Source organism: Mirounga angustirostris, unplaced genomic scaffold (assembly GCF_029215605.1).
Source record: "Mirounga angustirostris isolate CCGP_5_RB_7025 unplaced genomic scaffold, mMirAng1.0.hap1 SCAF_5, whole genome shotgun sequence".
NCBI lineage: Eukaryota > Metazoa > Chordata > Mammalia > Carnivora > Phocidae > Mirounga > Mirounga angustirostris.
In genome coordinates, this window is record NW_026991713.1 from 158,990,851 (window position 1) to 159,135,029 (window position 144,179).

The 144,179-nt window shown below is 41.3% G+C and overlaps 1 protein-coding gene, 2 long non-coding RNA genes and 1 pseudogene across 5 annotated transcripts in view; 3 read left to right on the forward strand and 1 right to left on the reverse strand.

The window, feature by feature from the left end:
- The window catches only part of LOC135364361 (uncharacterized), a 4,395-nt gene extending 3,936 nt beyond the window's left edge, over window positions 1–459 (forward strand). Inside the window, exon 3 of the long non-coding RNA XR_010411237.1 lies at window positions 147–459. This is a non-coding gene — a long non-coding RNA (uncharacterized LOC135364361). The remainder of the gene's footprint in view (window positions 1–146) is intronic.
- Window positions 460–1,864: 1,405 nt separating this feature from the next.
- Window positions 1,865–34,330, forward strand: RBBP6 (RB binding protein 6, ubiquitin ligase). Of its 2 annotated transcripts, XM_054507555.2 has the most exons (18): window positions 1,865–3,131; window positions 8,701–8,800; window positions 11,390–11,426; window positions 15,911–15,955; window positions 18,034–18,122; window positions 18,236–18,332; window positions 18,729–18,868; window positions 21,504–21,676; window positions 22,927–23,030; window positions 23,351–23,688; window positions 24,762–24,858; window positions 24,999–25,077; window positions 25,180–25,234; window positions 26,399–26,467; window positions 28,623–28,985; window positions 29,276–29,377; window positions 30,226–31,986; window positions 32,341–34,330. In XM_054507555.2, exons 1-18 carry the CDS (start codon window positions 2,966–2,968, stop codon window positions 33,908–33,910), a joined length of 5,385 nt encoding a protein of 1,794 aa, XP_054363530.1. In that variant the 5' UTR covers window positions 1,865–2,965; the 3' UTR covers window positions 33,911–34,330. The 2 variants fall into 2 exon arrangements, with proteins under 2 accessions (XP_054363530.1, XP_045731129.1); XM_045875173.3 differs by lacking the exon at window positions 29,276–29,377.
- A 4,487-nt stretch (window positions 34,331–38,817) lies between these two features.
- On the forward strand, window positions 38,818–97,205 carry LOC135364559 (uncharacterized). 2 transcript variants are annotated; one of them, XR_010411927.1, is made up of 4 exons: window positions 38,818–39,304; window positions 41,307–41,368; window positions 62,584–62,688; window positions 95,478–97,205. It is a non-coding gene; the product is annotated as an uncharacterized LOC135364559 (long non-coding RNA). The 2 variants fall into 2 exon arrangements; XR_010411926.1 differs by lacking the exon at window positions 95,478–97,205 and having other exon boundaries at window positions 62,584–63,165.
- LOC123841050 (5'-AMP-activated protein kinase subunit gamma-1-like) lies at window positions 74,146–74,761 on the reverse strand (annotated as a pseudogene).
- Window positions 97,206–144,179: the final 46,974 nt, after the last annotated feature.

The following is a 144,179-nucleotide window of genomic DNA, read 5'->3' on the forward strand; positions in this document are numbered from 1 at the left end:
CTGAATTAAGTGTGAAGGGATAGGCCAAAAACCAGTGAAAGAATATAGATTTACCACTTTAGAGGTGTGAATACCAATACAATACCTCATTTTCCTGTCCACCTTTTCTTTCGTTAGATGTAATTTTCCCCCTTTGGTTCATACAGGTTTTTCAAGAAAAGCAGCCGTTCTGAAGCGGACCCAAGAGTGAGAAAATTTTGGTCAGTTACCAAAGATAAAGGTGGGAGATATTTGTTATATGTGAAAAGCACTGATGCTAATGATGTGGTTGAGTTAAATCGTATTTGTGTCTCTAGGGCTGCCCTTGATTTGCCAAAATCTTACTGCCATGGTATTTCTATAGATCACACAAAAATGTATTTATTCAACACATTTATTGAGTGCTTACTATGCCCAGGCTGGGGTTCTAAGAGCTGGGTATATGGCATGACTAAAAGAGAAAAATCCCTGTTCTCAGCTGTGGGGGGAAACAAAAATTAAAAAAGTAAATATATACCATGTCAAATAGTAACAAATGCTTGGAAGAAAATAAAAAAGAGGAAGAGATAGAATGATGGCCATCCTGTTTGGATAAAGTCGCCCTAGGAAGACGTTCCTGACAAGATGATGATCTATTTAAACCACCTTCTGCAAGGATTGGGTATATGTATTTAGGAAGCCCCTGGCAAACTGCCCCATCATGGCTGTGTGATCTTGTTGTCAGTGACTAACTTCTCTGAGCCCAAGCCAGTAAAAATCCAGAGAGGATGAGGAAAATGCACTGTAAATTACAGTGATTATTACACTTTATGAATGCAATTTTGTATAGTATGAATTTCATGGATGTTATAATAACTTCCCCATGCCCCAAGGAAAAAATAAGCTCCAATCCACTGGGGGGCGGGGGGGTCTTGGCACAGTTCCCTTCGTTTACAATTAGGAATGGGATTTCGGACCCCGCTACAAAGCAGGCATTCCCCTGATTCTGCGAATTCAGAAAGTTCTCGATTGCTAGCTTCCGTTGCCTCATCTATAAATCCGAGATAATGGTCGTGCTGACCACTTAGGGTTTTGTTTTTTGTGGGGTTTTTTGATGTTAAAAAGACATTTATTGAGCTACATGTGAGACACATTGAACCATATGCCAGGCATAGTCCTAAACAATGGAAAAATATTCATTCATTTAATCCATAACAACCCCGTAGACCGAGTACAATTTTAAACTGCACTTTACAGCCAAGGAAACTGAGGCACGGAGGAGTTAAATCTTGACCCCCGCAGCTAGGGTTCCAACCACGACCACTGGGCTCCAGAGACTGGCAGTGCTACAAAGGGCTCAGCCCCGTGCCTAGCACATAGTGAGGACTCAATAAATCTTTATAGCGGTGGTTTTGTCAGTTCTCGCCAGGGGGCTGCTCCAGAACTTCCACTTAGGAAGAGCTGGAGGTAGCCGGTTTGTTGGAAGAGGAGGCTAGGGGGAGCTTGCATAGCAACCATAGTTCACTGCATAGCAACTATAATGTTTACTTGAACTGCGGGAGTTGGTGGGGATTGCGGAGAAGGGGAGTTAGCCGGCCACCCCTAGGCACCCCACTTTGCCGCGGAGACTAACAAGCACCGCAGCAGCTGAAATCCGAGCTCCCCCCCACCCCTCTCCGGAGCCGCCGGGTGAGCCGGCCTTCTGTGCAGCGCCCCCTCCCTCTTGAGACAGATGGTTCCTTCCGTTCTCCGGGCTGGTTCAGGTTCCGCGCTCCGAGTCACAAAGCGCGGGGTCACGTGGGCGGGCCGGTGCGCTTTGTGACGCCGCGGGCCCCGCCTCCCGGCCCGCCTATCCGCGCACGCCAGGCCCGCCTATCCGCGCACGCCAGCCCCGCCTCGCGCGCGCCGCCCGTGCAATCCCTGCTTAAGAGACCCCGGAGTGGGGCGCTCGCCCGAAGCCAGGCCGCGTCCGCCATAGTGCCTGGCTTGGAGGTGTCGCCGGCGCTGGGTGAGGGCCGGAGAGCGGCAGGGGGGCAAAACAAAAAGAGAGCCCCGAAGCCCTTGCCGTTGCCCGGCGGTTTCCGGGCCTCCTCTCGCGGTTCGGGGCCGAAAGGCGACGGGAGCGAAAGGCGAGAGAAGCGCGGAGCACACGGCGAGAGGAAGCGTCGGGGAGCCTCGGCGGCGTCCCCAGGGTCCGCCAAAGCCACCCGGCCGCTGGCTGGGGCCCGGGGTGGTGAGGAAGTGCTTCGAGGCCTAGTTGAGGCCTAGTACCGGCTTTGTGTCTGAGGCGGCGGCGGCGGCGGCGGCGGCGGGGGGGAGGCGGAGCCGGGGGCGGCCTGCGGGAAGGCCTCTCCTCCGCCGACCGCGCGTTTTTGGCCTAGGCCGCGGGCCGCTCGTGGCCTCCGGGGAGCAGGCGACAGGGGTTTGTGTGTGGGGGGGCCTGGGCCTGGGGAAGCTGACGCCGGTCGTCCGGAAGCCAGGAGGAGGCGAGAGGCCGCTCGTGGACTCCGGGCCTAGGCCCTCTCCCCCAACCTTCTCCCGGGGCCTGGGTCACCCCAATCCACGGAAAGAGAGACCAACCGGGAGGTGCGGCCGCGCTATGGACCCCTGACCCCGCGGGGTCATTCGGACTCTAACGTGTGGACTGACCGCTACTGACTGCACCGCCTGCCCCCCGTCTCCTGCCGGCCCTTAGCATGAGCGAGGGGGACCCAGCCGGGTGACATTGTGCCCGTTGGCGGATTCTCGATTTCCCCTTTCCCCGTCCTCGTCCGCTTCCTCCCGTATGAAGTGCTTCTGAGTATCGGGGGGGACGGGGGGGGTTCTGGATTATTGTTTTTACGAACCCCTGCTTGTGGTTGGGGGGGTATTTAATCTGAGGCCTTAGGGTCCTTCGGTGTCTTTTGAGTGTTTTGTGTGTGTACATATTTTGCTCTTGAGTTTATAAATATACATATATTGAGAGTGTCCACGTCTCCTCGCTGAACCTTAGGAATCCTTTGGCACCATGTCCTGTGTGCATTATAAATTTTCCTCTAAACTCAACTATGATACCGTCACCTTTGATGGGCTCCACATCTCCCTCTGCGATTTAAAGAAGCAGATTATGGGGAGAGAAAAGTTGAAAGCTGCCGACTGCGACCTGCAGATCACCAACGCGCAGACGAAAGAAGGTAAGGGCCACCTGGGCTCCAGATATTTGCTGGTTGGAGATGGATACTAGTTGTGCTAGATACTGGTTGCCTGGCAGAAGGCTGACCGCCATTACGTCTCTTGTGGGACTGTTCATTCTAATACTTCTGATACAACTTTTATTGAGACCCCAGGGTTGCAGCGGTCGGCCTGGGAGCTTAACTGGTTTATTTGATGTCTGCGTACGTGGGATCATCGGTAACAGGCTAATCTGAAAACGTGCAAGTCTGATTATTCTTCTCAAATGTTAATTAAAATGAAGATTTCAGTGGGAGACGGTGAGGGGTGTTATCCAGGTTCTTGGTGTTCTTGCCTTGTGGCGTTTTCGAGCTTGTTTTTTATCAGAAGGCGGGGAGGAGAGCGTATGGAGGCTTCTTAGGTGTTAAAGCAGCAGTAGAGATCCCTCTCTTAACTTTCTAACCTGACAACGGTGTGCGGTTCATTGGCAGGTTTTATGTACTCCTTTTCTTCCTGTCCTTGTGTACTTATTTTTATTTTGGAGTTGCCTGTGTTTTGGAGAAGGGATCCTCACTTAAGTATTTCTTAAGGATTTAATCCAGCCCGTCTTTAATGTTGGAATTGCTTTTGGAACCTGATGTGTTCTGATGTCACCACTTTTGTGCGTAAATTCCAGAATTAGTAATAAAGTAATTAAGTGGTTGAGTTTTCAGTTCATCATATTACTCTTAAAATTTAGTAGCAATTTAGTAAAGATCACAAGTAAAGGCTTTTCTTTTAAAGTAGTAATTGCTAGACTTTACATGATTATGTTGTTAACTAGGATACTGAGAAGAGTAGGCTGCTACCACATGAGTTTGAAAGATGCCACTGATAGGAATCTTTAAGTTCTTTCTCCTTTTTAAAAGCATTTTATAATGTTGAAAATTTAACGTTCGATGTGACAGTGTGATAAACAGTTTCTTCAGATTCTGGTTCTGCACTTGTTTTGGTTTCTTTTTCTCGGTGTTGTAATGCTGATGTGTAGTTTTCAGTAGGTCAGTCTGGGATGAGAAGACATTAAGAAGTTCTCATTAGCTTAGGGTATTTTATCGATCACTTAAATTTGGCTTAAGGTGTGACTTGGGTTCTTTAGTTGAAATTGGGGGAGTCCCTCACTTGTAGCCTATTTGGGGTTTGGGGTTTTGTGGGGGTTTTTTGGGTTTTTTTTTTAAGATTTTATTTTTAAGTAATCTCTACACCCAACGTGGGGCTTGAACTCACAACCTCAAGACCAAGAGCCGCAAGCTCTACCAACTGAGCCAGCCAGCGCCCTTAGTCTGTAGTTTTTAATAGAGTAAATCTTGTCATGTAAAAGAGCTGTTTCCCATTTACATCCAGATATAAGTATAATTGTATTATGTTAAGGAATGGCACTACTGGCATGACTCAAAAATATTCATTAAGAAAGAACTTTACTCACATGGTAACATGGGAAAGAATATTCTCTGCTGCCCCCACCGCCTTTTAAAATGTTATACCTAAGGGATACCTCACGTGAAGCTTTGGTGATTGTAATTATGTGTAGAATACTTACAGAAAGGAAAAATTGCTGGTCATCTTGAACAGTTGAAAACAGCTTTTTAAACTAGCATTCAAAAAAATACCTTAGGGGCGCCTGGGTGGCTCAGATCGTTAAGCGTCTGCCTTCGGCTCAGGTCATGATCCTAGGGTCCTGGGATCGAGTCCCGCATCGGGCTCCCTGCTAGGTGGGGAGACTGCTTCTCCCTCTGCCTCTGCCTCTTTCTCTCTCTCTGTGACTCTCATGAATGAATAAATAAATAAAACATTAAAAAAAAAAATACCTTAAAGGAAATACTCTTGTCTTTAAGGCCGCCAAAAGTGTCCCTTAAGTATTGCAGCCACACTTCACAGGACAGATGGGTTTATAAGAATTTCAGGACATAATGATATGTTAATGATACTTAACAAATGAGAGGAAGAAAATACAAATGAAAGTAAAGAATATTAAGACAATTTTAGTCCTATAACCAGGCAGGTTTTACATTTTACTGGAGTATTAAATGATTTTATCATAGACTTTGTGCATTTTCTCCACCTAATAATTGAATACAGTTTTGTTAGATTGGAGTAAGTTACAGTTGGTGGAATTCTTGTCCAAAAATCTAAGAGTTTTGTGACATTGTGTTATTTTTTTTCTTTTAAAGATTTTATTTATTTATTTGACAGAGAAATAGGGAGAGCAGGAACACAAGCAGGGGGAATGGGAGAGGGAGAAGCAGGCTTCTTGCCGAGCAGGGAGCCCGATGCAGGACTCGATGCCAGGACCCTGGGATCATGACCTGAGCCGAAGGCAGACGCTTAACGACTGAGCCACCCAGGCGCCCTGTTTTTTTTTGGTTTTTTTTTTCTAAGCCAGGAAATTCTGTGATGTATTATTTTTACAAACCCTAAAAGCCAGGGAAATGTTCTGCCCAGCAGCATATTTTCTTTTATATGTTTGTGTCAACTGTCCTTATTGGAGAAAGCTTTGATGTTAGATTAAGAGAAGGAGCTTCTGGGGAGAGAATGTGCGTTTTGTGCAATCCTCAAATTAAGAGAGAAAAAAATAGCATTGATAGTAGCACAGAGGATATTCACTTAATGAGTTTTACGGGAAATAGCGTCCAATGTCACAGGCAGCTGAGTAAGAATGGGCAGGGTTTTAGCACCATCCAGTGAATTAGAGAGTGCAAAATAAATGTTTATAGCCTCAGAGTTAGGAGATTGCTTAGGAGAAGATGCTGAACTGGATCACTTTAATTTGTTTGAATTAATGTTTAAATTACCCAGTATATCACATTTCTGTAAAACATTCCTTAGAGTTTTGGGAATCTGTCCATGTTTAGGACCCTTAAATCTTGATTAGACCAAAATGCTTGGATCAAAATTTCATTTTTTTTTTTTTTTCAGAATCTCATGTTTTAGATTTAAGGATCTTGCTCCTTTATTTCTAGACTGTCTTTCAAAACAAATCCCAAATGATCTTCCTATATTTTTTAATATAGCTTTTCCATATAAACTTGTTTTCCTACCTTTCAGCTTCCTCCCCCAAAATGCAACAAAATATACCTTCATTCTGAACTTAAGTGTGAAAGATTTGAAAGCTGAGAATGAAGTATTTTTAAAAGACTCTTATCTTTTTCCATTTCTCAAATTCATCTTGTTTTTCATTCCAAAATCTATGGTCTTCGTATTTTTGGATCAGAAATCACACTGGCACCTGGAAAATGTCTTTTGAAGCTAACAGGCTACTTAGTAAGGTATCTTAAGGGTAGGAAGTCACCAATGTAACTCAGGTACTTAAAAGGTCAATCAAAGCATCTGGTGTTGGGGCACGTGACTTTTAGTCTGACAGTACTGTGCTGATCAAATTAATAAGCTGTCTTGGAAAGCTACAGTGAATGCTTTTGAGAGTTGTTAACATATTCAGAAAGTCTGTCAAGTGCTTGACACCCAAGTTTTGTTTCTAGAATTTATTTTTTGGGGCGCCTGGGTGGCTCAGTCGTTAAGCGTCTGCCTTCGGCTCAGGTCATGATCCCAGGGTCCTGGGATCCAGCCCCAAATCAGGCTCCCTGGTCAGCAGGAGGCCTGCTTCTCCCTCTCCCACTCCCCCTGCTTGTGTTCCCTCTCTCGCTGTGTCTCTCTCTCTCTGTCAAATAAATAAATAAAATCTTTAAAAAATAAAATAGAATTTATTTTTTGAACATCTCCCATCTTCCAGTTTTTCTTACTCAGAGCTTGCTTGAAATTTGGAACTGTCATGAACTATCAAGATAATGATGATAGTCTCTAATGGTCTAGGAAATTGCATCTCTCTGATTGGATACCTGAGAGATACAGTCTACTACTTGAAATATACTGCAAAGAACCCTTTCTTGAACAATTTAGTTTGTAACAGGAAATAACTAATAATGTTATTAAAATTAAGAGAGTATATATAAGCTTAAAATGCTCACATGTGTGATAAATTGAAATAACTGGAAGAACAGAAGTAGTCAGCCACTGGGTGCTGAGTAACTTAAATGAAGCAGGTAAACCCCATAATCTTAAAGAGTGAACCCTAATACCTGAATGGGGGAGATGGGTACATTCTCATGTCTATCTCCCTATTTTTGTTTTTAGTAATTTTACAAATTCTTTCCTCAGGAAAGTTTTTTTTTTTAAGATTTTTTTTTTTTTTTAATTTATTTATTCATGAGAGAGAGAGGCAGAGGGAGAAGCAGGCTCCCCACGGAGCAGGGAGCCCGATGTGGGACTCGATCCCAGGACCCTGGGATCATGACCTGAGCCGAAGGAAGGCGCTTAACCGACTGAGCCACCCAGGCGTCCCTCAGGAAAGCTTTTTACCCATAGTTAAGTTAATTGGTCCAGGTTCTCTTTTAATTTCATTCTTCCAGAAGTATTGCAAGTAATAGTTTAAAGAGTAGGAAGAGTAGAAAAATAGGATCCATTCATCCTCCCTGTTTTCTTCTCAGTGACATCACTGTTCTTCCAGTTGGCTTAAGCCAGGAACCCAGTTTTTTATGCCTAATTGCTCTTTTTCCTTCATCATCTCCCCCCCCCCATTAAATCCATTGATAGCCTTATCAGTTCTACCTCAAACATTCTGATTCTCTTCCTTTCTTCATCTGTCACATCCCAGCACAGACCATCATCTCTTACTGTGACTTCGCAGCAGCCTCCTTTTTGGTCACCCTCTTTCTGCTCTTGTTCCCCTCTGGATTCATTGTCTATATAGATACGGGAATTATCTTGTTTGTTATTAATGTAAACCAAATTGTCATCATTTTTGTTTAAAATCCTTCAGTGACTTCCTGTTGTTCTTAGAAACAAAATATAAATCAGTGTGTGATCTCTATCTTTCTGTAGTTCAAGTCATTCTTCCTTTCATTATCTTCCAGCTATTCTAGACTTTTTATGATTTTTTTTTCCACATGCTTTTCTTTCTATCTGAAACACCCTTTGTCCAGCTTTTTTGCACATCTGGCTGGTTTCTCAGTCTTTAAGTCCCAAGTGTTCCTTAGAAGAGCCTTAAATCATTGTTCTCTCCAAAGTTGCACTAATTGTTTGTACTAATTGTTTTTACAAAACTCTTTTCTCTATTCAAAACATGTCATAATTTCTTTAGTCTGTCGTTTTTAGTAATACTCAGGTTGAGGGGCTAGGAGGGACAGAATGACTTCATTTTAAATAACAGCTTTTTCTCATAGTTTAGATGCTTAGCATTACTAGCTGAATAAACTAAAGAATGACTTAGTCTTACTGAGATTTGGGGTTCCACAAAAGTAGAAGCGCTAGAGCCAAGAACCTGGTGACCATATTTGGTGTCTTTTGAAGAGAACTTCCTATGAGGACTTGCTTTCTTTTAACTTTGGATATTTGTTCTGACAATATCAGTAATCCAGATGCAAGGAACATGTAGTGATTAATGCTCTTTTAAATTTAAGTTCATTTTCCATAAATTTTATGTTTGGTTGAAGTTTTCTAATTCTTGAGGCCTGACTTCTCTAAATTGCCAAATAGAAATTCAACTCTCTATCTTTTTTACAGAATATACCGATGATAATGCTCTAATTCCTAAGAATTCATCTGTAATTGTTAGAAGAATTCCTATTGGAGGTGTTAAATCTACAAGCAAGACGTATGTTATGTAAGTTTTTTTTATCAAATCTCATGTATTTAAGTCCTCAAAATAGACTTTTTTGTTTCGTGAGAAAGAAGTATTTTAGAACTGAAGTCATTACCTTAATAAGTATATCTTCTTAATCCTTAAAACTGTGAGAATGGGTTTGTTTTTTCCTGGTTTCTTCCCCCAGTTAATCTGTAGTTAGTACGAGCTATCAGGAAGAATTTTTTGCTATATTATATAAGTGTGTTAAGAGATTTGTCCTAAATATTTTGATGGCATCCAGAGTGTTCAGTAATGCTAACATTTGCTTCTCAATAAGGGGCTTTTGTTGGGAAGCTATAGAGTTTATAGGATTTATGGAATCAGGCTTAGGTTTGACTTCAGTAGCTGCTTCACACCAGTTGTGTGACTTTGGATAAGTTATCTAAAGCCCCAAAATAGATTTCTCAAAATAATATGGGGATATGAGTACTTAGCTCAAGAAGAGAGCTGGAGGAATTAAACAGTGCCTGGCCCATGGTAGACTCCCATTACTGAAGTAAGAACACAGCAGTATTTTAGCACCAGCCTAGAGTTTAAGGAATTCATGAAAGACCCAGGATTAAAACATATCTTTTAACTTTCCCTGCCTCCTTGCAATTTTAATGGTGTTAAAATTATAATAATGTGAAAGAGGTAGTGATTTCCCCTTAGAAGTTAGGTAGCCTTATTTGAAATTTTGGCAAATTCTACTTTTGGCTAATGAAAAATTCTGGAATTTGCCAGTCCTAGGAAATGGAATCTGTTCCTGGAATTGAGGTAAAATAGTCATTTCTTGGAGGTTTACCTCATATGGGCAAGTATTCATTCTAAAATTATTGTCATTAATTTGCTATAAAGTTATATTCCATGTCGTAGCATTTGGAGATCCTTTTGTGTAATATCTTGTATAGCAACAACTTAAAAACCTGCATACTTTCTTTTTCTTATAAAAACCAAGTGAATTAGGTGCTTTTAACTTTGTGTAATTGTAAGAAATTATAAGGGAATAATTAATTCCTAGAATTTAGTGTGAAATTATACTTTACTGATTGCTTTTTAAAAACAGTAAACATTCGGGCGCCTGGGTGACTTAGTCGTTAAGCGTCTGCCTTCGGCTCAGGTCATGATCCCAGCGTCCTGGGATCGAGCCCCGCATCGGGCTCTCTGCTCCGCGGGAAGCCTGCTTCTCCCCTCTCCCATCCCCCTTGCTTGTGTTCCCTCTCTCGCTGTGTCTCTGTCAAATAAATAAATAAAAAATCTTTAAAAATAAATAAATAAATAAAAATAAAAACAGTAAACATTCAGTTTTCAGTTGATTTTTTTTTTTGATACTAAGAAACTCATAGGGAGAGAATTACTTGAAGTACATGGGAAAATAAATTGCCTCTTAAAATTGTGTGTTAATTCACTATGTGTGAGATTTCTTTTGTAATCTGTCTCTTGCCTCGTAAAATGCCTCTGAGTTTATTGAGCAAGTACTATTAAACAAAAGCTTCATTTTTATCCCAGGACTTGCAAATCGCATGTAAACTTAGAAACTCCTTTCAGATGCGCACTAACTTTTCTCTGTAGTCAGGATAGCATAAACTTTAACTAAGCATTTAAGCACTGTATTTAGCGACTCAACCCCTGTCCCCTTTCCTGTGAGGACTTTTAAAAGAATTTCTTCTTGGCCTTTATTTGTATGTACTTTAAAAAATCAATTTGTTCAATTCTTCATAACCATCAGACTCGGTCTTTGAACTAATATGCTGTCAGACTACATTGCGTTTTTCTGGAAGTTAGAATTCTTGTTTAATCTTTGGTCATTGTTTTGAGACTTACAAGAAGTTAAAGTAACTATCAACCTGTCTTTCTGGATTTGAAATTTAGTTTTTGGAGCACAGCCATTTCTCAGGGATCCAAATTATAAATGTTAACAGTGAGTGGTCTTCATTTAAGAAAATCTGATGTATGAAAATTTACATTTGTTACCTGTTAAAAAAAACGGGGAATAATGTAATTTGGTTGTAAAGTCTATTAAGAAACAGCTACAATGTTTCTTTTCCTTTCTTTCCTTTTTTTTTTTTTTAGATTTTATTTATGTATTTGAGAGAGAGCACACACGGGGAGGGGAAGGGGCAGAGGGAGAAGCAGACTCCCCGCCGAGCAGGGAGCCTAATGGCAGGGCTGGATCCCAGGACCCTGGGCCGAAGGCAGAGGCTTAACCCACCGAGCCACCCAGGTGCCCAAGAAATAGCTACAATGTTTCTTAACAAAAGATCTTCATACTACCTGTGAGAAAACATCTATTGTAAATGGCAGGTTACACCTATTCTAGAATTCCTTAGTACGGAATTTTATTTTATTTTATTTTATTTATTTTATTTGCCACAGATAGGTCTTAAACTATTTAAAGGTGGTAAAGATTAATCAAAGTAGTGTACTTATTATTACTTAGGAAATTGGTTGTTTTTACATCTTTATACCAGAGGAAATTTGTGTTCATAAAGATACGTGATTAGAGATATGTATTAAGATGTTTTAGCACAAAAATCCATAAATAGCTGCTCATAATTAATGTTATTTTCATTTTTGTTTATTTTTTAGAAGTCGAACTGAACCAGTGATGGGAACTTCAAAAGCAGTATGTAAAAACACAATCTCACACTTTTTCTACACATTGCTTTTACCTTGATAATGTAGCAGTGAAGTAAATCATTTAGAACTTAATATCCAACTGATCATAGTACATATTGTAAATAAAATGTATTTTGATGACAGCTCAGTTGAATATGGATATATGTGGCATAATTTGCACACTTACTTTGTAGAAATGGGTAATTTGTGCCCCCCAAAAAACACTGTTTCATATTAAATGATAGCATCCTCCCTGTATGACACTGTGTTGTACAGTTAATGTATGATTCTTTTTAGCTCATGTAGGTTTTACACTAATGAACATGATGACATGTTCTACATCTGTCTGTCTATAGTTAGTATTTTGTATGTATGTACAGGCTGTTGTGTGCTTTTTGTTTCTTGCAATAAAAAAATGTTTGGAGTGTATATTTTGCCATTTTCACGTTGTATCACTTAGTTTTTGTTAGTTTTTTTTCTGCCTGATTGATGGCTTTAAAAAATGCATTAGCAATGTGCAAAGCTAATGTTAAAGTTTGATGCTTTCTCCAAGTTCAGACACATACAGAAAAGAGCTTTCCAAAGACTTTTGATGCAGCTTTATTACTTAGTTTTGTCTTATTTGGCAATTTCAAGCTTTTATTCTTTGTTTATATCTGTACTATAAAGTGAGACCTGAAATTGGGCCCCCATGAGTATATGAATGTCTCATTGATGATTTATACAATTGAGTACATTGTTTTTAAGTTTTAATACAAGGTCTTTCACTTCCAGCCTGCTTAGTTCTCCAAATTCAAATATTTCCCTCTTTCTCATAAAGATACTAAAATGCTGCATTAATTGTAAGCTCATTGAAAGCTGTAGCTCATCAAAGGTAACTCCCCTTAACCCGGGATAACATCTTAATTTTTATGATCACAGCTTAAGTATGACACCATGTTGACTTGGAGGTCTTAAGTAAAAGGTGGCAGTATTCCTAAGTTGTGGGGTGACACATCTGTTTCAGAGTGTAGGGCTGTAGTAATTGGGTTCTGTAAACTTGATGGTTCTCGAAACATTTTACTGCTCAGGCTTGATCTGTACACAATACAAGATGTCTTCTAAAATCTTGATTTAGAATTCAAGGGTATTGCTTGCTGTTTCACTTTATCTTTTTAAATACTACTGATCTTTAATTGTGTATCAGGCATTTCACTAACCTTGGATCATTGCATCTTAAACATGATAATATAGAATATCTGAACTTTGGACTTGTTCTCTGAAGTATATGGCCTTTAGTTCTCATGGAACTAAATACGGTGATTCAAAGATCAAAACTTAGTGTTTTGGGGTTCCCCCCGCCGGGGATATATGGGGTTTTTTGGTTTTTTGGTTTTTTGTGGTTTTTTTTGGTTTTTTTTGGGCTTTTTGGTTTTTTTGGTTTTTTTGTTTTGGTTTGGTTTTTTGGTTTTTAAAGCATAATGCTGTAAAAAACTGTCCAAGTTTCTGTTTTGCTGGTGATTGGTTTAAAACTGATTTTATGTATCCAAATGCTAGCACAAATTAGAGTGACTATCCTGGTGACTGTAGTAGTTAATGTAACACATTTTGTATAAAGTACTTCTATATAGTATTTAAACTAATTCAGATGAAGTTTTATTTCTTGAAAAGTTATTTCCTTTTTGTTTATTAGCATGTGTATAAACACAAATCACATGTTCATAAATAAAGTTAACATTCTTTTAGCCTTGTGTGTTCCCTGGCATGTCTGTATTACACTTACAAGAAGCAGTTTATTTTATGCTTATTTAGGTTTCTCTTTTCTTTTTTCTTTTTTTTCTTTTTTCCTTTTTTTTTTTTTTTTGATACTTTAAAAGTGGCTTTAATTTTTAGGTAGAATGTCTAAAATGGAGACATTAGATAATTTAATATCCCCATCATTTATTTGCTTGGGGTACAGTTGCTGGCGTTTAGGTTGAGAATATATTCATCAAGCATAATTAATGCCCATTTTACAAATCACCTGTTATTGTACACATTCACAAAAGTCAAGTAAGATAGAGCCACCAAATCAAATTTCTAAATTCTGATTAATAAAAGTAAATGTGTGTACATTTTTGGTAACCTAAGCCAATTTTGATCGAGGATGGCTATTTCTATCTATATTCCTGAGCTTTGTTTTATTTAGTCATCCTTCCATGTTGGTACTGCAAAGCTGGATGTTCTTCCTGCTTACTAAATACCAGAATTGCATTTTGTAGGATCCTTTAATTTCAAGCAAGGGTAGGTAGCATAAATTTCAGATTCTTTCTCCCAGAAGCAAGACCACAAATTAGATGTGGGGAAGTGGGTTAATTTTAATGATGTCCAAAGTATGCATTGATTAGTTTTTTTTTAAGACTACTTTTTTTTTTTTTACATGGTGCATTTTTTTTAATCATTAGTATCTGAGAGTTAATACATGTATTGATGCTTAGGACATGTAAATTCCTAGTCATTTTTAAACCATTTCTTGTCAGTTTTCACTAATTTCTAGTACCTTGCTATATGCAGAAAATAATTGGATGCCTTTCTCAATTTGTGGTAAATTTTACTGCCTTGTGGATTTTAAGGTATTTAAGGTGCTAAAGTGATTGTTTGGTGGGAAAAAAAAGTGATGTAGTTGTCGAGTATCTGAACTTTATAGGATACTAAAGCAAGTTGGCAGAAAACTAAAAGGGCAAGAAAGCCTGGCATAAGAACCAAAAGACAGCTCTATCTTAGGAATGGGAAGAACAAAAAATGTTAGTATTTTAGTTCCAGCTGTAAGAAAGTTAATATAGCTGCTTTCTTTTAAATGATCAGTATTAATATTCTAGATAGTAATGGATTTATTTTGAAGAGCTATTTTTGTTTCTTTGGTTAGAAACATAGATGATGCTTGACAGTAATTTGTTCAGTTCTTGTTACTTAGATTCAGGTAATTCCTAGCTAATGTAAACTGTAACCCTCTTCAAACTAGATGATCAGAATTTATTTGGATAAAAATAAGGTATTTGTGTACTTTTTTTTCTTTAGGCTTCCCTTTGAGATTAGTTCTGTAATGAAAGAGCACTTAAAAGCTAGATGAGAATAAGAACACGTTGGTGGATTATACGGTTGTGTATTAGGAATGTGGAGTTAGTGCATTATGAACTCTGCCGCCCCTCAGTGGGGAGCTAAGAACCTTTTGTTTAAATAAGCATCCCAGTAATAATATCCATTAAACTAACTTTTAAAGCCCTAAGATATTTATAAGGTGTATTCTAAATTTAGCCAACATTATTTTTATTTATTGACCTCCTACTGTGGTAGGCATTGTGCTAAGAACTTCATATTGAAACTGGTAACATTTCTATTTGGGACTCTCAGTCATGCTGCTTTTATTTTAATACTCTTAGTTCTCTGGAATATTTGAAAAATACCTGATGGAGACTCACTTTGTTGTTGTTGTTGTTTTTCTTTGATCCAGACATTTCGTTACATCGTCTCCATTTTAAACAAGAGTTCTGACCAATAATGCATGAGAAATTTATAATCTGTTGAATAAGCAACCCAGTTACTACCTAGGAGGCTAATAATGTTTTCATTTTGGAACACTTACAGGGAAATCATATCTTTAGAGTTATATGCTAAAGGGGTGTGTATGTACACATATACACACACATACACTTTAAAAAACTGATTAAAATAATTTCAGGGATCAAAGAATGAAAAAAATTTTAATATCACATTTGAAAATACATTTTTAAAATCCTTCTTACATCCTTCAATATATAATACTTGCTCGCTCCATTTGATTAAATTAACTTTCTTCACACATTAAAGTCCATCCTCTTATGATAGCCCTGTTTGCCTTTGCCCCAGGCTACCTTTGGTTTCCCTTTTTTTGGCTTAACATCTTTGCCCTGATAAAGCTGTGGTTTCTTTGGCAAAAAGCCATTCTTACTCTTTGTATGGGAGAATAAACAAACTTACTCAGAATGAACAGTACATGCTCAAAAATAGAGAAAAAAGTAGCAATTATGTGGGAGCTGTTTATTAAAGCAATTATCTGAGCCTTTAAAGAGCTGCTTGTTTTACAGTGTTATATAATGGCATTCCAGGAAAGTTAGATTTCTTACTCTCTCGTCTAGTATACATTGTCTTGAGCATTATCCGATTTAGAGACCATCAATAGACACGGGACTCTTTAATATTTAGTCACTGCTCTGAACACATTTTCTGTGATATATTTTTCTTTACCCTGTTGTTCTTTTTTTCATTGTAATTGAGTCCCTTTCAACTTTAGCCTTTTACTGTGTGTGAAATACGTAGAGAAGGGTAAAGCAGGGTGAGCTACAATTTCAGCTTTAAAACTGGAAATAACATTTTTTAGAAAACTTCTAAGAAAATGCCCAATATTTGAACATTAAGTGGCAGTAGGGACTAAATGATCACTTTCAGATGTTTTCAGTGTGGAACTTGAATGTGTGTTTAATTTTTTGTGAACAGATTGATGACTCTTCTGCGTCTATTTCTCTGGCCCAGCTTACAAAGGTATATATATATATATATATATATTCTTGAAAATATAAATCTTTTTCTAACATCGTATTTTTTTAATGTGGAACGCAATTGTTTGAAGAGGGGTTGGGGGAGGATGTATTTTGCGAAAACATTGTACACATTATTACTATCCTGTAAAGAGTAGTTGCCGTTTTGAGAAGATAGGGGGAGTATTTTGGCAGCCTCACCATAATGTTGGAGTGTTGTTCATCTTCAAGACAGAAGAAACACATGAAGCTACACTTACTTGGTTTTTTTTTTCCCCTCATACATTTTGTTTAATTATACATTGGAAACTAACAAAGTTCTGGAGGAATTTCCTGGTTTTGGCTGTAAATTATGTGGACTTTCTTTAAGCAGCCAAAATAGAAGCTTTCCTTTACATGGACGATTGCATGGTTATTTCTTGAATATTTGAATTGATCCCATGAAGGTCAACATTTTAAATGTGTTACAATTGTTTCTTTATGCTATAGACTTGTAGTCTGTCTGCATTAGAAAAAGTTTTAAACAACCTAATTTGTTTGAACACAGACTACATGAATTGTGTAAATGTATAAAGCTGTTTGCAGGAATATACCAATGTGTATGTTTGGCAGAGGGGCAAATTGTTACCTCCTGAAATAATTGTATATGCCATGTTTTGCGATAAAATTGCTTGCATTTTCTGCTCAACAATGTGTACTTTTGTTTGGGAAAGCACTAGTGATGGATTTAAAACAATAGATGTAGCTTGCAAATCATGCCTTAAAAAAAAAGACATATATTACAGAATAGGCAGATTTTTGAGGACCAAGAAGGAAGTCTTCCAATTTTCCAAAAATCCTTTTTTCCCTACTATCGGAAATGTAAAACCAAACTTAAGTAACCAAGACTAATGAGTTGGATGGATTTTCCATTAGTGCTGTCCCTATCTTATCCTTGGCTTTGTTAGAGGTTGTGTCCTTTTCCCCTAGAATGTATCCCCCAAAAATGTCCTAGTAACAAATAAGCTTTTTAAGCTCTTGTTCCGGGAAAACTAAACATTAAAATTGATGATTCTAAGACAAGTGGGCTGAAACCATCCTCTCTTACAATTTTCTAATGCAAAGTGGTCTAGCATAGTTAACCTCTTAAGCAGTTTATAGTTCATGGTTTTAATTCTTATGTGCTGTAAGGACCATATTTGAGTTTTGGTCTGTTCCTACCATTGTTTCTTTGTGGGAAGCAGTTGGGGAATTTTGGAGGTTTGGGGGATTTTTTTTTTTTTAACTATTTGTAAATTAATGTTTGGGTTCAAACAAATTAGTTGTTCAACATCTGTAATCCAGTTTTCTGTAAATGTTGCTGTTGTTCTAAGCTCTGTTAATGTTAAGCATTCTTTGTATATAAAATTACAATAAAATGTTAAAACTGGTTGCTTGTTTTGTGGATGAATGTAAAGATAAAACCCAATGAATGGCTGATGTGAGTGCTAGATGCTTGAAGGTTAAAGTTATTAGGACTCACTCCCTTAGACCCTGCTTATATCTAGACTATTCTGTATATAATACCTTAAAGATGAATGAAGTTCATAAAACTTTGGAGAGTTGAATTTATGAGTGCTCAGTTGCATGTGCTTTGCACTTAATTTGAAACTGATGCTACTACTTAAAGAGCCTTCTGGCTTAATACCAGCTGCATAATATGTTCAGTTGTTCTACCCACAACCCTACCTCCAAGTTGTTAGTATTAAGTCTTTATGTTGTGACACTTGAATTATTTTTAAGATTTAAAATATCAAGTGTTTCCTTAATCTGTTTTTAACTCTTAGAGGAGTCATATGCAAATCTTAATGTAAGGTACAAACAGGGTCTAAGGTTTGAGTGCCCCCAGAACGACCTTCCTCAGCCCTGCAGACACCCAAACATCATGTAATGACCTAAGGAAACTCCCGGGGCCTCTTCTAGGTTATACATGTGAATAGTTTTCAGTTTTAGGTTTTATGCAAGATTAGATACTGCTCTTTACAGGATGAGTGGTGTTGTCTTTGGCTGTGTGGTCTTAAATGTGTTTCTAATGTGTGTGTCAAATAATTACCTGTTAAACAGACTGCCAATCTGGCTGAAGCCAATGCTTCTGAAGAAGATAAAATTAAAGCAATGATGTCGCAATCTGGCCATGAATACGACCCGATCAAGTAAGTCCATAAATGCTTCATACTAATAGGTACTTTGGGGTGGGTTCCCCCCCCCAATCAAAAGCATTGTTTTTTCAAGTTTTTGTGTACATGTAATTTTTTTTCCCTTTCAGTTACATGAAGAAACCTCTAGGTCCACCACCTCCATCTTACACCTGTTTTCGTTGTGGTAAACCTGGCCATTATATTAAGAATTGCCCAACAAATGGGGTAAGTCCAAAGTAAAAACCCTGGTACACTTTATTTTTCTTAATTATTTCTTAGTCATTGTGTTTTTCTTGGTGAATACTGCCTTCACTATGACAATGGCAAATGAGTAGAGGCTCTGGAGCCAAATTGCCAGGCTTCAGACCCTGGCTCTGCCACTTAATAGCTGGGTGAGCTTGAGCGAACTATTTGATTCTTCAGGTCTGTCGTTTCTTCTCTGTGAGACCCAGATGCTCATAGCAGTATTTCCCTCACATGGCTATTGTGAGGATTAAATGAGATCATATGTGTAAAGCACTACAAATAATAGAAGCAGTTAATGAGCACTGTGTGTTAGTTCATAATAAATAAAGGTAACTGCTTTCTTTCTTCCTCCTTTCTCCTTTCCCCTCCGAATAGGATAAAAACTTTGAATCTGGTCCTAGGATTAAAAAGAGCACTGGTATTCCCAGAAGTTTTATGATGGAGGTGAAAGATCCTAACATGAAAGGTGCAATGCTTACCAACACTGGAAAATATGCAATACCGACTATAGATGCGTAAGTATGCGAGTTAGGTATGATTTGTGAGGCCGCCGTCTGGCCAGGCACCGGTACTCTCTGTAGTCTCAGGCTCGTAACGTGGCTATTTGGATTTCTTGTACGGAGCATTGTATAGCAAGACTGTTAGTCTCCGTGTGTTGCATTTCTATGTGAAGAATGAGAGGCTGCAGTCTGCTCCATTAAATGCAAATTTAAAATGGATTTGGGGTTTTTTGTTATCACCGAGTGCCACTTCCCTTGTAGTCTTCTGATTTTTTCCTTTTTCTGTCATACCCTGCTTTCTTCCTCATTCACATACATACTCCCATATAATCTTATATGCTATCTACATTTTTTTTAAGTGAAGAAGACAAATATCTTAATCCTTTTGAGAAACAAAAGGCTTAAGCGTAAACGTTCTACAAGATTTCAAGGCAAATATAAATGCCAAGAATAAATGAAAAACTGAGTCCTCTTGAATAAGTTCAGATATACTGTGTGAGTGTTAAGATTCTAAAATATGGTTTATTTTATAAGCCATTAGCTTAGAAGAGCTACAGTGCTGTATGCTACAGCTTCGTGCTTATTTTGAATGGGTTTTCAGATTTTACTTAATGAGTCAATTTTAATGAAATGGATAGATGTGAAAACCTAGTGGTATAGTTCAACTAGGTGACTTCTCGTTTTATCTGCTCTTACTGATACATCTAGTATTTTCGGTTGCCCTGGGCAGCTGTGAACTCACGTAATAGAGAGCACAGTATTAATTGTCCCTTTGGACTGCATTCTCTAACCAGTCCTCCAGGGGATTATGAAGTGAGCACGTCCTCAGGACATACCTTGAGAAACATCAATTTAGAGAATAGCTGGCAATGTTCATAGTGACACAGCGAAAACGTGCAGAAGAACAGTTTTCCTCAGCTTCGTGCTCTTGTGTTGAAGCTTAGTGAGCAGGTGAGGGTGGTGGCGAAAGATGGCTATGCTACGGAAACGATACGGAACAGAGTGGTTCCAAATATGCACTTGAGTAATACGTACCTTGTTTTAGTTCACGGATAGGAATGAATGTTCTTCCAAACTCCCAACCCTGTTCCCTTGCTCAGTTTCACCCCCATCTGTTTTTTATCCGTCACCATCCTGTGTTTTGTGGTTCATCTTAGACTAGTCTGTTGTTACGCTGTTTCTAATTCAGACATTTCATACATGCTTCCAAACAACTTAGGTTGAAATGGTTGATTTTTACAGACACAATTTAAGAGCAGACCGCTTCATCTTAATATAATATATACAAGTAAAAGTATTTAAATAGAAATTTGTGTTGGAAAAATTAACACCACCCTTGTGAACCCTAACTAATAATTAACTTCATTGCTTTTGAATGCTGAAATACAAAAGCCCATTTGTGCCAAACACACAGCAAATACTGGGGAAAATGGGAGCCCAAATATTTTAAATGAAACTTTCACCCTCTCCACTAACACCACTGATAAGCAACTCAGACTCTTCTTCTGTTTCTTTTTCTATCCTCTGTTCTCCTCTTTTTTTTTTTTTTTTTTTTTTCCTTTTCTCTCTTTTGGGCAGTGGGAGACTCCTCTTTCACAAATTGGGAACAATGGGGCATAAGCAAATTGATACTTATTTCTGGAATCGTGGTGATGTCTATGGAGCAACTGCAACACAAATAACACACCTAAGGTACCCTACTCCGTACAGCTGAGATTCTTTCATTTCCAGCGTTGAGATTGACACACTCTGTTCCTAGATGAGGTAGAAAGAATCTAGGAATTCCTGTGTTTCATAAATCTGCCTGATTACAGAGAAGATGGGGGTGTTCAAAATAGTGGTGACAAGTCTGAGAATAGTGTATTGTGTTTTTTTCTTTTTAATATATTAAATATACAACATTTCTGCAAAATGTACTTCAACCAAAAAAATGGACCCCATGGTGGAAGTGTTACTTTATATTTTTGTAACACATACTCTGATCACTTAAGTCATTAATATTTTAGTTGGCTATAAATAGATTAGTCTCTCTTTTAAAATACTGATTATAAGTAGACCACTGGTTTTGCAGTCTACTTCTAGCTACTGGTGTGGTTGGTAGTGTCCTATTTCCCTTGAGATATCCCCCTTGATTGTGTAATGTCAGCACCAATTTCTGTTTCCTGTGGTATGACATTCACTCTGGTACCTTCACACATTCTGGGACTGTTGGACTGTGGAGGGGAAATTTCGCTTGTTTGTTTTTCAAGTAATATGGTAGGATAGAGAAAATTGTGGCTAAGGTGTTGTCAGGTCTAAGTTCAAATCCTGTCTCTGCCACTTAAACATAATTTTGTGGCACCGAGTGTGTTCCTTTATTCTCCGGCCCTTAGTTCTAGAGTTGTGGATTCTTAAGATCCTGTTAGCCAGTTTTATAGTGTCTGTTTCTTTTTGTTATACTTGTTTAGGGTTTTGTTTTATGTCTTTTTGTTGTTTAGGGGGAGGATGTTCATAATTACTTCCCTTATTTTGGAAGGTATTACACTTGTGTAAACAAATTTAGCATCGTACTGAATTATAAGTCCCCATTATGGCATAGTAGAACATGTGTGTATCTTGGAAATACTTTGCCTTCTTAACAGTGTTAAAACAGTAAAACCTTCTTTTACAGAGAAGCATATGCAATTGGGAAGAAAGAAAAACCACCTTTCTTACCAGAGGAGCCATCTTCTTCTTCAGAAGAAGATGATCCTATCCCAGATGAATTGTTGTGTCTCATCTGCAAAGATATTATGACTGATGCCGTTGTCATTCCCTGCTGTGGAAACAGTTATTGTGATGAATGTAAGAAACATTGAACCTTCAAAGACATAGATCTTAGAATATGTGTATTTACCTGGAAAGGCTCTAAGCAACATTATAGGTTTTAATAATGAAGTATAAAATGTCAATAATTGGTCAGTTCATCAGTGAGCATTTAATAGCAAGGACCGTCTTTGTCACTGCTTTTTTTTTTTTTTTTTTTTTTTACAACAACCTCATTGTCCTGTTAATTATTAGAATGGACCACTTCTTATACCTTCATCAGGGTAGCTGTACTGAGGTTTTATGAAATGTAGGATTTTTGTTGCCTATACATTTTAAATGGGATGCAAAATTTTGAAAGGTTTTTGGGCCTTAGGTATTCTGAAATATTTTTAAATGGTACTTAAATTACCCTTTCCTGGATTGTGAAAAATCGCTTATTCTAAACTTCCTAAGTTTGATTGGGAACTGCTCTCTGTAAAGATACTGCCCAGCATTTGACATGTGGTGGCTTGTGACTTTTTTTCATTTTTTCATTTATATTAGCATTTGTTTTTTTCTGCCACTTATTCTAAATTTGCCCCTTCTTAACCCAGATGAAAATGACATCATCTGAAAATTTCACTGCTCAGTCCTGCTCTGGCCTTTTTCATTTCTAAACAGAGCTTTGGAATATAAATCTTTATTTTGGGGTCTCTTTAGTGAAGACCAAAGTCACAAAGAGGTCACGTAAGATTTGTTTCAGAGTACGTCTTAGATTTAAGAAACCACTTATTAACTGGATTTTTTACTGCACTGAAGCATGATCAGTGAATCTGTGATTTAGCGTTACTCCTGTGCACTGTGCTGGAGGTGTCACTGTCCTTCCTGCCTGAATCACCCTTCTGGTCTTTATCCTGTACTTCTCTTAGGAGACTTTTTTAAAAAGCCTGTTAGCCATGTAAAGTTTTATCTTTCTAGACTATATCTTATTTCTTTTGTTTTCCCCTATAATATTCCAACTACTAAACAAAGAGAATAGTATTTAGGAAAGAGTGCTTTTTCTTTTAGTTTAAATGTTTGTTGAAATTATATTCATGATTTCTGTTTTTAAAGGTAGAGAGAAGTTAGCAGAGGAGTGGTATCAGGCGAGAGATTTTACTTCTCAGTATCTTAATCTTAGAAATGATTAGTGATGTGTGCTTGGAAACAGTAATGTAACTGATTAGATATAAGTGGTCTTTGTAATTCATTCTCTAAACATTGAGTTTGTACTCTGCTTTTATTAATATTTAAAATATTTGACATAGGTATAAGAACAGCACTCTTGGAATCAGATGATCATACATGTCCAACATGCCATCAAAATGATGTCTCTCCTGATGCTTTGATTGCCAATAAATTCTTACGACAGGTAACTATCTTTGTATCCCTTTTCTGAAAAATTTTTTAAATTTTTTGATTGTTCAGGGGCACCTGGGTGGCTCAGTCATTAAGCGTCTGCCTTCCACTCAGGTCATGATCCCAGGGGTCCTGGGATCGAGCCCCGCATCGGGCTCCCTGCTCAGCGGGAAGCCTGCTTCTCCCTCTCCCACTCCCCCTGCTTGTGTTCCTGCTCTCGCTGTCTCTCTGTCAAATAAGTAAAATCTTTTTAAAAATTTTTTGATTATTTAAACTGTACTTGAGTAAATACAGCCTTACATTTTCCTGCATTTTTCTGTTTGGTATATATAGGCTGTTAATAACTTCAAAAATGAAACTGGTTATACAAAAAGACTACGAAAACAGTTACCCCCACCACCACCCCCAGTACCACCTCCGAGACCACTCATCCAGCGGAACCTACAGCCTCTGATGAGATCCCCAATATCAAGACAACAGGATCCTCTGATGATTCCAGTGACATCTTCATCAACTCACCCAGCTCCTTCTATGTCTTCATTAACTTCTAACCCATCTTCCTTGGCCCCTCCTGTGCCTGGAAATTCATCTTCTACGCCAGCTCCTGTACCTGATATAACTGCGACAGTCTCCATATCAGTCCACTCAGAAAAATCAGATGGACCTTTCCGGTAAGTCTGTGTGCAGCTCTCACTGTTCAGAAACAAGTGAGATCAGTAATACAGTTTTTTATTGTTGTATGTTGCTCTAGCAGTTGTAGTGGACTGCAGTATGTATCATCCTTGTGAATCATTGTGCTCAGTAAGGTAGGGGAATAAAGTAACCCTCTTCTAAAGGTTTCCTTGTAAGAGATGACTTACTCTTAATTGGAGGAACAGGTAAATGAAGGAGATTCGCTCGGCAAATGATTAAGCATCCCAAGGTCAAGGACTATACAAGTTGCCAAGAACCCTTGTTAAATGTCGAATCATAAAGAGAATTCACTTGTGGTCGTAATGGTGGTATTAGAAAGAGTCGATCTGAGCAGAACTAAGCACAATTTGGATCGGTGGAGTAGAGGGGATAAAACATTGGTGGCAGTAAGTAGAGAAGTCAGAAACAATTGTTCTGGAGCAAAATTAGGTAGAAGACGACCAGTGAAAACTCACTTAAATCCTACCACTTCAGACACAAAAAGGACCTTTGACCGTGTCATCCAGTGGCTCATAAATTCTTAAAGAATCAACCACTTTAAAAAAAAAAAAAAAATAGATGCCAGGGATCTGTACAGACCTACTGAAGCAAAAATCTTGAGGACTGGGATGTATATGGAAGACGTCTCACTGATTTTCTGTGATTAACAGTGGGAATGAGTCTCAGGGTTCATTGGCTTTTCTAAGATTACCCCTTTGATTTAGTGGTGGAGCTGGAAGTAGAATTCACTCTTAATCCTGTCTTCTTTAGGTCCCACACTTTGACTTTTTTTTTTTTAAGCTTTATTCTGAGAACTGAACTGGTTTCTGTCATAGCTATCACAGATGGGACTCCTTAAGGAGATTCCTTCTTTTTACTTACACTGTGTGTTTGAGGAACTGTGCAAAGGTCTAGGCTTCTCACTTTCCTCCAGAGTTTTCTTCAGCTTTGATTTAACTCACCTTAGTGCAGGTGGTGGGTGAACAGACTTAGTAATAATATGTAAATGTTTTACTCTGATCCTCCATTTCTGATGACTTCTTAATGTATTGCAAACTACGTTGTTTTGTAGGGACTCTGATAGTAAAATACTGCCGGCTGCAGCCCTTGCGCCCGAGCACTCAAAGGGTGCCTCTTCAATCGCAATCACTGCTCTTATGGAGGAGAAGGTAAGTTTGATTGGCTTTTAAATTTGGAGATTTGTCTTACAGTTTTCTTCTGGGTTTTGTTTGTTTTTTAACTCTCCCTCTTTTGTCTTTTTTTTTTTTTTTTTTAACTATTTCTTTTTATTCATGTTTTTATCCTACAGGGTTACCAGGTGCCTGTACTTGGAACCCCGTCTTTGCTTGGACAGTCACTATTGCATGGACAGTTGATCCCCACAACTGGTAAGTAAAATCATTCTGGTTTGAACATTTTCTCCTTTCGAAAATAGTTGTAACTTTACTTAACATGCGATTTCATATTTACCTATTGTTTTTGTTTCCAAGGTCCAGTAAGAATAAATACTGCTCGTCCAGGTGGTGGTCGACCAGGTTGGGAACAGTAAGTATATGTTTAAAAATCTACAGATGATCGCTTTTGAACTAGATAATGGGAATTAGAATCTAATGTGTTGGTGAATATTTTTTATTGTAAACTCTTTTGTATGCCACATTAACATAGTTTTCATGGAAAGTGTCATAAATTCAAGATTATGTGAAGAACTATTTTCTAGAAGAATGAGTAATTCTTTTCTTAAAATGGTAAAATATAAATTCTTATCAATTCTTGTTACTTTCATGTCTTACCAAATGGTGATCTTGACAGGATCTCAGTTCATGGATAAATAGTAATTGAAAGTAGTAGTTTTTTTTGAAAGAGTATTTTAAATGTTGAATCACTTAGTGTGCTAATAGATTGAACTTTTCCTAGCCTTAATGTGGATTTTCAGAATTTGATTTGAGTAAACACATATTAAGGCTACCAAACAGTTTCTCATTTTGAATAGTCTGTGTTAGTAGAATTTTATTACATATTAAAATCTATAGGATTTTGATCTTTATATTGATAATGGTCTGTGGCATTAAAAATTAGTGTATTTATTTACGAATGGTCTTTATGTATACAATCATTTGTTTCTATATATAAACAGGCTTATATATTTATATAAACTGGCTTATATTCTAAAATTTTGATTTGTTTGTTTGAAAGATAAGTCAGATTTTTTATTTTCAAGAGTATGCTAAGTGAGAGACTTAGCAGATTGTGTCGGGAGAAGGAATACAGGATTTGGAGACCAGTAGGCTTGGGTTGGAATCCCAGCCCCTGCACTTAGCAGCTACATGCCCCTTGGGCATGCAGTTTTACTCCTCAGCTCCATTGCCTCATCTGCAGAATTGGAACAGTGCTAGTTCCTTAGCTGCACAGTGCCCAGCAGATAAAAGGGCTCTATTTCTCTTGTAACAAGTTCACAGTCACTTGTAGAATGCTAAATGGGATACCATATTGTGAAAAATATTGTACGTTGAGGTTTAATTATTGTCACAGTAGTTAACTGAAAAAGTAGTTTAAGTAAATGTAATACTTGCTCATATCCCCTCTATCTGGAACAAATTTCAGAATGGGGATCAGGGAGAAGAAAAAGTTTCTAGTTAAAATATATGTCTTAAAGTCCACACACTAAGAGATCCTGTGTTATACTCAAGCCCATTTTATCTTTCCTCACAGTTCCAATAAGCTTGGATATCTGGTTTCTCCACCGCAGCAAATTAGAAGGGGGGAGAGGAGCTGCTACAGGTAGGCTTGTTAAACATCTTGAAAAACTGTAATCTGATGACATGCTGAAAAATATAACACAGAGAAATTAAAGCACAGCAGTGGCAGGGGAGGGAGGTCATTTGGTTTATGCTTATCTCACTTAAGTCCTCAGGAGTTGCCCTTGAGGCCTAGAGAAAAATAGATTACATTTAGTCTTTTAAATGATGGTTTTAGGCTGTATCTTTAATACTCCTTCCCAGTGACTACTTTCTCCAAGCTCACAGCAGAATATTAGCTCACATGCTCTTTTGAGGGTAGAAGGAAGTCATTAAGGTGCAGATAATATTTAAGGTGACAGTTTAATTTAAGATGAAAGTTAACTTGCTCACCTCCCAAGTGTGAAGACTTGCATTTATTCCTCTTCTAGACTCCATTGTCTGAATCTTCTCCCACCTTCTCTTTTCCAAAAGAAGAGACAAAGAAATTGTTCGGGGCTTTTGCCCTGGACAGGCAAAAGCAATGTTACTCTTCGAAGCCCGAAGTCTTATTATCTAGGTCACACTCGCCACCAGGGTAAAGGGCCTCTAAATTAACTCTATAACAAGAATATTAAGGTTTATCTTCTAGTGCTGCATTGAGAATTGCTAAGTAATAACTTTGTTACTAGATCACATGTTAATAGAAGATAATATTTACTAATTCAGACTCTGAAAAGAGGCTTAAACTCTAAGCCCCTGCTGCTGCTGCTGTGTACCAGTTATTCATAATTTAAAGAACCTTTAGCTTAACAGAAATAAACCCACCTTTTAAAGAAGCCACTATTTCTTTGATGAGGGACAATTCAGAAACTTTGGCCAGCACTGTTATTTTCACCCAACGCTTAGAAATAAAACATTGAGATTTTTAGTTGTTAATTACAAATGTTAAGAGTAGTACTAGGGCGCCTGGGTGGCTCAGTTGGTTAAGCGACTGCCTTCGGCTCAGGTCATGATCCTGGAGTCCTGGGATCGAGTCCCGCATCGGGCTCCCTGCTCGGCAGGGAGTCTGCTTCTCCCTCTCATGCTCTCTGTCTCTCATTCTCTCGGTCTCAAATAAATAAATAAAATCTTAAAAAAAAAAAACCACATCTTTAGGGGCGCCTGGGTGGCTCAGTCGTTAAGCGTCTGCCTTCGGCTCAGGTCATGATCCCAGAGTCCTGGGATCGAGCCCCGCATCGGGCTCCCTGCTTGGCGGGAAGCCTGCTTCTCCCTCTCCCTCTCCCACCTCCCCTGCTTATGTTCCCTCTCTCGCTGTGTCTCTCTCTGTCAAATAAATAAATAAAATCTTAAAAAAAAAAAAAAAGAGTAGTACTTACTTTCTTGAGGATGAAAGGTAGAGCATAGGGCATATATACAATCAATGGGATTGTGATAGCGTAGTATGGTGACAGTAGTTACACTGTGAGCCTCACATAAGGTATAGACCCTCTAGTGAATCACTGTGTTGCACACGTGAAACAAATGTAACCTTGTGTCAACTCTTCCAGTTTTTTAAAAAATGTAACCAATTAATAAAAAGTACTTTAAATGCAAAAACAAAACAAAACCAAAAAGCTATGACGCCATTTAAAACTGTGTTTCTAAAGACATTTTAATGACATCAAGAAATGCTCACGATATACATAATGTCAGGTGAAATATAAAATTATGAAAATAATACCTTGTACTTAGGTATTTTTGAAGTACCACTTAGAAGGATCCTTTCCACACTTCCTACCTCAAAGGATTACAGGAAGTGGTTTTTATTCATTGAAAGTTTTGGTCTGGAAGGCATTTTGGGGAGGCCTAGGTCAGAGAGGCATTAACCTTGTCAGTTCTTTTAAATGACAGATTAGGAGGTCACAAAAGATCTTTGTGGAGTGAAAAAAAAAAAAGATCTTTGTGGAGTGATAATAAATGTGAACTTCACAAAAGAGAACTTCTAAATATAGCGTCTCCATAGAGAGAAGGCCCTATAAACTTGTATCATTTCGGTCCCCAAGTGGCCTTAAAAATTATATTTTCATATAAATAAGTTTCTATTCTTATTTGAATACTTGATTCTATTCCATCATTTGTAAGTTTGAAGATAATTATGGATAGAAAAGACAAGCTTACTTGTCTTGTTTTGGTTGATTTTAGTTTGAAGGAATAATATCTTGGATTTATTTCTCCAGAAGTATAAACCGCGGACGACACCACAGCGAAAGATCACAGAGAACTCAAGGCCCATCGCTACCAGCAACTCCAGTTTTTGTGCCTGTGCCACCCCCTCCTTTGTACCCGCCCCCACCCCATACACTTCCTCTCTCTGCAGGTGTGCCTCCTCCACAGTTCTCTCCTCAGTTTCCTCCTGGCCAGCCACCACCTGCTGGCTATAGTGTCCCTCCTCCAGGCTTTCCTCCAGCTCCGGCCAATTTATCGACAACTTGGGTATCATCAGGAGTGCAGACAGCTCACTCAAATACCATCCCAACAACACAAGCACCCCCGTTGTCCAGGGAAGAATTCTATAGAGAGCAACGACGGCTAAAAGAAGAGTGAGTGTTTTAATTTGAAATTCTCATACACTTTCATTTTCTGATGTGACATTAAACCAGGTATCTTTGGAAACATTTTCTAGTGTTTCCAGTTAGTACAAGAAAAATCACCTAAAAATTAAACCAAAGCCATACAAGCAACTTCCTCAGGGATTCTTAGTTATTCATAGTTTTAAAGTGGAAAACTAATGGCAATTTCATTCATTTCATTCATGATCTAATTACATTTGTCTTGTTAGTTTTCTTAAATGGTTTTTGTTAACTTTCACTCTTTAACTTTATTTTACTAGGGAAAAGAAAAAGTCCAAGCTAGATGAGTTTACAAATGATTTTGCTAAGGAATTGATGGAATACAAAAAGATTCAAAAGGAGCGTAGGCGCTCATTTTCCAGGTTAGTGTTTTGCAAGCCTTCACAACAGAATTACAAATGGGACTTTGAATATCCAGGGATTAGCTATGGATATAAATAACATTGCACTTATGGAATTTTTCTGATTCGGTCTAGGTTTATAGAAATGGACATGTAGCTTATTTCCCAATATCTGTTTATTGAAATAATGTCTCAATGTAAATTCTATTGTGTAGAACTAGCAGTTATGGGGATGAAATTGCCCTTGTCCCTCGAAGTTATTTGTAGCGTGAAATAATTGGGAGATGTTTGTGGAAGGAAAGAAATAGAGAAATAGCCGAAGAACATTTCTGAGGACCCTTTTACCTGAGGCTACAGCTTCTTGCTGGAACATTAACCTGTGTAATTGATGAAGTAGTGGTAGAATACAGATTGCTTTATTGATAGAAAAGTGAATTATAAAAATTCCCTGGAAGTTTGTTTAAAAGACTTATTTTTTAAGCTTACATTTGAAATGTGGTTCCTTTCAAAGCTAGACTATTGGCCAACATAGGACAAAGAAATTACTCCTACTTAAATAACCAGATAGGAAGTAAAATTTAAATTTAATTGGCATTTTGTTTAATGTTAATTAGCTCATATAACTCACGGTACATTAATGCGCTTCACTCTTAATTGTCAAGATTTCACTTTTGTTTTGTAACAAGTGATTGCTCTGATCTTTGTGTACTTTATTCCATTCCAGTAGAGGTCACTGTGCCTCTTTAATCATCTAAGATGAAATTTGATATAAAGATGGAACCGTGAGGAGAGCATGCTAGAATCTGAGTCTGTATTTTATTTTGTATATATTTCTCAACTATCAACTATTGTTTTGTTTTTGTTTTTAGGTCTAAATCTCCCTATAGTGGTTCATCATATTCAAGAAGTTCATATACTTATTCTAAGTCAAGATCTGGTTCAACACGTTCACGTTCTTATTCTCGATCATTTAGCCGTTCACACTCTCGTTCCTATTCACGATCTCCTCCATACCCCAGAAGAGGCAGAGGCAAGAGCCGAAATTACCGTTCACGGTCTAGATCTCATGGATATCATCGATCTAGGTCAAGGTCACCCCCATATAGACGATATCATTCACGGTCAAGATCTCCTCAAGCATTTAGGGGACAGTCTCCTAATAAACGTAACGTGCCTCAAGGGGAAACAGAACGTGAATATTTTAATAGATACAGAGAAGTTCCGCCACCTTATGACATGAAAGCTTATTATGGGAGAAGTGTTGACTTTAGAGACCCATTTGAAAAAGAGCGTTACCGAGAATGGGAGAGAAAATACAGAGAGTGGTATGAAAAGTATTATAAAATAGGTTATGCTACTGGAACACAGCCTAGACCATCAGCAAATAGAGAGAACTTTTCTCCAGAGAGGTTTTTACCTCTTAATATCAGGAATTCTCCCTTCACAAGAGGCCGCAGAGAAGATTATGCTGGTGGACAAAGCCATAGAAGTCGAAATTTAGGTGGCAACTATCCAGAAAAGCTTTCAACAAGAGACAGTCACAATCAGAAGGACAGCACAAAGTCGAAAGAGAAGGAGAGTGAAAATGCTCCAGGAGATGGTAAAGGAAACAAACATAAGAAACATAGGAAAAGAAGAAAGGGGGAGGAAAGTGAAGGCTTTGTAAACCCTGAGTTATTAGAAACTTCTAGGAAATCGAGAGAACCTACAAGTGGTGAAGAAAATAAAACAGATTCATTGTTTGTCCTCCCAAGTCGAGATGATGCTACACCTGTTAGAGATGAGCCAATGGATGCAGAATCTATCACTTTTAAATCAGTGTCTGAAAAAGACAAGAGGGAGAAAGACAAACCAAAAGCAAAAGGTGATAAGACCAAACGGAAAAATGATGGTTCTACTGTGTCCAAAAAAGAAAACGTTGCAAAACCTGCTAAGGGACCTCAAGAAAAACTAGATGGAGAGCGTGAAAAATCTCCTCGATCTGAACCTCCACTTAAAAAAGCCAAAGAGGAGACTCCAAAGACTGACAGTGCTAAATCATCATCTTCCTCCCAAAAAGATGAAAAGATCATTGGTACCCCCAGGAAAGCTCACTCTAAGTCGGCAAAAGAACATCAAGAGACAAAACCAGTCAAAGAGGAAAAAGTGAAGAAGGATTACTCCAAAGATGTCAAATCAGAAAAGCTAACTAATAAGGAAGATAAGGCCAAGAAGCCTAGTGAGAAAAGTAAGCCACCTGACAGCAAGGGAGAAAAAAGAAAAAGAAAAACTGAAGAAAAGGGTGTAGATAAAGATTTTGAATCCTCTTCAATGAAAATCTCTAAACTAGAAGTAACCGAAATAGTGAAACCATCACCAAAGCGGAAAATGGAACCAGATATTGAAAAGATGGATAGGACCCCTGAGAAAGACAAAACTTCATCATCAACTGCCCCAGCCAAAAAAATCAAGCTCAACAGAGAAACGGGTAAAAAAATTGGAAGTACAGAAAATGTATCTAATACAAAAGAAACCACTGAAAAATTGGAATCAACATCTAGCAAAGTTAAACAAGAAAAAGTCAAAGGAAAGGTCAGACGAAAAGTAGCTGGAGCTGAAGGATCCAGCTCAACGCTTGTGGATTATACCAGGTAACTGATTATGGGTGGTTGGGTGTGGATGTTTGTTTGGGGAAAGAATTCCTTTAATTTTATCAGTGCTTGTAATTCTAAAGTGTAGTATGTTAATTAAGAAGGGGTTAGGCTGGTTTATTCATATCTTTAAAGAAAGGAGTTGAAGGTTGCAAGTAGATTTTGTGGGTGAGCCTTTTTTTTTTTAACACAATCCTACATTTAAATCATTTAATCTCAGAGTAGGGCCATTGGCTTTTGAGAGTTATAAGGACGTTTATGTTTAAGTTAGCCTTTTTTATATTTATCAGTGTTGAGTAGTAGTAAATTCTTCATTAAATTCATCATAAATTAACTATTTTAATTTTTTTTTAGTACGAGCTCAACTGGAGGCAGTCCTGTGCGGAAATCTGAAGAAAAAACAGATACAAAACGAACTGTCATTAAAACTATGGAAGAGTATAATAATGACAATACAGCTCCTGCTGAAGATGTTATTATTATGATTCAGGTTCCTCAGTCCAAATGGGATAAAGATGACTTTGAATCTGAAGAAGAAGATGTTAAGACCACACAGCCTGTATCAAGTGTAGGAAAACCTGCCAGTGTTATTAAAAATGTTAGCACTAAACCCTTAAATACAGTCAAGTATACTGAAAAAGAAAGCGAGTCATCAGAGAAAATTCAGAAACTCACCAAGGAAGTGAGCCATGAACTTACACAACATGAGATCAAAAGTTCAAAGAACTCTGCATCCAGTGAAAAGGGGAAGACCAAAGATCGAGATCATTCAGTGTTGGAGAAGGAAAACCCTGAGAAGAGGAAGAACAGCGCTCAGCCGGAGAAAGATAGTAACTTGGACCGTCTGAATGAACAAGGAAATTTTAAAAGTCTGTCTCAATCTTCCAAAGAGACGAGAACTTCAGATAAGCATGATTCTGTTCGAGGTTCTTCAACTAAAGACTTTACCCCCAACAGAGACAAAAAAACTGACTATGACAACAGAGAATACTCAAGTTCCAAACGTAGAGATGAAAGGAATGAATTAACAAGAAGGAAAGACTCTCCTTCTCGAAGTAAAGATTCTGCATCTGGACAGAAAACTAAGCCACGGGAGGAGAGAGATTTGCCCAAGAAGGGAACAGGAGATTCCAAAAAGAGCAATTCCAGTCCCTCAAGAGACAAAAAACCTCATGATCACAAAGCCACTTATGATACTAAACGCCCAAGTGAAGAGACAAAACCTGTAGATAAAAATCCTTGTAAAGATCGTGAGAAGCACATGTTAGAAGCAAGGAACAATAAAGAGTCAAGTGGCAATAAATTACCATATGTGCTTAACCCACCAGACCCACAGACTGAAAAAGAGCAAGTTCCTGGGCAGACTGACAAGAATGCGGTGAAGCCGAAACCGCAGTTAAGTCACTCCTCCCGACTTTCCTCCGACTTAACTAGAGAAACTGATGAAGCTGCTTTTGAACCAGACTATAATGAAAGTGACAGTGAAAGCAATGTGTCTGTAAAAGAGGAGGAAACTTCAGGAAAAGTTTCTAAGGAACTGAAAGATAAAGTCGTGGAGAGAGCAAAAGACAGCCTGGACCCAGCAGCAGGCGGCCAGGTAGGCACAGCCAGGAGCCAGAGTCAAAGCAGCCCTAGTGTTAGTCCAAGTAGAAGTCATAGCCCTTCTGGAAGCCAGACCCGAAGCCACAGCAGTAGTGCCAGCTCTGCAGAGAGTCAGGACAGCAAGAAGAAGAAGAAGAAGAAGGAAAAGAAAAAGCACAAGAAACATAAAAAACATAAGAAGCATAAGAAGCATGCAGGCGCTGAAGTAGAATCGGAAAAAAGCCAAAAACACAAACACAAGAAAAAGAAGTCCAAGAAGAGCAAAGATAAAGAAAAGGAGAAGGAGAAAGATGACCAAAAAGTGAAATCTGTCCCGGTATAAAAGGACAGATTTTTAAAAATTGACTTAATTACTAAGTCATCTGTATTAAATTTTGTTATAATGTAAAGAGATTCAAGCCTTGTAAATAATGATATGGAAGACCCTGTGCTGCACTTAAAATATTGCTGCTTGATTATTTGATTTTTACATCAGAGCTTTATAACACGAACTTTTGTACAGAATTGTGAGTTGTGACCATGTAACATGAGAGGTTTTGCTAGGGCCTATTATTTTTAACCACCATTAATTAGTTGGGGTGGAGTTTACTGTACTGTGAAATTTTCACATTTGAATTTTTTTAATTGCCTGGCAAAAGCTGGTATCAGTTCTAAAATATCAGCAGAATGATTTGCTGAATTCATTACAACCCCGTTATGTCACTTTTTGATTACAATAAAAGTTTTCAGTAAACTTTTCAAATGTCGAATATCTGTGTTATTTGAAGGAAGTGTGTCATGTCTCTTCCCCCTTCCATTTCCTCATTTAAAATAGCCTTTGAGCCTGTAGTATAAGCTGCACCAAATATGCAAAATTACGAAGTAAACATGGTAGGTAGACTTCATCAGTGGGCTGGTAGTAGGTGGCCAGAAATAAGAAATCAGGATTAATTGGAGAGCTAGTTGAAAAAAATCTAAAAGGGTCTTACAGTAATTCGAAGTTTGGACTTGAATTTTAGCGATGAGGAATTGTGATTTGTTTATGGTTCTTTTTCTTGAAACCCTGATGAGTGTTAAATTCCTCGATAAAGTGCCAGCTAAAGCACACAGTCATGAGCGTCTGTGGCCTGCCTGGTCTGCCCCATTGACAAGAGCAAGCAGGAGGAGGTCCAGGAGCACTGGGTTAGACTATAATGGGCTCTTTGGGGCTGTGGTTCAGGAAGTTATCGTAGGCAATGAAAAGCTATTGAAAGGGTTTGGGGAGTTAGGGTAAGAATGGTACCTCAGAAACACGGCAGTATGAACAGGGATCAAGATGACAGCGGCTGGAAGGAGGAAAAGAGACCAGCTCCAGTCTGAGGGTGGTCCTAGGGTTCCCCAGGACTGTTAATAGTGGGAGAGGAAAGGAACTAAATTAGCAGCAACTTGCTTCTATGAACCTCCTGTGTCTGTGCCTTTTAAAGGATTTCCAGGCTGGGCCGTGTGGACAGTGTGCAAAAATACTTCAGAGTGTGTTTTCAATGTAACTTCTAATGTTTAAAGAAAAATGATTTAAAGAGATTAATGTGGGTGTCACAAATGCTGTTGACCTCATGTAAGCCATTCAGGACTGAGTTAAGTTTGTTACATGTTTGTCAAAAGTTAAGTGTGTTAAAATAAGTTAAGTGAAACCAACTTTCCTTTAAAGGGCTGTCACTGGGGGTGAAGGTGTCTGTTGTGCCCCCTTGAAGCCCAACCACACCCCACCCCACACAACACATAACGACCACTTCTACTCTGAGGTACTCCAGCTAGACTACCCTCTTCATTCGTACTAATCAGGACCCCAGATCTAGATCGTATCTCCCACATTCACTGAGGATTTTAGCACCCGGGACTCTTTATCATAAACTTCATCAGGTGAGGTCAGTTTCCTTACCTAGGTAGGCTCCTGGCCTTTCATTTTAATCTCAACTGACGTTCCCTTTAACAGCCATCCACTCCTAGGACAGTTTTCCAGAATTCATCATCTTTGGCTATTGGTTTAAGTTTAAACCAATCTTTTCCTGCATCCTCTACTGGCCTTAGGCCTAAGGTTCTTTTTTTTTCTTCTTCTTTTTTTATTATGTTATGTTATTCACCATACATTACATCATTAGTTTTTGATGTAGTGACCCACGATTCATTGTGCATAACATCCAGTGCTCCATGCAGAACGTGCCCTCTTTAATACCCATCACCAGGCCAACCCATCCTCCCAACCCCCTCCCCTCTGGAACCCTCAGTTTGTTTCTCAGAGTCCATAGTCTCTCATGGTTCATCTCCCCCTCTGGTTCCCCCCCCTTCATTCTTCCCCTCCTGCTATCTTTTTTTTTTCTCTTAACATATATTGCATTATTTGTTTCAGAGGTACAGATCTGTGATTCAACAGTCTTGCACAATTCACAGCACTCACCATAGCACATACCCTCCCCAATGTCTTATCACCCAGCCACCCCATCCCTCCCACCCCCCACTCCAGCAACCCTCAGTTTGTTTCCTGCGATTAAGAATTCCTCATATCAGTGAGGTCATATGATACATGTCTTTCTCTGATTGACTTATTTCACTCAGCATAACACCCTCCAGTTCCGTCCACGTCATTGCAAATGGCAAGATTTCATTCTTTTTGATGGCTGCATAATATTCCACTGTATATATAGCACATTTTCTTTATCCATTCATCTATCGATGGACATCTTGGCTCTTTCCACAGTTTGGCTATTTTGGACATTGCTGCTATAAACATCGGGATGCACGTACCCCTTCAGATCCCTACATTGGTATATTTGGGGTAAATACCCAGTAGTGCAATTGCTGGATCGTATGGTAGCTCTATTTTCAACTTTTTGAGGAACCTCCATACTGTTTTGCAGAGTGGCTGCACCAGCTTGCATTCCCACCAACAGTGTAGGAGGGTTCCCCTTTCTGCGCATCCCCGCCAACATCTGTCGTTTCCTGACTTGTTAATTTTAGCCATTCTGACTGGTGTGAGGTGATATCTCATTGAGGTATGAGATTTCCCTGATGCCGAGCGATGTTGAGCACTTTTTCATGTGTCTGTCGGCCATCTGGATGTCTTCTTTGGAAATAGGCCTAAGGTTTTAACTCCTCCCTTACTCTTCCATCCTATGATTGCCTGAACCCCGTCATTTGCACCACACGACACTCCCCACATCTGCTCCCCCTTCATCTTCCTGAACCTAAACAGCTTAACTCCTAAGCCTAAATAAGGGTGCTGAATGGGCTGCTTAATGAAATTAAAGGCTTGAAAGAAATGTAAGAAGTAACTGCCAGGCACTGTGATAGGTGCTTGTATTTATTTGATCTTAAAAATTCTAGCTTTTGATGTCTGATACTACTTTGAGGAGGAAATTCTACTACTTCTGAAGGTTCAGTCCAGCCTTGGGTACTCAAGCCTCGGCACCTAAGTAGCCCAACTCACCCCTGCCATGTAGAGAGGAGTGGGACATAACATGTTAAGACTCATCTATTTTTGCTGGACCCCAGAAAGGCCATGTTCTATTTCCATGTCTTCTGTGCTTGGCTGTTTTCGTCTGGCTGGAGTTTTCTTCCTCCTCTGCCTGTCTTACAGTTTCCTACCCACTGTTCAAGAATTAGCTTGCCTTTTTTTTTTTTTTTTTTTTTTTTTAACTATTCCCTCACGGTGCCTGCCTGCCCACCCCCACACACAACCAGGATGGAATAGCATCACTGAAGATGCTGTGAGGACACGCCAGTTGTTTTCTGTGGGCTCTGGTTGTCTTCCTCAATGGACTGAGAGCCTCAAAAGGAATGTGGGTTTATATTCCAGAAGCCAAAACACACCTTGCACATTACAAGGTTAATAATTGATAAGATGAAATAAATTTTTTTAGCTTGAAGTTAAATTTTGCTAACTTCCTGGAAACCAGCGATACGTCAACATTTTTAAGGGAGGAAAATAATTTTTGAGCTACTATAGACTTGGAAGATAGTATCCTTCCAATAACCGGCTGCTTCAGTGTGCCAAGGGTATTGCAAAGCCTTACTTACGATCAGGGGCCCAAGAATAACTCCTTTGCTAGTCTCAGCATGCCAAATGAGCGCTAAATCCCCTCCAAAATTTTTAAGCCTGGAATTTCAGAGTTAGATAGCTAGTGAATGGTTTATTCATCCCAATTTGTTCAAGTGTCCCCATCTGTCTTGTCCACTTTTTCCTGTCTTTAACTCCTTTAATGAATGTTGTTCCTATTGTACAAAACTACATGGAACAAAACCCCTGGTTTGGAGCAAGCTCTTTCTTCTCTGAGCCCTTTTATACCAGTGCTATTTATGTAAGCCAATTTATGCAAGCCAACAAAGCCTTACTAATACGTAGATACATGTATATATAGTGTGCTCTGCTTTCTCTCTCTATATATCATAAACAGGTCTTTTTGGCGTTAACATTTTTCATTAATTTTCTGTTGCGAATGATCATGAAAGAATTGAATAAAGTAAGCCACTTAAATCCTTAAAGGGTAATGTGGCTCTGCTGTGTGTGAATAATGGTCAGCACACTAATATGAAAAATGGGGTTAACAGGAATGTTCAGAGATTTCATGAGAATTCTTTTCAGTAATGTAGTCTAAACACTTGATCAAGGCTTCTCTTTGTTACGGGCTTCTGACATTATTTTTACGATCATGTTAAAAGGACTTTTAAAGAATAGCTCTTGCTAATTTTTTTTTTTTTAAGATTTTTATTTATTTATTTGAGAGAGAGAGCACATGAGAGGGGGGAGGCTCAGGAGGGTCAGAGGGAGAAGCAGACTCCCTGCCGAGCAGGGAGCCCGATGCGGGACTCGATCCAGGGACTCCAGGATCATGACCTGAGCTGAAGGCAGTCGCTTAACCAACTGAGCCACCCAGGCGCCCAGCTCTTGCTAATTTTTACAGTTAAAAAAAAAATTGATGGGGGGCGCCTGGGTGGCTCAGATGGTTAGGCGTCTGCCTTCGGCTCAGGTCATGATCCCAGGGTCCTGGGATCGAGTCCCGCATCGGGCTCTCTGTTCCTTGGGAGCCTGCTTCTCCCTCTGCCTCTCTCTCTCTGTCTCTCATAAATAAATAAATAAATAAAATCTTTAAAAAAAAAAAATTGATGGGTGAACAGTGATCCCATTTTAGAACCCACATCGGAATGAATCTTGCTTTTCCACCCAGAAATGTGGCTACTTAATAATTTGCTATGAAGCTAGCTTGGCCAGTGTGGATCTTTTTCAATTTAGTTCTTCATTTTTAAAGTCTAAAGTAGTAAGAGATACTAGTAAAAGAATGGACATACCTTTAGAATTCAAAGTAGTTTTTGTAGAAACATTGACACCTTAAAATTTTGGTAATTATTTATAAATATGTTTTAACATTGGCTTAATGACCTATAAGTAGATCTGGTAGACCGATTCCTTTTCATGGCCTAAAACTTAAAACTAATAAAAACAAGTTGGATGAAAAGTGAACGAACATAGGAGGAAACTCTATCAGTGCTAGAGTCTAGGGAAAGGATGGGAGGGGCAGACAGCCAGAGATGTGGAATTTTGCCACAATGCCACATTTTAAAAGTTGTGTTTTTGTTTTTGTTTTTTAAGAACTAAAGACAAGATGCCCAGAACTCTCTTCCTTGAAAAAGCAGATGGCCTCTTGGGAAGTGCAAATAGAAGATCTTGGGCAATATGAACGCCTCATAATCTGGAGGGACAATGGTAGGTTATGGAGCATATGAGGAATACTCCCTTTGTGGTCATTTTAATATGATGGAAATTGCACAAAGGAAACCTGAAGCATAGGCTACGACTTTGATGGGGATAGGGGAAGGTTCCAACCAAAAATAGATGTGCTGTATGTGGTCTCAATGCCAGGAAGGAGGTCAGACCACAGAGGCTTCGTTCCCCTGGCTATTATGGGGCGGGGGGGGGGAGATAACACAATATTCTAATCATGATAGTGTCTCTACTAGAACAGACAAATTATGGAATTGAATGAAACTCCAGAAATTGGCCCAAATAAAAAAGTATTTGATGACAGTTTCAGCATAAATAAATATGAAAAAGGTCCATTTTACAGTAAGTAGCTTTGAGAAAACTGGATTACCATTTAGAGAAAAATTTTTTCACACCTGAAAATTCTAGATGGATTAAATCTTTTTATCAACAATTTTATTTTACATAACCCAAGTGTTGGTCAGTTTTCCTTTTTCTAGGATCAACTTCTCTTTAATAGCTTAGGTCTTTTTTTCAAACTGGCCAATCACCTGGAAACCCAAGATCTTCCCCAGTATTTCTGATAGTGCTTGTGAGATGTGGTTTATCTTGGTCTGCTCCTTTCTGATTCCCTGACATCTATTCCTGGTGCTGATTGTTCTCTTCAGATCTCACTATGGTAGAGTCTTGGTCTTCATAAGTTTTATGACATTTCCCTCAGAATACATCACATCCTCTCACTTACCCTGTGTTCAACGTCTCTTCTTCTTTTCTGTCCTACACCATAGGCTCTCCATCTTTTAAGGTATTTTTCTGAGCCAAGAAACAATTGCCCTGTGATGAATTATACCATTAGAGAGCAGAAGAAGCTGCAGGCAGTTCTTTAAAATAGCAACTCTTTTCTTCCCTCTACAATTTTTAAAAATTACAAACTCAACTATTATACAGAATACAAATGGCCAATTGACATTTGAAAAGGTTAAATGTCACTGGCAATAAAAATGCCAGTAAAACAAAGTTCCATCGCCTTCAGGCATTTAGAGTTACCTGCAAGTCCAAAACCAACCCGATTCTCCCTCCTCCCACCACCTTGGCATTTCCATCAGCATTTGTCTGTGGTGGTTAGCTTTTCACTAAGTTTGCTCAGATCATAATATGCATCCTCAGTTTGCAGGCTTTTAAAATGTGTTTTGCTTTTATTTCTAACAAAGCCCTACAATGATTAAAAAGTCATAAAGTCCTTCAGAACATAAAACACTTGAGCCTCCTGCGCCAACCGCACTGCACCCTGACTCCAGCTCTTCAGATGCAATCAATTCCAACTCTTCTAGTTCTTTCTTTAAAAACAAAACAAAAACGTTGTTGAATATAAAAAGTGAACTCTTACCTTGATGTTTCAGTTTCAAGTATTAGCTACTACTGACTTTAGCTTATCTCCCTCCCCACACCACCCCCACACATGTATCTTTTCCCATCCTCCAAAAAAAGTTCCCATTTGGACTACATTGAAATGGTGTGAACATTATTAGGTCTTGGGGCTCCTGGCTGGCTCAGTAGGTAAAGCATGCAACTCTTGGTCTCAGGGTCATGAGTTCAAGTCCCATGTTGGTGTAAAGCTTACTTAAAAAAAAAAAAGATGATGGGAGACATTATTATGTCTTTACATCTGTAGTTCAAGATCAAGTCATTTGGTATATTAGGATTCTTTTTCCTGTAAAATTTTGGTTTCCCTGGAATTAATAACTGACTTATTTTTTTAAAGTGTTCCCTGTCCTATAGATTACCAAGAAATGTAAATCTCTCCTCAGTATATTCAAATGAATCAAGTGCTCTTTCAGTTTTATCTTTTTTCTTGTGATAACTCTTCTATAAAAATTGGTTGTCCTCTAAGCCAGCCACACAGCTCTGACCCTGCAAGCTTCTTTACTACCACCCTGGGGATTTTCCTCACCCTCTCTATGCAATGGATCTCTGTGTCTTCCATCCTGTTTCCTTCTCTTTCCAGGTTGGCTGCCTCACTTGGGGTGAAGGGCACATGTAGATTCTTGAGAAGGGCTGCGTGAAGAGGTAAATTTTTTTGAGAGCTTACAATATCAAGAATGTTTTTACTCCACTGCCACACTTGATTTATGGTTTGGGTACAGAATCCTAAGTTGGAAATTATTTTCACTCAAACTTGCAGACATTGCTTATAATACAGCTTCCAGCATTGCCGATAAGGACTTCAAAGGCATTGTGACTCTTATCCATTTTTGTGACTTTTTTTCCCTCCCAGGATACTTTCGGGAACTTCCTTTTATCCTGAGTACGTTAAAAATCTGATGATGTGTGTTGATGTGAGCCTTTTAAAATTTATCTTGCTGAGTGTTCTATGAGCCCTTTCAGTCTGGAGACTCAGCTCTTTCAGTTCTAGAAACCATCTTTTATTACTTGTGAGATAATATTCTCCATGTTTTTCTGGGACATATTTATTTATTTATTTTTAAAGATTTTGTTTATTTGCGAGAGAGAGTGCATGACCCTGGGGTAAGGGGGTCAGAGGGCGAGGGAGAAGCAGGTTCCACGCCGAGTAGGGAGCCCGATGCAGGACTCGATCCCAGGACCCCGGGATCATGACCTGAGCCGAAGGCAGATGCTTAACCCACTGAGCTACTCAGGCACCCCTGGGACATATTATTTAGATGTTCAATTTCCTGGACTGATTCTCTGATTTTCTTACTTCTTTTCTCCTATTTTCCATCCCCGTTTTTTGCGAAGTTTCCTCAACATATTCCAATTTTTATTTCTGCTAGCATATTTATAATCTCTCAGAATTCTTTTTTGTTTTCTTATTGTTCCCTTCTTATAAACACCCTGTTCTTTTTTCATGGGTATAACTGGGTTGGTAAAGATGTGATAGGTTGTTGTTGTTGTTGTTTTTAAGGTTTTCCTATGCTGCTTGCATTAGAAACTGTGTGCAAGCTTTGTCAAGTGGGTTCTATTGATCTGATCTGATTAGATCATCTCACTAGGGGATCCCCAGCCGCAAATGTCTTCCAAGCATTTTCCTTTTTTGAAAAATAATTTAAAAATTTAATTCCAGTACATTAACGTACAGTGTTCAGTTAGTTTCAGGTGTACAATATAGTAATTCAGCAGGTCCATACATCACTCAGTGCTCATCATGGTAAGTGTACTCTCGAGCATTTTTCTTGGGCTAGTTTCCCGAGGAAGGAATTCTCCACTCTTCAGTGTGGGCTAGAGGAGCAGTATAATTACCATCCAGACTACCAGGAACTTTTTTGGAGATAAGTAGTCTCCATTAAATATAAAGGCTTACATTTGATCTCCCTATTTTGATTACAGCACCCCTGCTTACAGCTATTATGCCTGATGTCCTCGAATGCAGGGGCTCTCCCATTCAGCGGTTCTCCTAAGGGCTGCGTACTGGAATTACCTGGGGACCTTTAGCAAATACTGAAGACTGGGTGGATGCCACCCCCAGAGTTTCTGATTTAATCATCAGGGTGTGACCTGAATGAACATCAGGCTTCTTAGAATCTCCCAGGTGATTCCAACATACAGCCAAAGTTGGGAACCACTGCTTGGGTTGCAACCCTCCAGAGAGTTAGCCTGCATCCTTCTGCCCGAGTGAGCGGCTTTGTACTCCCCCTTTTGGCCCTCTCTGCATTGCTGCTTTCAGTAGTACTTGGCTATCAATGTACTCTGGATCTTCTGGGCTTCTGTGTTATGAACAATCTGTCTTTGGGCTTCTGATTTAGACCTCTGATTTTCTGGTCCTCTAGGTTAGTTACCACTTCCATATGAATTTCACCTTCTAAAACTTGTGATTTCCTATTCTTGTTCTTGTTCCTTCATGCCTTTTCCCCTCTTCATTATCATCAAGGTGCACTTTTAGGAAGGAGCATATTTAGGAGGTAAATATATGCAGTCCACCACGTTTAACTGGAATTCCTCAATCCTACTCTCTGTGATCAATAATAGAATTAAAATATCTGCCGGTGACTTGCCCTTTAGTGTTATGTATGCATATGTCTATGTGTGTGAATATATGAATATGAAGAACTTTCAACACCTTTTTGTATAGCTTCCCTCAGTAATTACCCACTCACCCCAGGTAAACACTCTTATTAGGTACTTGTATATCCTTCCAGAGCTTCTTTTTTTTTTTTTTTCAGAGCTTCTTAATATATATACGTGCACACATACACACTGTCTTATTACTTTTACTTATACAAATAGCTTTAGAACAAAATAGTACGGAGCACGCCATTTTGCCCTTTGCATTTTTCACTTACCAGTATACTTGGACATCTTTCTTTATCAATGCATAGAAAATGTCCCTATTCTTTTCTATAGCTGCATAATATTACATTGTGTATAAATTTAACATTTAACTGGTCACCTATTGATAATTTATATTGTCAGCTACTGCTATTAACATACAGTGTTAAGTACACTAATACTGAATTCAGTAGTGCTTTTCTCTTAGTCCAATTATTGTTTCAAATACTCAGACATCACAGGCTATTTTTCTTTTTATTTTAAGCGTTTTTACTGAGATTTAATTATCACACAGTAAACGGCACCTGGGTGGCTCAGGCAGTTAAGCGTCTGCCTTTGGCTCAGGTCCCAGGGTCCCAGGGTCCTGGGGTGGAGCCCCACATCGGGGGGGTCCCTGCTCAGCGGGAAGCCTGCTTCTGCCTCTGCCACTGCTCCCCCTGCTTGTGTGTTCTCTCTCTCTGTCAAATAAACAAACAAACAAATAAATAAATAAATAAAATCTTAAAAAAAGATAATGAGCATATCTGTCACCTCTAAATATTTTCTTGTGCCTTTTGTAAGGCCTCCTCTTACCCTTCCCCAACCTCATCCCCCAAGCAACCACTGATATGCTTCCTGACAGTGTAAATTAATTTGAATTTTCTAAACCTTCATATACATAGAATCATACAATTGGTATTCTTTTTTTTTTTTTTTTTTTGTCTGGCTTCCTTCACTCAGCATAATTATTTTGAGATTCATCCCTGCCATGGTATGTATCATTTCTTTTCTTGCTGAGTGGGATTTTTTTTTAAGTTTATTTTTCTTTGTTTATCTGTTCACCTACTGATGGACATTCAGGTTGTTTCCAATTTTTGAATATTACAAATAAAGCTGTGATGAACATTCAGGTACAAGTCTTTTATATGTATTTATGCTCTCTTTTTTTTAATTTTGCATCTTTTGCAATTTTTTTATTAACATATAATGTATTATTTGTTTCAGGGGTACAGGTCTGTGATTCATCAGTCTTACACAATTCACAGAGCTCACCATAGCACATACCCTCCCCAATGTCCATCATTCAGCAACCCCATCCCTCCCACCCCCTTCACTCCAGCAATGCTCAGTTTGTTTCCTGAGATTAAGAGTCTCTTATGGTTTGTCTCCCTCTCCGGTTTCGTCTTGTTTCATTTTTCCCTCCCTTCCCCAGGATCCTCTGTCTTGTTCCTCAAATTCCTCATATCAGTGAGATCATATGATACTTGTCTTTCTCTGATTGACTTATTTCACTTAGGATAATACCCTCTAGTTCTATCCACGTCAGTGCAAATGGCAAGATTTCATTTTTTTTGATGGCTGCTTAATATTCCATTGTGTGTGTGTGTGTGTGTGTGTGTGTGTGTGTGTGTGTATACCACATCTTCTTTATCCATTCATCTGTTGATGGACATCTAGGCTCTTTCCATAGTTTGCCTATTGTGGACATTGCTGCTATAAACATTGGGGTGCATGTGCCCCTTCGGGTCACTACATTTGTATCTTCGGGGTAAATACCCAGTAGTGCAATTGCTGGGTCATAGGGTAGCTCTATTTTCAACTTTTTGAGGAACCTCCATACTGTTTTCCAGAATGGCTGCACCAGCTTGCATTCCCACCAACAGTGTAAGAGGGTTCCCCTTTCTCCGCCTCCTCGCCAACATCTGTTGTTTCCTGACTTGTTAATTTTAGCCATTCTGACTGGTGCGAGGTGGTATCTCATTGAGGTTTTCATTTGTATTTCCCTGATGCCAAGTGATGTTGAGCACTTTTTCGTGTGTCTGTTGGCCATTTGGATGTCTTCTTTGCAGAAATGTCTGTTCATGTCTTTTGCCCATTTCTTGATTGGATTATTTGTTCTTTGGGTGTTGAGTTTGATAAGTTCTTTATAGATTCTGGATACTAGCGCTTTGTCTGATATGTTGTTTGCAAATATCTTCTCCCATTCTGTCAGTTGTCTTTTGGTTTTGCTGAGTGTTTCCTTTGCTGTGCAAAAGCTTTTTATCTTGATGAAGTCCCAGTAGTTCATTTTTGCCCTTGCTTCCCTTGCCTTTGGTGATGTTTCTAGGAAGAAGTTGCTGCGGCTGAGGTCAAGGAGGTTGCTGCCTGTGTTCTCCTCAAATATTTTGATGGATTCCTGTCTTACATTTAGGTCTTTCATCCATTTTGAGTCTATTTTTGTGTGTGGTGTAAGGAAATGGTCCAGTTTCATTCTTCTGCATGTGGCTATCCAATTTTCCCAGCACCATTTGTTGAAGAGACTGTCTTTTTTCCATTGGACATTCTTTTCTGCTTTGTCGAAGATTAGTTGATCATAGAGCTGAGGGTTCATTTTTTGGGCTCTCTATTCTGTTCCATTGATCCGTATGTCTGTTTTTGTGCCAGTACCATACTGTCTTGATGATTACAGCTTTGTAATAGAGCTTGAAGTCCAGAATTGTGATGGCACCAGCTTTGCTTTTCTTTTTCAACATTCCTCTGGTTATTTGGAGTCTTTTCTGGTTCCATACAAATTTTAGGATTATTTGTTCCATTTCTTTGAAAAAAGTTGATGTTATTTTGATAGGGATTGCATTAAATGTGTAGATTGCTCTAGGTAGATTGCTAGATTGTCTAGCATAGACATTTTCGCAGTGTTTGTTCTTACAATCCATGAGCATGGAACGTTTTTCCATTTCTTTGTGTCTTCCTCAATTTCTTTCATGAGTGTTCTATAATTTTCTGACTATAGATCCTTTACCTCTTTGGTTAGATTTATTCCTAGGTATCTTATGGTTTTTGGGTGCAGTTGTAAATGGGATCAACTCCTTAATTTCTCTTTCTTCTGTCTTGTTGTTGGTGTATAGAAATGCAACTGATTTCTGTGCATTGATTTTATATCCTGCCACTTTACTGAATTCCTGTATGAGTTCTAGCAATTTTGGGGTGGATTCTTTTGGGCTTTCCACATAAAGTATCATATCATCTGCAAAAAGTGAGAGTTTGACTTCTTCTTTGCCAATTTGGATGCCTTTTATTTCTTTTTGTTGTCTGATTGCTGAGGACTTCTAGTACTATGTTGAACAGCAGTGGTGATAGTGGACATCCCTGCCATGTTCCTGACGTTAGGGAAAAAGCTCTCCGTTTTTCCCCATTGAGTATGATATTCGCTGTGGGTTTTTCATAGATGGCTTTTATGATAGGCTCTATCCCTACACTGTGAAGAATTTTAATCAAGAAAGGATGCTGTACTTTGTCAAATGCTTTTTCTGCATCTATTGAGAGGATCATATGGTTCTTGTTCTCTTTTGTTAATGTATTATATCACATTGATTGATTTGCGGATATTGAACCAACCTTGCAGCCCAGGAATAAATCCCACTTGTTAGTGATGAATAATCCTTTTAATGTACAGTTGGATCCTATTGGCTAGTATTTTGGTGAGAATTTTTGTATCCATGTTCATCAGGGATATTGGTCTGTAGTTCTCCTTTTTGATGGGATCTTTGTCTGGTTTGGGGATCAAGGTAATGCTGGCCTCATAAAATGAGTTTGGAAGTTTTCCTTCCATTTCTATTCTTTGATACAGCTTCAGAAGAAAAGGTATTAATTCTTCTTTAAATGTTTGGTAGAATTCCCCTGGGAAGCCATTGACCCTGGGCTCTTGTATTTTGGGAGGTTTTTGATTACTGCTTCAATTTCCTTAGTGGTTATGGGTCTGTTCAGGTTTTCTATTTCTTCCTGGTTCAGCGTTGGTAGTTTGTACATCTCTAGGAATGCATCCATTTCTTCCAGATTATCTAATTTGCTGGCATATAGTTGCTCATAATATGTTCTTATAATTGTTTGTATTTCTTTGGTGTTGGTTGTGATCTCTCCTCTTTTATTCATGATTTCATTTATTTGGGTCCTTTCTCTTTTCTTTTTGATAAGTCTGTCCAGGGGTTTATCAATCTCATTAATTCTTTCAAAGAACCAGCTTCTAGTTTTGTTGATCTGTCCCACCGTTCTTTTGGTTTCTATTTCATTGATTTCTGCTCTGATCTTTATTATTTCTCTTCTCCTGCTGGGTTTAGGCTTTATTTGCTGTTCTTTCTCCAGCTCCTTTAGGTGTAGGGTTAGGTTGTGTATTTGAGACCTTTCTTGTTTCTTGAGAAAGGCTTGTATTGCTGTATACTTTCCTCTTAGGACTGCTATATACTTTCCTCTTAGGACAGTCGTGTTTTCATTTTCATTCATTTCTATGCAATTTTTTAATTCTTCTTTAATTTCCTGGTTGACCCATTCATCCTTTAGAAGGAGGCCTTTTAGCCTCCATGTATTTGATTTCTTTCCAACTTTCCTCTTGTGATTGAGTTCTAGTTTCAAAGCATTGTGGTCTGAAAATATGCAGGGAATGATCCCAATCTTTTGGTACCAGTTGAGACCTGATTTGTGACCCAGGATGTGATTATTCTGGAGAATGTTCCATGTGCACTAGAGAAGAATGTGTATTCTGTTGCTTTTGGATGGAATGTTCTGAATATATCTGTGAAGTCCATCTGGTCCAGTGTGTCATTTAAAGCCTTTATTTCCTTGTTGATCTTTTGCTTAGATGATCTGTCCATTTGAGTGAGGGGTGTGTTAAAGTCCCCTACTATTAATGTATCGTTGTCAATGTGTTTCTTTGGTTTTGTTATTAACTGGCTTATATAATTGGCTGATCCCATGTTAGGGGCATAGATATTTAAAATAATTAGATCTTCTTGTTGGATAGACCCTTTAAGTATGATGTAGTATCCTTCCTCATCTCTTATTATAGTCTTTGGTTTAAAATCTAATTTGTTTGATATAAGGATTGCCACCCCAGCTTTCTTTTGATGTCCATTAGCATGGTAAATTGTTTTCCACTCCCTCACTTTCAATCTGGAGGTGTCTTTGCGTCTAAGATGAGTCTCTTGCAGATGGCATATCGATGGGTCTTGTTTTTTTTATCCAATCTGATAGCCTGTGTCTTTTGATTGGGGCATTTAGCCCATTTACATTCAGGGTAACTATTGAAAGATATGAATTTAGTGCCATTTTATTGACTGTAAGGTGATTGTTACTGTATATTGTCTCTGTTCCTTTCTGGTCTATGTTATTTTCAGGCTCTTTCTTTGCTTAGAGGACCCCTTTCAATATTTCTTGTAGGGCTGGTTCGGTGTTCACAAATTCTTTTAGTTTTTGTTTGTCCTGAAAGCTTTTTATCTCTCCTCTATTTTCAATGACAGCCTAGCTGGATATAGTATTCTTGGCTGCATTGTTTTCTCATTTAGTGCTCTTATATGCTCTCATTTCTCATGATATTACCTAGGAATTAAGTTTCTGGATCATGTGGCAAGTGTCAATGTAATACTTTAAGAAATTTCCAAACTGTTTTCTAATGTGGCTGACCATTTTTCATTTCTGTCAGCAGTGTAAGGGAGTTCAAATTCCTGCACATCCTTGCCAATATGTGGTGTGGCCAGGCTTTTTAAAATTTTGGCCATTCTGAGAAGAAGGATCTCATTGTACTCTTAAGTTACATTTCCTGTTGAGTTCCTTTTCATGTGCTGTTTGCCATTCATATATCTTCTTTAGTGAAGTGTCTGTTCTAATCTTTCACCCATTTTAAAATTTAAGTATTTTGAGAGTTCTTTATATATTCATCAAATATATAAAGTCCTTCATCAAATATGTGATATGCAAATATATTTTCCTACTCTATGGCTAGTTTTTCATTGACTTAACATTGTTTTATGAAGCCCAGAGTTTTTTATTTTGTTGGAGCCCAGCTTATGTGTTCAGTCTTAAAGGCCATGCTTTTGGTGGCATTTCTAAGAAATCTTTGCCTAACTCAAATTCAAAACACTTACTCCCATGTTTTTTTCTAAAAACTTTATCACTTTGGTTCTACACTTAGATTGATGATCCAGTTTTTAATACCAGCTTTACTGAGATATATTTCACATACCATAAAGTTCACCCCTTTCACGTATATGATTCAGTGGTTTAAGTATATTCACACAGTTGTACAACTGATACCACCATCTAATTAGAACACTTTCGTTGCCCCAAAGAGGAACCCCACATCCATTGGTCATTCCCCATACCCTCCTCACCTCCTGGCAACCACTAATCGACTTTCTGCCTCTGTGGATTTGCCTATTATGGACATTTCCTATAAACTGAATCATACAGTATGTGGCCTTCTGTATCTGGCTTCTTTCACTGAGCCTAAATGTTTTCAGGGTTCAGGGTGCCTGGGTGGCTCAGTTGGTTAAGCTTCTGCCTTTGGCTCAGGTCAAGATCCCAGGGTCCTGGGATAGAGCCCCATAGCTCCCTGCTCAGCGGGGAGTCTGCTTCTCTCTCTCTCTCCCTCCCTGTCTCTCAAATAAATAAATAAAATCTTTAAACAACAACAACAACAACAAAATGTTTTCAGGGTTAATCCCTATTGTAGTATGTATCAGTACCTCATTTCTTCCTATGACTGAATAATCCACATTTTGTTGATCCATCATTTATTGGGCATTTGACTTGTCCTTTTTGGTTATTATGAATAATGCTGCTATGAATATTCATGTACAAGTTTTTCTGTGGATGTGTATTTTCAGTTCTCAATCCTATAAGTGGAATTGCTGGATCATACGCCAAATGGTTCCCAAAGCAGTTCTGCCATTTTTTTTTTAAGTAGTCTCCATGCCCAACGTGGGGCTTGAACTTACAGACCCCGAGATCAAGAATCACATGCCTCTTGACTGAGCCAGCCAGGTGCCCCAGCTCTACCACTTTATAATCTCACCAATCGTGTTCAAAGAGTTTCTCCAATTCTCCCCAACACTTACTATTATTCATCTTGTTTATAGCTATCCTAGAGGATATAAAGTGATATTTCATTGTGGTTTGGATTTGTGTTTCTCTAATGACTGATGATGTTAAGCATCTTTTCATGTGCTTAATGGTCATTTGCATATCTTTTTTTTTTTCCAGAAATGTCCATTCAGATCCTCGGCCCATTTTTTGCTTGGGCTGTTTGTCTTTATTGTTGAGTTGCGAGAGTTCTTGTATAGTCTGGATACAAGTCCCTTATCAGATATAAGATTTGCAAGTATCTTCTCCCATCCTTTTTTTTTTTTTTTTTGAAGATTTTATTTATTTATTTGACAGAGGGAGACACAGTGAGAGAGGGAACACAAGCAGGGGGAGTGGGAGAGGGAGAAGCAGGCTTCCCGTGGAGCAGGGAGCCTGATGCGGGGCTCGATCCCAGGATCCTGGGATCATGACCTGAGCCGAAGGCAGATGCTTAACGACTGAGCCACCCCAGGTGCCCCTCTTCGCCCATTCTGTAGATTGTCTTTTCGTTTCCTCTTTGGTGTCCTTTGAAGCACAAGTTTTAATCTTGTTGATGTCAAATTTACCTTATTTTTTTCTTTTGTTACTTGTGATTGATGTCACATCTAAGAAAACATTGCCTAGTTTAAGGTCATGAAGATCTACTTTTCTACATTTCAAGAATGTTTTTCTTGAACAACATTTTATTTTAGCTCTTACATTTAGGTCTTTAATACATTTTGAGTAAATTTTTGCATATGGTAGGAGGTAGTGGTCCACCTTTTTTCTTTTGCATGCAGATACTCACTTGTCCTAGCACCATTTGTTGGAAGACTGCTGTTTCCCCACTGAATCTTGGCACCTTCTTCAAAATCATTTGACCATGATGGTAAGGGTTTATATCTGGATTTTTAATTCTGTTCCATTGATATATATGCCCATCCTTAAGCCAGTACCACACTGCATCTTTATATAAGTTTTGAAATTGGGAAGTATGAGTCTTCTAACTTTGCTTCTTTTAAAATTTTTTTTTTTTTTTTTTTTGGCTCTTCTAGGTCCTTTGCATTTCCATATGAATTTTAGGGTTAAATTGTCCATTTCTCAAAAAAAGGCATTTGGGATTTTGATAGGGATTACAATGATCTCTTTTGGTAGTATTGCCGTGTTAATAATATTAAGTGTTCTAGTCCATAAACACAAGAAATCTTTCCCCTTATTTATATCTTCTTAATTTCTTTCAGCAATGTTTTGTAGTTTTCAGTGTACAAGTACATTCTTAGACAAATTTATTCTTAGGTGCTTTATTCTTTTTAATGCTATTGTAAATTAAATTGCTTTCTTAATTTGATTTCTTGTTCATTACTAGTGTATAGTGTATAGGTTTTTATATATCGATCTTGTATTCTGCAACCTTGCTAAACTTGTCAATTAGCTCTAACAGTTTTTTGTGGAATTCTTTGGGATTTCCTGTATATGAGGTCATGTCCTCTGGAAATAGTGGTTCTTCCTTTCCAATTTGGATCCCTTTTTCTTTTTTCTATGCCTAATTTTTCTGGTGATGTTAAATAGAAGTGGCAAGAGGAAACATTCTTGTCAAGTTCTGCTGTTAGGGGAAAAGCATTCAGGCTTTCCTGATTAAGTAGCACCAAGTTTTTCATAAATAATTTGTACCAGGTTGAAAGACCTTCCTTCTTTTTTTTATTTATTTATTTTTTTATTATGTTATGTTAATCACTATACATTACATCATTAGTTTTTAATGTGGTGTTCCATGATTCATTGTTTGTGTATAGCACCCAGTGCTCCATTCAATATGTGCTCTCTTTAATACCCATCACCAGGCTAACCCATCCCCCCACTCCCCTCCCCTCTAGAACCCTCAGTTTGTTTCTCAGAGTCCATAGTCTCTCATGGTTTGTCTCCCCCTCCTATTTCTCCCCCTAAGGGAGCTTCCTTCTATTGCTAGTTTATTGAGTGTCCCTAGTTCACTGAGTCTGAGGATGTTGGACTTGGTCAAATGCTTTTTCTGTGTCTATTGAGATGATCCTGTGGTTTTTGGGGTTTTTTTTAATATAGTGTATTATATCGATTTAAATTCATAGGTTAAACCAACTTTGCACTCCTGAGATCCCAATTGGTCATGGTGTATAATTACCTTTATATGATACTGAATTCTGTTTGCTAGTATTTTTTTTAGGAATATTTCATCTATAAGGGATATTGGGTATAATGTTTTTTTCTTGTGATATCTGTTTGGTTTTAGGATCAGGGTAACACTGGTCTCATAAAATGAATTGGGAGGTGTCCATATAATCCATTTTGAGTTAATTTTTGTATAGTACAAGGTAGGGGTTGAAGTATTTGTTTGTTTTTTAGCATATATATAAATTTTGTTAGCACCATGTGCTGAAAAGACTAACTTTCTCAACTGAGTTGCCTTTGCAAGTTTGTTAAAAATTAATTGGCCAGATTTGTGTGGGTCTACTTCTATAATTCCTGTTCTGTTCCACTGTTTTTTGCATCTGTCTTTACACCAATACTACAATGTCTTGATTACTGTAGCTCTGTATTCCAGTTTTGGTCTGATTCAAAGTTTTCCCCCACTGTTCTACACCTTCCATATTACCATGAATTTTGGAATCAACAACATTTTTGTTGTGGTAAAATATACTATTAACACCATTTTAGCCATTTTTGGATGTACGGTTCAGTGGCATTAAGAACCTTCATAGTGTTGTACAATCATCGCAACCATCCATCTTTTTCATCATCCCAAAATGAAAGTCTGTATCCATTAAACAATAACACCCCATCTCTCCTTCCCCCCAGCCTCTGGCAACAACCATTCTATTTTCTGTCTTTATGAATTTATTTTTTTTATGATTTTATTTATTTATTTGAGAGGGAGAGAGACAGAGAGAGCACAAGAAGGGGGAGGGGCAGAGGGAGAGGGTAAAGCAAACTTCCCATTGAGCTGGGAGCCCGACATGGGGCTTGATACCAGGACCTGGAGATCATGACCTGAGCCGAAGGCAGATGCTTAACCATCTGAGCCACCCAGATGCCCCTTGTCTTTATGAATTTAACCTCACATAAGTAGAATTATATTACATTTGTCCTTTTGTGTCTGATTTATTTCACTGAGTATAATTCCTTCAGGTTTCATCCATGGTATGGTACACATCAGAATTTCCTTCTTTTTAAGGTGTAATAATATCCTATTATATGTATATGCCACATTTTTGTTTATCCATTCTTCTGTCCGGAAATTTGGAATATTTTCACCTCTTGGCCTTTGTGAATAGTGCTACTATGAACACTATTAGTATGTGCTCAACTTATCAATTTTTTTTTTTTAAAGATCCTATTTATTTATTTATTTGAGAGAGAGAATGACAGAAAGAGAGAGAGCACACGAGATGGGGGAGGGTCAGAGGGAGAAGCAGACTCCCCACTGAGCAGGGAGCCTAATGCGGGACTCGATCCCGGGACTCCAGGATCATGACCTGAGCCGAAGGCAGTCGCCTAACCAACTGAGCCACCCAGGCGCCCCTCAACTTATCAATTTTTATTTTTAAAAAGCCTTCTGGGATTTTTTTCTTAAGATTTTATTTATTTTTTAAAGATTTTATTTATTTATTTGACAGAGAGAGACACAGCGAGAGCAGGAACACAAGCAAGGAGAGTGGGAGAGGGAGAAGCAGGCTTCCCACGGAGCAGGGAGCCCGATGCGGGGCTCGATCCCAGGACCCTGGGATCATGACCTGAGCTGAAGACAGACACTTGACGACTGAGCCACCCATGTGCCCCTAGCTATGACTTTTCATTATGTTAATTTAGTGCTTGCTCTAGGGTTTATAGTAGACATCTTAAACTTATCGCAGCCCACTTTCAAGTGATATTCCACTTCACATGTAGTTAGTATAAGAATCTTACAACATTATACTTCTATTTCTGCCCTTGGTTTTTGTGCTATTTTTATCATATACTTTACTTCTACTTATTTTGTATACCTACAATGCAGTGTTATTATTTTTATAGAGATTTAAATAATAAGAAACAAAGTATTTCTATTTAATCACATAGTTACCATTCCTTGTGCTCTTTATTCCTTTATGTAGATCCAGATTTCCATCTGGCATCATTTTCTTCTGCCTGAAGAACTTCCTTGAACATTTCCTATATAGTGAGGGTCTGCTGGTGATGAAGTCTTTCAGCTTTTATATGACTAAAAGTATTTTTATTCTGCTTTCACTTTTGAAAGATTTATTGCTAGGTATAGAATTCTAGTTTGACTTTTTTTCCCTTTTAGTACTCTAAAGATGTTATACTATCTTCTCATATGCATTTTTTCCAACAAAAATCTGTTGTCATCCTTACCTTTGTTTCTCTGTAAAATATCTTTCCCCCCTCACTGCTTTTTTATTTTTTATAACCACTTTATTGAAATGTAATTCACGTAATGTACATTTAAAGTGTACAATTCACTGGTTTTTAGTATATTCACAGAGTTGTTTAGTGATCACTACAATCAACTTTAGAACATATTATCACCCCAAAAGGAAACCCATGCCCTTTAGCTGTTATCACATCCCCTCCCCTAAATCCTTACCTCCCCAGCCCTGATCTACTTTTCTTTTCTTTTTTTTTTTTTTAAAGATTTTATTTATTTATTTGAGAGAGAGAGAATGAGAGAGAGCCCATGAGAGGGGAGAGGGTCAGAGGGAGAAGCAGACTCCCTGCCGGGCAGGGAGCCCGATGCGGGACTCGATCCAGGGACTCCAGGATCATGACCTGAGCCGAAGGCAGTCGCTCAACCAACTGAGCCACCCAGGCACCCCTGATCTACTTTTCTTTACAGATGTGCCTATATTGGATATTTGATATGAAGGGAATCATATAATATGTGGGTTTTTTTGGTTAATGCCTTCTTTCACTTAACATTAATGTTTTTAATGTTCATTCATGTTGCACCTTGTATCAGTATTTAATTTATTTTTATGGCCAAGTAATATTACATTGTAAGTACATACCACATTTTGCTTCTCTTTCATCAGTTGACAGACATTTGGGTTTCCATGTTTTGGCTATTGTGGTTAGTGTTGCTATGAATACTTATGTATTAGTTTTTATGAAAACATGTTTTAAGGTTTCTTGGGTATATACCCAGGGTCAGAACTGTTGGATCAAATAGTAATTGTATGTTTAACTTTTTGAGGAACTGCCAAACTGTTTACCATGTTACATTCTCATCAGCACTGCGTGAAGATTACAGTTTCTCCACAGCTTTGCCAACACAAAAACATACTTTTTTTTTTAGATTTTATTTATTTATTAGAGAGAGAGAAAGCACAAGCAGGGGGAGCATCAGGCAGAGGGAGAAGCAGGCTCCCCATTGAGCAAGGAGCCCGATGCATATGTTTTTTTAATTATAGCAATTCCAGCAAATGATCCCTGACCACTTTTAATATTTTCTCTTTATAATTGGTTTTAAGCAATTTGATTGTGACATTATTTGGTATAGTTTTCCTTACCTTTCTTGTGGTTGGTGTTTGTTTAGCTTGTTGGATCTGCATGTTTATAGTTTTCATCTATTTGGAAAAATTTCAGTCATGATTTTTTTTTTTTTAAGATATTTATTTATTTATTTATTTATTTATTTATTTATTTGAGACAGAGAGCACAAGCGGGGAGGAAGGTCAGAGGGAGAGGGAGAAGCAGACTCCTTGCCAAGCAGGGAGCCTGACACGGGGCTTGATCCTGTCCTGGGATCACAACCTGTGCTGAAGGCAGACACCCAACCAACTGAGCCACCCAGGTGTGCCCCTCAGTCATGATTTCTTAAAATATTTTTTCAATCCCCCTCCTTTCAGGGTCTCCAATTATGTGTATATTAGGCCACTTGAAGTTGTCCCCTAGCTCACTAATGCTCTGTTCATTTCTTTCTATTGTTTCTTCTCTGTGTGTTTCATTTTGGATTATTTCTTTTTTTTTTTTTTTTAAGACTTTATTTATTTATTTGACAGAGACAGAGACAGCGAGAGCAGAAACACAAGCAAGGGGAGTGGGAGAGGGAGAAGCAGGCTTCCTGCTGAGCCTGGAGCCCGATGTGGGACTCGATCCCAGGACCCTGGGATCATGACCTGAGCCGAAGGCAGTCGCTCAACCAACTGAGCCACCCAGGCGCCCCTTGGATTATTTCTATTGCTATGTCTTCAGGTTCACTATTTTATCTTACAAGTATAATCTGCTTTTAATTTTATGCAGTGTAATTTTCTTCTCAGTCACATTATAGTTTTCACATCTAGAAGATTGATTTTGTTCTTTGTTATATTGTCCATGTTTCTACTTAACATATCTTTCCTCTAGCCTCTTGTATGGAATAACTATGGAACAATAATCATAATTGCTTGAATTTCCTTATATACTAATTCTATTTTTTGGTGCCATTTCTAGGTTAGTTTTGATTGATTATTTCTCCTCTCTATGAGTTACGTTTTTCTGTTTCCTTACATGTCTGATAATATTTGAGATTGAATGGTAGACAATGAAGTTTACTTTGACATGTGCTTGCTATTTCTGTGTTTCTTTAAATATAATTGAACTTTAATATGGGATACATCTAAGTTACTTGTTGATCCTTTCAAGGCTTGCTTTTAAAGTTTGTCTAAACCAGAGTTGTGTTTAGTCTAGGGATAATTCAGTGCCACCACTAAGGCAAAACATTTCTGATAGTTGTACCTGATACCCTGTGAATTAGGAAGTTTTCCATCCTAGGGTAGTGAGCAGGAGTGATTCCTGGCCATATGTCTGCCCCAAAACTTGGTCTCTCACACCCTTTTGGGTAGTTTTTTCCATTGTTCTAGGTCATTTTCTCACAGGCATAGGATGATATGTCCTCAGTTGAAGATTGGGAGACACCCTTGCAGGTCTCTGGAGTTCATTTTCTGTGCAGCTCTATTCAGCACCCTGCCCTGCAGACGCCATCTGCTTGGCCTCCCTGGACTCCCAGCTCTCTCTCTTTGCTTTGGGGAGACTGCCAGCCTCAATCTGAGGCTGCAGCCTCTCTCTAGGCAGTATAATGGGGCAACAATAGGGCTGATCTCATAGGTTTCCTTTGTCCCGCAGATCACGGTCCTTTGTTATTTGATGTTCAATGTCTTCAAAACCGTTGTTTTTGTTTTTTGTTTTTCAATTTCAGTCAGACAGGTACATCTTATTTCTGTTATTCCATCTTATTTAGAATCAAAAGGCACTCCCTCTTTTTTAAAAGTTAAGCATAAAGTTTTTTTTAATAGACTTCATTCAACTGTTTTTTTTGTTTGTTTTTTTTTAAGGATTTATTTAAGAGAGAGAGAGAGTGGGGTGCCTGGGTGGCTCAGTTGTTAAGCATCTGCCTTCAGCTCAGATCATGGTCCCAGGGTCCTGGGATTGAGTTCCGTGTTCAGGCTCCCTGCTCTGCGGGAAGCCTGCTTCTCCCTCTCCCACTCCCCCTGCTTGTGTTCCCTCTCTCACTGTCTCTTTCTCTGTCAAATAAATAAATAAAATCTTTAAAAAAAGAGAGTGTGAGCAGGGGGAGGGGCGGAGGGAGAGGGAGAAAAGCAGATGCCCTGCTGAGCAAGGAACCCCAGAGCAGGGGTATGGGGCTCGATCGCAGGATCCTGAGATCATGACCTGAGCTGAAATCAAAAGTCAGATACTTAACTGACTGAGCTACCCAGGCACCCCTCACCTGTTTTAGTCTATGAAATTTATAGGGTCTGTCCTGCTCCTTGTTCTGTCCACTAGCGCTTTATGTGTTAAAAAGAACTGTTTTATAATTTTGGATTATGAACTCATCTGCAGTGGGAACTTAATCTGTGGGAATTCTGTGAGGCCTAGGCTTAAGAAATTTGCCTCTAGATCAGTTTTATGTTTGCCTATCCAAGGCTCCCCTCTTTTTTTTTTTTTTAAAGATTTTATTTATTTATTTGAGAGAAAGAATGAGAGAGAGAGCATGAGAGGGATGAGGGTCAGAGGGAGAAGCAGACTCCCTGCTGAGCAGGGAGCCCGATGCAGGACTCGATCCCGGGACTCCAGGATCATGACCTGAGCCGAAGGCAGTCGCTTAACCAACTGAGCCACCCAAGCGCCCCCAAGGGCTCCCCTCTTTATGTGTTATTTTTTATTTTTTATATTCCTGGGTCATAAAAGTAGTTTACAGTTGACCTTTGAACAACACAGTTTTGACCTGTGTAGGTCCTCTTATACATGGACTTTTTTTCTTTTTACATTATTGTAAATGTATTTTCTCTTTGTTACAGTTTTCTTTTTTTTTTTTTTAAAGATTTTTTATTTATTTATTTGAAAGAGAGAGAATGAGAGAGAGCACATGAGAGGGGGGAGGGTCAGAGGGAGAAGCAGACTCCCCGCCGAGCAGGGAGCCCAGTGCGGGACTCGATCCTGGGACTCCAGGATCATGACCTGAGCCGAAGGCAGTCGCCCAACCAACTGAGCCACCCAGGCGCCCTCTTTGTTACAATTTTCTTAAAAACATTTTCTTTTCTCTAGCTTATTTTATATTATAAGAATACAATATAGGGTGCCTGGGTGGCTCAGTTGGTTAAGCGACTGCCTTCGGCTCAGGTCATGATCCTGGAGTCCCGGGATCGAGTCCCGCATCAGGCTCTCTGCTGGGCAGGGAGTCTGCTTCTCCCTCTGACGCTCCTCCCTCTCATGCTCTCTGTCTCTCATTCTCTCTCTCAAATAAATAAATAAATAAAATTAAAAAAAAAAAACAAAACAAAAAAGAATACAATATATATTACATATACAAAATATATATTAATTGACTATTTATGTTATCAGTAAGGCTTCTGGTCAACAGTAAGATATTAGTAGTTAAGTTTTTGAAGAGTCGAAGGTTGTGTGTGGATTTTTTTTTAAGATTTTATTTATTTATTAGACAGAGTGCACAAGCAGGGGGAGAGGCAGAGAGAGGGAGAAGCAGGCTCCCGCTGAGCAGAGAGCTTGATGTGGGGCTCGATCCCAGGACGCTGGGATCATGACCTGAGGGGAAGGTAGATGCTTAACTGACTGAGCCACCCAGGCGCCCCTTGTGTGTGGATTTTTGATGCATCAGGGGTCGGTGCCACTCACCCCTGTGTTGTTCAAGAGTCAACTGTATATTCAAACATTAAAGACACATGAGGACAGGCCATGGTTTTTAATTATCAGGGGAGTCGATTTTTTTCCCATGACCTAGAATTCAGGTCAAATCCCACAAGATTCCATGTTTGGTTAGACATAAAGGTAAACTTTGTTCTGTTCCACATTTTCACTGAGAATACAGTGCTTTTAAGGTCCCTAAGTTGATGTGGAAATTTCAGTTCCAGCTCTCAGGCACAAGACTCTCACCAACAGCTGCTTGGAGCTACAACGCAATCTTCTTCTTCTTTTTTTTTTTTAAAGATTTTATTTATTTATTTGACAGAGAGAGACACAGCAAGAGAGGGAACACAAGCAGGGGGAGTGGGAGAGGGAGAAGCAGGCTCCCCGCAGAGCAGGGAGCCCGACGTAGGACTCGATCCCAGGACCCTGGGATCATGACCCGAGCCGAAGGCAGTCGCTCAACCGACTGAGCCACCCAGGCACCCTGGAGCTACAACGCAATCTTCTAAGGCTACCATGTCCCCACCAAGCTCCAGTCCTTCAGGATTGACATAGTATTAACGTATGTGCTTAGCTCTCTGGTTTTCTGTTTCTTATTCCCTCTTAGAGAGCTCAGCTATGACTTAAAGGAATGTCTGCTATATTTTATTCAGAACTTCCTCTATGACTGTTGGGTCCTCTGTATTGTCAGGAACAGACTGTTCCAATTTACTTCTTAACCCACTATCACCAGGCTTCCACCTCCACGACTTCACTGGTGCTATTCTTCAAAGGCCATTGATGACCAGGAAGCAGCTGCCAAATTCCCTGGATGCCGTTTCAGTTAGGATGTATTCCAACCACAAGTGATAAAATATCTGGCCAAAAGGAGCTTAAACCATAAAGATGCTTAATTTTCCTAAAACAGCTGGTTGGCTGGGCAGCTCAATTCCATTAAGGACCTATGTTTTTTCTGTCCTCCTTTGTCATCTTTAGCATGTCAGTGATGTTTTTTATCTCATTGTCACATGGTGGCTGCCTCCCGTGACCACATCCAAGTAGCAAAACGTAGCAAGCAAGAAAAGGACTTTTTTCCTCATGAGCCTCTCTCTTATCGAGTAGGAAAAATCTTTCCAGAAGGTCCGAGCAGTTGACCCTTGCACCCCTCTGGGAAGAACTGTCACATACCCACCCCTGGAACAATCATTCAACTCATCCCTGGGGTTGGCAACATTGCTGTTGGAACAATAAAGGGATTTTGTTGACAAGGAATAGGAGTTGTAGAAATGTGCAAGGCAAGATCTCTGCCCTTGAGGTCCGTGTTGCCTGGGGGAGACAACAGAAACACAGATAGAGCAAATGCAAAATTCATGGTCACACAAACTTAGGTGTACAGAAATGTAAATTCTCTATTAGTCTACCCCCAAATCTAATTTCCAGCCTAAACCTCCCCATTCTGCCACATGCAGGGAACAAAGTATCACATCGTGTAAACTCCATCAGGGGTAGGCAGTCATCTGTTTGTGCCACAGACACCTTCTCTGCCTTACTGTATAGGACAGTATAGAACAAAACTTTCATTATTTGGAGCAGGCTCTTTCCTCTCAGACACATTTTACACCTGCTGCCCATCTGGCCTTAAAACATGATCCTTTGCTGGACCTCGCCCCCAAATTGCAAAGTGACAGTGAAGCACTATCTCCTTCTAAGGAAAGGGGTCCGCACAGTTTGCTAGTTCATTGGACAGTGAGTATCAGAGCTCAGTACCAACCCCAGGGTGGACAACAAGAGAAAAATCTTTAATTTCATTTGCTTTAAATCTGAAACAGAGAAAAATGGCTCAGAGGTGTTTATTTGGTAGTGACTATGGAGTCAATTTCCTCTGTTGGGCAGCATGGAGGGCAGGGAGGCTGGAGGTAGAGGCGAGGTTCAGGTGTAGACAGACCCATGCCCGAGTTTGGGTGACTCTGAAATGTGCATCTGCTACCTCAGTGTGTGTTTCTGCTGCCCTCTCACAGCATCACCTCAAGAACAGAGATCCCTCACTTTATGTATCTCCTCAACCTGTCTCCCCTCCCCTTTTCCACTGCCCCGCCCAGCACAGGACCTGAAACAAAGTAGACGCTCTACAAAAATGCTTGTTTAATAAAAGGTTGTTAGAGTGAATGAATAAATGAGAAAAGGAGGTTACTGCAATGGGAGGAAACGAACCCAATAGATCCTGAAGACAAATGTGTTCAATTGTATCCTGATTAAGGAGAGAAACATAGAAATGCATGCACACAGGCCGATTGAGAGAGAGAGCTCCTGCAGACAGAGCAGAGCTACGATCACCAAGTAAAGAGGAGACAGCCTAATCAGAGAGCCAGACAGGCCCCACCTGACTCTTACTGCAGCTGGGAGAAAAAAAAAAAAAGCCTAGAAGATTCAGCAGGCGCAGTCTCCCCACCTCCGCCCCACTCCCACTGCTCGGAGAGGCAGCATGGAAGCTGTGGGGCGGGGAGGCAGCCGAGCTGGGCTTTCCAGAACGAGGCAGGATGGTGTGAGCTCAAACGCCCTGCAATTGCTGGAGCAACGGTGGCGACACTTGAGTTATTCACAAAGGCTGGAATTCAAATGAGGCTGGCACGGCTCCAAGTCGCAGTAGCTTAGGAGGAGAGAGAAAGGCGTATTAAGTATTCATCAAGATCTTAGCGTTGCGTGGGCTCTGAGCGTTCTCCATCTGCATCCCTCCCTCAACCACGGATTTTTGCATGGAGGGGGGTGCTCCCCCAGAAGCACTTTATCCGTCAGTCTGGGGGGTGGGGGTGGGGGGCCGAAGTTAGGCAGAATTGTCTTATCACATGATGGGGGACCTGTATCATGTGATGACTCCGGTGATGTTGGAGGCAGCATGTGACTCCCAGGGCTACGTGGGCTCAAAAACAATTTAAATACAAAAACACAAGCAGGTTCCCCTCCTTTCTTTTGCCTTTTGGTCTGGCTCTCCCTACCTTTGGGTTGGTGCCCGACTGAATGGAAAATCCGTCATCTTGCAGGCGCTAACCTGTGAGCACCGGGTACCTGGAGAACCAGGCCCCCTCTGCTGGTGGTCCCCCAGGAGCTGTGCCCCATCATTCTGGAGCCCACTGACTCCCAGCCTGGTAAGTTACTGAACACTTTGAGCAATTATTTGCGAAGCTGTCCTAGACTGCCTCATTAGCATGCACAGGGTACCCTCACTGGGCACTGGACACGTTGGGAGGAAAGTGCCTGCCGGCTCTGGGGAGCTGCAGCTCACCAGTTGGTGGTCCGTCTGTCTGTCAGCCAAACCTCCCCAGCCTTCCTGGGAAGCCGAGCTGTGCTGGTTACGTTGTGCTGGGGTGGAAAGAGCTCCTCCATCCTTTTCCCCCTCTTCCCCCCTCCAGCCTGCCTCTTTCCCATCTCCTCCCTCAGTCTTGCTCCTCTGAGTCTCTCTCTCACCTGCCCTCTCCCTCTCCAACTCCTATTTTCCCCTCTTATTTGCCCCCACTTTCTCTCTCCCACTGCTTTTCTTAGGGGGTCTGCTCCCCTCGCCTTTAAAAAAAATTTTTTTTGGACACCTAGATCTTATATTCTTTCTGTCCAGAACCTGACAGACAAGCCTCTGAGGACTTGGTGATTGGAAATGTACTAACTGTCCTTCTAAAATGTTTTTCTCACCAATACAATGTATATGGCCCAGTTCCTGCCATATATGTGTGTGTGTGCGCGTCTGTTTTAAAGGGTGGCTGATCTTTTTATTGGGGCCATCAGAACTGTTTCTTGGGTGGACGTTTGTTGGCTCCTGATCCCCGCTCAGCTAGGGGATCATCAAGTGATAGGAGGGGCACTTATAGCAATCAGGAGACATTGCTCTCTGACCCCAAATGTCTGGCTCTGTGGGAGAAATCAGGTCTTAAAGCAGGAGCCAAGATCCAGTCAGTACTCAAGGATTAGGGGCTCTACGCATCTCAGAGAGCTGGCTCAGAGTTTGAGGCCGCACCTTTGCAGAATGAGACAGATGGCTGAGAAACTAGCCATGGGGAAGACACATGTAAATTTAATCATGGCAGTGTCCATACTTACTACATAGGAAGGAGATGTTGGGTATGTCAGAAGCTTCTGGTTCACTGTTATCCAGGTGTGCTGATACCTGTTCAGCAAGAAATAATTAACAATTATTGTGCACAATCCACCCAAGGACTCAATGAGCAGGTGCTATTTTTATCCCCAATTTAGAGATGGGCAAACTGAGGCACAAAGCAGTTAGTTAGGTCACTCAACTAGGAAGTGATAGAGCTAGGATTCAAGCCCAGACCGCTTTTCTCCAGAGCCTGCACAGTTAACTACTATGATAAACTGCCTCAAAAAAAAAAAAAATCCAGGGGCACCTGGGTGGCTCAGTCAGTTGGGCGTCTGCCTTCAGTTCAGATCATGATCTCCAGGTCCTGGGATCAAGCCCTGCATCGAGCTCTCAGCTCAGTGGGGAGTTTGCTTCTCTCTCTTCCTCTGCCTCTCCCCCTGCTTATGCTTTCTCTGTCTCTCTCTCTCAAATGAATAAGTAGAATCTTAAAAAAAAAAAAATCCATCCACATTACTATGTGACAGGGAGTATGCAAGGTTCAGGGCTATATTTGTGAATAAAACAGAGACATCCTGTTCTCATGGAGTTGACAGTTCATTGGAGAAGGTAGCTACTAAACATCATCACATAAGACAATATATAATTTCAAATCGGACCATTTGCTAAAAAGAATAGGAGGTGCCATGAGAATGTGTAACTGGAGACATACTTCAGTTGGTGGACAAAGAAGAAGAGTTGGTCAGAGGAGTCCCCTCTGCCAATGTAATACTTAAGATGTAACCTGAGAGAGAGAGGAGCAGAAAGTCAAGCAGGTGAAGAGCCAGGAAGAACATTCCAGACCGAGGGAATAGCATGTGTGAGAGCCTTGAGGTGGGGAAGAGCTGGGACCACCCGAGGAGCAACAGGACGCCGATAGGCTGAGCCCGGTGTGAGTGGGACCGTGATAGGAGATGAGGCCCTCCAGACTATGTGGATCTCTTGTAGGCCTTGCTAAAGTGACTTGGGTTGTATTCCAGGATCAATGAAAAACCATTAAAGCATTTAAAGTAGGGAAGTAGCATAATTGGATCTGCAGTACGAAAAGCCTTCTTCAAGAGGTGTATCAGTTAGTTTTTGCTGCATTACAAACCACACTGAAATACAGTGGCTTAAAACAACACTCATTTATAGCTCCTTATGCCATGAGTTGGCAATAGCAGGTGGGATCATCTGGATAGTACTTCTTGCCTGGGTTCACTCGTGTAGCTAATCAGCTGGCACACTGGCTGCTGGTGGCTGATTCTAGATGATCTCATGCACGCGTCTGCTGATTGGCAGGGGCAACAGAAATTGGCTGGGCCATGTGTCTCCATATCTAGTGAGCTAGCCCAGTCTTCTTCATATGACAACAAGAGAAGGGGAACCCCCAACGCACAAGCACTTTACAAACACCCACTTGTTTCACGTTTGCTAGTGTTCCATTGGGCCTAGACAAATTACATGGTCAAGGCCAGATTCAATGGATGGAGAGAAATAGATCTCTTAACCAGAGGAGCTATAAAATATTGGGTTCCATTTGTTTCCAGTGTACAACGTGAATTCAAAATGATAAGCTGGATACTGTCTTCCTCTACTATGGGAGGAATTGAAAGCCAGGAGGAAATTTGGAGCCAATTTCGCTATGGTTGGAAATGAACTTAAACTTGGTCGTGTATCAAACTTTGTGTTCTGATTAGAACAAGTAGGAGTCTAAGCATCTGTTTTGGCCACAGATCAGGAGCATATCTAGAATGTGGTATAGAAATGTCGCCTCCTTTTCTCACAGGATTATCTGGGAATAGCTTGGAGTCTAGGAAGACTTTTAAGATTGTTACCCTAGAATGAAATTTGGGCCATATGGAACTCAGAATGTGTTTAAGTGTTCCAGGCAAGGCAACAGCATGTACAAAGGCCCTGAGGCAAGGAAGTAGGTGGCTTGTTTGGGAAACAGGAGACAATTTAGTTTAATGTAATTGCAGTGGAAATGGAACAGGAGTGGACAGATAAGAAAGATGCTTAAGAGGTAGGAAAAAAAAAAAAAAGCCTTACTTATGGATCTGATAGGAGTTGAAGAAAAGGGACATATTAAAGAAGCTTCCCAGGTTGGTGATACTATTTCCTAAAGTGGAAAGACTAGGTTTAGATCAGGATGTTTGCAGGGAGAACCGGAATAGGAAGGGCAGAAAAAAGTCAAACATGGTATCAGCTGGGTCAAATCTTTCTGAGACACTGAGTAAATTAAGGAGCAGAAAAGAGTCTGTTTGACTTGGAAATGTGGAGGTAGCTGCAGACTTGGACAAGAGCAATTTTGGTGGAGTGGTGAGGATGGAGACCAAATTGGAGTGGGTTAAGGAGTGAATGAAGATAAACAAACTGTGAAAGGGATAACAGAAATCAGGCAGTATTTAGACACGGGTCAGGGGAACTGTCTTGATTTTACATTTGCTTTAAAAAAAAAAATAGAAGCCTCTAGATTATGTAAACTATCAGAGCAGTCCAGCTGGAAGAGAGAGAGGGAATGGGATCCAAAGTGTATGAATGAATAGGTGATGACAGATTTTTATTTTTTATAGGAGTGGATAATGAGAAAAGATGGAGCAGATACAGGGAAGCTTGTAGATGTGGTGTTGGGAAGATGAAGCACTTGCTGTCTGTCAGCTTTTATTTTCACAGCGAAGTAGAAGGCAAGGTCATTAGCAGAGAGAAAAGGAGATGAGAAGAGGAAAGAGGAGGACATAGTCTTCTTGGAGAGGGAGAAATAAACATTGTAAAGAACAGAGCAGGGTTGCTAGATAAAGCAGAGTGCCTATTAAGAGCATGTATCGGGGCGTTTTCTCCAATGTCATTTAAGTGGTTGGGTCCAAGCACCTGGAGATGGTAGAGTGCCATTACACTGAAGTTTTGCTGGACAAATTCCACAGAAGAGAAAAGGGCAAGGATGTTGAAGCGGGTTAAAACAGAGTGATTGTCAAGGTGAGCCACAGGATCTAAGCTGGGCCAGAATGGGAATGGGACCAGGAAGAAATGATGAAGAATGAGTCAGTGGTAGAAGCCAACGGGATAGAGGTTATGAAGAGGTGAAAGACTGTTCTTGAAGGGAGTCCTGCATCAACATCACCTGAGAGCTTGTTAGAAATGCAGGATAGGGGCGCCTGGGTGGCTCAGTTGTTAAGTGTCTGCCTTCGGCTCAGGTCATGGTCTCAGGGTCCTGGGATCCAGCCCCGCATCGGGCTTCCTGCTCAGAGGGAAACCTGCTTCTCCCTCTCCCACTCCCCCCAGCTTGTGTTCCCTCTCTAGCTATGTCTCTCTCTGTCAAATAAATAATAAAATCTAAAAAAAAAAAAAAGAAAGAAAGAAATGCAGGATATCAGGTCCCATTTCAGATCTTCTGAATCCAAATCTGCATTTTAACAAGATCTTTCTGATTTGTATGCACCTTAAAGATTGAGAAGCAGAGGGACACCTGGGTAGCTCAGTTGGTCAAGCATCTGACTTTCGATCTCAGCTCAGGTCTTGATGTCAGGGTGGTGAGTTCAAGCCCCACATTGGGCTCCACGCTGGGTTTGGAGCCTACTTTAAAAAAAAAAAGATTGAGAAGCACAGCTCTAGAGTATCCTATGGAAGAAAAATGGTGCTATTGTGGGCAAGGTGAGAAGGTAATGAACCCCAAAGTGTCCCTTTCAAAACAGATCTTGATTGAGCAAATTTCTTTTTTTTTTTGCTCTCGTTTTTATCTTACTTTATTTTTAGTATGCAGAATTTCAAACATGTTAAAATTTAGTGAAACCCTGTATACCATCATAAACTTCAATAATTTTCAACTCATGGCCAATCTTGTTTTCTTTATACTGTCCCTCCCACCCAGAATTGTTTTGAGTCAAATCTTAGACTAATGTATTTCATCTGTAAATATTTCATTATCAACCTCTAAAAGACAAGGACTCCCTTTTTAACCATAACCACTGTACCATCACCACATCCCAATAAAATCAAGAATAAATCCTTATTATCATCAGATAACCAGTTAATGCTCACATTATCTGCAATTGCCATATTACTTAATTTGTAATTTGTTTGTTCGATGAGTATCCAAATAAGGTCCACACATGGCAGTTGGTAACTATGTCTTTTAAGTCTTGTGTAAGTTACAGGTCCGTCTTCATCTCTTTTTTTCCTTGACATTTTGAAGGTTTATTTATTTATTTATTTGAGAGAGAGAAAGAGAAGAAACAAGATGTATTGTTTTGAAGAAACAAGATGATTTGTCCTCTGGATTTTCCCAAAGTCTAGACTTTGCTGATTGTTTACTCATGGTATCATTTAATATGTTCTGCTATCCTTTATATTCTCTATAAACTGGTAATTAGACCTAAAGGGAATTGCTTTTGAAAAAACTTCATAGTGAAGTATATCCCACATAAAACATGTATAAAATATATATGTACAGCTTAAAGAATAAAAATACCCTTATAACAACCACCTCCTGCCTTAGAAACTTTCCAAAAATATCCCTCTTCATCTTCCCTAGAGATAACTTTTATCTTGACTTTTGTAATAATTTTTCTGCTGCTTTTTTCCATATATGTGTGCATCCCTAAGCAATATATTATTTAGTTTTTCCAACTTTGTGAGTTGTATATAAATGTAATCACACCACAGACATTCTTCTGTGGCATGTATCTTGCTTGATATTTTTATTTCTGAGATTCATTCATGTCTATATTTGTAGTTATGGTTCATTCATTTTCATTGGCTTATAGTAATCAACCATGTGAATGTTTTATGATTTATTCATTCTACTCTTGGTGGGCATTTGGTTCCCCCCTAGCCCCAGTTTTGAGGTATTATGAATAACACTGCTATGAACATTCTTGTACATATCTGTGTCCTTGTGCAAGAATTCCCCTAGGTATATACCTAGAAGTGAAAATGCTGGATCGTAGGGGCATCTGGGTGACTCAGTCGGTTGAGTATCTACCTTCAGCTCAGGTCATGATCCTCGGGTCCTGGGATCAAGCCCCACATCGGGCTCCCTGCTCAGTGGGGAGACTGCATCTCCTTCTCCCTCTGCCACTTCCCCTGCTTGCTCACTCTCTCTCTCTCAAATAAATAAATAAAATCTTAAAAAAAAAAAAGAAAATGCTGGATCATAGAGTATGCCTCAGTTCAACTTTATAAGAAACTGCTAAACCATTTTCTGCAAGCTGATTTCCTTTCCAATCCTTACACCTTCTAATTTCTTTTTGCCTCATTGTACCAGCTAAATCCTCTAATACAATATAATAGAAATGGTGAAAGCAATTCTTGTCTCATTTTGATCTCAAAGGGAAAGCATTCAACATTACACAGTTAGGTAACATGTTTGCTGAAGGGGTTTTTTAGAGGGGGGTGTGTGTGTGTGTGTTTATCAGATTAAGAAAATTCCTATTTCTCCTTTGCTCAGTTTTATTTAACCATTAATGGTTTTTGAACTTTATCAAACACTTTTTCTGTGTCTTTTGAGATAATAAAACGATTTTCCTATTTTTATTCTTTTAGTATAGTGATTATGTTGATTTTCTTTTTTCCCAGCTTTATTGACATACTATTAACATAAGCTATGTAGGTGTAAGGTGTACAGTGTAATGATTTGATACACACATATATTGTGAAATGATTGCCACAATAAGGTTAGTAAACACCTCCATCCTCTCTCATAATTTTGTTTTTGTATTTGTGGTGATCACATTTAAGATCTAATCTCTTAACAACTAATAGTAATATAGTATTGTTCGTTGTAGTCATCATGCTGTACATTAGATTCCTGGAACTTAGAGTTGGAAGTTTATACTCTCTGACCAACATCTCCCTCATTTTCCCTGCTGCCCCCCTGGCCCACCCCAGGGCCTGGCAACCGCCAGTTTACTCTCTGTTTCAGTGAGTTCAGATTTTTTAGATCCCACATGTAAGTGAGAAGATACCATGTTTGAGTTTCTCTGTCTGACTTATTTCACTTGGCCCTCAGGGCCCATCCATATTGTTACAAAATGCAGGATTTCCTTCTTTTTTATAGCTAAATAATATCCCAGGGTATGTATATGTATACATATCACAGTTGATTTAGCTATTCATCCATCAGTGGACACTTACGTTGTTTCCATGTCTTGGCTATTGTGGATAATGCTGTGATGAATATGAGGGTGCAAATATCTCTTCAATATTGATTACATTTCCATCAAATATATACCCAGAAGCAGGATTACTGGCTCATATGGTAGTTCTATTTTTAATTTTTTGAGGAACCTCTATAGCGTTTTCCACAGTGGCTGCACCAATTTACATTCCCACCATAGCACACAGGGCTCCCTTTTCTCCACACCCTCCCCACCATTTGTTGTCTCTTGCCTTTTTGGAAATAGTGTTCTAAGAGGAAAAGGTGATATCTCATTGTGGTTTTGATTTACATTCCTTTGATGATTAGTGATGTTGAGCATCTTTTCAGGTACCTGTTGGCCATCTGTATGTCTTCTTTGGGAAAACATCTATTCAAATCCTTTAATCAGATTTTTTTTCTATTGCGTTGTGTTTTTGGGGTATTAACCTCATGTATTTGGGGTATTAACCCCTAACAGATATATGATCTGCGAATATTTTCTCCCATTCTATAGGCTGCCTTTTCATTTTGCTGATTGTTGCTTTTGCTCTACAGAGGCTTTGTAGTTTGATGTAGTCCCACATGTTGATTTCTGCTTTTGTTGCTTATACTTTGTTGTCATATCCTAAAAATCGTTGCTAAGACTAATGTCAAGGAGAATTTCCCCTATGTTTTCTTCTGGTACATTTTGGGCCTTCCATTTAAGTCTTCAATCCATTTCCAGAAAACTTTAGTGAGTAGTGTAAGACTGGGGTCCAATTTCATTCTTTTGCATGTAAATATCCAGTTTTCCCAGTACCATTTATTGAAGAGGCTGTCCGTTCCCCATTAAGTATTCTTGGCTCCCTTCTCACGTATTAATTGCCTGTGTATGTGTGGGTTTATTCCTGGGCTCTCGTGCTATCCCACTGGCTTATGTTTTCTTCTATGCCAGTACCATGCTGTTTTGATTACTGCAGCTCTGTAATAAATCTTGACATCAAGAAGTATGTTTTGGTCTTACAGCTTTGTTCTTCTTTCCCAGGATTGCTTTAGCTATTCAGGATCTTTTGTGGTTCTATATACATTTTAGGACTTTTTTCAATTTCTGTAAAAAATGGCCACTGAGGTTTTGACAGGGATTGCTTTGAATCTACAGATGGGTAGTATGGACATTTTAATAACGATAATTCTTCCAATTCATGTGCATGGGATATATTTCATTTGTGTCCTCTTCAGTTTTTTTCATCAGTGTCTTTTTTTTTTTTTTAAAGATTCCATTTATTTATTTGACAGAAAGAGACACAGCGAAAGAGGTTAGCACAAGCAGGGGGAGCGAGAGAGGGAGAAGCAGGCTTCCCGCAGAGCAGGGAGTCCAATGCGGGGCTCGATCCCAGGACCCCGGGATCATGACCTGAGCCAAAGGCAGATGCTTAATGACTGAGCCACCCAGGTGCCCCATCAGTGTCTTGTTATTTGCAGCAAATTTACCTCCTTGCTTAAAATTTATTCCTAAGTATTTTACTATTTTTGATGCCATTTTGTTTTTTTATTTTTTGAAGATTTTATTTATTTGTCAGAGACAAAGAGAACACAAGCAGGGGTAGCAACAGGCAGAGCAGGGAGCCCATTGCAGGACTGGGATCATGACCTAAGCTGAAGGTAGATGCTTAACCAACTGAGCCACCCAGGCGTTCCTTTTGATGCCATTTTAAATGGGATTTTTTTTCCAGATGATTTGCTGCTACTGTATAGAAAAGCAACTGATGTTTATAAGTTGATTTTGTATCCTGCAACCTTACAGAATTCATTTATTAGTTCTAATGGGTTTTTTTGTGGAGTCTTTAGGATTTTCTATGTATAAGATCATAACATCTTCAAGGACGATTTACTTCTTTCTCTCTGATTTAGATGCCGTTTATTTCTTTTTCTTGCCTAATTGGTCTGGCTAGGACTTCCAGTACTATGTTGAACAGGAGTACTGAGAGTGGGCACCTTTCTTTTGTTCCTGATCTTAGTGAGAAATCAACCTTTCATTGTTGAGTATGGTGTGGGTTTGTCATATAGGACCTTTATTATGTTGAGGTATGTTCATTCCTTCTATACCCAATTTGTTGAGGGTTTTTATCATGAAAGGATGTTGAGTTTTGTCAAATACTTTTCTTCCTCTGTTGAGATGATCATATGATTTTTATCTTTCATTCTGTTAATGTGGTATTCACATTTATCGATTTGCAACCCAGGAATGAACCTCACTTGATCATGTTGTACAATCATTTCAATATGCCGAATTCATTTTGCTAGTATTTTGATGAGGATATCTATATCTATATTCATTAGGAATATGGGCCTGTAGTTTACTTTTCTTGTGTTGTCCTTATCTGGCTTTGGTATCAGAGTACTGCTGGACTCAAAAAATGAGTTTGGGAGTGTCCCTTCCTCTTCAATTTTTGGGAAGAGTTTGAAAAGGATTGATGTAAACTCCTCTTTATATATTTGTTAGAATTCACCAGTGAAGCCATCTGGTGCTGGGCTTTTCTCTCTTGGGAGGTTTTAAATTATCGATTCAATCTCCTTACTTGTTTTTGGTCTATTCATATTTTCTATTTCTTCATGATTCAGTCTTGATAGGTTGTATGTTTCTAGGAATTTATCCATTTTTTCTGGATTATCCCATTTGTTGGCATATAATGGTTCATAGTAGTCTCTTATGATCATTTGTATTACTGTGGTGTTAGTTGTAATGTCTCCTCTTTCATTTCTGATTTTAGTTATTTGGGTCCTTTCTTTTTTTCTTTGTCTGGTTAAAGGTTTGCCAATTTGTTTATATTTTAAAAAAAAACTAGCTGTTAATTTGGTTGATCTTTTCTATTGTTTTTCCTCTATTTCATATATTTCTGCTCTGATCTTTGTTATGTCCTTCTTTCTGCTAACCTTGGGCTTAGTTACTTTTTCTAGTTCCTTCAGGGGTAAAGTTAGGTTTTTTATTTGTGATTTTTGTTGTTGTTGTTGTTTTCGGGTCCTGTCATTTTAATCAGGATTGCCATGAAAAGCAATAACCTCAGCTAGCCACTTTGCCATCCTTCTCCACCTAACTCCCATTCCCCTTCATATGCACACAGCACAGGAACCCAAAGATGCCCCTCTCCCCTCCATTCTCCCTATTCCTATTAGGGGAAGAAATGTCACTATACAGCATGAAACAGGATGAATAAAAATATCTTTATGAAGAGTTTTGTTGTGCTATTATCTTAGGGGAGAGTCAAAGGCAGAGTTAAGGGCTGGGTGAAGTTTGGGAATCTCTTAGAGACCAAAATTTTTTTTCAGGGGCACAGAACCCATAGTTTGCTCAAAAAAGAGACTATGTCTGAAAGGACAGGGGCTAGGCTGGGCTAGGCTGAAAGTTTTTCTCAAGAGTATTGTGAGGATAAGGGCACCTTAAGATCCATTCTCCTTCCTCTTTCCTACCTTCCCCAGCTTCCAGGTAGAAGAGTAGGGGTCTCGTGAGCAGGGAATAGTCATAGTTCTCTTAGGATTTCATCTGTGATTCCCAGGGTGGGTAGTGAGTAGGGCTTATCCCCTGGTGCTGTCTGACCTCTTTCCCCAGGTCAGGATTTTTTGTCTTTGCCTGTGAGCACCAAGTCCTGAACAATGTCAGATGGTGATACAATTTCCTTGACTGCATCATTCTTATCCACCACTACAAATAGGTAAATCTCTGGTTCCACCAGCCTGTTGATGATGGTCTCCAAAGTCTCATGCAAATAGCACTTGAGGACATTTTTAAAGATTTTATTTATCTATTTGAGAGAGAGAGAGAGAGTGCTTGTGCATGCATGTGAGTGGCGGGAGGAGCAGAGGGGAAGGGAGAGGAAAAGGGGAAAGAATCTCCTGCAGACTCTATGCTCAGCATGGAGCCTGTTGCGGGGCTCAATCTCACAACCCTGAGAACATGACCTGAGCTGAAACCAAGATCAGACACTTAACTGACTGAACTGCCCAGGAGCCCCAAGGACACATTTAAAGTAATGTGATCAACACTGTAGAGCTTTGGTCACTGACACATCTAGGTTATTGTATGTAGGTCTTTTCTGCTGCCAAATTGATAACATAAAACTTAGAGTAGATGTCCACCACACGCTCTTTCTCATCCAACACTGGCAGGGCTGAAAATCAGTGCTGTATAAAATGCCTGGAGCCGGGACGCCTGGGTGGCTCAGTCGTTAAGCGTCTGCCTTCAGCTCAGGTCATGGTCCCGGGGTCCTGGGATCGAGCCCCGCATCAGGCTCCCTGCTCGGCAGGGAGACTGCTTCTTCCTCTCCCACTCCCCCTGCTTGTGTTCCCTCTCTCGCTGTGTCTCTCTCTGTCAAATAAATTAATAAAATCTTAAAAAAAAATGCCTAGAGCCATGTAAACAGGGATGGTAGCATGACTCATAACAGTGTTGGCCTACATGCTAATCTATAGCTCTTTCAGAGACTTAGACATAAACTCTGGCTTGGGAAACACAGGCAAACAATTTGAAGAACTTGAGAATGCTCTTGTAGGTGAGGATATACAAAGTGTTGCCTGATTCCGGGTCAATAACTGGCAGCCTGTGGGTCTTATTTTGAATTAATGAAGAGACAACATCAAACAAGCTGGCGTTAGAAGCAATGCATACAAGGGATTAAAGAAGTCCTGTGGGTACGCTTCCCTCCAGGTTTCTGTCTTGCATTCTTACAGCTCATAGATCTATACCAAAACTGGTTTATTAGTAATAGTGCAGGATATTGATGAAATCCTTGATGGCCAGCATGCCCACAAAACTTTGATTCTTACTTTCCCACTGCCCCATAAGGGACAGCTTATATACCATTAGTTGCCAAAGGGGGGAAGAAAAAAAAAAAGTTTTCTTCATCTACAGGGAAATATTAAATACAAACAAATTGGAGCTTGTGGGAATCTGGTCATAGCTGTGATGAGACTTCATAAAAGAAGTGTACATGCTATGGTTAGATTCTAGGGTCCCTTGAGGATGCTTATTTTCCAGAGCTGGAAGCTATCCCAAGAAGTGACCATCTCCTTTGCAAGAGACACTTGCTGGGTTCTTTTGCTTTAGGAAGCGTGCTCTCTTTTTTTCACAATGAAGGCATTTATTGCTTTAAACTTCCCTCTCAGAACTGCTTTTGCTGCATCCCATGAGTTTAGTGTCTTGTGTTTTCATTTTCCTTTGTATCAAGATATTTTTTTATTTCCCTTTTGATTTCTTCTTTGACTCAGTGGTTGTTCAAGAGTATGTTGTTTAATTTCCACACATTTGTGAATTTTCCAGTTTTGCTCTTGTAATTGATTTCTAGTTTCATACCATTGTGGTCAGAAAAGATACTTGGTATGATTTCAGTCACCTTGCATTTGCTAAGAATTGTTCTGTAACCGAACATACCTATCCTAGAGAATGTTCATGTGCACTTCAGACAAATGTGTATTCTACTGCCATTGGGTGGAATGTTCTGCATGTATTTGGGCTAAGGTATAGTTCAAGTCCAATGTTTCTTTATTGATTTTCTGTCTGGATAAACAAGTCTGTTGTTTTAAGTGAGCTCCTGAAGTCCCCTAGTATTATTGTAGTGTTGTTTGTTTCTCCCTTCAGATCTGTTAGTATTTGCTTAGTATAATGTTTAGTTGCTCTGATATTAAGTGCATATATATTTACAATTGTTATCTTCTCTTGATGAATTAACCCCTTTATCATTACATAATGACCTTTGTTGTTTCTTGTTACAATTTTTGACTTAAAAGTCTATTTTGCTCATACAAGTATAGCTACTCCTACTCGCTTTTGGTTTCCATTTGTATGAAATATATTTTTCTACCCCTTCACTTGAGACTATGTATGTCCTTAAGGTTGAAGTGAGTCTCTTGTACACAACATATGGTTGGGTTGTGTTTTTTAATCCATTCAACCACTCTATGCCTTTTGATTGGAGAATTTAGTCTATTTATAGTAGAAGTAATTATTGACAGGTAAATACTTATTAATGCCATCTTATTATTTTCTGTTTGCTTTGTAGTTCCCTTATTTATTTCTTCCTCTTCTGTTACCTTCCATTGTGAGTTGATGATTTTCCATAGTAGTAAGCTTTGATTGTCTTTGCCTTTTGTGTGTCTGCCATAGGTCTTTGTTTTGTGGTTATTATGAGAATTGTGTAAAATGTCTCATAGACTTAACAGTCTACTTCAAGATGATAATTTGCTTCGATCATATACAAAAATTCAACCCTCTTACTGCCCTCCCATATTTTATGTTTTTGATGTCACAATTTATCTCATTTACATTGTAGATCCACTAACATATTATGGTAGTGATAGTTACTTTTAATACTTCTGTCCTTTAAACCTTTATATTACAATTAAGTGATTAACACACAACCATATTACAGTATTATTCTGAATTTGACTATATACTTCCCTTTACCAATATGTTTTATATTTGCATATATTTTCATGTTGCTAATTAATGTCCTTTCATTTCTGCTCCAAGAATTCCTTTCAGCATGTCTTGTAAGGCAGTTCTAGTGATGACGGTCTCCCTCAGCTTCTGTTTGTTTGGAAAAATCTTTATCTCTCCTTCATTTCTCAAAACAACTTTGCCAGGTAAATTATTCTTGGTTGATAGTTTTTTTTTTTTCTTTCAGCAATCTGAATGTATCATTCCACTCTTCCTGTCCTGCAAGGTCTCTGCTAAAAAATCTTCTATAGCCTTAGGGGGGTTCCCAGATATGTGAGAATTTTTTTTAATCTTGCTGCTTTAAAAATTCTTTTTCTTTGGGTGCCTGGGTGGCTCGGTTGTTAAGCGTCTGCCTTCGGCTCAGGTCATGATCCCAGGATCCTGGGATCGAGTCCCACATTGGGCTCCCTGCTCGGCGGGAAGCCTGCTTCTCCCTCCCCCACTCCCCCGTTTATGTTCCCTCTCTCTGTCAAATAAATAAATAAAATCTTTAAAAAAAAAACAACAACAAAAATTCTTTTTCTTTGATTTTAGACGTTTTATTATAAAGTGTCTTAGAGAAGATCATTTTGGGCTGAAATTTTAGGGTGACTTATTAACTTTTTGGATGTCCAAATCTCAATCCAGATTTGGGAAGTTCTCAGCCATTATTTCTTTAAATAAGCTTTCTGCCTCTTTTCCCCACTCTTCTCCTTCTGGTAATCCAGTAATGCATGGTTTCTTTGAATGTTATCACATAATTCATATAGGCTTTCTTTATTCTTTTTCATTTTTTTTTCTTTTTACTCCTCTGACTGATTTCAAATGATCTGCCATCTAGCTCATGAATTCTTTCTTCTGCTTGGTCGAGTCTGCTGTTGAGCTTTCTATTGATCTCTTCATTTTAGTTATTGTATTTGTCAGTTCTAGGACTTCTGTGTTTGTTTTTTTTAATGGTTTCTATTTCTTGCTGAACTTCTCATTTTGTTCATGCATTGTTTTCCTAATTTCATTTAGTTTTTTATCTGTGTTTTTTTTTTTTTAAAGGTTTTATTTATTTGACAGAGAGACACAGTGAGAGGGAACACAAGCAGGGGGAGTGGGAGAGGGAGAAGCAGGCTTCCCGCGGAGCAGGGAGCCCGATGTGGGGCTTGATCCCAGGACCCTGGGACCATGACCTGAGCCGAAGGCAGACGCTTAACGGCTGAGCCACCCAGGCGCCCCTTTATCTGTGTTTTCTTGCAGTTCACAGAATTTCTTTAAGAAGATTATTCTGAATTCTTTGTCAGACAGTTCCTAGATCTCCATTTCTTTAGGGTCAGTTGTTGGAGTTCTATTAGTTTCTTTTGGTGAGGTCATGTTTCCTTGATTATTCATGATCCTCGTGGTCTTGCTTTGGTGTCTGCACAGTTAAGGAAGTAGGCACCTCTTCCAGTCTTTACACCCTGGCTTCAACAGGCAAAACTTTTCACTAGTTGGCCTCTCCAGAGATTCTAGGTGGGCCATCCGGCGGTAACCATATGCAGGCTTATTATTGGAGTCCTTTGGTAGGCAGGCCATGTTTGGGCACATGGTGGATCTTGAGTCCACAGGGGCCATCCAGGTGCTGGGGATCACTGAGGAGAGCCCAGCATCTGGAACCAGGTGGGCTAGTAGTACTTATCCAGAGAATGATTTGCAGACTTTTGATCTTCAGTAATATAGTGCAAATATATATCCCAGCAGGTACACCAGATGACCCATTGGGTGAGGAATGAAAATAGTGGAACTTCTAATTATATTTATTCCTTACCTCATTTCTTTTAGTTTCCATTTCATGAATGTTTTTTAATATACTGAGTGTTTCATACAATAATATGTATACATAAAATATAAATAAATACACACATTTATGGGGGTGCAGTCCCAAAATATATACTGTTGAAGTGAGTGTTCAAATGAGTTTAGGGACCATTACTCCAAGCCACTACCTTCTACTTTCTCTTCTTACTGATTAACTTACAACTTTTTTTTTTTTTTAAGATTTTATTTATTTGACAGAGAGAGACACAGCAAGAGAGGGAACATAAACAGGGAGAGTGGGAGTGGGAGAAGCAGGTCCCCCACCGAGCAGGGAGCCTGATGCAGGGCTTGATCCCAGGACCCTGGGACCATGACCTGAGCCGAAGGCAGATGCTTAATGACTGAGCCACCCAGGCGCCCCTTACAGCTTTCTTAATTACTAGCAGACCTGAAGATATATTCTTGCCACCTTGATAGAACTGTATTTTCTGAATATCTATAAAGCAATATCATCTACCAGTGATAGTGATTTTAGAAACTTTACCTATTGTCATGGGTCTCATTCTTGGAGAGTAAATTGGAGAGGGTAAAACAATATATTTTCTGTGCCTCATGAAGTTAACTAGTTGCTATTATAGACACAATGAGAATTAATTCTGTTCTCTGACCACCTGAGAATAACATTTTTAAGGTGAGGAATTACCTATTCATTGAGACATAAGTCAATAAGTGGAGTCAACTAATGATAGACCAGGGAACAATCAGATACAATGTAGTAAATTATGTTCTGTCATATTGTAATTCTTAATAACTCAGCTGTCACTCTAGACATTTTTGCGTCTTTATTTGGAGAATGGAAAGAAATAAAATGTAGGCTATTACAGACAATGTAAAAATCCTGGGATGTGGGTGGAAGGAAAGAAGAAGATTCCTTACGAAGAAGATTCTTCAATGGGGTGCTGATGGGTGAGTGAGAGTTCACCAAGGTGACGAGGCAAGAAATGGAAGAGAACATCCCAGACAGAGGGAGCAAAGTGTGCACAGACACAGATGGAAGATCACTGAGGAAGGGAAAGGAGTGTGGTATGGCTGGAGCATACGGAGGCTGTGCGTGTTTGTGAGAGAGTACAGGAAGGGGAGGTCAAAGAGGGGATGCCAAACAGTGTGGTCATTAAGAGTTAGACAAGCTTGGGACCAGATTCCTGCTCAGCCTCCTACTATCTCTGTGATCGTGAGCAAGTACCTCTGTAATATACAGAAATCCCTTTCTATATATGTACAATAACAACAGTAGCACCTCCCTCCTAGGGTTATTCTGAGTTTGAAGTAAGAGAATCCATTTGGAATGCTTAGATTGGCACTGATCACATGGTATCATTTAAGGCCTCAGTAAAGAGAAAGTGTTGTTGTTATTGTCATTGTTATACGCCATCCACATACACACACACATACATATGCTAATAACTGTTAGATGGCTTACATACCACGTCAAAGAGCTCAAGCTTTATCTTTTGGGTCAGTATTTCTAAAATGCGATCAAGTTGTCTGTAAAACAAATGGTCTCCGAGTTGTTTGGCAGTTTCTGTGACATACGCAATAGGAAAATAGGTGCTTCAGAATGTTATAAATTTGAAAAGGAAGAAAAATTATCAAGGTCCGTTATGTTCCTAATAATGGTGCAAGGGTGCCGATGGCTCAAAATGGTCAGACTCTTAGCAAGGTATAGTTAAAATTCAGTTACTAGGATGTAGTTTATTTTAGCTATATCATTTGCCTATTATTGTTTATGTGTGTAAAATTTGCATTTTTTGTTGTTACTATTGTTTTGTTACAGTTCTGATGAACAAAAATAGATTAATGACTAAAGAGCGGTTCATTGAAGTGTAAAAGCAAAGATAAAAATAGTAGTACAAACACCGCAACTCAGAAGCGTAATTAGCAAACAGGACTCCAGGATCTGTTGGGACAAGAGCATCTGTGAATGTGAATGTGATGATTTCACCAAAGCAGCTGAAAGGCAAAGTGTGAATGGAAAATGTGGCTATGAATATCTGAAAACTGGATTTTTTTTTTTTTTTTTTTGAGCAAGGGATTCATCCCCCTCTTGTCTCCAATGTACACTCTATTAGAAAACTCTGTCAGAGGGGCGCCTGGGTGGCTCAGTTGGTTGAGCGACTGCCTTCAGCTCAGGTCATGATCCCAGGGTCCTGGGATCGAGTCCCGCATCGGGCTCCCTGCTCGGCAGGGAGTCTGCTTCTCCCTCTCCCACTCCCCCTGCTTGTGTTCCCTCTCTCGCTGTGTCTCTCTCTGTCAAATAAATAAATAAAATCTTTAAAAAAAAAAAAAGAAAACTCTGTCAGAGAGTTTCATAATGATTTCAGAGATGTCACATCATTTCTAAAATAGAATAACCTCTCTGGTCAACTGGTAGATTTTCCTGGACTGTGTGCAAAATAATTTGTGGTATGAAATTGATAAATTTTATTTCTAAGTGCAAAGAAGCCAGACAACAGCAACAACAGATGAAAGTCATGCTGTGGTCAACATGCTTATAAAGCCAGCCTCAAATTCAGGACAAATAAAATGCCAGGAGAGAAAGCAAAAGTAGCCCTAAGCAAACCTAATGGCAGGGTTGTCTGCAGGACAGCACAAGGGGCATACAGATATGGTGGAACTATTATTGTAATGATGACCCCCGATACTTTGTTTTATAGCTGAGTGAAAGCACTAGTGGGGAAGGTATGAGCCAGCTCTTTGCATCCCTGGGGTACATATATGAATGGTAAAGGCACACTTGGTAATTCTGAGTTCTGTTTATCAATTAATCTAATATTATTATTATTTTTTTAAAGATTTATTTATTTGACAGAGAGAGACAGCGAGAGCAGGAACACAAGCAGGGGGAGTGGGAGAGGGAGAAGCAGGCTTCCCACGGAGCAGGGAGCCTGATGCGGGGCTCAATCCCAGGACCCTGGGATCATGACCTGAGCCGAAGGCAGACACTCAACGACTGAGCCACCCAGGCGCCCCTTATTTTTGTGAGACATGACGCCGATTAGAAGCATCTTTGAGATGGGCGCCTGGGTGGCTCAGTTGGTTGGGCGACTGCCTTCGGCTCAGGTCATGATCCTGGAGTCCCGGGATCGAGTCCCGCATCGGGCTCCCTGCTCAGCAGGGAGTCTGCTTCTCCCTCTGACCCTCCCTTCTCTCATGCTCTCTGTCTCATTCTCTCTCTCTCAAAATAAATAAATAAAATCTTAAAAAAAAAAAAAAAAAGAAGCGTCTTTGAGATAATGCTGATGGAGGACCAGCCACATGTCCTGCAAAGAAGGGTTTGGTGTATCAGTATCTATTGCTACAATAATGCAAAACAACCTCAAAATCCAGTCACTTAAGTACTAAGAATTTATTTATCTCATGAGTCTGTAGGCCAGTGGGGTGGTTCTTCTCATCTCAGCAAGGCTTTACCCCTGTGTCAGTGATAAGATGGAGGCAAAGTCAGCTACATAATTTGTGGAGCTCGGTGCAAGATAAAAATGCAGGGCCCCTTATAGAAAAAATGATTACGAATTTAAAGACAATGATAGCAGAACATCAAACCAATACGAGGTCTTAACACAGAGCCCCTATGTGACTACAAAGGTCATGTGCTCATGAAGCCAGCCTGGGCTGTGGGTCATGTGGGCAGCTCTGATGCTTTTGGCTGGCTTCTTTCATATGTCCCAGTATCAGCTTGGCTAGTCTGGGATAGACTTATCTGGGACAACTGGGGTAACTCTACACCATGCATTGTGTCCTTCAGCAGGCTAGCCCAAGCATGTTCGTATGGCAAAGGCCCAGGAGAAAGAACAAGCCAGCCCCAATATGCAAGCACTCCTAAAGTCTCTGCCTTGTCACATTCACTGACATCCCACTGGGTCACAGCACAATCCCATGGTGACCTCACAGATAGGGAGGATGCTACAACATGATAGGACAAGGTGGGGAGGTGGGGAATTGCACCATTTTTACCGTCAGCATCCCTTGACCAATCACACATAGTTATATCTGAGTACTAAATTGCCCACCAGTTTACTTCCTAAGAACAGTTATGCATCCTGATCTTAACTAAGGGTCGAAGAAGTAATAAAAGTTGTTAGCACAATCACATCTCAGTCCCAGAGCATAAGTGTTTCCTGTGGGTTTTGTGAAGAAATGGGTGACGGGTACTAACGCTGCTTCTCCATGGTAAAGCAGTCTGGCCGTCCGAGGGGAAGGTACTCATGTGAATAATCAAAATGAAGGAGGGGATAAAATTTCCTTACAACACTAATGATTCTGTGAAAGACCAGAAATCATAAATCTGGTCCTTGTTGTCATTATCAGCATTGTGAAGAAATGTTATCTCTGATTTCAAGTGATATGTCAACACACAGTGGTCAGGAGCTTGAAAAGCTTGAACTTCTCCTTTTAGGCCTCACATAATAGGATGTTATGTGCTGAGGATATTCAGTGCTGAGGATAAGATATCAGGAAATTGAACTTTGATGCAGCAGGCTTCATCGGCAGGCATTGACTCTTCGCTAACACTTGATTTTCTTCATTCTCTGAAAGAAATCAATGACATATTACTATTTAATAACCATACACAATGCCAGGAAACATGGAGAAGTTCTTTCCAGAGCTGAAGCTAAACAAAAAACATTAGAAGTTCATTTGCAGGGATGCCTGGGTGGCTCAGTCAGTTAAGCATCTGTCTTTGGCTCAGGTCATGATCCCAGGGCCCTGGGATCGACTCTCTTTCTCTCTCTGTCTCTCATGAATAAATAAATAAAATCTTAAAAAAAAGTTCATTTGTAACTGGCACCAAAGGGAAACCATCCCACCTTTGAATAAGATCTGTTCCTTGACTTAGCTGTTGATGAAAGTGGTCTTTGATGGGGCACCTGGATGGCTCAGTCGGTTGAGTGTCTGCCTGTGCCTCAGGTCATGATCCTGGGCGGGTCCTGGGATTGAGCCCCACATTGTGCTCCTTGCTCAGCAGGGAGCCTGCTTCTCCCTCTACCTGCTGCTCCCCCTGCTTGTGTTCTCTCTCTCTGTCAAATAAATAAAATCTTAAAAAGAAAAAAAGAAAGTGGTCTTTGATGAGAAACCTCACCACTGTTTCTAGGTATATGTCCCATCCACCTAACAGAACCATTGTCAGGACCACTAAACATTTGCTGCTTTATCTAATAGCCCATAATTCTTAGTGCTTTCTAATTTCGTAGAACAAAAATAAGTTGAATCTGTCATTAATCCAGATACATATATACTTATTTATCTGAAGTATATTATATACTTCAATAATTGACTGCAAACAACGGTATCCCTTTAACTGACCTGATATTTCTCACCATCCTGCTTTTGCAATTTCAACTCTTTCTTCCCAAATTCAGGATCTGAGTGTATTCAAATACTTCTTGCTAATAGGGCTTGTATACTGCTCTATCCAAACTCTTGCTACTTGTTATCCAAAATTCAGATGCCAAGTATGTGCAAATCATACTGCATCCCTTGCTATATGAACTTGATTTCCAAACCCAAACTCTCCCCCACACACTCATCCCACTAAGTCTGGTGGTATTCACTCCACCCCATGCCTATGCAGTAGGTCTGACCAATCAAAGTCTCCTGGTCATAGTGATTGGCTCAAGGATCAGTGATTGGCACAGGGTCACAATAGAAAAAAAGAGAGAGATGCTGAGACACCTGGGTGGCTCAGTCGGTTAAGCATCGGACTCTTGGTTTTGGCTCAGGTCATGATCTCAGGGTCCTGGGATGGAGCTCCACGTTGGCTCCATAGTCAATGGGGAGTCTGCTTGAGATCCTTTCTCTCTCTCTCCCTTTGCCTCTCCCACTGCTTGTGCTCTCCCTCGATCTCTCTCACTTCCTCTCTCTGTAAAATAAAGAAATCTTAAAAGAGAGATGCCATGACACTTTTGCTGAGATTTCTGGCACAAGCTCAAGAGTTTTCCCTCTTAATGCAAATGTAAAAGAATATAGGGACAGTATTTCTACAGCAATCTTATAAGCACAAGAAATTTGAGAACAGAGCCAATACTGATAGGAAACCTGAGAAATGAAGAAAATGTGGATCTTGGTGATCTTGTTTGGGTTCTGCCTTTTAATTGGGGAATTTAACCCATCAATAATGATTGTGATTAATGTTTCCTCTGCTGAATTTGTTTATTTTTATTCTTCTAGTACAGCCATTCTCAGATACGTATGTCTGAGTCCATCCCAGACATTCTAATTTATTTGGTCTGGTGTGTGTTCTGTACATCAGTATTTTTTTAAACCCTCCCCAGGTTCTTCTAATGTTTAGCCAGGTTTGAGAACCCAAAATCTAATAGTCTTTCTTGATTTTTGGTTTTTTTTAATGTTTCATTATAAAATGTCACAAGTACAGAAATATAACACACACTGGAAAAAAAGAACATAAAGCAAGCTTAAAATTTTTACATTGAGAAATGAAATATTACCAACACCCCAGAAGCCTGCTGCATGACCCATCCTGATTTATCTTAAATCTCCTTAAACAGAAAGCTTCCTGGCAGTATCTAGACTATACACTGCAACTATACCTCCCCTGGGACAATTCAAGCCATAACATACTTCCAAGCTTTTTCCTGTCCCAGCTCCAATAGTGAGATCTAAGGAAATTCTATTTAGATTTATTTACTTAGATATAGCCATAAGTTTTACTAGTTATTTTTAGATACTATGTTTCTTATATCCAGCACTTTGTTTCTCTAGACTTTGCAGTGTTGGAAGCTGGAGCATCAGTCCAAATGAGAATCCCTGTTCTTACTTCAGGAACCAATTCCTGAGATTCTTTTTTTTTTTTTTTTAAGATTATTTATTTATTTATTTATTTGAGAGAGAGAGTGCACAAGACAGGGAGGTCAGAGGGAGAAGCAGAATCCCCGCTGAGTGGGGAGCCTGAGGCAGGGCTCGATCCTGGGACTCCGGGATCATGACTTGAGCTGAAGGCAGACACTTAACCGCCTGAGCCACCCAGGCGCCCCAATTCCTGAGATTCTAAGAGACAGGGTGTAATCATACTGCCAGACTAAGTTGCTTATACTCTATCCTTCGTGGTAGCTAAATATTATTCAGGCCACTGCTCTCCTTCTTCTGCAGCTCCTGTGGTTACTCTGAAGTGTCCTACCTTGGAGAGCTACCCATGTGGCTGTTGTGGGGCAGGCGCTGGGGACAACCTTTCCTCTTTGTCCCCAGCCTTGGCCCCTATTATTATGGAGGCCTTGTTAAGAAGGGCTCTGCTTCAGGGCACCTGGGTGGCTCAGTTGGTTGGGCATCTGCCTTTGGCTCAGGTCATGATCCCAGGGTCTTGGGATCTAGCCCCACATCGGGCTCCCTGCTCAAGAGGGAGCCTGCTTCTCCCTCTCCCCCTTCCCCTTGCTTGTGTACTCACTCTCTCTCTCTGTAAAATAAATAATTAAATCTTTAAAAAAAAAAAAAAAAGGTCTCTGCTTTCCCATCCAGGCCAACCTTCAAATTCAGACCCTTCCCCAGGAGAGGTATTTATTCTCCTGTTCAAAAAATAGTCTTAAGGTCTTTACTCCGGAAACTTTATCCTCCTGGAGCTGCCAGCCAGAGGGGATGTCTGATCCAGCCAGGCCAAATGCAGCCCTGTATTTAATTACCTCAAGGACTGCCCTGGGGGACCTCTTTCATTCTTCGTGTTTGTTTCCTCTAATCTTGGATTTCCCCCAGGCTTCCTTGGGAAGAACTGCCTTCCCTCCCGAGTGTTTAACCTCAAGTTTCTCTACCCTGGTTTTGCCATTGATTTGAACCCTTAAATAGTCTGTCTTAAAGAATTTGTCACCATTTCTGATTTACTGATTAAGAATCTTAATCTGTTTGGGGCCATTATGGATCTATATGCAAAATTTGCGTGTATATATAAGATATATACATTAGCCCCCCTTAACCACAAGTTATATCTTCCTGTACCCCCAGTGAATGCCCAAAACCATAGATAGTACCAAACCCTGTATGTACTATGTTTTTTCTACCCATGCATACCTGTGTTACAGTTTAATTTACAAATTAGGTACAGGAGCACCTGGGTGGCACAGTTGGTTAAGTGTCCGACTCTTGGTTTTGGCTCAGGTTGTGATCTCAGGATCATGAGACAGAGCCCCGCATCAGGCTATCTGCTTGCTCAGCATGGAGTCTGCTTAAGATTCTCTCTCCCTCTGCTCCTCCCCGCCACACTCGCTCGCTCTCTCTCAAATAAATCTTTAAAAAAATTTAAATTAGGCACAGTAAGAAATTAACAATAATAACAAATAATATAACAATTATAACAATATACTGTAATGGAAATTATGCGAATGTGGTCTCTCTCTCAAAGCATCTTATTGCCCTGTTCTCACCCTTCCTCTTCTCCTGATGATGGGACATGATAAAATGCCCACGTGATGAGATGAAGTAAGGTGAATGACGTAGGCACTGTGACCTAGCACAAGGATACTACTGACCTTCTGACAATAAATCAGGAGAATCATCTGCTTCTGGACTGCGGTTGGTCCCAGGTAACTTAAACGGTGGCAAGAAAAACCACAGATAATGAGAGACTACTGTATTTTTTTTCTGTCATTTTAGTGGGATTTTGGAACATGGGCGATAGATACCTGTGCTGAGAAAATAGTGAGACTGTCATAAGATGGCATCTCACAGGGAACAGCCTTATTTTTAGCATCTAAATTTGGGCCTTAGGGAAGACAGGAGTAAACTTAGAGTTACTTGTATTTTAACTAATGCTCAGTGTATTAAAGTGACAGATTTAAAAACCTAGTTAGTTTCCCCTAAGCCTTTAACATACAACCCACAGATCGTATTGTGTTTCTAAGTCTAGCTATCTCTTATGCAAAGTTAATGACTGGCAGATTTTTATTTGTTCTTAGATCAGTGCTAAATTAGCTTGTAAATTTGACATAGTGAATTCCCCTAAATATTTAACCGTCATTTACAGACTTGATTAATAACATTCCCTTTGCGTTGGCATTTTCAACCACAATTGCAAATTTGATTCTCTTCAGTGCTTCAAATGTCTGACAAGGCAGACTTACAAATGTAACAAACGGAGTTGCTACACCCTGAAACATTGTTTACAAACCTATTAAGTCTGAGATTATTTACTGATCCAGAGGTTTCTACACATTCCGTTGCTGTCTAAATCAATCAAATTCTCTTAAGTATTTTTAATTAAAGTCACAAATCTTCTATCAGTCAAGCTCCCCTAACCCAACTTTTTACGTACTTCACCTGGCAACAGAAAGCAGCAGGAGGAAAAACATGCACAATTATGTTTATTGGTTTCGCTTTAAATTTATGTCCACAAATCAGTAAGCCTCTAGCACTGCCCCTCTAATATTACACTTCCCTAATATATTTACTCTCCTGTTTTCCAGATAGTTTTTTTTTTTTTTTTTTTGAGGAGGGTGGTCATTTTTAGCCTTTTTATAATTTTTTTTTAAAGATTTTATTTATTTATTTGAGAGAGAGAGAATGAGAGACAGAGAGCATGAGAGGGAGGAGGGTCAGAGGGAGAAGCAGACTCCCTGCCGAGCAGGGAGCCCGATGCGGGACTCGATCCTGGGACTCCAGGATCATGACCTGAGCCGAAGGCAGTCACTCAACCGACTGAGCCACCCAGGCACCCCAGCCTTTTTATAATTTTTAAAAGTATTTTTAATTGTGGTAAAATACACATGACATGAAATTTACCATCTTAGCCATTCTTTTTTTTTTTTTTTTTAAGATTTTATTTATTTATTTGAGAGAGAGAGAGAGAGTGAGAGACAGAGAGCATGAGAGGGAGGAGGGTCAGAGGGAGAAGCAGACTCCCTGCCGAGCAGGGAGCCCGATGCGGGACTCGATCCTGGGACTCCAGGATCATGACCTGAGTCGAAGGCAGTCGCTTAACCAACTGAGCCACCCAGGCGCCCTGAACAAGGAAACTTTTTTTTTTTTAATTTTTATTTATTTATTTGAGAGAGAGAATGAGACAGAGAGAGAGAGCATGAGATGGGGGAGGGTCAGAGGGAGAAGCAGGCTCCCCGCCGAGCAGGGAGCCCGATGCGGGACTCGATCCCGGGACTCCAGGATCATGACCTGAGCCGAAGGCAGTCACTCAACCAACTGAGCCACCCAGGCGCCCCAGCCTTTTTATAATTTTTAAAAGTATTTTTAATTGTGGTAAAATACACATGACATGAAATTTACCATCTTAACCATTCTTAAGTGCCCCCAGATCACTTTTCACAACTTGTCTCTCCCTACACTCAGCGGATGATCTCACTTATTATGCAATTATGAATACAAGGAGCAATTAGAAAAGAATAGGTCTTTTTTTCTTCCTACTGCTGGAGTTACCAGTTACCAACCTGCTGCATCTGTGCACATTTAATCTGCCCCCCCAGCCTCTTACAGTGGAAGAATTGTGCCTGGCCTTTTTTTTTTTTTTTTTTTAAGATTTTTAAAAATTTATTTGAGAGAGAGAGCTTGAGCAGGAGGAGGAGCAGAGGGAGAAGCAGACTCCCTGCTAAGCAGGGAGCCCAGCCCGGGGGGCCGGGGGGGCTTTATCCCAGGACCCTGAGATCATGACCCGAGCTGAGCACAGACGCTTAACTGACTGAGCCACCCAGGCACCCCAGGAAGAGAATATTTTACTTAATGGTTTGCTTGATTGGTAACATTTAAATATTTAGACATATGGTGTGTAGACCTTCACTGGGACTTTCAGCCCCACAACTACCCACTCCAATCACATTTTTACAAGTCCCACGAAACCTCTCTGGCGAAGGCCACTGATGACCTTCAGTTTGCCAATCTAGTGGCCCAGTCTCTGTCCTCATCTTTCTCAGCAAATCTCAGTATCATTTCATGCAATTAATTACTTTGAGTTCAGGGACTCCCCCGCTCCCTCTGAGTCCTTTTCTTCATTCCTCCTCCTCTTCCCACTTGCCCTAAATCTTGGCATGCCCCCGGGGTTCCAGCCTCAAACTTCAGCATCACTCCACTTGAATACTTTCTTTTTGATATCTTAGGTCTCTTGTCTGGAAATGCCATCTATAAGCAGATGACTCTCCTGTGCTTTCCCATATCCAGCTGCCTGCTTACCATCTCCACTTGGGTAGTCAAGAAGCACCCACATTTTACAGGTCCAAGCTAGAATTCTTGATTTCCCCTCAACATACATGTCCTTCAGCCCACCCAAACCCCATATCTTCTCACCATCCATCCACCCGTGTCATTCTGAATCCTAGAAGTTCTTGATTTCCATTGCTTTATATCCCACACCCAGTCAATTCCTAGTTCAGTTCTTTGGCCCCACCTTCAAAACCTATCTCCCAGCTATTCACTTCTGCCCATTTACACCACATCCTTGTCTTCCAAGCCAATATCATCTTCCACCTGGACTACTTAAGGAGCATCTCAACTGGCCTGCCTGTTTCCAGGGTACCCCTCTTCACTGCAGATGATCAATCTTACAGCAGCCCCCATGGGCTTTTAAAATCATAAAACAGATCACATTACACCCATGCCCAAAACCTTCTAATGACTTCCCTTTACATCAAGAATAAAATCCAGATGGGCACCTGGGTGGCTCAGTCGGTTAACATCCGGCTCTTTGTTTCGGCTCAGGTCACGATCTAAGGGTCATGAAATCAAGCCCCATGTTGGGCTCCACACTGGGCATGGAGCCTGCTTAAGATTCTCTCTCTAAAAATAATAATAAAAATAGGGGCACCAGGGTGGTTCAGTCAGTTAAGCATCTGCCTTCGGCTCAGGTCATGATCTCAGGGTCCTGGGATCGAGCCCCTCATCGGGCTCCCTGCTCCACGGGGAACCTGCTTCTCCCTTTCCTTCTGCCTGCCGCCACCCCTGCTTGTGCGCTCTCCCTCTCTGTCAAGTGAATAAATAAAATCTTTAAAAAAAATAAATACAAATAAAATCCAGACCCTTCCCCAAGGTCATCAGCACCTGCTTTGCTTTCCTCCTCCGCTCCCCTTCACTCACTCTGTTCCAGCCACAGTGGTTGCCTTGAAGACTCTGGAACATACCAAGCTCATTTCTGCCTCTATGTTTCCCATACATGGACTGCTCTGCTTCTGCATGGTTTGCTCCTTCCTACGTTTTTTGATCTCAGCTCAAATACCTCCTCAGAGAAGTCTTTGATCTAAAGTACACCCCCCTTTCATGTCTATCCCTAACCAGGTTTATTTTCTTCACAGCATCAGTCACTTAAAAAAAAAATCGTATGAGTGAAGCATTTGTTTGTTTGTTTGTTCTCTGTGCCCTTCTCATAAGCTCTTTTAAGGCAGGGACCTCATCTGTCTTTTCAGCACTGTAATGCCGGGTACCTAGAATAGTGTGACAATTCGATCGATACATTTCAAACCAAATGCACATTAAATAAATCACAGTCTTTCAAGTGTTTCACACCCCTTAAATAATATGTAGAACCCACAACTGATCACAAGGACTTCACTTCCTGCTGAAGCTAACAAAAGTATTAATCCCACAGCTTTGATTTGTTTGCCCGTCTATACACTTGTTCACACACTTTCCCGCATTCGTTAAGTTACTTCCCTACAAGGGAGCAGAATTAACCATCTCAGGTCAGCTGACCTTACAAATTCAGGAGCTCCCATCGGACATTACAGAGGGCAACAAGGGAACTGGTGTATGATTTCAGCCCCCATTTTAACAGTCTTCACCTTGTCTCATAGTTACACTGTACCTGATGCTAGATATCAAGCCCATCTCTCTCACTTAGAATTAATATAAAATTTGCAACCTAAGTATTATTTATTTTTCACATTTAGCCAATGAAAAAAATATTATCCTCTGTACCATGTTTCCTTTTTAAATTTGTCACCCTGGGGGCACCTGGGTGGCTCAGTCAATTAAGCGTCTGCCTTCAGCTCAGGTCATGATCCCAGGGTCCTGGGATCCAGCCCCGCATTGGGCTCCCTGCTCAGTGGGGAGTCTGCTTCTCCCTCTGCCCCTCTCCCCTGCTTGTGCTCTCTCTCTCTCTCAAATAAATAAATTAAATCTTTAAAAAAATAAATTTGTAATGCTGGAATTCTGTAACTTTTACCTAGATTGTTTTCCTTCTCATTTGTAGGATTCTGTGCCTTCTTTATATCTTACTTTCTCACTGGCTTCATCATTTAATAGACATTCTCTTTGCTGACTTTTGGGGAAAACTATTGCTCTTTGTATATTTATTTTGTAAACTTCTAGACCTCTCATTATTTCTGATAGTTTTTTTATGATTCTCCTAGATTTCATGCAAAGAAAGATAATTATTATTTCTTTATTTCCAATAGCTGTATTTTGTTCTGTCTCCATGGTTTTTTTGTTTTTGGGGGGTTTTGCTTGTTTTTGCTTGAGCTTCCAGAAAAAATGTCAAATGATAGCGGTGGCTCACATCCTGGTTTAGTTTCTGACTTTGAAGAGACAACTCCGGTGTTTTATTTTTAACTGTGATGTTGACTGTTGATCTGAGATTCTTTTATCATCTATTCCTTAATTCATTACATATTTATTGTTCCCCATCCAAGTGCATTGGATTTGGCAATATGTAGGGTACTGATCGCCTTGGGGAAAGCAGTTTCCATGGCGTGGTGCCAGCAACAGCCAGATTGCAGTGGTTTGCAGAGAGGCATATGATGGAAACCTTTTTCTTTAATGCGTGCCAAGGGTTTTCATCAGGAATGGATGCCGAATTCTTTTTAAATGCTTTTTCGGTATTTATTAGTTAAATTGTATCATTTTTTTTTCTTATTTGACCTATTGGCATGATCTAACATCTTAATATATTTTCATTCATTCAAGAAATATCTGGGTGCCTACTATAAGCCAGGCATTCTTCTATTTTTGTAATATTAAATTGGTAATTTTTATAAAATGTTGTAGGGCTTGGTGATATCTCTGATACCCATTTGTAAATATTAAATAGTTTTTATAATACTAAGACAGACCACACTTAGCTGTGGCATGTTATTCTTTAATTTTTAACTACTAAATCAATGGATCTTATTATTAAGAATTCCAAAAATACAAAAGGATGTAAAACCAGGAAGTCCACATCCAATTTTCCAATACCCCTAAGGGATATTCCCAATTGACTTCGGGATACTTCGGGACTGTTTTCTTTTTCCATTTTAATAAACTTCTAAAATTCATTGGCAAGCATTTTATGTAGGATTTTCACATTAATATTCACAGTTGAGGTACAGATGTCACGGTCGGAGAGCCACACCTGAGTCCACATCAGGTTGGCCCTTGCTAAATGACACTTTGTTGCAGTTCTTGACCCATCTGTTCTGTCTGGGCAACATGGCATTCCTTCCAGCTATGAGCATGCTGGGCACCATGCAGAAGTAGCTGAGGTTCATTTGTTCAGAGAGAATTCATCCAGCACTTTCTAACTCCGTGGAACTTCCATTCTAGGCAAGGGGCAAATAATAAGAGAAATAAGTAAAATGTGTAGTATGTTAGACGGTGATAGGAGGTATGGAGAAAAAGAAGGGAAGGGGGTCAGGAGACATTACTGAGAGAGGGGGAACGGTAGTTATTATGGGAAGGAAGGTCCCATGTGGGGAGGTAGAGGGTATTGCTACCAGAGAATTCAGACAGCAGGGAGAATGAATGATGTACAACTACTTGCCACAATATCAATAAATCTTGCAAATACCATATTGAGCAAAAGCAAGGCGCAGGAGAGTGCATTCCTGTATGACTCCATTTGTACAGAGAACGAAACATAGATTCAGGCAACATGGATCTACCCTCTAAAAGTCAGGAGCAGTGACTGTGAAGCAGAGAGGGTCCTGAAGAAAACAGTGGGAATTCTGGTGATGTTCTGTTTCTTAACCTGGGTGTTGTGAACACGCGTGTGTTCAGCTTGTGAAAATTCATCAAACTGAACTTTTGAAATGTGTGCATTTCCTATATGAATACCACATGTCAACAGTTTCACTATTATTTTTTTAAATTCAAAATTAACTATCTTATAGGTGGCACAACCACCAGGGGGACCCTCCTTCAAATCTGCTGCCTTGTCTTACTTCCCCAATGCCAAACACACTGAAGGGATTCAGTGTGTGTGTGTGTGTGTGTGTGTGTGTGTGCGTGTGTGTGAATATATGAATGATTGAACAAATGCATCTCTATCATCTCTAAAAGGTTTTGTATTTAGTCTCCCCTTAAACTGATCACATTGGGAAAACAGAAACAATATCTACTTTTACTGTTGTTCCCATGTTTGTTTTTAAAAAAAAAAATCACTTCTGCCTTCCCTCTGTTTATATGAGAATAATAAATGCATTCAATGGACATTCAGCCTAATTTTAGGTTTTAGAGTCAGGAGAGCAAGTATAACAAGGATGAAAAATTCGTCCATTGGATTTGGCAACATGTAGGTTCTTGATGGTGGAAGCAGTTTTACTCATGTGGAGGCAGCAGAAGCCAGAACGCAGAGGTTCAAGAAGAGATGGGATGCGAAGAAGGGGAAATGGAGCATGCTGAAAAATATTTCAAATTCCTTGGCTCTGAAAGGAGAGAATTGTGTGGGGCTGACAATTTTTCTTTAGTGTTGGTGTGAGTGTTTATCATAAAAGATGAGAAAGACTAACACATATTTATGTGCTAAAAGGGGGTCAGTCAATCGACAGGAATCATTTCCTTCATTTATTTCTGCTTTCAATCTTTTAGTCAGTCCTGTATTCTGTAACTACTTCACTAAGTACATGCTATGCAGGCGGCAACAGAACAGGGAATTAACTAGACACAATCTCTGCCCTTGTGCGGCTTACAAAGGGGTACAACTGTAAAGTAGATACAAATGTTGACAAGAGAGACTGTTGGTGGGACGCCTGGGTGGCTCAGTCAGTTGAGCGGCTGCCTTCGGCTCAGGTCATGATCCCAGGGTCCTGGGATCCAGCGCCTCATCGGGCTCCCTGCTCAGCGGGAAGCCTGCTTCTCCGTCTCCCACGCCCCCTGCTTGTGTTCCTGCTCTCGATTTCTCTGTCAAATAAATAAAATCTTAAAAAAAAAAAAAAAAGACTGTGGCTAGTGCTCGTCCTAGGCAAGAGTGTGGAAGAGGAGCATCAGGTAGGGGAAGCCAGGTAGAGGGTGGGAGGCTGAAGGCAGGCGGTTCCCAGCGCTCTGATGCAGGCAGAGACCTCAGAGACACTAGCGCACCAGCCAGCAGCCTTGGTGCGCAAACCCAGCAGTTGTCAAGGGCGACTTGTGAGACCTGTAAATAAGACTATGGAGAATTCTGTAGAATCCCACACACGGATCAGTAGGCAAGTGTAGAAGGTGAAAACTGTAGAGTCAGTTTCCCTTGAAAACCTCTAAGGAAGGGCCCTCTGGGTGGCGTAGTTGGTTAAGCGATCGACTCTTAGTTTCTGCTCGGGTCGTGATCTCGGAATGGTGAGATTGAGCCCCGTGTAGGGCTCCACACTCAGCGCCGAGACTGCTTGAGATTCTTCTCTCCCTCTGCCTCTGCCCCTCCTGCTCATGCTCTCTCTCTCTCTCTCTCTCAAATAAATAAATATATCTTAAAAACAAAACCCTCTAAGGAAGAGGCCATACCAGAGATACTATGCTGTTAGGTTTTCTCTCAGCATCATTAAAGATTTTTGTTTCTTTAGTTGACCATGAGCTAAAGTCATTGTTTGCATTTAGGAGCTTTGTATTAAAATCATTTGTATAATTCTCAGCTTAATGATAACCTCACCGGATGGGAAGGAACGTCACAGGATGGGAGGTTTGCAACTACTGAGACCAATGGAAGAGATGAGAGGTCCATTTTTCCCACCTCACGTTCATTCCTCACTAAGTGATGAGCTTTTCCTTCTTGGGCTCTCTCTCTTTCCCTCTCTCTCTTTTTATTTGGAAGGTGGATAATTAAGTCCTCAATGAGTGTAACTCTGTTGTAGTCAAAAGACTGCAGGTGATTATTTTTAATATTAATAAAAATGCAGTCAGGGGTACCTGGGTGGCTCAGTTGTTAAGCGTCTGACTTCGGCTCAGGTCGTGATCCCAGGGTCCTGGGATCGTGCCCCACATCGGGCTCCCTGCTCAGTGGGAAGCCTGCTTCTCCTTCTGCCACTCCCCCTGCTTGTGTTCCCTCTCTCGCTGTGTCTCTCTCTGTCAAATAAATAAATAAAATCTTTAAAATAAATAAATAAATAAAAAGAAAAATGCAGTCAGATTGTCTTCCCTGCATTCCAATATGCTTTCTTGAGTGGGGAAGGAAGAGGTGCAATCAGGTAGCTCCTAGGAGTTGCATATGGGTGTGTCTCTTAGGTAAATATACCTCACTGGCTGTGTTTGGGAGGGAAAAATAATTAAAAGTAGAGAATCACTAATATAATGCAACCCCTTCATTTCTCAGGTGTGAAAACTGAGGCCCAGAGAGGTGATGTGATTTGCCTAAAGTCATGCAACTAGTGGCAGAGCCAGGCCTAGAAGCCAGGTGTCCTGGCTCTCGAGACATTCCGCTGCCCGAGGAATGGAACAGGTAGTATCACTCGTGCTGGGGGCCGTGGGTCGGTCCGTTCCGCCCAGAGCTGCCTGGGCTTCCAACTAAGGAAGGCAGAGCCGGGCTGTGGTGACTGAGTGGAGATTCAAGGAACATTTCCAGCCTCTGGGACAAATAAGTTACCACCCAAGCAATGCATTAGGACAGGGACTCAGGCATAGGAGTGAAGAAGGGAGATATCCTCAGAACTGGGGCATGCGGTTGCAGGAGCCCAGTTACAAGCTGGACCCTTAATCAGACCTGAAATAATAGCCAGAGGGACTGAGCTCCTGAACCTTTAAATCTCTCTAGACTGAGAAAAGAATCCATTCCACTGATGAGAACCATACAACCCAGTCTATAGAGAAAGTAGAATTCCTTCATGGTTGCCATGACATTGTGGTTCCAGAGAGTCCTTTTTCTTGAATTAACCCAGGCATTCACTCCATAACTCAGAGGCTGGTTTTGTTGGCAGGACTGTTGATTAGGACAGATATGGAGGCCTTATCTCCATCTTCCTTAGTCTTGCTGTGGTTTCTTTCAGCTGCCACCCCCTCCACCATTCATTCTCAGGGACAGCTCATGCTACTGGCTTCCACCCTCGTTGCTTAGTCCCTGTCTGGGACTTCCCTAACCCTTCAGACTTCATGCTTGACACCATCTGCACCTGATTCAGCATCTCCCTCTGGCTATACTTCTGTAGTGGACATGGTGATCGCTTCTCCAACATCCATCCACCCCATCCCCATAGCAGCAGAAATACAGTTTGGGGAATTGAAAATCCTGGTCCACAAACTGCCACTGACTCCATATGGCGTTCCGCTTCCATGCAATCCTTGTCTCGGCACCACTTACTCCAGAATTGAAGTCCCAGGAGTAAGCACCTGATCACTCGGGTTCATGGCTACCTCTTTGGACCTGGCTCCCTCTGCCTCCACAGTGGGAATTGCACGAAGAGGCAGGTGGCTTCAGTTGCCCTCATGTCAGACCGAATCCCAGTGGGTAATTCCCCCGGAGGAGATCTGGCACTAATAAGAAGGGAGGGATTCTAGATGAGTGCTGATCAATAGAATACTAATGCAAGCCACATACATACTTTAAAATCTTCTAGTAACCACATTTTAAAAGGTAGGAACAGGTGAAATTAATTTTAATGGTACATTTTATTTAATCCGATATTTCCAAAATTTCATCACATCAACATATGTTCAATATTAAAAAATCATTAATGAGGGGCGCCTGGGTGGCTCAGTCGTTAAGCGTCTGCCTTCGGCGCGGGTCATGATCACAGGGTCCTGGGATCGAGCCCCGCGTCGGGCTCCCCGCTCGGCGGGAAGCCTGCTTCTCTCTCTCCCACTCCCCCTGCTTGTGTTCCCTCTCTCGCTGTGTCTCTCTCTGTCAAATAAATAAATAAAATCTTTTAAAAAAAAAATCATTAATGAGATATGTTCCTTTTTGTGGTGGTTGTTATAAGCCTTTGAGATCTAGGTTGTATCTTATACTCAGCACACCTCGATCTAGATGCTAAATTTTTGTTAGAAATATTTAATCTGGGGCACCTGGGTGGCTCAGTCATTAGGTGTCTGCCTTCTGCTCAGGTCATGATCCCAGGGTCTTGGGATCGAGCCCTGCATTGGGCTCCTTTCTCCGTGGGGAGCCTGCTTCTCCCTCTGCCTGCCGCTCCTCCCTCTGCCTGCCGCTCCTCCTGCTTGTGCTCGCTCGCTCTCTGTCAAATAAATAAAAATAAAATCTTAAAAAAAAGAAATATTTAATATGCATTCATATTTACAGTTGAAAAAGTCAAGTCACATACCCAAGCTCTTTCAAACATACTTAAAAGTTTTTCAATTACTGGATCAAGTACCAATAAATTTTCCTTTAATGTTTGCTTCTACATTGACAAAATGAATTCATCTTTATTAGAAATATTGTTTGTAGCAAAAGCAGATCAGTGTCAAAATTAAGTCTGTCCAAGTTATGTCAATTCACTGACTCATGTCAACTCAGTATTATTAACATGGAATGTAAAGGGGTCTTGCATAAATTGAAAAGTAACTCTGAGTTCATCAATGCCAACAAAACATTCTTCAAATTTTTCTTGTAGGTTTTGTAGATAGTTTACATAATGCTGGTTATTACAATTAAAAATCTTTTTTTTTTAAAGATTTTATTTATTTATTTGAGAGAGAGAGAATGAGAGAGAGCACATGAGAGGGGGAGGGTCGGAGGGAGAAGCAGACTCCCTGCAGAGCAGGGAGCCCGATGCGGGACTCGATCCAGGGACTCCAGGATCATGACCCGAGCCGAAGGCAGTTGCCCAACCGACTGAGCCACCCAGGCGCCCCAGAATTAAAAATCTTTTGTGTATATATTCATATTAGAAAATGTGTTAAATCATTCAGTAAATCATTTATTTATTATGAGAAGTTTCCATTCCAATGTAAATTCTTGCAGCCTTCTAGGTCACAAGGAAGCTTTTTGTGTCCTTAGAGCTTCAAATTTGTCTCATTCAAATATACTGTGATATCAATGAGAAAACATAGATTGCCGTGTTTTGTTTTTGATTATTAAATATTTGGTAAGAATTCCTTTTGTTTCAAGCAAATCTTGAATTAGCATTCACAGCACAGTAAATCTTTGTAAAACCCTTCCATGACCCAACCAATGAACATAGATAGAGACAAGATCATCACATTTATTGCTTTCTGTTCTTTTCCAAAAGGTGGTGATTCACAGCATTTGAATGTATACATTGAACAATTTTAACAGCTATATCCATGACACTTTCCACAGAGTCTACTTCTGAAAATGAACACAAATATTTTCAATTTTTATCATACAGTGGAATGAAGCAATAAGGGAAACATCAGTCTCCTGTTTTGAAATTACAATAAATCTATAATTTTTTTTTTTTTTTTTTTTTTACTGAACATAGCTGGAGCACCATCTGGCATGATAGAAACTAATTTATTTCATATCTAACTGAGTTTCTTCTTTCTCAGATGTAAAAAATTTTTAAAAATCTCTGTCACAGTTTATATTTTTAAGCAATGAATTGACAATGTTTCTTCATAAATTTGGAAGACCTTTAAAACTAAATATACTGAGGGCGCCTGGCTGGCTCAGTCAGAGGAGCATGCGACTCCTGATCTCAGGGTTGTGAGTTTGAGCCCCACAGTGGGTGGTGAGATGACTTAAATAAACTTTTAAAAATAAATAAATAAAAATAAAACTAATTATATTCAAAGTATTAATTGGGCAGTGTTTCATGGTATAACTTGGCTACAATTTGCTCTTTTTTTCAAAATTTGAATTTATCTTTAAGTTCTTTTATTCTGTGGGCAGTTGTTTGGTGGCTTAATTGAAAATTGTTCACTTTTTGGGTGCCTGGGTGGCTCAGATGGTTAAGCGTCTGCCTTCGGCTCAGGTCATGATCTCAGGGTCCTGGGATCGAGTCCCGCATCGGGCTTCCTGCTCCTTGGGAGCCTGCTTCTCCCTCTGCCTCTCTCTCTCTCTCTGTCTCTCATGAATAAATAAATAAAATCTTTAAAAAAAAAAAGAAAATTGTTCACTTTTTATAAGAATATCTTTTTAGTCTTTTTCTCATGATTTTCTAAAAAACTTTTCACAACTGAAATAATAATTTACCATCTTTTCATTAAAAATTGTGTGCGTGCATGTGTGTACAAAAATCCAGATCACTTTCTACCTGGCCAAAATCATACTCTCTGATCTTGTTAAAACCTATTAAAAAAAATTTTTTTTGTTCAACATTTTATTCCACTTTCAGGCAACTAATTTCATCAGTTCTTTTTTTTCTATCGCAAAACATACATAACGTAAAATGTACCATTTTTAAGTGTATAGTTCTGTGGCATTGAGTTCATTCACATTATGCAACCATCACCACCATCCATCCCCAGAACTTGGTTTTTTTTTTAACATTTTATTTATTTATTTGTCAGAGAGAGCATGCGCACGAGCAGGTGGGGGGCAGACAGAGAAGGAGATGCAGGCTCCCCACTGAGCAGGGAGTCAGACGTGGGGTTTCATCCCAGGACCCTGGGGTCATGACCTGAGCCGAAGGCAGACGCTTAACCGACTGAACCACCCAGGTGTCTTCAGAATTTGTTTTATCTTCTGCAACTGAGTCTCAACTGCCCCCTTCTCCCCAGCCCCTAGGGACCGCCATTCTAACTTTCTGTCCCTTTGAGTTTGACTGTCCTAGGCACCTCATATAACTTGAATTATACAGTGTTTGTCTTTTTGTGACTGGCTTGTGTCACTTACTATAATGTCTTTAAAGTTTATTCATGTTATAGTACAAGTCAGAATTTCCTTCCTTTTTAAGGCTGAATAATATTCCATCGTAAGCACCTGCCGTATTTTGTTTATCCATTCATCCTTTAGTCGACACTTGAGTTGCTTCCAGCTCTTGGCTATTGTGAATAATTCTGCCCTGCACATGGGTGTACAAATATCTGTTGGAGTCGGTGCTCTCACTTCTCTTGGGTATATACAGAGATGTAGAATTGTTAAATCCTTTGGTATTTCTAGGTTTAATTTTTTGAGGAACTACCATACTGTTTTTCACCATGAAAGTACCATTTTGCATTCCCAGCAGTAATGTACAAGGGTTCCAGTTCCTCATCAACATGTGTTAGTTTTTGGTAATAGCCAACCTAATGGGCGTGAGGTGGGAGCTCACTGTGATTTTGATTTGCATGTCCCAGTGATTTTGATTTGCATTTCCCTCCTGACTGGGAAGTGATAATGGCCATCTTGTCATGTGTGTCATCAATCCTTCTTTTAAAAAAAGTCTTTATTTGAGTACAATTGATATACAATGTTGCATTAGGTTCAGGTGTATAATCCAGTGTTTCAAAAAGTTGATACATTATGCTGTGCTCACCACAAGTGTAGCTACCATCTGTGAGCATACAGTGCTATTACAGTATCATTAGCTATATTCCTTATGCTGTGCCTTTTATTCCTGTAACATATTCATTCCATACCACAAGCCTGTATCTCCCACCCTTCTTCACCCATTTTGCCCATCTCCCACTCCCTTCCTTTTGTCAGCCCTCAGTTCCCTGTATTTACAGGTATGATACTGCTTTCCGTTTGTTTATTCATTTTTTTTAGATTCCACATATGAATGAAATCATTTAGTATTTGTCTTTCTCAGTCTGATTTATTTCACTTAGCATTCATTCGTGATTCCATGCATCCATGTTGTGGCAAATGGTACAATCTCATCCTTTCTTAAGGCTGCATAATATTCCATATCTTGCCTATTGTAAGTAATGCTGTAATAAACACAGGGGTGCAAATATCTTTTTAAATTACTGTTTTTAGTTTTCTTTGGGTCAATACCCATAGTGGAATTATTGGATCGTATGGTATTTCTATTTTTAATTTTTTTGAGGAACCTCCATACTGTTTTCTCTAGTGGCTACACAATTTACATCCCCACCAACAGTGCGTGAGGGGTCATTTTTCTCCACATCCTCCTCAACACTTGTTATTTCTTGCCTTTTTGATGCCAGCCATTTTGACAGGTGTGAGGTGATATCTCACTGTGGTTTTGATTTGCATTTCCCTGAGGATGAGTGATGTGGAGCATCTTTGCATGTATCTATTGGCCATCTGGATGCCTTCTTTGAAAAAATGTCTGTTCAGGTCCTCCGCCCAATTTTTAATCGGGTTATTTGGGGGTTTTTTGGTGTTGGGTTGTATAAGTTCTTTATATATTGCAGAAATTAACCCCTTATCAGATACAGCATTTGCAAATATCTTCTCCCATTCCATGGGATGCCTTTCGTTTTGTTGATGGTTTCCTTTGCTGTGTAGAAGCTTTTTATTTTGATGTAGTTCCAGTAGTTTATTTTTGCTTTTGTTTCCCTTGCCATCAATTCTTTTTTGAATGTTGAAAGAAAACCTCTTATCAAATTCACTGTGTGTGCTGAAAATGCCTCAATATTTTCCACTTTATTATCTTTTTAAATGTTTGTCCTACAACAAACACAGCATTTTTGTTTTGCTTTGCCCAGCAAATTATAGTTGCCATTCATCATGAAATTTGTGGTTTATCTTCTTTCAGTCTCTTTTCTTTCTTTCTTTCTTTCTTTCTTTTTTTTCTCTTCTGGTCATAGCACTAGCTTCTGCATCTCCATTTGGTTCTGCATTCATTGTATACTTTCATTTTAAATTTAAAATTGCGTCCCTACATAGAAAAATGATTGGATTTTATGATAGTTAAAATAATATGGCGTTTGACTTAATTACCACTTGTGGTTTACAAAGGTATCATGCAGGGGCGCCTGGGTGGCTCAGTTGGTTAAGTGACTGCCTTCGGCTCAGGTCATGATCCTGGAGTCCCGGGATCGAGTCCCGCATCGGGCTCCCTGCTCCGCGGGGAGTCTGCTTCTCCCTCTGACCCTCCCCCCTCTCATGCTCTCTGTCTCCCATTCTCTCTCTCAGATAAATAAATAAAAAATCTTTTAAAAAACCAAAAAAACAAAAAAACAAAGGTATCATGCAACCTATACTGTCTGCATAAAATATTCAAGTAAACACCTGGCGGTGTTAGGTCAGTGCTCAGAAAAGACCATTCAGACTGAATCAGTGCATTGACACCTAACAGATTGGTAATATGTTCACATGTAATCCCAGAAACATGTAATAGTGGCTGATGTATAACACTGTGTATGCTACATGTACCCATCACGTGCCCTACACGCAATTATTTGTTTGTCTTCCCGACAAAAGGGAATTTTTTTTTTAATTTTTTTATTCATATGTTAATCCCCATACATTACATCATTAGTTTTAGATGAAGTGTTCCATGATTCATTGTTTGTGCATAACACCCAGTGCTCCATGCAGAATGTGCCCTCCTCAATACCCACCACCAGGCTAACCCATCCTCCCACCCCCCTCCCCTCTGGAACCCTCAGTTTGTTTTTCAGAGTCCATCGTCTCTCATGGTTCGTCTACCCCTCCGATTTCCCCCCTTCATTCTTCCCCTCCTGCTACCTTCTTCTTTTTTTTTTTTTCTTAACATATATTGCATTATTTGTTTCAGAGGTACAGATCTGAGATTCAACAGTCTTGCACAATTCACAGCGCTTACCAGAGCACATACCCTCCCCAGTGTCTATCACCCAGTCACCCCATCCCTCCCACCCCACCCCCCACTCCAGCAACCCTCAGTTTGTTTCCTGCAATTAAGAATTCCTCATATCAGTGAGATCATATGATACATGTCTTTCTCTGTTTGACTTATTTCACTCAACATAATACCCTCCAGTTCCATCCACGTCGTTGCAAATGCCAAGATCTCATTCCTTTTGATGGATGCATAATATTCCATTGTATATATATACCACATCTTCTTTATCCATTCATCTGTTGATGGACATCTTGGCTCTTTCCACAGTTTGGCTATTGTGGACATTGCTGCTATAAACATCGGGGTGCACGTACCCTTTCGGATCCCTACTTTTCCGACAAAAGGGAATTTAACAGAAAAATGTCTTACACTGATTCAGTTTTGACATTTTAAAAATTAAATAAATATGGGGCACCTGGGTGGCTCAGTTGGTTAAGCGGCTGCCTTCAGCTCAGGTCATGATCCCCAGGTCCTGGGATTGAGCCCCGCATTGGGCCCCTGCTCGGCAGGGAGCCTGCTGCTCCCCCTGCTTGTGCTCTCTCTGTCAAATAAACAAAATCTTAAAAAAAAAAAAATCAAGTAAATCTAAGAGTTAATTCTCCACTCACATTAGGCACAATGAAAGTGCTCAGTGGTTGGCTAGTGGCTACCATATCGGATAGCACAGTAGAAATACAAAACCACAACAGTAAATGGCCCAAGCAATTCTTCTGCTTAGTTTCTTCCCTAAAGAAACTCCCACCCCCACCGCTGTGCATACCAGAAGGCAGCAGGAGGATATTCCTCGCAACATTGTTTACAGTGGTCACCAACCAGAACAAGCCTGATATCTATCAATTTGATTATGACCCCCCAAAATTGTGGTGTATCCATTCTAAGGAATTTTATGCCATAGTTTAAATTAGATATTTACTGGGGCGCCCGGGTGGCTCAGTCAGTTAAGCATCTGACTCTTGGTTTCAGCTCAGGTCGTCATCTCAGGGTCATGAGATCAAGCCCGCGCCAGGCTCCACGCTCAGTAGGGACTCTGCTCGAGAGTCGCTCTCTCTCTTTCCCCTTTGCACACTGGTCGCACGCGCACGCTCTATTGCTCTCTGTGTGTCTCAAATAAATAAATCTTTTTAAAAAATAAAATAGATATTTACCTAGATCTCTAAGACATATTACAGATTGGGGGGAAGCAAATTATGCAATGTGATGTAATTATTTTAAAAATACCACATTCTTCAGCCACCTGGGTGGCTCAGTCGGTTAAGCCTCTGACTCTTGATTTTGGCTCATGTCGTGATCTCAGGGTCCTGGCATCGAGCCCTACGTCGGGCTCCTTGCTCAGTGGGGAGTCTGCTTTTCCCTCTCCTTCTGCTCCTCCCTCTTGTCCTCTCTCTCTCTCAAATAAAAAAAATACCACATTTAAAAATTAAGTAGATAGGACGCCTGGGTGGCTCAGTTGGTTGAGCAGCTGCCTTCGCTTCAGGTCATGATCCTGGAGTCCCGGGATCGAGTCCCGCATCTGGCTCCCTGCTCAGCGGGGAGTCTGCTTCTCCCTCTGACCCTCCCTCCCTCATGTGCTCTCTCTCTCATTCTCTCTCTCAAATAAATAAATAAAAACTTAAAAAAAAAAAGTTAAAAAAAATTAAGTAGATAGATAGATACACACACAGAGTGTTACCTCTGGGTCTCTGTGGAGGGAGAGAGAAAACTTAGGCTAACTGGGATTTAATAAGAATACATTAATGTATTACTCATATAATTAAAATTAACTTGGGAGAAAAAGAACTTAAAGGGAAGTCTTGGTAAGTGGAAAGATGAGCAAAGACACCAATTAAATAGAATTAACTGCAATACAGATTATATGGTATCTAAATAAGTGTTATCACATGGTTATAATTTAGTGCATATGTCAAAAGTAATTCTTCAAAAAGAAGATGCACAAATTATATGGTGGCCTTTCTGTAAACTGAAAATGGGAAATGCCAAACAGTGATCAAAACTAATTTATGAGGCTTGCCTTCCACCAGTGTTTTGGCTAGCATCCAGGTTACCCATCACAAGCTGCTGTTGCATTAAAAGCCTCCAGACCATGGTCCCAGTTGGCATCCAACCCACTGACCTCAACATTTTCCAGTTGTTGTAGTTCCCATTTTCATATCCACTGTTCTTTTCTTCTGCTTTCTTTTTTCTTAAATATAGATGTTGATTAAATGGTAATTAGGATCTAAACAACATAACTTTTCTCAGGAAAGAGGGGGCTGGGGAATCTAAGTATTTGGGGTCCTCAATGTGCCCTTTTTTTTACCTTAGAAAAACCCAGTTTCAAATGAATGGATTCCCAGCACCAGTTTTCTGCCTTCCCAATAGATCGTTTACTCCAGGGCCTATAGGATATGGATTGATAAATTTAATCTTTATCCCAAATTACCCTGTCTCCACCTGACATTGATTGAGTAAATAGATTAGTCAAGAACACAACGAAATCAGCAGAGAGACCAGAGAATCTTCTCGAACTCTGTATAAACGTGTCCTGAAATTGGAGCTTCTTGGGAGCATTTGCTTCAAACCATTCCCTAAATTGAAATTGCATTCCACTTCTGTAAGATCACAGCCTTAGAAATTCAGCCTTAGACTGAATTGTGGAAACTCTCTAAGTAGAGGATATGTGTCTCTGAATAAAACCAAAATGAATTAATCTATAAAAAAGTAGAACCGTAACACCAAGAAAGATAGCATGACTCATACTGCAAATTCAAGAAGAAAAAGTGAACAAGAGAGCATTACCTTTGGAAAATACAAAACATGAGGACAATGATAAGACCTAATACAACAGAAATAAAAAAGACTTAAGCAACCCAATTAAAAACAAAACACTTCAGATTTTAAAAATCTAGCCGTGTCATGTTTCCAAGAGACCAGCGTAATGAAAAGCGAATCAAAAGTGTTAAGGGCGGCGGAGGGGGGGGGAAGAGCCTTAAGGGGGAAAAAGGGAGGGGTGCTCTAGAATACATCAGGAATACAAACATAAAAGAAACAGGACAATAATGGAGAGGAAAGAGGACACATAACCAAAGCATTTTAGGCAGAGTATTATCTTATGGTAGAACGTACAATCTCCCTAAAGGATAATAACTTTTATGAACATCTGAAATAAAAAGCAAAGCACTGACAGAAAAAAAAAAAAATGATAGAAATTGTTAAAGAAAGTGAGATTGGCTTTGTGTTTTTAAACCATTCCTATTGTAACTGTCATTTATTTCTATGACATGACTGAAGTAGGGAGGAAGGTCTTACCAGAGCTTTTCCTGATTCCAGGACAATATGCAGAGTGTATATGCTGGCTGAGCTCATTATGACTAAATCAGTAAGAAAAATTAACCTCCCGTGATAAATGTAGCAACAGCATTGAGGAAACAAGCAAAATTCTCTACTACAAACAAATGTAGCAAATGCTATTTCCTGCATTAAGTGGTTATTGTTTTAAAATTTTTATTTTTATTTTTTGTTTATTTTTTTAATTTATTTATTTGAGAGAGAGAGAATGAGAGAGAGCACATGAGAGGGGGGAGGGTCAGAGGGAGAAGCAGACTTCCTGCCGAGCAGGGAGCCCGATGCGGGGCTCGATCCAGGGACTCCAGGATCATGGCCTGAGCCGAAGGCAGTTGCCCAACCAACTGAGCCACCCAGGCGCCCTGTTTTAAAATTTTTAGTCAACAAGTCCTTGGAACCATTAAAACCAATCTCTGAATTTAAGAAGGTTCCTTGCCCTTCTTAGTTATCAAACTTAGCTGAAAACTTGATTTTATGATGAAAAAAATTCATAAAAGTATGAATTTAATTTTATGCCTAGCATGTAAATATTTATTTCTCATGTTTTGTTTTTTTATTTTTTTTAGAAGAAATCTAAGTAGAGGTCCCTGGCTGGCTCAGTCAGAAGAGCATGTGACTCTTGATCTCTGGGTTGTGAATTTGAGCCCCATGTTGGGTGTAGAGATTACTTAAATAAAAAACTTAAGGGGCATCTGGGTGACTCGGTGAAGCATCCAACTCTTGATTTTGGCTCAGGTCATGATCTCAGGGTCATGAGATTGAGCCCCACATCGGGATTGCACCGGGCATGGAACCTGCTTGGAATTCTCTCTCTTCCTCTGCCCGTCCCCCCAATCAATCAATCAATCTTAAAAAAACTATCAATGAATAATAGCGTAATGAAAAAAATCAGAATAAATAGAATTTTTTAAATCTCACCCGTATAAATTACTTTGGGGAAAAAGGGGAAAAAAACCCTTCAGTTTCTTTTTATGTATAAAACAACACAAATAGAACACTGGTTTTCAAAACTGATGAGATGTAGGCAACCCAGTAATCAGAGGCAAAATCATAATTTTAAGTGCTTTTATTCAGATAGAATGAAAAGAGGGGTACCTAGGTGGCTCAGTCAGTTAAGCATCTAACTCTTGATTTTGACTCAGGTTATGATCTCAGGGTTGTGAGATTGAGCCCCGCATTGGGTTCCATGCTGGGCATGGAATCTAATGTTTCTTTTTTTTTTTTTTTTTTTAAGATTTATTTATTTGTCAGAGAGAGAAAGAGCACAAGCAGGGGGAGCAGAAAGCAGAGGGAGAAGGAGGCCCCATGCTGAGCAAGGAGCCTGATGTGGGACTCAATCCCAGAACCCTGGGATCATGAACTGAGCTGAGGGCAGGTGCTTAACTGACTGAGCCACCCAGGCACCCCTTGAATGTTTCTGATAAAAAGGGGTTATGAGGGGTGCCTGCCTGGCTCAGTCCGTGACCATACAACTCGTCATCTCAGGGTCATGAGTTTGAGCCCCACGTTGAATGGAGAGATTACTTAAAAGTAAAATCTTAAAAAAGGGGAGGTTATGAAAAACAACTGAAAGGAGTAAAATAGCAGGTAGATGGAATTAAGCATGATAAAAGCAAACATGACAAAGTTAAGCAATACAGAGAAATAAATGTTAAATAAATCCATGATCCAGATCTTTGATGAAATCAATAAAATAAAACTGTAGAGAGGTTTATCAAGGAAAATAGAGTGCATCTTTGAAAATTTGGAAATTAAAAAAGGAGGTTTAGCCAGAGATCCAGTTGAGATTTAGAAAGATAAGAAAATATCTTGTCAATTCTATGCTAATTTTTTAGATTAAATTAAGTGTTTTAGATTTTATGATTTTTTTAACCAAGATATATGAGGACCAATGCTTATTAATAGATTTCCAAATACTCAGCATTTCCTACATTCCTGAAATATGTTAGGTTTTCTTTAAATAATATCTTATTTAAGATATGATATTTATAAATGAGCTTGGTGTGTAGTTTTTGTGACATGATTTTCAGATTTTGATGTGGCTTTCACAGACAATATGAGCATCTTTTCCTTCTCTGTGCTCTGATATAATTTATATAGAAGTAGAATTGTCTGTTTATTGGCTAATTGGAAGAATTCCTCTGAGAAACCCTCAGGATCTGGTGGATTTTCCACAGGAAGCTGGTTGATAACATTCTCAGTTTTGTTCCTGCTTATTGTTTGGAGATTTCTAACATTGTGTTTATTTTGGTACAGTTACTTACATTTTTCTAGAAAATCATCTATTTCATTCAGATTTTCAATTTGTTCTAAAGATTTTATTTATTTATTTATTTATTTATTTGAGAGAGAGCATGAGCAGGGAGGGACAAAGGGAGAAAGAATCCAAAGCCGACTCCTGGGGCGCCTGGGTGGCTCAGCCGGTTAAGAGGCTGCCTTCGGCTCAGGTCATGGTCCCAGGGTCCTGGGATTGAGCCCTGCATCGGCTCCTTCCTCATTGGGGAGCCTGTTTCTCCCTCTCATTCTGCCTGCCTCTCTGCCTACTTGTGTTCTTTCTCTATCTCTGTCAAATAAAAATAAATAAATAAAAAACAAAGCCAACTCTACCCTGAGCACAGAGCCAGACATGAGGCTCAATCTCACAATGACAAGATCATGACCTGAGCTGAAACCAAGAGTTGTACGCTCAACTGACTGAGCCACCCAGGTGACCCCAGATTTTCAAATTTAATTGCACAAAGTTTTACAAGGTGCTAAGTCTTTTCATTTCTCCTGTGTGATGTTCTTTCCGCATCATCTTTAATGTTGGTTTTGGTGCTTTCCTCCTTTTTTTTTAAATTAGCCAACTCAGATTTTATCCATTTTATTCTAACTGACCCCATCCCAAAGACTCAGGGTTAGGATTAACCAATTCCATTTTCTTGATTTGTTTTGCTTTTTAAATTCATGAAGTTTTAAAATTATTTTCTTGTTTCTAACTTCTTAGGATAGTTTGTTGTTCTTTTTCTAACTTCTTCAATTGCATACTGTATTTATTTTCACTGCTTTCTTTACTAATGTTTAAGGCTATGCATTTTTCCACTTAACCCAGTTTTAGCCATATGACTTAGGTTTTTGCTATCTATTAAACTTTATTTCATTATTCAAGATACTGGGGAAATTCTGGTTTATACTTTTTCTTTGATCTCTCCCTGAATTTCTCCCCCAGCCCAATGGGTGATAGGTTTTTCCTTCTAATTCTCTAATTCTTCTCTATTTTTTTAAAGATGTTATTTATTTATTTGAGAGAGAGCAAGAAAGAGCACAAGCAGGGGGAGCAATAGAGGGAGAGGGAGAAACAGACTCCCCACTGAGCAGGGAGCCCGATTCGAGGCTCGATTCTAGGACACTCGGCCCAAGGCAGACACTTAACTGACTGAGCCACCCAGGCGCCTCCCTTCTAATTATTTTCTAATCCTCCTTTTTTTGTTGTGAGTTTTCTAGTTTTCTTGTGTTGTGATTTGAAAATGGTCTGTAATGTTTGTACTTTTTTGAATTTTGTTAGGATTTTCTTTGTGGCCTGTTATCTGTTATTGTAAAAATTCCACAAGCTCATGAAAAAGCTTATCCTGTATTATCAGTGTATAGCATTTGATACAAAATGGCAAAATTAGCTTTATTAAATATATATTCAGGTCCTCGAAGTCTTTATTTTCAATTTCCTTATCTATCATGGGAGAGATGAGCTACAGTTAAGGCTGTTAATCCTTGGTATGTGTTGGAAGTTGATGCTCTGATTATTTTGATGTTGTTTTTGGTTATTTTCTCAATCATTGAAGTTTTAGCCTAATTGTGGAGGGTATAAGCCCATTGTTATTATAAAATCCCCCCATTGGTCTTCATTACCTCATTGAAACTTGGATTCGATTTTGTCTGATATTAATTTCATGAGCCTAGCTTTCTTTTGGTTAACTTCACCTGGCATGTCTTTGTTCATAACTTTCGACCTTCCTGAGAAACTTTGACATATCCTTTTGTTTTCAACCAAAAGTTAGGTTTTGCTTTTTTGACCCAATCTGTAAGGCTTTCTCTTTAAATTGCTTATTTTTTTTAAAGATTTCATTTATTTATTTGAGAGAGAGAGAGAGAACGAGCAGTGGGGAGGGCAGAAGGAGAGAGAGAGAGAAGCAGACTCTCTACTCAGCAGGAAGCCCAGGGCAGGGCTTGATCCCAGGACCCAGAGATCATGACCTGAGCCGAGGGCAGACACTTAACCAACTTAGCCACCCGGGTGCCCCTAAACTGCTTCTTAAAAAAAAAATTCCACATACACTTATCGAAATAAGAGATGCTTTGTTTTAATTCTCTCATGTTCTATTATCTGTTTTTAACATTTTCTCTGTTCTTTCCAATTTGATACAAGCATTATGTTTGCATTGCTTCACATTACTTTGTATCTATGTGTTTCTGGTAATTTTTAGCTTTATAATTTTAGCTTGCCTTTATACTTTTAGATAATATTTTAAACCTCCACTTCCTCATTTGTCAATGTTAGAAAATGTCTCACCCAGCTTTTCCAGAGATCCCACCCACTCCCCTCCTTCCAGTGAAGGAAAGTGGGGCTGGGGGACAACCACCATGCACCTCCACCTGTCACAGCTGCCTCAGGAGGCTTATCTGATTTATTTTCTTTACTGTCTCCTCTTCTGTCCAGTTCCTTTTATGACAGGGGATGGTTAGAGTGAGGTGGTTGAAACCAGTCTACACCTCCTTTCCTGCTTTCCTGCCATTTGGGAAAAACACTGGCCAGCCCTTCACTGTTTTCCCGCACTCTTCTAGAACAGATTGATGAAGGCAAGGGGCTTCTCCTCCAGGGGCTGGGGGATCCTTGTCTCCAGGCTGGGGCTCATCCCTCAGTTGGCTTCTCTCCAAACTGGGGATATTACTCAGATTTTTCAGCATTTTCACCTTTACCTTCTACCTATTCTTCAACCCCTCTTCTTGGAATACAGGGTGGAAGCTGCTTTTTGATTCCAAGAAGCTTCTCTGTTTCCTCGATGGGCATAACCTCCCTGTCTTGTTCCTCGTGGTTTTTTTTTTTTTTATCTAGATTTTGTTAATTTTTTGTTCATTTTGTTATATTAGGATAGGAAAAATCCGTCTTTTTGTTTCTCTCCACCTTTATAGTCCTGAAAATTCCCTTGTTCTTTACAGCATAATATTCTGAAGTATAAATGTACTGTAATTTAACTCACCATCCTCTTACTGATAGAGCAGTTAATTAATTCATGGAGCAAGTAATTAATGCCCAGTGTGATAAAGAAGCAGGGAAATGATCATGTTTACATAGAACTGGTGGAGTTTTTAATTGATACAGTCCCCAAAAGGTATGCTCTATCAAAGATCTTAAAAACATCTGGGCTCTTTAATTCAGAAATCCCATGCATAAAAATTGATATTAAGAAAATAATTATAGTAGGGGTGCCTGGGTGGCTCAGTCGTTAAGCGTCTGCCTTCGGCTCAGGTTATGATCCCAGGGTCCTGGGATCGAGCCCCGCATCGGGCTCCCTGCTCCGCAAGAAGCCTGTTTCTCCCTCTCCCTCTCCCCCTGCTTGTGATCCTGCTCTCACTGTGTCTCTCTCTGTCAAATAAATAAATAAAATCTTAAAAAAAAAAAAGAAAATAATTATAGTAGAGCCTAATGATTACTAATGCAAGAACCTTCACTGGTGCTTTATTTGGAAAAGCAAAAATGTTAGAAATGCAATTATTCAACAATAGATGACTGGTTAGAAAATTATGGTACAGGTGTGTGATGAGATCAGTGCAGCCATTAGTTACCATGATGGGGGTAAAGAGGCCTCATGTTGTTTGCAGAGAGGCCATCAGAGGTGCCCTGTCCATTGTGTTTTTCATCGTTTTTCACTGGCCTTACAGGAAGTGGAAATAATGCATAGAAATAGATTCTGGCATTAAAGTAACTCCTAGTCCTGGTTCTGATAAAGGTAGGACCACTCTAAGCGTGTGAATGTGTGTGTGTGTGTGTGCACATGCATGCATACACACGCATGCTTCCTAGGTGTGTTTGCAAAAGGAGATAAGCTAGAGAAAATTGTTTTTACCAACGTCACTTCCATGGGGAGTGCTGAATGTTTGTTTTTTTTTTTAAGATTTTATTTATTTATTTATTTGACAGAGAGACACAGCCAGAGAGGGAACACAAGCAGGGGGAGTGGGAGAGAGAGAAGCAGGTTTCCTGAGGAGCAGGGAGTCCGATGTGGGGCTCGATCCAACGACCCTGGGATCATGACCTGAGCCGAAGGCAGACGCTTAACCATCTGAGCCCCCCAGGCGCCCCTACCCTGTGTCTTTTGATTGGAGCATTTAGCCCATTTACATTCCAAGTAACTATTGAGAGAGATGAATTTAGTACCGTTGTATTACCTGTATAGTCCCTGTTTCTGTAGATCTTTTTCTTTCTGGTCCAGTGTTACTTTTGGGCTCTCTCTTGGCGTAGAGGATCCCTTTTAGTATTTCTTTCTTTCTTTCTTTTTTTAAGATTTTATTTATTTGACAGAGAGACACAGCCAGAGAGGGAACACAAGCAGGGGGAGTGGGAGAGGGAGAAGAAGCAGGCTTCCCGCCGAGCAGGGAGTCCGATGTGGGGCTCGATCCCACCCCGCAGGGGTTAAGGCAGACGCTTAACGACTGAGCCACCCAGGCACCCCACACTGAATGTATTGAAAGAAATTTCTTGATAAACTACTTAGAGTATGAAATACAAATGCCCTGATTTTGCAAGAGACAGACAGCAGAATCTTCTGGTTCATTCCAGAAGCGGAAAGCGAGGAGTGGGAAGATGTGTCCGCGGTTCCCAAGACCACTCTCAGGTTTGATGATTTTCTAGAAGGACTCCCAGAACTCAGAAAGCCTGGTATAGTCACAGTTAACGTTTGTTAAAGGAATACAGATTAAAAGGATACAGATTAAACCAGCAAAGGGAAAAGCTGCCCAAGCAGAGTCCAGGCGCTGGCTTTCAATCGTACCTCCAAGTGGGATCATGTAGACGACACTTAATTCTCCCATCAGTGACGTGTGACAACTCACACAGACTGCTGTCAGCCAGGGAGGCTCCCCTAAGCCTTGGCATCTTTACTGGGGGTTAGTCATGTCAGGACTGTGTGACTGCCCTTCATTACCCCATCTCGAGCCTGTCCAGAAGTCCCACGGATAGAGCATGGCCCGGAGTCCCCACCCCAAATCACACGTTCGCATAAGCTATCTGGCAGGGCCCAAGGCTTCAGGTATACAAAGACACTCTTCTCAAGCAGGTTATTCCAAGGGCTTAGAGGTTATCTTCCAGGGGCAGATCAAAGCCAGTCTTCTTTATGAAATGTGCAGGGTTTGACCATCCTAAGCCTGCTGAGGGAACAGGGCACAGAAGGGAGGGACGAATGAAAACAAGATGTCGGAAGACTCTCGTGGACTGAGTGTCCTGCCTGTAATCCCCAAATCTCTGAGAAAAGCCTGTAAGAAGTCCCGAAATGCTTTCTGTAAACGCTTGCTGTGAGCACTTAGTTTTGCATCAGAGAAAAAGTGTTCGTTTGGGGCGAGGGTGGTGGGGAACAAAAGTGGAGACAGAAAGAAATGGGGGGGAGGTGGGGGTAAGCCACAGGACCAGAGGGAATTGTGCAGGGGTTTGCTGGCAGCTTCCACCGTTGGGGGAGCCCGACTGGGGTGGACAGGTGGGTTTTGACGAGGAGAAGGGGCAAACGTATTTTGTAAGCATCCTTTCTCTGTCTTCTTTGTATGACTCATTGTTGTACTTTTTCTCAAGGAGTGGCTTTCCGCCCTGGCCATACATTCCAATCACCTGGAAAGAATTTTTTAAATGGCCCCGCCCCAAATGAATCAGAGTCTCTGGAAATCGGGGCTGGGCATTGTTTTGTTTTGTTTTGTTTTAATTTGTGGACCAATCTGATACATAGACGGTGCTGGGATCCACTGCTCAGAAGCATCCGTCGCAGTCTTGTTTCCAGGTTACCTTCAAACAGGGTTTTTCAACCTCACCACGGCTGTTTTGGCCCAATCATTCTGTTTTGGGGGCTCGTCTTGTGCATTGTAGGGTGTGTGTTTAGCGGCGCCCCTTGCCCTCTACTCCCTCTATGTCAGTAGTATCCCACTCCCCAGCTGGGACAATAAAAAATGTCTCCAGACACTGCCACTGTCCCCTAGGGGGTCAAAATCACTTCTGGCTGAGAGCTGCAGCCTTACAAGAATTATTGGAGGTGCCAGTTGCAGGAAATCTTCTCGGGGGTGGGGGGCAGATCTTTCTTTGCCCCTCCTCCGCCTACACCCTGCTGGTGCATCAATCAAATCCGTGTGAGGTGCCGCTGGTACAAGGCAGCTGATGCGTGGTCCACGATCAGTGGAAAGTTACGAGCAGTCGTCCTGCAGAAATGACACATACCAATGTAAATTGGAAATTTTCTGAGTGCTTCTGAGAAATGGTGTTTAAAGCACAGGCTGGGGAAAAGAGGAAAAAATCACAGCCGGGGAACAAATCCTAACTGCAGCATTTTATTCACCGAGTTATCTTGGTTTTGTAGTTAGCTGTTACTCACCAAAGCCAGTCTAAAAAAAAAAGGTGGCTGAAAATAACACCACCATATTGTTCATGGGTCTGTGGTCAGCTGGGTGGCTGTGCTGGGCTTGTCTGGGCTCACTCACGTGCCTCTGGTCAGCTGCATGTTGGAGAAGTGGTTTGCTGATATTAGCTGGGTCCGTCACTTGCCTGGGTCTTAGCCAGAAAAACTGGACTCCTCTCCACCTGGTCTCTCTTGTTCTGCCAAGGCTAGCTAGGCCTTGTACACATGGTGATGTCAGGGTTAGAAGCACAGCTGGAGGGGCGCCTGGGTGGCTCAGCTGGTTAAGCAGCTGCCTTCGGCTCGGGTCATGATCCTGGAGTCCCGGAATCGAGTCCCGCATCGGGCTCCCTGCTCGGCGGGGAGCCTGCTTCTCCCTCTCCCTCTACTGCTACCCCTGCTTGTGCTCTCTCTCTCTCTGTCAAATAAATAAAATCTTTAAAAAAAAAAAAAAAGCACAGCTGGAACCATGCATGGCCTGGGCCCTTCATCCCTTCCCCTGCATTCCTTTGAGCCCAGAAGATCACAAGGCCAGCAGGTGGGAGAACAGATTCTGCTCTTGATGGCAAGGGCTGCAAAGTCATTTGCAAAGTGACAGCCCCAGGGGGGATGGAGAACTGTGGTCATTTCTGCAATCTCCCACACTTGGGCAAGCTTCTTAACCTCGGTAAGCCTCCGTTTTCTCAGCTGTAGACCGGGGCAGGGAGTATGGTCCGCCCCAGAGTTGTGAAGATTGCATGCCTAGTGCGCAGTTAGTGCTTGTATACCATAGCTAAGGTGACTGTCTTGTCATTCTGCTCTTTAATAGATTTCAATGGTTGCGCTTCCCTTGGGGAATGAAATCTGAATCGAAAGCCTGCATGATTCGGATCTTGTCAGTCCACCCCCTCCCCGGGTCCCTACCCCATGGCAGTGACTGAACTATTCAAGTTGCCTGAAGGTACATCATCCTGCCCCATGCCGCCATGTTTTCACTGATACTCTTCCTTCCACCGGAAACACCCACCTGTCTCGTAGGCCCCTGAACACAGGTGCCGTTGAGACCCTGTCTGCTCTAGGGCCTGCTTCTTGCCCCAGGCCTCCCCCTCTGAGAAGAGCTCATTATTCGCTCTTCACGAAGGTCAGCAGTGATTTCAGGTGGGACACACAGGGAGTACTGGGTATCATCGAACCATCAACCTCCCTTCAGTTTTTCAATACTTTTGATCACACAGGGAACTTTCCTTTGGGTTCTGGTGTGTCTTTAACATCCCTGGAATCCTTGCCAGCCTCCTTTTTGTTCAACAGAAAGTGAGCCTGGGTCTCAAACCTTTCAGGAGGAAAAAAGGATTGGTCCCGAATTGTTTCCATCACTTTTATTTTTATAGTTCCTTTCTTTCGTGGCAAGAGATACGAGTTTTACATTTTTCATGGCACTGTAAAGGCTCCTTCAAAACTGCCTTTATTTGACCAATAAAAAAAGGAACCAATTTAAAGGAGAAAGCCTTAAATAAATATCAATGTGGGTGGTACTCAGGACAAAAATAGAGAGGGGGTAGTAGAGTGACAAGTTTGGGAAAATCCTGAAATGGATCAGCTGTACACTCTCTTCTAATAAAAACCCTCCGGTGCTTATAGGTTTCCCTTGTTGGTGGTGGAGTCATGCTTTTGTCTGGCACAGGATCCACAGTCTCTGAGGGCAGAGACCAGGCCTTCTCAGTCTTTGACACCAGCTCCTCCCAAAGGTGCTGGCCAATTCAGCACTCCGATACCGTTCGTGGGAGACCAGGGAGTAGCCAGTGATTCATAATCCTGTACTCAGCCGGATTGCATTATCCTCGTGGTGATAGTAGGAGAAGAGGAGAAGGAGTACCGACAGTAGCAATTGTAGTAATAGTAAGAGCAGAAACAGTAAGAGTACCAGGAGCGGTCATGGTAGTAATAGTTGCAATCATTTACTGAACACCTGATGTGGGTCAAATATTGGACTTAATTCTATATGCATCTGCTCATTTGTTCTCATTGCAACCCTACAAGCTACTCTTACTACCTCCATTTTACAGATGAGACATTGAAGCTTAATGAGCTCAGATAATTGGCTGGGAAGTAGCAGAACTGAGAGCCTAAGGTCAGTCTGACTCCCAGGTTTGCGCTCTTCACGACCAGAGACAACTCCTCCCTCAAGAGTTTCCATAGTGCAATGCCTTGTACCTTTCCAAAGGCAACGGGAACTCTGCTTCAGCAAGTCATGTATAATTTAAGGGAATTCTGAAGCAATTTGAATATTTAAATTATGTCTTATCAAGACAACATAAAAAAAAAAAGCTGCTTCTCTTCAATCTACTACAATCCCCAGAATTTCAGTACAGTATCTGAGATCCCTCCTGTCTCTATTTCGTCTCCAAACACCCCCAGCCCTACCCATGCCATCTCCAGCTTCTGGTCTCTCGTTTCACTGAAGAAATGAGATTCAGGTGGAAAAATACTGGCACAAGCTTGACCGAGGTTCTCTAATAAAGACACTGTGCATCACGCGTCAGCTGCTGGCTGTTGCCATGGTGACAGCCACAATTTCTCCCAGACAGCTTGGGTCTGAAGGGAGGGTGGACCCTAGGGGAACAAGTGGATTTCTCCAACCTGTCAGTCCCTCTCACCTTTCCTGTTCCTCCCACCTCCCCCACTCCCACCAGCCCCCCGCCCCCCCCGCCCCCCCTTCCCACTTCCTTAGATGATGCTGACAGCAGGTACCAGCACCCCCCCATTGTCATTAGCATTTGGCCCTGAGCCCAGTGTTCTGGCAGCACATTCCTCACCTTCTGCGCCAGCCAGTCTCCTTTCCCCAGCAGCCCTCCATCAACCTCAGCATCAAGGTCACCCCCCGGGGCCAACAGTGACAGAGCACCCCCCTCCTTCTTGGGTGGGCATTGCACTGGCTGATGCCTCACTATTGTCTGAGCCATTTAGGGTAATGAGATTGTGATTCTGCAAGAACAGGGTGTCCCTTGGGGCTCCCAGGTGATTCAGTGGGTTAAGTGTCTGACTCTTGGTTTCAGCTCAGGTCATGATCGCAGGGCCGTGAGATTGAGCCCCACGTTGAGCTCTGTGCTCAGTGCGGAGTCTGCTTGGGATTCCCTCCCTCCCTCTGCCCCTCCTCCCCTCAAAAATAAAAATAAATCTTTAAAAAAAAAGAAAAGGGGTGTCCCTAGGAGAACAGGTAAGGGGAAACACCAGTCCTTGGAGGGCTTAAGAGATTTGTTTGGTTTAGGATTCATTGATTAGGTTCTCCTGGATAAAAGGACAGGGTCAAGATGAGCACAAAATATCCCAGAAAGGTGAGAAAAGAATCAAAAAAGTTCCCATGTCGAAGCAGCTTGGAGCCTGAGCACTGAGGATGGTAGTGGTGATGATGCAGATGAGGATAAGGATGTTGATCCCTATGATGACAACAGACCATTTACTGAGCATTTACTACGTGCCAGACACCATACTAAGCACTTTGCAAGCATTATTGCACATAATCCTCACATTAACTATGCAGTAGCATGTACTAGCCAGGTGGCAGGTACTGTTCCTACACCCAGTTCACAGGTGGGATTATAAGACGTAGACAAGTATCTCACCCCAAGGAAGAACAACCCCACAAATCCAGAACATGGGCCATTCTACAAGACAGTTGGCCTGGACTCATCAAAAATACTAATGTCGGGCACCTACCTGGGTGGCTCAGTTGGTTAAGCGACTGCCTTCGGCTCAGGTCATGATCCTGGAGTCCCGGGATCGAGTCCCGCATCGGGCTCCCTGCTCGGCGGGGAGTCTGCTTCTCCCTCTGACCCTCCCCCCTCTCCTGCTCTCTCTTTCTCATTCTCTCTCTCAAATAAATAAATAAAATCTTAAAAAAAAAAATACTAATGTCATTTACAAAAGGGTAGGGATCTTTCCTAGAAAAAAGAAGAGTAAAGAGGCTAAGACCCAAATGCAGTTTGCGATCCTACCTTCAGCCCTGATATGAAAAATTTCAATATGATATATGAAAACAGTATAACACACATTTGAGGCACAGGTGGTGAAATTTGAATACGGACTGCATATTAGATGACATTAGGAATCATTGTTAATTTTTACTATAGCAAATATAGCAAAATGTTATCCTAGTATTGTGCTTATGTAGGAGAATGTACTTATTTTTAGGTGACACAGGCTGTGACATTTAGGGGAGAAGTATCATGATGCCTGTCATTTACTTGTGCATATTCTTACTCCGTGATGTTTTCTAATAGCCAATTCTCTGACTTCTCTGGACTCTAAGGAGGGGTCCTACAATTCAACTCAATTGTGACCCTAACTACCCAGAGTCAGCACAGGGTCCACAAGACTGCCCCACTTGAGATACCAGTCACAAGCCCCAGGTTTTCACCTCTACCTCTGACTGCCCAGGCTATAAATTTAGGGGTCCCTACAGTCCCCTCCTCAGGTTCGATTATTCTCTAGAATGACTCACAGGAGTCAGGAAAGCATTGTACTTATATTTACTAGTGTATGACAAAGGGTGCAACTCAGGAACAGCCAAATGGAAGAGATGCACAGGGCAGGGTAGGGGAGAAGGGCGCAGAGCTTCCATGTCCTCTCGGGACGCACCACCCTCCCAGGCTTTCAGGGTGTTTGCTAACTCCAAAGCTCTCTGAACCCTGTCATTTGGAGGTTCTTATGGAAGTTTCATCACATAGGCAGGATTGCTGAAATAGTTGGCTATGAGCGACCGACTCAAATTGCCAGCCCCTCTCCCCTCCCCAGATGTGGGAGGATGGGGCTGAAAGTTCCAACCATCTCATTGTGCCTTCGTCTTTCTGGTCACCAGCCCCCAGTCCAGGAGCTATCTAGGGACCCCCAGGCAGCAGCCATTCATTAGCATACAAAAGGCACACTTATCATTCCCAGGGATCCAGGGGTTTTAGGAGCTCTGTGCCAGGAACCTGGGACAAAGGCCAAATACTGATTTTTGTTATAATATGACACTTATGCACACACATACATATATAGCAAATATAGCAAAATGTTAAAAACGGTTGAACCCTGGTGGTTCATCATTGGGTTATCGGTAGCATATCACATGGATCGTGATAGTACTATTATGAATTTTTTTTTTAAAGATTTTATTTATTTATTTGACAGAGAGAGAGAGGGAACACAAGCAGGGGGAACAGCAGAGGGAGAGGGAGAAGCAGGCTTCCTGCAGAGCAAGGAGCCCGATGCGTGGCTCGATCCCAGGACCCCGGGACCATGACCTGAGCCGAAGGCAGACGCTTAACCGACTGAGCCACCCAGGCGCCCCTGAAATTTTTCATAATAAGTGTGAGTAAAAGTAAAGAAAGATTGAGTAACTTGTCCAAGGTCCAAGGTCACATAGCTAGTAGGTGTCAGAAGTGAACTATGATCTGAGTCACCTGGCTTCAAACCCTGTGTTCCAGAACCTTGTTCTGTTGCTCACCTTAAAAGATACCAGCGGTTCCCTTTGCAAGGGGTTCATGTACTCAGACGGTAAGGAATCAGGTTCTGGCATGATGGGAGAATCCCACCCTCCAAGCAGTGAAACAACCTTTCAACTATTCAAGAGATATTTTTGTGAGACAACTACGGAACTGTCAGTAGCTAAAGGAATGCAGTTATGAATGAAAACAGACAAAGTCCCCGCCTCTGTGCAGCTTACATGGCAACCACTTTAGACTACATTCTTAGCAGCGGAGTCTGGCATCAGATACTACTTGAAACATATTTCTGGGTGCAGCCTAGGAAGGGGAGTCGCGAGCTATAGTCTGTAATTTTTGTAGCATTAAAATGTCTGCAGTTCAATAACAACATCAACATTAGCAATATTATCGAGAGTATTTCTTAAAAGCACCAAGTCCAAAATTTACTTTCAACACTAGACTAAACAAGCCCTAAAGTATTAAAGTAATCCTGTGGCCAACCATGAACCGTGGCTGGGTGCCGCTGCCGAGCATCGTAAGGGAGGATCGTACCGTGCATCTCCCTAGCCCAGGAAAAGATCCAAATTCAAAATGTGAAGTATGGTTTCTACTGAATGCATATGGCTTTCACACCAGCATAAAGTCGAAAAATCCAAGTCAAACCATCGTAAAAATGAGGGGACATCTGTATTGGTTGAAACATCTACTCAATCTTGAAGACATTCCAGTGACACATATATAGATTAAAAAAAAAAAGTAAACTAGTAGATTATCAATGAATAAAAAATAAAATCTTGGGATTTGTGAAGATATTTAACAGCCTGAGATGAATTACAAAGATCAAAGAGCTCAGAAGAAAATGCTTCTCGAGATAACAAAGATTTACTGCCAAGAAAGCAGCAATGTTTGAAAAATGGTCTATACTCAAGGAGATAAAAGGGCAGATATTAAAACAAGGGTGAAAAGAAAAAATGGATACAAAGGATCAACTTTGTCAAAATTGCAGCTGAAGGCAGGAAAAGCAGAAATGACACAGGAGAAAGGTGTATCAATACAACAAAAGAAGAACTTGGGAAATGAACAGGAAATTAATCAAGAAAGGAAAAAAAGTGAAGGGGGGAAATCGGAGGAGGAGACTAACCATGAGAGATGTTGGACTCTGAGAAGCAAACTGAGGGTTCTAGAGGGGAGGGGGGTGGGAGGATAGGTTAGTCTGGTGATGGGTATTAAAGAGCGCACGTTCTGCATGGAGCACTGGGTGTTATACACAAACAATGGATCATGGAACACTACATCGAAAACTAATGATGTAATGTATGGTGATTAACATAATAAAATTAAATTAAATTAAATTTAAAAAGAAAGGAAAAAAAGTAAGAAAAGAACTGGATCATGGAGCTTCTGACTTCCCTGTGGTGAGAAAGAACTGGCAGTGAGTCTTAAACTAAAATTAATGATATAACACAACAAAGGTTCACTCCCCGGAATTGAAGGAGAAGATGGGAGGGGCTACACAGATTCCCCTGGAGGGTGTACTGTTCTAGATGATCAAAGCCTGGTTGAGGGGACATTACACCAGACCAGCCTCTTCCAAGGAGTGAAATCTACAGATTGCAAATCATTTTTATTGACAATAACATTTCGCAAAACTTAACTGTCTTCGGGTCCTAAATGCAGGTCCGTGTCTGAACATGGATTAATAAAATGAAATGGGGGTTGGGGAGGGTGGTTGAAAATAAAAACAAAACAGCTGTGGGGGTAGGATTATTTGGAAGGCAAGTAAAAATGAAAATGCCCCTGGCAAATTAGTTCTAAAATTTCCCAGCCCTGGGTACCTCTTTCTAAATGCTACTTCCCAACAGAAAGCCCTTCAGGTAGAATGCTAAGTTTACCAATGGTTTACTTTTTTATTTCCAACCCGTAGGTGATTCAAAAGTAAAATAATAGTAAATGATTTGGTACCAGGGAGGCCCACAAACAGGGAGGTACCAGTTTTCCTGGGTGGAATTAATCTGGGACTAACAAGAAAGGGATCTTGCAAATAATAGAGCCTTATAATGGTAATAAGTGGAGGTGGAGCATAATCTTCTCTCCATTGCAACTCAATAACACGCAAAAGCAGGTACATCGTTCAATGTATTGTGACAAAAGCTGACACCCTGAAATGTAATCCTTTTAAGCATGAATGTTCTCTGAAAGCACCCCTCCCCCAATACACACGTGTACGTTGGTCTAAATCTGAGCAATCATGTTCATAAACTTTTTTAGAAAGGGTCACCAGAAGGTTAGGGAAAGGGCTACCAAACTAACCATTTTGGTTAATCCACTCCAGTTCTCCAACCAACATCACCAATTTCATGCAGTTTTCTGATCCCAAGGGGGGCAGGGGAGATCAAAGAAGCAAGGCCTCTGGTGGGCAGAGAGAACAAATGGAAATTGCAAGAGAAGTACCCGAAGATATTTCACCCGAGGAAAGCTGGGATTCTTCCTACTTAAATAATAAATGCCCGAATTTCCTAAGATTCCAGGTTGCTAAAGGATATGAAGGCATTCCGGCTTTGGAAGAAGATTCACGTTAGATATGGGATGTTGAGTACCCACATGGGATCCAGGATCCACAGCCACCATGGTGCTCCTGGACACCTTCGCTTCTCTGTTCACTGGAGGTCACACAGCCTCACCATCACATCCCAAGAAGGATGTGCCACCCTGGCTTTTCTTCCTTTTCTTTACCCACCTGTCGAAAGCAATCCTATTCTTCTTGCTTAATGGAATGATTCCCAACCACAGCAACAGGACTGAATGGAAAAGGAATTTCTGGCGCCCTCCCAGATGCTAAAATAACTTCAAGGATGGACATTTAATTCAGATAATGCCTCAGAATTCACATATGTGCCAGTGGGGTGAAAGTCGAGGATGATTTGCACTCACTATCTCTGCTCTTCAGCCTTCTCTTCTTCCCACTCACCACTTCTGAAACTGTTCTCATCACAGTCTCCACCTGAAACTCTTCTCATCGCGGTCACCGATGACCTCCTTTTTGCGCCAAGGGACACATCTTGATTTATTGACTCTGTGGGACATTTATGATCACTCCTTTATTTTCCAGTTCTTTTCTCCTGTAGAATCCATGACATCCCGTCCTTGTCTCTCTGACTGCTCTTTTATCTTCTCTTTCCTTTTTCCTCCTTCCTTTTGCCCTTCTCTTTCCTTTCCGCCACCCCTTAGGTGTTCCCACTTGTCAGAATTCCACCAGCCTTCTGTTCTCTCTATAGTCATTGATGTAGCTTTAAATACCACCACCATGCCACTGACGCCTTATCATCTGTCTCCAGTTCAGGTATCACTTCTGAGGTCCTAGGCTGGTGTCCAGTTGACTCTCAAATATCACCTGGTTGCCAGATATATTCCTTAAACTCAACATGTCCAACACTGGGCTTACTATCCTTCCCTAAGTCTGTTCTCCCTCTAGTTTTCTTCCCTTCAGGCAGAGGCACCAGAGTCCACCAGTTATCCAACTTTGAAACATGGGAGTCATCCTGAACTCCTCCCTCCCCTTCACTCACCACATCCAACCGGTCACAGGCTGCGGTGAGTTTACCTGTGAAATCACTTGTCAATTGCATGACCACTGTTTCTTGTTCCTTATGCTCATAATCTCTCTAGTTGCCTTGTCTTGCCTCTGCTATACTATAAACTCCATGAGGTCTGTCTTCAGCTTGATCTGTCTTGTTCAGCATTTTATCCCCAGGTCCTAGGATAGTGCTTAGGCACAAAGTGGGTGCTCAGAATATATTTGCTGAATTGATGGACAGCCCCTGCCTTGAACAGGTTATGCTTCCACTGTCCTCTCTCTCTTTATATCCATGGTTCATGTGATTGCTGGATTACCGTTCCAGTGGTAGATAGCCTCCAAGATGGTTCCCAGTGATTCTTGTCTTCTTATGTTCATGCCCTTATATAATTTCCTCCCCTGACGCTTGGGCTGGGCCTAGTGAATCACTTCAAATGCACTGAATATGCCAAAAAAGCAACAGAATGTCACTTCTAAGATTAGGTGATGAAAAGACTCTGGCTTCCATTTTGCATGCCTTTTCTTGCTTGCTCTCTCTGAGGGAAGACAGCTACTATGTTGTGAGCTATCCAATGGAAAGACCCACGTGGCAAGGAACTGAGGAAGACCCCCAGTCAACAGCCAGCAAGGAGACCTGCCAACAACGGTGTGAGTGAGCTGGGAATAAGATTCTTCCTCACTTGAGCCATCAGATGAAACTGTAGTCCCAGCCAACACCTTGCCTGCAGCCTTGTGGGAGACCCTGATCCACAGAAACTGTAAGATAATAAATACTGATTGTCTTAAACTGCTAAATTCCACAGGGATTTGTTCTGTAAATATAGATAACTAGTATTAGTTATATAGATAACTAATATGTGACCTAAGGCTTAATTTCAAATTGCAAGCTCTAAACCCTCTAATAGCCTATGTTAACTGTGGTATATTCATACTATGAATACTCTGGAGTGGTTAAGAAACGCTAAGTCCGTCTATACTGATGTGGAAAGGCTTTCAAGACATTGGATTTTAAAAAGCAAGGTGCAGGGCGCCTGGGTGGCTCAGTTGGTTAAGCGAATGCCTTCGGCTCAGGTCATGATCCTGGAGTCCCAGGATTGAGTCCCGCATCGGGCTCCCTGCTCGGCAGGGAGTCTGCTTCTCCCTCTGACCCTCCCCCCTCTCATGCTCTCTCTCTCTCAAATAAATAAATAAAAATCTTAAAAAAAAAAAAAAAAAGCAAGGTGCAGGGGCACCTGGGTGGCTCAGTCGTTAAGCGTCTGCCTTCGGCTCGGGTCGTGATCCCAGGGTCCTGGGATCAAGCCCCGCATCGGGCTCCCTGCTCCGTGGGAAGCCTGCTTCTCCCCCTGCTTGTGTTCCCTCTCTCACTATGTCTCTCTCTGTTGAATAAATAAATAAAATCTTTAAAAAAATAAAAAATAAAAATAAATAAAAAGCAAGGTGCAGAGCAATACTTATCGTAGGGTTTCATTCATGTAAAAGAAAAAAAATCCAACACAACGCACAATATATTGTCTATAACTACATGTAAGTATATGTAAATGCATGTAAGATGCAAAATAATTCTGGAAGTAAACATATCCACAGATAGCAGTCATTACCTCAGGGTGATTAAGAAGGACTTAAACTCTGCCTATAGTTTTTGAAAATTTAACTCTAAGAATGTATTTATGTATAGTTTTTATAATGAAAAGGGTAAATATTACTCTAAAAAGGAAGGAAACCGGCATGAAGTTTAGTTGTTCAAAATGGAAATTTCTTTTAATTAGTAAAGCTTATTCCAATAAAACTCAAGTAATACAGACTGTATAAAATAAAAAGATGGAAGTCCATGATAACTCCATCTCCCCAGTTAACCATTACGAACAGTTTGTTCTATATTCTTCCATACTTTTCTCTAAACCTAATGAATAAAAATGGGATCCTATTTCACTTACTGTTCTGTAGCCTGATTTTTTTTCCTACTGCCCTTATATGGTGGGCATCTTTCTATACTCATACATATAGAACTATTAATTTTTTTTGCATATGCTTTACTACTGTATATCTTTAGGGGTTAGCACAATGCTTGAAGCTTAGTAGTTACTCAAAAAATATCCATTGAGTGCGTTCATTTATGTAGTCACTACATACATGGACAATTGGTTTGATTCTGCAATAGGACATCTTTTTATACTAGTATGATTATTTCCTTGAGATGAATTCCTAAAGATGAAGTCACAGAGTCAAAAGGGCTGTCCTAAAATCTGGAAACACGTTGCCAAATCTCTCTGCATTTAGAGTCTACGAATCGGTGGGCACAACTGCCTGTGTCCCCCACGCCCCCAGCAGTGTGGGATATAATTCGTCTCTGACATAAGGTTGCCATGGCTCCTCAACTATCAGTATTGTATTGGGGAGCTAGAGACCAGGCACCATGCACTGAGCCTACCCAGTGCACTTGGGAAATCAATGTAAATGAAGAGAGCAATAGGGTCCCAGCAGGAGAGAGAAGGCACACTCAGATTAGGTGATTTGAGGAGCATTTAATAAAGGGACTCTTCCCAAAGGAGGGTAGGGTATCACAACACCACAGGCATCGTCAAGGACTAAGTAGAGCGGGATCTGTTGTCACCCCAGGCCGGCAGACGCCGGCAGAGGAGGGCGGAAGTGGAGGTCGGGGAGGCTGCCTGGGAAGGGCTGTCCTAAGGCACCTAGAGGTCCCAAAGGGAGGAAGCTGGCGATTTATTTTTTTTTTTTAAGATTTTTTATTTATCTATTAGAGAGAGAGCACAAGCAGAGGGGAGGGGGCAGAAGGAGAGGGAGAAGCAGGCTCCCTGCTGAGCAGGGCGTCAACGCAGGACTCGATCCCAGGACTCCGGGATCGGGACCTGAGCCGAAGGCAGACCCTTAACCGACTGAGCCACCCAGGTGCCTGGAAGCTGGCAACTTAATACCCTAACCTCATTCTCCTTCTCCCACCCTCCCCAGTCACCTTCTGGGACTCCCTGTGGGTCAAAACCAATGGGAAGCCAGAGGGCAAGGGCACCCTTTGAATCATCTGTACACTTGGCCTTCCGAGGCCTAAGGCATACAGCATATAGTAAATGCTCAATAAATGTGTCACTGGATGTAACCCTCACAGCAATTCTTCAAGGCAGGCACTTACGTTTCAATGGGGGAAACTGAGGCTCAGAGAGATGAACTAACTTGCCCAAGGTCACACCAGTTTTTGAGGGCTCCTGAGCTCTGTGCCCTTCAGGGCTACGGGGCTTGGATCTGACGGCGAGTAGGCAGCAGCCCAAAGCTGTTGTCAGATGTTGAAAATCCCCAACACAGGGTGAAGCTGTGCATCCCAGCTCTCCTGCAGCCTCTGTGACACGTGACGTGGTAGCTCAGGTGTAGTGCGGTAGACGAGTCCCCAGCCCCGCCAGCCGTGGAGGGGCACCTGGGAGAGGCTGAAAGTCTGACTCTGGACACAGCTGCTCCAGTTCAGGTCCCTGCTCTGTCCCCCCCCAGCTGGGTAACTTCGGGCAGGCTCCTTAGTGTCTCCTGGTCCTGTTTCTCCCTCTGGAAAGTGAGGATAACCCTCAGGGACTGTTGGGAGGGCTTCACACGTGACAGCGGGGAGTGCCCCGCTCATTTTTATCGTGTCCGCTCTGACTCACAGAAGCCTGCTGCCTCCTGGCCTTGCTCCCCTGAAGAGCTCCTGAGGCACCGTCTCTCCTTAGTGAGACTCTGCTCCCCAAAGCCAGAGGCGTCTTGTCCAGGGCCTTAAAGAGCCAAGCATTCAGTACTTCCGGCTTTGCGGGCCGTACATCTCTGTCACCTTCCCAGGACAAAAGCAGCCAGGGACCATCTATCAACGTGGGTGTGGCTGGGTTCCCATAAACCTTTATTTATAGACACTGATATCAGAATTTCATGCCACAAAATAATACTTTTTGGATTCTTTCTCAATGACTTAAAATTTCTAAGATCACTCTTAGTTCACGGGCCATACAGAAACAAGCAGCGGGGCGCCTGGGTGGCTCAGTCGTTAAGCGTCTGCCTTCGGCTCAGGTCATGATCCCAGGGTGCTGGGATCGAGCCCCACATGGGGCTCCCTGCTCAGCGGGAAGCCTGCTTCTCCCTCTCCCTCGGCCTGCCGCTCCCCTGCCCCCCAACACTTGTGCTTTCTCTCAAATACATAAGTAAAAGTAAAAAAAAAAAAAAAAAGGCAGCAAGACAGGTTTAGCCGCTAGTCCAGAATTAGGCAACCCCTAGTGGAGGCCCCTTCAGGCACAGCCGAACCCCGAGCACCACACCTGAAACCTGACTTTCTTCTGTGTTTGCCACTCAGTCAGGCCTGGCAACAAACACCACCTCCTCGGGTGAAGATAAATCTACCACGAGCCTGTGTGATCCAGCTTCTGGCACTCGGCTCCATGGTGCTGGCATCTTCAGCCCCTCTGGCCTTTTCCCACTTCTTCCAAGGGGCCAACTCCTTCCCTGCCTCCCGGCTTCCAGAAGGGCGCTTCCCCCTGTCCTGAAGGCACCTGCCCACTGCGTGATCGTGGGACTGCACCTGTCTTCCTTCCCACTGTACTTTCGAGGCCCAACATAGTGCCTAGCATACAGTGAGTGCTCAATAAACGTGCATCCTACTTAACCCCCTCACAGTGCCTCGAGGTAGGTGCCTATATACCGAGGGGGAAAACTGAGGCTCAGAGAGATGACTTAACATGCTCAAGGTCACACAGCTAGTTTTGGAGGCTTCAGCGTGCCGTGCTCTCTGTTGCCCCAGAAATCTCCAAGTGCCTCATGCTCTGGTGCCGCCGTCAACTATCTGGCGACCTTGGGCGGGTCACTCAGTCTGTGTCTCAGTTTCCTTGTCAGTAAAATGGGCATGCTAATAATAACAAGGCCTTTCTCACTGGGTTGTTACGAGGATTGAATGCGTTCCGTAGACCAGCAGTGTGCAGAAATGTGCCCGGCATTAGTCCTTGTCAGCCTGAAGCTCTCAGCTGTGAAGGAGACTGAGGAGGTCTTAGGTCTGGGCAAAAGCAATGGCTTCCTCCTTCAGCCCTGGGGTGACGCTGCCCCCAGAGACCTTGAGGGGGCACAGGCTCCACCGCCCTTGGAGGAGAGGCCCTCCGGCATTTCTAGTGAAAAGCAGGACCTCTCAGAGTAGGAGGTAAGGCTACCCTGGCTTCGTTGGGGTTAAGTCCAACCAGAACGTGTTTATTTTCCCCTGTGTCTGGAAGGGCCTCTCTGGTCTCCATGGCAACGTGATTTCCTGTCCTGGTTTTCCCTTGGACGAGATACCTGCTGAATGCAGAGGCGTCTGGGCTAAAGCTTGGGGCGGAGGCCAGGGTTGAGGCGGGCCATTTTGACTGCCTCCCCCACGCCGGCCGGGTGGGCCGCCCAGCCAGGGCCATGTCACAAGAGCCTTTGTTTACCAGCCCAGACATCCAGCTTGAGGGTGACGTCATGGAATCCAACCCGGAATCCTTGCTACGCCCCATTTTCTCTCTGTCTTCCTTTTAGAGGGTTTTGTTTCCTCCTGTGGCTAAGGACACAGAGGCTCACACGCATCCCCGGTTTGCGAAGAATATTTCTAAGTCCCCCTAATCACAGGGCATACCCTGAGTCTAGAAATTTCACTAATGGTCATTCATTCATTCATTCATTCATCCATTCATTTATCCTTTCTTTTTTTTTTTTTTAGTAGTTTTTTTCATTCAACAAACACTTGGGTAGTGGATTAAATGGAGAACTGCTGGAACTGAAGAAAGGAGCAGAACAGACTGGGTCTTTAGTCTTGAGGAGCCTGTCCACTGGAGAGTGGGGACAGGCATGTGGGTGGCTACACACTATCCTGTGTGCCTCATGCCTTGACACAGGGCTCTGCAGGGCACTGTGGAACCCCAATGGGAAGCTCGGCCTCCGCTGCCTGCCTGCATTCAGATTCAGCTCCTAAACTCCATGGCCTACGGCGAACCCTGAGCCTGGGCCTGAGCCTTGGTCTTCTCATCTGTAAAATAGGGAGAGGCACTTGGGAGCATGACATAGCATGGTGGTGAGGAGTCTGCCTTCTGGGGCACCTGGGTGGCTCAGTCGTTAAGCGTCTGCCTTCGGCTCAGGTCATGATCCCAGCGTCCTGGGTTCGAGCCCCGCATCAGGCTCCCTGCTCCGCAGGAAGCCTGCTTCTCTCTCTCCCGCTCCCCCTGCTTGTGTTTCCTCTCTCGCTGTGTCTCTCCCTGTCAAATAAATAAATAAAATCTTTAAAAAAAAAAAAAAAAGGAATCTGCCTTCTGACGTGGCACTGACTGGTTCAAGCTCTCAGCTCTACCACTTAGCAGCTCTGTGTCCTTGGGCAAGTTAGTTAACCTCTCTGTTCAGTGGGGACTGTCCTAGCACCTGATGCACAGAGCTGCTCGAGGTTTAAATGAGTGCACGCACCTAGGGCAGTACTCCTAGATCTGTTGTATTATTGCCACTCCTCAAGTGACCCTGGGAACCCAGAAGGAGGGAGACGCTCAGTCTTCATGGAGAGTTGGAGGTTGAGCAGTGAGAGACGCCTTACCAGAGGAAGTAGCGTCTAGATAATTAGCTACTTAACATCTATACCTCCCCCTACTTCCCTGAGGTCAGGGATCATATCTGCATTATTTCCCCATCTAATTCCCACCTCCAAGCACAGTCCGTGGAGTAGGAGATCAGTGAAAATGTGAACAACTGAATGGCCAAAGGGTAAGTCTAACCTCCTTGTCATGCATACAATTTGACTAACACCCACTGTGATGGTTAATTTTTACGTGTCAACCTGACTAGGCCACAGGGTGTCCAAATATTTAGTTAAATATTAGTTCTGGAGGTGTCTATGAGAGTGTTTCTGGTTGTGATTACCATTGGAATTGGTAGACTGCGTAAAGCAGATTGCTAGACCTGGTGTGGGTGGGCCTCATCTAATCTGTTGAAGGCCTGAACAGAATAACAGGCTGAATAAGAAAGAATTTTCTTTCTCTGCCTGACTGTATTCAAGCTGGGACATTAGTCTTCTGCCTTCAGTCTCAGACTCAGGCTGGGATTTATACTACTGTCTCTCCTGGGTCTCAGGCCTTCGGACTCAGACTAGAACAATCCTGGACTAGAACAATACCATCGGCTCTCCTGGGTTTGGATGTCTCATCCTCCATAATCATGTGAGTCAATTCCTTATCATAAATCTCTCAATCTATACATCCTATTAGTTCTGTTTTTCTGAAGAACCCTGACTAATACATCCATTGTTCACTTAATCTAATTTCTGGAAATTCTTCCTAGCCCACCACCCTAGCCTCTAATTGTAACAAACCTTAAGATGGCATGGGTTTATAGGCTGTCCCAACTTTCTTGGACATCCTTCTTTCCTTTCCTAGCAGATGGAACCCCACTCAATCATTTACTCATTTACTCACATTTATTCAAAATAACAAGTGTGATCATCAGAGCAATAGTGTGTGGGATGCAATGAAATAAACTGTAAAGGAAGTCATGCTGTCCCTTCAGCACACTTTCTACATCCTCTCTGACCTTCTGAAGCGCCTTGAGGCCTTGATCCTCAGGTCCAGGGAAGCAGGAAAAGGGAGAATCCTGATGGATAAAAACCAATTCGGAATATTTCATCTTTTATATCAGTGATTCAGAAATCTAGACCTATGTCGATCCAAGTGTGGCATTTTCTCAGAGAAAAGGATTGGTTTAAGGATGGGCAATGACCCGACTCAGTCTACTGAGGCCCAGTGAGTTAGACAAAGGCTCACAATGTGCAAGATACATTTGTTTCTCGTCTTCTGGACACTGTTGGGTGAGGAAGTGAGGCCAGCACTGAGGCTGTTTTCTCTACAAGCCTGTGAATGAAATCTAGGTGGGACTGAGCCAAGGCAAGTGAGGCAGGAGCCACTGGGTCAAATCAGACTTGAAGTCTACTCTAATCTCGACTCTTTCTTGGATTTGATTAGTTTCCACATTGTTTAAGTCAGTTGGAGGTATGTTTTCTGGTAAAAACAAAAACAAAAACCCAGGAGCATCCTAACTGGTATAAACATGTAGCCTGGAGACCAAACTAGCCATCAAGAGGCAACATAGGATCGGGGCGCCTGGGTGGCTCAGTTGGTTAAGCGACTGCCTTCGGCTCAGGTCATGATCCTGGAGTCCCTGGATCGGGTTCCGCATCGGGCTCCCTGCTCGGCAGGGAGTCTGCTTCTCCCTCTGACCCTCTCACCTCTCATGTTCACTCTCTCTCTCATTCTCTCTCTCAAATAAATAAATAAAATCTTTAAAAAAAAAAAAAAAAGAGGCAACATAGGATCTTCCCAGAAGAGTAACGTGACCAGATCGAATGCTTTAAAAAGAGCCCTCTGGTGGCAGTGAGGAAAGTGAACGGGATTTAAGAGTAAAGGCAGGGCCATGCCGGAGGATGTCTGGTGTGGGTGTGGACCAAGGACAGTGAAGGTGACACTAGGACTGGAAGCTAAAATATACACATTGACGAGGATTATTCCTCAGACTCCAAATGCTCTGAGACTGTGGTCCTGTATGACAGGCCAGGAGAAAATTTGGGAATATTTGTTCATTCATCCAGCATGTTTGTTTGAGCTCTTCTGTTTCAGCACTGTGCTAGCTGTTGGAGATAGAGCAGTGAACGAGACAGACACAAATTGCCACCCTCGTAGAGCCAACATCTTAGTGGAGGAACAGACGATAAAGAAAATGAATAAGTACACATATAAAATTGGTTATACGTGCAGCAGGGAGTCTGCTTCTCCCTCACTCTCGGTGTGCACGCTCTCTCCCCCACCCCCTTCTCTCGCATACGAGCACTCTCCAATAAATAAATCTTTAAAAAAAATTTTTTTTTAATTTGTGATATGGTGATCCATCCTGTGAAGAAAAATTTTAAAAAGGGAAAAGAAATAACGAGTTGGAAGGGAAATTATTTAGCCAGAGGTTCCTAATCCATGCCCCTGAAAAGTAGAGGTTTTTCTCAACAAAAAGCCTTGAGTACCTTTCCGTATTCTGTGGCTGACTGGAGATACAAAAGTAATTACTATTATGATAAAATAACCCGAGTATTTATTGGGTGCCGACTATATGAAAACCCAAAGCATTATTCCAATCTGTTCACAAATACTAATTTTACTTAGTCTCCATTTTATAGATAAGGGAACCAAAAGCCAATAATGAAAAGTAAGCCACCCAAAATGGCATAGTGGCATTAGTTCTGGACCTGGGCCCATTCAACAGCACCCTGTTTTCCTCTTTGATTGTATGATGCTAACTTAGTAGGGTCCAAAGTCCCGTTTCTCAGCAGCTACCAGCGGTAGTATTAGAAAAGACAAGGAAAGAGAAAATGAATTCATTATGAAGGCTCTGTCTGATTAGATGAGTAAAATCTTTCCAAGGTATCCATGAGAGGAAGTATAAAGGTTTTTAAAGGGTGAAGATAGGGGCGCCTGGGTGGCTCAGTCAGTTAAGTGCTGGACTCTTGATTTCAGCTCAGGTCATGATCTCAGGGTTGTGAGACAGAGGCCCACGTGGGACTCTGCACGGAGCATGGAGTCTGCTTGAGATTCTCTCTCTCCCTCTCCCTCTGCCCCTCCTCACCCCTCACTCTCACTGTGTGTCTCTTTCTCTAAAAAATAAAGGGTAAAGGGGCGCCTGAGTGGCTCAGTCGTTAAGCGTCTGCCTTCTGCTCAAGTCATGATCCTGGGGTCCTGGGATCGAGCCCCACATCAGGCTCCCTGCTTGGCAGGAAGCCTGCTCTCCCTCTACCACACCCCCTGCTGGTGTTCCTGCTCTCGCTTTCTCTCTCTGATAAATAAATAAAATCTTTAAAATAAATAAATAAAGGGTAAAGATGTTACAGGATTTCTTTTCCTTAAGTGCCCAAGGCTCTTGGTCACACCGCTTCAAAGGACGAAGAGGTAGACCAGATGAAGAGTGGTGGGCAACAAAGCAAAGCTTACTGAGTGACAGTACAAAGCTACCAAAGAGGGAGGAGAGACCCAAGGAGGTGGCCACCAGAGTTTCTAAGTCTAGGGGTTTTTATGGGCTTATAGGTAGGTTGTTTTAATCTGATTAACCTTTCATGCACCTGTCATCCAATCAGGTTTTTGCCATCTGTCACGAGGGAAAGGGTGGAGGGCTTCTTCCAGCGTGGTGTAAAATCCTTTTAAGGGTGGTTTCCTCTTCGGGTGGGGTGGGGGAGGCTTGTCCCTCCCTGCCTTTCTTCCAACTCTCCATCATCAAAGATAGTCAAGCCTGACCTCAAGAAGTGGCTAGTCTTTTCACCACAATTCTTGCTTATCTCTATCTCTATGGCCCCCACATTTCCCATTGAGCTCCCATAGTCATCGCCTCCAGGGGCTGCCTGGGCTTTGTCGGAGGACAGGAACAGACGCAGAAGGTGAAGAGTTTTGGAACTTGGAGCACTGAGTCAACCAGATTTCAGCGAGAGGACTCCTTGTTCCTTTCTCAAACAAACAAATATTGTTATGGAAACCCCTTGGGGGCAAAAGATTCAAGGGCAAAAAGAGCAAAGGGTGCTTTGTGGATACCCTTACTTGGGGCCACTTCACTCCTCTCTCACTCACATGTTGTTGTTTTTTTTTTTATTGTGAGTTAAATTGTTGGAATGCTATTTTAATTGTATACATAATACTTGAATGGATTCTCCTTTTAAAAAAGAATTAGGGCGCCTGGGTGGCTCAGTCAGTTGAGTGTCTGCCTTTGGCTCGGGTCATGATCCCAGAGTCCTGGGATCCAGTCCCGCATCAGGCTCCCTGCTCAGGAAGAGCCTGTTTCTCCCTCTGCCTCTGCCCCTCCCCCCAACTCGTGTGTTTTCTCTCTCTCTCTCTCAAAAATAAATAAATCTTTTTAAAAAATTAAAAAAAGAATTAAAATGTGACATATAAGGCTAAAGTCCCCTTTGGTCGCTATCATCAATCCTGAGCTTCTTTTCCCTGCCCTTGTTCAGGGTGTTTGGAGTATATCCTTTCAGATGTTTCTCTAAACAGATCCTTTTCTATAGAATCTATGTACTGTTTGCTCTGTGCTTTTTTTTTTTTTTAATTACACAAATAGTGTCATACTGTACATGTAATTCTGCAATTTTCACTCTTTAAGAGGTAGTCAACCCTAGGGGCACCTGGGTGGCTCAGTTGGGTAAGCCTCCGACTCTTGATTTAGGCTCAGGTCATGATCTCAGGATCATGAGATCAAGCCCCAAGTTGGGCTCCACGCTCAGTGGGGAGTCTGCTTGGGATTCTCTCTCCCTCTGCCCCTCCCCCACCCACGCTTTTTTTTCTCTCTCTCTCAAATAAAGAAATAAATATTAAAAAAAAAAGTAGTCAATCCTAGATATCTAACACCTCACCAGCAATTGTTCTTCATGAAGACCCAGGGAAGAAAACTAATATTTGTCCCAGTGTCAATAGGTGCCAGACACTGCAGTGAACGTTTTATCGCAAATCCTAGAGGTCTCAGATTTGAGTCATTGCTGTATTTACCTGAGGGTAAATTGGTAAATACATTCCCAACTGCTGTATATTTAAAATAATAATTTAATAGTAATAGTACTATGAAAAAGTAATAAACATACTCTTATGATAGCAAGGTAATTTAGTGAGCTGTGGAGTCTTAGTTTGTTCCCACGAGATTTTTCCCTCTCTTGCTCTAAGAAGAAAATCAGACTTTGTGTTCCCTCACCTGAAGGGGCTTGGGTAGTATGGAAAAAAGCAGAAGTAACCTCTAAACAACCCCCATCTCTGGCTTTGTTCTCCAAAATATTGTTTGTCGTGGGACATATGTTGGGTCATCTCTGAGGATGAGGGGAGAAAGAAAAGTAGCTTAGATGGAGGGGAAGCAGGAGGCCCCAGGACTAGAAATGGGCTGGAAACTTGGCAGATCTTTCCACCCTGCCCTCCCCGCCATCCCACCTCTTAGGACACCTGGGAAGGAGGAAGTGCCCCAGGGGAAATGACCTCACGGGCTCGTTTGGACTGTGGCCTGGGGCTCCAGCTTAGCCAAGGCCCCCGTGCTCAGCACTGGAGCAGTCAAGCCCCTTAAAGCCACTTATCTTTAAAAAACCCAACACGTGGACTCAGACGTGGACTCAGACGATGGTGCTAGCTACAGGGATCCAAAGGCCAGACCTGAGAGCTCTCTGAGGCCCAGAACCCACTAACGGCTGAGCTCACACTTCCAACAGGTCCAGCGAGCTGTTGGGGCTCCCAGGCCTTTCATGTGATGTAAGAAAACCCGCAAAGTACTGTGACTTTCCTGGCACCTGAGTGTGCTGGGCCTGTCCCACCAAGCTGGCTTTCTCCTTTGGTAGCTGAAGAAACTGAGATTCTTGGGAGTAAGGTCAGGCAGTTAGCAAGTAGTGGGAGGACGAGTTAGCCTCCAGTTTGTCTGACGCGGGAGCCCTGTGTATAATCACCCCAGAGTACGATGCCTCCCTGTATGAGCTACAGTGCTTTCATCTGTATTGTGTCACCTAATGAAATGGTCCAAGCATGCTGTACGTAGGTCACAAACCCTGTGACTCTTCTTTTTCTCTGAGTCTCCCTTCCATTTCCTCAGAGTTGGCTGGGTTTTCAGTTATGGTCAACTCCTTGGGATTTCAAGAGGGCATCCTGAAGTTTCTGAAGCTGTGGCCATCTTTGTTGACATGCAGCATGGAAAAGCCAGTTTCCTTCTCCAGCATTTCAACCCAAAGCCCTGGGTCGAGTCTTTTTAGCTCTGGTGATTGGTTTCACTGGTGAGGTTTGGTGGCCAAGATGAACATCTCTCCTTGATGACCACATGCCCTCTCCTGATCCTCTAGGTGCCACAATGCCCAAGAGGCTGCCATTGGGGTCACCCCCTGAGAACATCCTGTTAACATGCCCAGGTGTTCCCCATGGGGCTGGGCTCATCAGATTGACCGCCTGTCAACTGGTAATGTCAGCCATTGTGTGGGGGTCGGGGGGAGGAGTGCACGGCAGCTCAGATCTTTGGGGACTCCAGTTCTGCTGACTTCAGCTCACCTATCAGAGCACCAAAAATGCTAAAGAGACTAATAATATGCATCACTGAATAAAAATAACGGGTAGATATGGGCACAGGAACTCACATCTCACAGTATCTTATTTCCAAAGGACATTGCATGGTTCAGAAGCATTCTTAGCCTTGACACTATTCCTCCTGCTAAAGCATAAGATTGGTCCAGTTTTCAATCCAGTGATTGATTTGGCCCTGATACAATCTCTAAAAAAAAAAAAAAATTAAAAAAAAAGAACCAATCTCTAGTTTATTTATTATTTTATTTATTTATTTTTTATAAAGATTTTATTTATTTATTTGACAGAGACAGAGATAGCGAGAGCAGGAACACAAGCAGCGGGAGTGGGAGAGGGAGAAGCAGGCTTCCCGCTGAGCGGGGAGCCCGACGCGGGCCTCGATCCCAGGACCCTGGAATCATGACTTGAGCCGAAGGCAGACGCTTAACGACTGAACCACCCAGGCGCCCTATTTATTTATTTTTTAAAGATTTTATTTATTTGACAGAGCACAAGCAGAGGGAGAGAGAGGGAGAAGCAGGCTCCCTGCTGAGCAAGGAGCCTGATGTGGGACTCGATACCAGGACTCTGGCATCATGACCTGGGCCGAAGGCAGCCGCTCAACCGACTGAGCCACCCAGGCGTCCCGAATCTCTAGTTTAGTGTTGTGGGGCCCACTGATCCAGCTTCAGTTACAGGCTCCACCCTTGAGCCTGAGGTTGATCAGTTTGCCAGAGCATAGAGGGGTGCCATGAGGATGGGGTGTGGACATAGTATCGCTCCCTCCAGGCAATGTCACTGTGCTATTGCCTCAAGAAGGGGAATGGCTGGGTGCCTGGTTGGCTCAGATAGTTAAGCGTCTGCCTTCGGCTCAGGTCGTGATCCTAGGGTCCTGGGATGGAGTCCCGCATCAGGCTCCCTGCTCCGCAGGGAGCCTGCTTCTCCCTCTGCCTCTGCCTCTCTCTCTCTCTGTGACTCTCATGAATAAATAAATAAAACATTAAAAAAAAAAAAAGAAAATAGTATTAAAAAAAAAGGGAATGGCTGATTGAAGGGGGGGTGTATGGAGGGGTGTTCTCCACTGCTTTGTTCGTGTATCTGAGAGTTTGAGAAGCTTCCTGGGGAAGAATTCATGCTAAAAGTGTGTCTGGGCTCAAAGACAATGGGTCAGAGGTGAGACCTCTGAGACCAGCCCTCATATTATCCTCCCACCATCCCCCCTTAGACACAGACAGCCCTGAGCCTTGGAGGCAGGAAGATACTATTTTATTAATCCTGTAATCTGAGTGTGACAAGAAGTGCTGTGTTAGGCCTCTGGGCATAAGCACAGACGGTGGCTGAAATTGCCAATTGCTTACCTAATATCCATTCTTCTCATTCTTCCCTGTTTTGTTTTGGGCAAGACTGTGCACAATCACCTTCTCATCCTTCCTTGAAGCTAGTGGTGGCCACATGAAGGCATTCTTTCCAATGACCTGTAAGCAGAGCTTTGCTAGAGGTGTGTGGGATAGCTTTGGCTTTTGTATTAAAAAGGTACATTCAGAATTGGCCCTCCCCTTTACCCATTCCCCTTCTTTTTGCCTTGATCACTGACTTGATGGCCGGAGCTGAAGCAGCCATTCTGTGGCTAAGAAAATCACAGAGACACAGATTCTGATCATGTTAAAATGTTAAACCAATGGCAGATATTACCTACCTCTTGGTATCTTTTCATTTTTCTTTTTCATACTCTTTCTAAAAATGTTTGTTTATATGCTTGCTTTTCACAGATTTCTGAGAAAAATAAATCCTTACTGTTTAATTTAGGTCCTTGTCAAGTAAGTGTGATCCGCAGACCCACAACATTGACATCACCTGGGAGCTTGTTAGAAATGCAGAATCTCAGGCCTGCCCCAGATGCCAAATCAGAACCTACAACATCCTGAGTTGATTCATAGGTACATTAAAGTGTGAGAAGCCATGATTTCAGTAATGTGTAGGAGTGTGGCTGAATGCAATTTAACTAATACACAGAGGTTGGCTGGACCCCCGCAAGATTGCATTAGGCGCCATTTTTTATTATTTATTTATTTATTTATTTATTTATTTTTATTTATTTATTTGAGAGAGAGAATGAGAGAGAGAGAGCACATGAGAGGGGGGAGGGTCAGAGGGAGCAGCAGACCCCCTGCTGAGCAAGGAGCCCGATATGGGACTCGATCCCGGGACTCCAGGATCATGACTTGAGCCGAAGGCAGTTGCTCAACCAACTGAGCCACCCAGGCACCCCGGCGCCATTTTTTAAATCATCATTAGTGGGAGATCATCACAGGCAGCTGGAGTGGGAAAGAGGTAACATGGCAGGGCAGCCAGAAGGACTAGTTTGTGGAGCATTTTCTGGATAAGTATTAAATACTTATATGGTGTTTACAGTTCCAGGCACTATTACAAGTGCTATGCCAATGGTAGCTTACTTAATCTCCATGGCAACCTTAAGATTCATTTCACAGATAAGTAAAACTGAGGCACAGGTAGGGTAAATTGTAGAGCTGGTAAGGGACTGGAAAATTCTGTTTCTGGGATCTATGCTCTCCCCACTGTCTTTGGGGAGAATATTAAGGGAGCCGAAGAACCTATTATAGAAAGGGTAGAAGGTGGGTAAGTATTCTTTCATGCTCCTGTTTTTACACCCAGCTAGTATGGTCTGAGAGGCCTGGGCTAAACAAGTATTATCTCATGTCACCTCCAAAACTTCATTCCTTCAAGACGTATTTGTTGAGTACCTGGTATGTGCCTGGAACTGGGGACACAAGGATGAGCAAGACAACCCTCCAGCCTCCACAGACTTGGGGGGGGGGGATGGGCAGGTAGAGAGTTCTGGGTGTGGTGTGATTAGTCCTATGCGGAGGATAAGCAAAGTGGGTAGCACTGTGGGAGTGCAGAAGAGGGACACCTGACCCAGGAAGTCTTGCAGGAGATAGGAAAAAGCCAGCTGAGGCCTGAAGGATGACCAGGCGAGTTTCAGGCAAAGCTGGGTTGTGTAAAAGGGACTTCTGAGGTCACAACAAAAAACAGATGGGCAGGAAAGCACCACACTGGAGGACCACTGATACCATTTCTTCCACAGCCAGCCCTGAGGGCTACAGATTATTAATTCCCATTTTACAGATGTGGAAATAGTCTCCAAGAGGCTAAGCAATGTGCCAGATGTTAGTGTTATATGGCAAATAAGTAGCAGAGACAGGCTTTTAAATTTTTTTTTAAGATTTATTTATTTATTTGTCAGAGAGAGTGCACAAGCAGGGGGAGTGGCAGAGGGAGAGGGAGAAGCAGACTCCCCGCTGAGCAGGGAGCCCAATGCGGGACTCAATTCCAGGACCCTGGGATCACGACCTGAGTCAAAGGCAGACAGTCAATGGACTGAGCCACCCAGGCATCCCGAGACAGGCTTTTAAATCTAGACCTGACACCAAATGCTATGTTCCTTCCACTACACTTTATCTAGCCCTTTCTAGAATCAGGGACCCTACACCTCCTAGTGTCCAGAGACTTTGACCGGCAGTAACCCCAGTATGATAATAACTGACATCAAAATTGTCCCTGAAGGGGGCGCCTGGGTGGCTCAGTTGGCTGAACATCCAACTCTTGATTTCAGCTCAGGTCACGATCACAGGGTTGTGAGGTCGAGCCCCCTGTTTGGCTGCACACTGGACGGGGCAGCCAGATTCTCTCTTTCCATCTCCCCCTGCCCCACCCCCCCTTAAAAAAAAAAAAAAAAAAAGGTGTCCCTGAGGGACACCTGGCTGGCTCACTTGGTGGAGTGTGCAACTCTTGGTCTCGGGTCATAAATTCAAGCCTCACGTTGGGTGTAGAGATTACTTAAAAAATTTGGGGGGGTGCCTCCTGGGTGGCTCAGTCGGTTAAGCAGCTGCTTTCCAGTCATGATCCCAGGGTCCTGGGCTCCAGCCCGCCTTGGGCTTTCTGTTCAGTGGGGAGTCTGTTTCTCCCACTCCCTCTGCCCCTCTCCCGCTCATGTGCAAGCTCTCTCTCTCTCAAATAAATAAATAAAATCTTTTTTTTTAAGATTTTATTTATTTATTTGAGAGACAGAGAATGAGAGACAGAGAGCATGAGAGGGAGGAGGGTCAGAGGGAGAAGCAGACTCCCTGCCGAGCAGGGAGCCCGATGCGGAACCCGATCCAGGGACTCCAGGATCATGACTTGAGCCGAAGGCAGTCGCTTAACCAACTGAGCCACCCAGGCGCCCTAAATAAAATCTTTAAAAAAAAATTTTTTTTAAGGTGTCCTGGAGATTTCCCTCACACTCTTCCCATTCTCTTGCTGCATTCCTGAACTCTCACTGGCTATGGCTCTCCAGGGTGGAGGTGCTTGGTTGGCTGTGCTCAGTAACTAGGTTCAAGGTGATGGGTGCTGAGCCTATCCAGTGGGCCTTCCCAAATGAGATCCTGGCCCCGGGCAATATCCCACCTACATGTTTCCATCCCTGATCCCTGATCTCACACCATTAGACATTCTCCACTTCTCAACACATTAATCGTCTTTCCCAGCTTCTTTAACAAAGCTCTGGTCTCCTCCCATCCCACCTTCTCCTGTGCCTAACAAGGAGGACTGACACATTATCACACAGACTTCCCTCTGCTCTTTGGATTTCTTTGGCATGGACCCAATGCCAGGAGGCTGCCAAACGGAATCTGGTCATCTCAGGCTGAATTAATGAAGGCATAGGGCCCAGAACCCGGGAGGTGGACTTGGATCCGTCCTCATCGGGCAAGAACATTCAGTTCTGGGAGGAAGGTTGCCAAAGGCAGCCAGTTCACAGGAGATTGTCCAGAGTGAGAGGCCCAAAGCCAAGATGTATGAGTAACACTGAAAGAATTGGGGTTGTCTGGCCTGAAGCAGAGATGACTCAGGAGGAGGTGGCTCCCAAACAAGGCTGCAGGGAACTGGAGGGGAACCCTTCAGGAGCCGGGTCTCCTGCCACTCCAGAATTCCTTCCTCTGCTGGCCACAGGGCCTCAGATGCTTCCCGAGTCCCCTCTGAGTTCCCTACCCACTCCCCCTCCCCTTACTAAACTCTCAGCAACTTTCCCCTCTCCTCAAACCCACCATCCTGCTCTCTCTCCTCTCATTTTTGCAAATGATTGTGCCTCCTTTCCTGAGAAAATCGAGGCCAGTAAGGAAAAAAATTCTCTACACCACCAACTAATTAGTATCTGATCTCATCTGTTCCTCCTTCCTCTGGTCTTTTTTTTTTTTAAGATTTTATTTATTTGACAGAGAGAGACACAGCGAGAGAGGGAACACAAGCAGGGGGAGTGGGAGAGGGAGAAGCAGGCTTCCCGCCGAGCAGGGAGCCCGATGCGGGGCTCGATCCCAGGACCCTGGGATCATGACCTGAGCCGAAGGCGGACGCTTAACGACTGAGCCACCCAGGCGCCCCCCTTCCTCTGATCTTATGGAAAAGAGACTGGACTCTCTCCAAGGTGATTTCTTCCACCCAGACTCTGGGGTCCATCCATCAACCTCATGCCTATTCCTTCATCTCCCATTCTGCTGGTTCTTTCTCCTTCTCCCATAAGAAGGCCAGGCCTCAGACATAAGCTCAATCAAATCTTCAGTCCACACCGGGGCGCCTGGGTAGTGCAGTCAGTTGAGTGTGTAACTCTTGGTTTCGGCTCAGGTCATGATCTCAGGGTCGTGAGATTAAGCCCCGCGATGGGGCTCTGTGCTCAGTGGGAAGTCCGCTTGAGATTCTCTCCCTCTGCCCCTCCTGCTCATGCTCTCTGTCTCTCTCAAATAAATAAATAAATCTTAAAAACAAAAACAAAAAACTTCAGGCCATGCCATAGTCTGCCACTGCTATTGAAGAAACTGTCAAATATTAGGTTGAACCATATGAAATTGCCTTTTTTCTGGCAACAGCTTTATTGAGATATAATTCATGTACCCCACAATGCACACATTTAAAGTGTACAACTCATGGGCCATTATGGGTCGACTATACTGCAATAAAAAAATAAAGCGGGACACCTGGGTGGCTCAGTCATTGGACGTCTGCCTTCAGCTTAGGTCATGATCCCAGGGTCCTGGGATTGAGCCCCGCATCAGGCTACCTGCTCAGCGGGGAGTCTACTTCTCCCTCCCCAACCCCCACCCCCAGCTTATGTTCCCTCTCTCACTCTCTCTCTGTCAAATAAATAAATATGATCTTTAAAAAAACTTTAATAAATAAAACGTACTATTCAGTGGTTTCTAGTATATTCACAGAGTTGTGCAACCATCACAATCAATTTTAGAACATTTTTATCACCCCAAAAAGAAATCCCAATATCCTTTAACTGTCCCCTCCCAGGCCCCCAACTCCCCACCCATACTCCAGGCAACCACTAATTTACACATCTCTATGGATTTGCTTATTCTGAACATTTCATATAAATGGAGTCATATAATATGTGATTTTTTTTCTACCTGGCTTCTTTCCCTTAGCGTAACGTTTTCAAGATTCATTCATGTTGTAGTGTGTATCAGTAATTCATTCCCCCCTTTTCTTAAAGATTTCTTTCTTTATTTGAGAGAGAGAGAGAGCACAAGCAGGGGGAGGGAGAGGAGGATAGGGAGAAGCAGACTCCCTGCTGAGCAGGAAGCCCAACACAGGGCTCGATCCCAGGACCCTGATATCATGACCTGAGCTGAAGACAACCGCTTAACCAACTGAGCCACCCAGGCATCCCCCAGTACTTCATCCCTTTTTATGGCCAAATAATATTCCATTGAATGGATATACTCCATTTGTTTATGCACTCATTGGTAACCATGTTTAACTTTTTGAGGAACTGCTACACTGTTTTCCAAAGTAGCTGCACCATTTTATGTTTCCAACCACAGTGTATAAGTGTTCCAACTTCTCCACATTCTTACCAGCCTTGTTATTATCTGTCTTTTTGATTACAGCAATCCTAGTGTGATGAGTGATATCTCACTGTGGCTTTGATTTACATTTCCCTAGTGACCAATAACGTTGAACAGATTTTCATGTGCTATTGGCCATTCATATAACTTCTTGGTGGACTGTCCATACTGATCCTTTACATGTTTCTTATTTGGGTTACATGTCTTTTTATTCTTGAGTTATAAGAGTTCCTTATATTTAATTTCTAGATACAAGCCCCTCATCAAACATATGAGTTGCAAATGTTTTCTTATATGGGTTGTCTTTTCAATTTCTTGGTAGTGTCCTTGGATGCACCAAAGTTTCTAATTTTGATGAAGTCCAATTGATCTATTCAATTAATCTATTTTGTTCTTGTGTTTCTTGTGTTTTCAGTGTCATATCTAAGAAACCATTGCCAAATCTGAGATCATAAAGATTTACTCCTATATTTTCTTCTAAGAGTTTT

Excerpts from the sequence above, each read along its gene's own strand:
- RBBP6 (XM_054507555.2), top strand. The coding sequence starts at position 2,966 with ATGTCCTGTGTGCATTATAAATTTTCCTCTAAACTCAACTATGATACC. Across the intron at positions 15,956-18,033 it reads CTCTGGCCCAGCTTACAAAG|ACTGCCAATCTGGCTGAAGC; the intron begins GTATATATATAT and ends CCTGTTAAACAG. Across the intron at positions 21,677-22,926 it reads AAACAGTTATTGTGATGAAT|GTATAAGAACAGCACTCTTG; the intron begins GTAAGAAACATT and ends TATTTGACATAG.